The 144,179-nt window shown below is 43.8% G+C and overlaps 2 protein-coding genes, 20 non-coding genes and 1 pseudogene across 22 annotated transcripts; all 23 read right to left on the reverse strand.

Annotated features, from left to right (window-relative positions):
• Positions 1 to 45,038: 45,038 nt before the first annotated feature.
• LOC123117972 (small nucleolar RNA SNORD14) lies at positions 45,039 to 45,159 on the reverse strand. The gene has a single exon (XR_006457600.1). It is a non-coding gene; the product is annotated as a small nucleolar RNA SNORD14 (small nucleolar RNA).
• A 211-nt stretch (positions 45,160 to 45,370) lies between these two features.
• LOC123118209 (small nucleolar RNA Z112) lies at positions 45,371 to 45,544 on the reverse strand. Its single transcript, XR_006457769.1, has one exon. It is a non-coding gene; the product is annotated as a small nucleolar RNA Z112 (small nucleolar RNA).
• A 75-nt stretch (positions 45,545 to 45,619) lies between these two features.
• Positions 45,620 to 45,701, reverse strand: LOC123118262 (small nucleolar RNA snoR77Y). The gene has a single exon (XR_006457813.1). It is a non-coding gene; the product is annotated as a small nucleolar RNA snoR77Y (small nucleolar RNA).
• Positions 45,702 to 45,990: 289 nt separating this feature from the next.
• Positions 45,991 to 46,086, reverse strand: LOC123118037 (small nucleolar RNA R30/Z108). Its single transcript, XR_006457664.1, has one exon. It is a non-coding gene; the product is annotated as a small nucleolar RNA R30/Z108 (small nucleolar RNA).
• A 664-nt stretch (positions 46,087 to 46,750) lies between these two features.
• On the reverse strand, positions 46,751 to 46,846 carry LOC123118034 (small nucleolar RNA R30/Z108). Its single transcript, XR_006457661.1, has one exon. It is a non-coding gene; the product is annotated as a small nucleolar RNA R30/Z108 (small nucleolar RNA).
• Positions 46,847 to 46,982: 136 nt separating this feature from the next.
• Positions 46,983 to 47,086, reverse strand: LOC123118254 (small nucleolar RNA Z107/R87). Its single transcript, XR_006457804.1, has one exon. It is a non-coding gene; the product is annotated as a small nucleolar RNA Z107/R87 (small nucleolar RNA).
• Positions 47,087 to 47,200: 114 nt separating this feature from the next.
• On the reverse strand, positions 47,201 to 47,287 carry LOC123118292 (small nucleolar RNA U31b). The gene has a single exon (XR_006457843.1). It is a non-coding gene; the product is annotated as a small nucleolar RNA U31b (small nucleolar RNA).
• A 347-nt stretch (positions 47,288 to 47,634) lies between these two features.
• On the reverse strand, positions 47,635 to 47,730 carry LOC123118203 (small nucleolar RNA Z43). The gene has a single exon (XR_006457766.1). It is a non-coding gene; the product is annotated as a small nucleolar RNA Z43 (small nucleolar RNA).
• Positions 47,731 to 47,829: 99 nt separating this feature from the next.
• Positions 47,830 to 47,923, reverse strand: LOC123118147 (small nucleolar RNA snR60/Z15/Z230/Z193/J17). Its single transcript, XR_006457751.1, has one exon. It is a non-coding gene; the product is annotated as a small nucleolar RNA snR60/Z15/Z230/Z193/J17 (small nucleolar RNA).
• Positions 47,924 to 47,994: 71 nt separating this feature from the next.
• On the reverse strand, positions 47,995 to 48,072 carry LOC123118269 (small nucleolar RNA U83). Its single transcript, XR_006457820.1, has one exon. It is a non-coding gene; the product is annotated as a small nucleolar RNA U83 (small nucleolar RNA).
• A 702-nt stretch (positions 48,073 to 48,774) lies between these two features.
• Positions 48,775 to 48,860, reverse strand: LOC123118291 (small nucleolar RNA snoR8a). The gene has a single exon (XR_006457842.1). It is a non-coding gene; the product is annotated as a small nucleolar RNA snoR8a (small nucleolar RNA).
• A 277-nt stretch (positions 48,861 to 49,137) lies between these two features.
• Positions 49,138 to 49,234, reverse strand: LOC123118224 (small nucleolar RNA Z101). The gene has a single exon (XR_006457779.1). It is a non-coding gene; the product is annotated as a small nucleolar RNA Z101 (small nucleolar RNA).
• Positions 49,235 to 49,422: 188 nt separating this feature from the next.
• LOC123118245 (small nucleolar RNA Z102/R77) lies at positions 49,423 to 49,506 on the reverse strand. Its single transcript, XR_006457799.1, has one exon. It is a non-coding gene; the product is annotated as a small nucleolar RNA Z102/R77 (small nucleolar RNA).
• Positions 49,507 to 49,575: 69 nt separating this feature from the next.
• LOC123118246 (small nucleolar RNA Z102/R77) lies at positions 49,576 to 49,661 on the reverse strand. Its single transcript, XR_006457800.1, has one exon. It is a non-coding gene; the product is annotated as a small nucleolar RNA Z102/R77 (small nucleolar RNA).
• Positions 49,662 to 49,734: 73 nt separating this feature from the next.
• Positions 49,735 to 49,832, reverse strand: LOC123118222 (small nucleolar RNA Z101). Its single transcript, XR_006457778.1, has one exon. It is a non-coding gene; the product is annotated as a small nucleolar RNA Z101 (small nucleolar RNA).
• A 177-nt stretch (positions 49,833 to 50,009) lies between these two features.
• Positions 50,010 to 50,096, reverse strand: LOC123118234 (small nucleolar RNA Z102/R77). The gene has a single exon (XR_006457788.1). It is a non-coding gene; the product is annotated as a small nucleolar RNA Z102/R77 (small nucleolar RNA).
• Positions 50,097 to 50,167: 71 nt separating this feature from the next.
• LOC123118229 (small nucleolar RNA Z101) lies at positions 50,168 to 50,265 on the reverse strand. Its single transcript, XR_006457784.1, has one exon. It is a non-coding gene; the product is annotated as a small nucleolar RNA Z101 (small nucleolar RNA).
• Positions 50,266 to 50,442: 177 nt separating this feature from the next.
• Positions 50,443 to 50,529, reverse strand: LOC123118235 (small nucleolar RNA Z102/R77). Its single transcript, XR_006457789.1, has one exon. It is a non-coding gene; the product is annotated as a small nucleolar RNA Z102/R77 (small nucleolar RNA).
• Positions 50,530 to 50,600: 71 nt separating this feature from the next.
• On the reverse strand, positions 50,601 to 50,698 carry LOC123118219 (small nucleolar RNA Z101). Its single transcript, XR_006457775.1, has one exon. It is a non-coding gene; the product is annotated as a small nucleolar RNA Z101 (small nucleolar RNA).
• A 102-nt stretch (positions 50,699 to 50,800) lies between these two features.
• Positions 50,801 to 50,881, reverse strand: LOC123118248 (uncharacterized; annotated as a pseudogene).
• A 52-nt stretch (positions 50,882 to 50,933) lies between these two features.
• Positions 50,934 to 51,031, reverse strand: LOC123118226 (small nucleolar RNA Z101). The gene has a single exon (XR_006457781.1). It is a non-coding gene; the product is annotated as a small nucleolar RNA Z101 (small nucleolar RNA).
• Positions 51,032 to 73,548: 22,517 nt separating this feature from the next.
• On the reverse strand, positions 73,549 to 77,717 carry LOC123110263 (tRNA modification GTPase MnmE). The gene is made up of 9 exons (XM_044530737.1): positions 77,273 to 77,717; positions 77,060 to 77,198; positions 76,655 to 76,776; positions 75,924 to 76,127; positions 75,784 to 75,843; positions 74,917 to 75,055; positions 74,592 to 74,710; positions 74,210 to 74,434; positions 73,549 to 74,085 (listed from the first exon to the last, which is right to left on the reverse strand). The coding sequence occupies exons 1-9, from the start codon at positions 77,681 to 77,683 to the stop codon at positions 73,891 to 73,893; spliced, it is 1,614 nt and encodes a 537-aa protein (XP_044386672.1). The 5' UTR covers positions 77,684 to 77,717; the 3' UTR covers positions 73,549 to 73,890.
• Positions 77,718 to 92,703: 14,986 nt separating this feature from the next.
• Positions 92,704 to 97,145, reverse strand: LOC123114594 (lipoxygenase 2.2, chloroplastic-like). The gene is made up of 8 exons (XM_044536087.1): positions 96,728 to 97,145; positions 95,694 to 95,971; positions 95,370 to 95,589; positions 94,904 to 95,272; positions 94,625 to 94,710; positions 94,430 to 94,522; positions 93,839 to 94,170; positions 92,704 to 93,745 (listed from the first exon to the last, which is right to left on the reverse strand). Exons 1-8 carry the CDS (start codon positions 97,143 to 97,145, stop codon positions 92,704 to 92,706), a joined length of 2,838 nt encoding a protein of 945 aa, XP_044392022.1.
• Between the last annotated feature and the right edge of the window lie 47,034 nt (positions 97,146 to 144,179).

The following is a 144,179-nucleotide window of genomic DNA, read 5'->3' on the forward strand; positions in this document are numbered from 1 at the left end:
TGCATCTTGAAGCCATTGATGTCGACCTCTGGTATGTCGTAAAGAACGGCATTCCCAAAACTGGTGAAGGTGTCACCCCTACTGATGTCAAGAAGTTCATTCAACTGGACTCTACTGCAAAGAACATCATCTGTGGTCATCTGACCAAAGGATAGTATGGTCGTGTGAGTGCTCTGGAAACGTCAAAGCTAGTCTGGGACTGGCTATCCAAGGTCAACGAAGGCGTCTCAACTCAGAGAGATCAAAGGATCAGTGTTCTTCACAACCTCTTCAATCGCTTCAAGAGAAACGACAATGAAAATGTCTAGCTCACGTTTGATCGCCTCACTGACATCACAAATGAGCTTCAGGCTCTTGGCGCCACTGAGATTACCAAGCATGAAATCATCAAGACACTACTGAGATCACTTGACAGCTCCTTTGACACCCTTGCCCTCATGATACAAGAACGCCCTGACTTCAAGACACTCGATCCGTCTGATATACTTGAGAGGCTCAACACACATGAGTTCCAGCTTTCTGAGAAAAGGGATATCTATGGTCCCAACTATGGCCGAACTCGCGCTTTGAAGGCAAAAGTTGTTTCTGTTGGGGAACGTAGTAATTTCAAAAAAATTCCTACGCACACGCAAGATCATGGTGATGCATAGCAACGAGAGGGGAGAGTGTGTCCACGTACCCTCGTAGACCGAAAGCGGAAGCGTTAGCACAACGCGGTTGATGTAGTCATACGTCTTCACGGCCCGATCGATCAAGCACCGAAACTACGGCACCTCCGAGTTCTAGCACACGTTCAGCTCGATGACGTCCCTCGAACTCCGATTCAGCCGAGTGTCGAGGGAGAGTTCCATCAGCACGATGGCGTGGTGACGATCTTGATGTTCTACCGTCGCAGGGCTTCGCCTAAGCACCGCAACGATATTATCGAGGTGGACTATGGTGCATGGGGGCACCGCACTCGGCTAAGAGATCCAAGGGATCAATTGTTGTTGTTGTTGTGCCTAGAAGTGCCCTCCTGCCCCGTATATAAAGGAGCAAGGGGAAGGGGCCCGCCGGCCTAGGAGGGGGCGCGCCAAGGGGAGTCCTACTCCCACCGGGAGTAGGATTCCCTCCTTCCTTGTTGGAGTAGGAGAAGGGGGGAAAGAGGGGGAGAGGAGGAAGGAAAAGGGGGCTGCACCCCTTGTCCAATTCGGACCAGAGGGGGGCTGCGCGCCTCCTTCCTTTCGGCCTCTCTCATCTATTCCCGTATGGCCCAATAAGGCCCATATACTCCCCGGCGAATTCCCGTAACTCTCGGTACTCCGAAAAATACCCGAATCACTCGGAACCTTTCCGAAGTCCGAATATAGTCGTCCAATATATCGATCTTTACGCCTCAACCATTTCGAGACTCCTCGTCATGTCCCCGATCTCATCCGGGACTCCGAACTCCTTTGGTACATCAAAACATATAAACTCATAATATAACTGTCATCGAAACCTTAAGCGTGCGGACCCTACGGGTTCGAGAACAATGTAGACATGACCGAAACACGTTTCCGGTCAATAAACAATAGCGGAACCTGGATGCTCATATTGGCTCCCACATATTCTACGAAGATCTTTATCGGTCAGACCGCATAACAACATACGTTGTTCCCTTTGTCATCGGTATGTTACTTGCCTGAGATTCGATCGTTGGTATCTCAATACCTAGTTCAATCTCGTTACCGGCAACTCTCTTTACTCGTTCCGTAATACATCATCCCGCAACTAGCTAATTAGTTGCAATGCTTGCAAGGCTTTATAGTGATGTGCATTACCGAGTGGGCCCAGAGATACCTCTCCGACAATCGGAGTGACAAATCCTAATCTCGAAATACGCCAACCCAACATGTACCTTCGGAGACACCTGTAGAGCTCCTTTATAATCACCCAGTTACGTTGTAACGTTTGGTAGCACACAAAGTGTTCCTCCGGTAAACGGGAGTTGCATAATCTCATAGTCATAGGAACATGTATAAGTCATGAAGAAAGCAATAGCAACATACTAAACGATCAAGTGCTAAGCTAACGGAATGGGTCAAGTCAATCACATCATTCTCCTAATGATGTGATCCCGTTAATCAAATGACAACTCTTTTGTCCATGGCTAGGAAACATAACCATCTTTGATAAAGGAGCTAGTCAAGTAGAGGCATACTAGTGACACTATGTTTGTCTATGTATTCACACATGTATTATGTTTCCGGTTAATACAATTCTAGCATGAATAATAAACATTTATCATGATATAAGGAAATAAATAATAACTTTATTATTGCCTCTAGGGCATATTTCCTTCACTTTCCTCATCTGAAGAAGATCTGACTGCGGTTCTGATCATCCTGAAGACATTGGAAAGGAACTTGCTATGCTTGTGAAGAAGTTCCAGAAATTCACCAAGAAGAAGGGCTCCAGAAAGTCTTCATGATCTAGCTCAAGAAATGATGAAGCTTCCACTCATGACAACAAAAAGAGAACATGTCACAAGTGCAAGAAACCTGGACACTATATCTCTGAGTGTCCACAGTGGGACAATGAGAAGAAGAAGAAGAAGAGCAAGGAATATGATTCTGATGACAAGAAGAAGAAGAAATATTCAAAGTCTTCTTCCAAGTCCTCATCAAGGTCTTCATCTCATAAGAAGAGCTCATCTGGCAAGGCTCGTTCTTTTGTTGGCAAGGAAATGGATTCGGAGGAGGAGTCTGCTTCTGAGGAGGTGGAGGTGGAGTCTGAAGAGGAGTCCGACCCTGGCGTTGCAAGTCTGGCTCTAGCCACAACCTATGTTGCCAAGTCCATCTTCAACACTGAAGACAATGACTTCCACACCAACGCTGAAGCTGATGACATGGACGATCCTGCTCCCACCTACTGCTTCATGGCACGTGGTGCCAAGGTAAAATCACGTGATGCTTACTTTCAAACATCAAGTGAAGATGACTCTGATTGTGAATCCAAACCCAACTACAAAACACTTGCTAAAATTGCTACTGAACAACAAAAGGCTATGGAACATACTCAAAAACTGTTAGACAAAAGCGATGACCTGTTGGACGCGGAAATGACACGTTCAAAGTCCTTAGTTGAAGACATAAAAAATCTTCATGCTAAGTACCAAGAACATGAAAGTCTTCATGAGACGCTCTCAACCACTTATGAAAAGCTCTCCTATGATTATCTTCAAAGGAAGCAAGAGCTTGAGAAATTGAAAGTGGCTCATGAAGATCTTCAAAAGGAGAATGAGTCACTTCGCACTCAACAGATCAGTTCTGCTCAGGATGGATTTGAACCACCATGTCTAAAATGCATTGAATATGATAACGCTACCTCTGTTGCTGAATGTTCCACTGTTACTATTGTTGCTTTGTCTTCAACTACTGATGTGGTAGCTAACCCCTCTGTTGAGGATACCACTACTATTGCTGATGAAAATGCTAGGTTGAAGACATTGCTTGAAACAGGGATGTATAAAAGTCTGAAAGGACATCAGACACTTTGCGATGTCCTCAAAAAGCAGATTCTGAACCGAAACCCTAGGAAAGAGGGTGTTGGGTTCGAGAGGAAAATGAATGTTGATGGTTCCTACTGGAAGCCTGAGCAGTATGCCAAAACCACATGGGTTGTTGCAAAGGAACCTTCAGTGGATCCATCCACCTTATATGGCTTTACCTGTGCTAATCCTATTATCATTGATGAATCCTTTGATGCAAACTATAAACTGTTCAAAAATCAGAATGGTGAAGTGTTTGCCAGGTATATTGGTACTAACTGCAGGAATGGACCACCTATGAAGAAGATCTAGGTTCCCAAAAGCTGCCTTGAGAATCTTCCAGTGAATGTCATCATGACACCACTAGGGAAGAAGACAAACCCCAGACCTAAGGCGTCATATGGTCCAAAGGCTTCATACAGATACAAGACTCACTTGAGTCACCCTAATGCCAATGTTTTGCAGGGAAATCATACTCAAACTTATGAATATGAGCGTGTGTCCTCAAACCGCTATGTTCATAGAACTAAGAACTTTTCTGCTTATTCATATGAGTATCATTCATCTCCTGCAAGGCTATTTGCTAGGGCTCCAAAGCCAAAGTTCTCAGATGTTGCACTTAGACTCATTGCTTCTAAGCCACCCCTGAAGATGTGGGTGGTGAAGAAGAATTAACTCTCTTTTGCAGAATAAGGTCTCCAGCCTGCTATCAAAGGTGTCCAATACTATTGCTGGGGACCTAAAACACATTAAGGGACGCATGATAAAATGTCTTACTATGTATTTCACATGTAAATCGCTTACCAGTCATACTATGAGTTCTAACCTTGATCTAAGCTGTGATAATCCTTGTGTGCGTCAAATGCTTATGCTTCAGAACATACTTTGTGAAGCCTATCCTCCTAACTACACTGTAGGGTATGACACCTCGTGCTTCAGAATGGATTATGGACAGCGGATGCACTAATCATATGACTGGTGATCGAAGTCTTCTCATGGACTCAATCTTACGTCCATCCGACAAGAGTCACATCACGTTTGCTGACACTGGTAAAAGCAAGGTATTGGGTCTAGGTAGAGTTGCAATCTCAAAGGATCAACACATGGATAAAGTGATGCTTGTTGAATCCCTTGGGTTCAACTTAATGTCTGTCTCAATGCTTTGTGACTTGAACATGATTGTGCTATTCGGAAAATATTGTTGCCTTGTACTAATGGAATCTGACAAGTCTCTAGTCTTTGAAGGGTATCGGAAAGATGATCTATACATGGTAGATTTCTCAGCAGGTCCACGGCTTGTCGTATGTCTTCTTGCAAAAGCTTCAGAATGCTGGCTCTGGCATCGGAGGCTGGAGCATGCTGGCATGAGGAACTTACACACACTCGTCAAGAAGAAGCATGTCATAGGCATCAAGGGTGTCAAGTTCAAGAAGGATCATTTGTGTGGTGCCTGCGAAGCTGGAAAGATGACTAGGGCAAAGCACCCCTCGAAGACAATCATGACGACATCTCAACCCTTCAAGCTGTTACACATGGACTTATTTGGCCCTACTCACTACTCTACCCTCACAACAACAGCTTGTCTCTATGGCTTCGTCATTGTTGATGACTACTCAAGATATACATGGGTGCACATAATTCTCTACAAGACTGAAGTGCAAGATGTCTTCAGACGCTTCGCCAATCAAGCCATGAACAATTATGGCGTCAAGATCAAGCATATCAGAAGTGACAACGGCACTGAGTTCAAGAACACCGGGCTTGATCTTTATCTGGATACAATGAGAATCACTAATGAGTTTTCTGCTCCATACACACCTCAGCAAAATGGCATTGTAGAGCGCAAGAACAGAACCCTCATTGAGATGGCTCGAACAATGCTCGACGAGTACAAGACACCAAGAAAGTTCTGGCCTGAAGCTATTGATACAGCATGTCACATCATCAACCGTGTTTACATCCACAAGCTTCTGAGCAAAACATCCTATGAGCTCCTTACTGGCAATAAGCCAAATGTCAGCTACTTCAGAGTCTTTGGTGCTAGGTGCTGGATCAAGGATCCCCATCACAAGTCAAAATTTGCACCTAAAGCTCACGAAGGCTTCATGCTCGGTTATGGAAAGGACTCGCACTCTTACAGAGTCTTCAACCTCTATCACTACAAAATCGTTGAAACTGTGGACGTACGATTTGATGAAACCAATGGTTCACAAAGAGAGCTCCTACCAAGTACACTAGATGAAGCTCCGTCGAGTGAATCTATCAAGCTGATGGGAACTGGTGAAATCATGCCCTCTGAAGCACAGCCTGAAGAGGAACTTATCATTTCTGCACCAAACCAACCTGAAGACAATGCTCAGACTGAAGACAATCCTCCCAATGATGACAATGATCAGCAAGAGCAAGGTCTTCGTCCAGTTCATCCTTGTGTTGCTAATGAAGTACAAATTGAGAAGATAATTTATAGCATCAATGCGCCTGGTCCACTTACTTGCTCAAGAGCAACACAGTTAGCAAATTTCTGTGGGCACTTTTCGTTTGTGTCAATATCAGAACCCAAGAAAGTTGCTGAAGCCTTTATGGAACCTGAATGGATTCAAGCTATGCAAGAAGAACTTCAACAGTTCAAGCTGAACAATGTTTGGGAACTAGTCAAGCATCCTGACCCTCGCAAGCATAACATTATTGGCACAAAATGGATATATCAAAACAAGCAAGATGAGCATGGTCAAGTCATCAGAAACAAAGCACGTCTTGTGGCTCAAGGATATACTCAAGTTGAAGGAATTGACTTCGATGAAACATTTGCTCCTATGGCTAGGCTTGAAGCTATTCGCATACTGCTAGCCTATGCTAACCACCACAACATCTTACTATATCAAATGGATGTGAAGAGTGCATTCCTCAACGGCAAGATTGAAGAAGTGTACGTTGCTCAACCACCTGGCTTTGAAGATCCAAAACATCCTGATATGGTGTACAAGCTAAACAAAGCACTGTATGGCCTCAAACAAGCTCCTCGCGCTTGGTATGATACGATCAAAGACTTCCTGAAGAGCAAAGGCTTCAAACCTGGATCCCTCGATCCCACACTCTTCACGAAGACATATGATGGTGAACTGTTTGTGTGCCAAATATATGTGGATGACATTATCTTCGGCTGCACCAACCAGAAGTATAGTGATGAATTTGGATACATGATGCAAGAGCAATATCAGATGTCCATGATGGGTGAGCTGAAGTTCTTCCTTGGTCTTCAAATTTGTCAGCAAAGGAATGGCATCTTCATATCTCAAGAAAAATATCTCAAAGACTGTGTGAAGAAGTTTGGAATGCAAGATTGCAAAAATTACACAACGCCAATGCCAGCCAAACACCATCTTGGTCCCGACGACAATGGTAAAGAGTTCGATCAAAAGGTATACCGCTCCATGATTGGTTCCTTACTTTACCTATGTGCATCTAGGCCAGATATTATGCTTAGTGTTTGCATGTGTGCTCAATTCCAAGCGGCACCAAAGGAATCGCATCACTTAGCTGTGAAGCGAATTCTTAGATATTTGGCTTACACCCCAACACTCGGATTATGGTATCCAAAGGGCTCAAGATTTGATCTGGTTGGATTCTCAGATGCTGATTATGCTGGAGACAAGGTGGATCGCAAGTCTACATCAGGCACATGTCACTTTCTTGGACGATCACTTGTCTGTTGGTCTTCAAAGAAGCAAAACTGTGTATCACTCTCAACTGCTGAATCTGAATACAATGCTGCTGGATCTTGCTGCGCTCAGCTTCTGTGGATGAAGCAAACTCTCAAGGACTATGGCATCAATCTGAAACAAGTACCTCTCTTCTACGACAATGAAGGCGCCATCAAGATTGCCAACAATCTAGTCCAGCACTCGAAGACAAAGCACATTGAAATTCGTCATCACTTTCTCAGAGATCATGTCATGAAGAAAGATATTGACATCATTCACGTCAACACTGAAGAGCAACTGGCAGATATCGTCACAGAGCCCTTGGATGAGAAAAGGTTTTGCAAGTTACGGTGTGAGCTAAATATCTTGTAATCCTCAAATGTCCTGTAATCAGGCACACATCCTAACACTTATGCATGTTGATGACTTAGATGTGCAACACACGAAGTAAAGTATATCTTCAATCAATAAAGACTTACATTCTGAGTGTGAATACATTAACATGGAATTTGATTTTGGAGCACCACGATAATTGTGCGTCGTGTCTGGGTCTAATACTTCCTATACGGTGGGTAACGCCACCACCAAATTTCTTGGTTTGAAGTGTTTCACTCATGGTGTTATTGTTGCAATGTCTTCGCATTTGGTTTGTCTTCATATTTCAACTTATCTTCATGATTTGATTGCTTTCTGATGTACATACTAGTATTCTGTCCTCTACAGCATTCACTTATAGCTATGTCTTCCTTGTTGAATCTTTTGAACTAAGTTAATGTGATCGGACCCTAATCTCTCTATGCTTTCTATCTCAAACTCTATATGTCCAAATCATATGCATTCTATTGAAACTGTCGAATGTCTTCTCTGCATCCTTGTCAGCAGAAGACATAGAGACAAACATTAAGTCTTTTTAAATGATTCATCCTTATTGTTTGAAATCCGGAGAAGCCGGAACAACCATCCGACAAACTTGGCGGGCGTGGGAACATGGGAAAACTCTGAGTATGTTGCATGCTTGCCACGTGCCCCTCAGATGTGAATCGCCAGGGGTACCTTCGTAATTGCGCTATGCCGCACACTTCCTTATAAATATATGTCCCCTGTAGTAAAGAAAACCTTCTTCCACCTCTCCACCTCGTCAAAACCCTAGCGCCACCGCTAGCTCACGACGACGCCGGCGACGAAGCGCTTAGCTGCCGTGACTTCTCCGACGCCGTCCTCACGCCGGCCGCGGACATCATCCTCTCCTCCGCCACCATAGGTGTCCTCCGTTGCCAAGTTAGGGCACGATGGATTGAACTGCTCGGTCTCCTATTCATCCCATCTAGCAGTTCTTCGTGTGGTAAATATAACTCTATTTTTACCATCTCTTTGATCCTCAATGATTCATCCTATTTACCAAAATTGGTTTCAGCCTATACAATGTTAGATCTATTCTGTCTGCATCTCATACTACCTAGTATATTCACTTAAGCTTCATATCTAGTTAGATTCCTCACTTGTACTTATTCACAGATTCATACAAATCTGGAACCAACTCTCAACATATAAGTGAATGTCTTTGCATCATGAGGTCAATGTCTTCAAACTGATTTATCTTCAAATCTTCTGAGAATGCATATGACCTCTTCCCCTTCCCTCGCATCTCTAATGCTGTCACAGGCACATGCCCGTGGGAGAATCCCTTGGTTTTCATAGGCTGCATTCGTTTGTAGAATTCTTATAGCAACACATTAACTCTCCCGCAGCCAGTTCCTGTTTGTCCAGCAAGCAAAAGCCTTTGAAGCCTTTGAACGTATTGAAGCCATTCAGTTTGAAGTTCATGGCTGCAGAGAAATCAGTAAGGAAGGGTGGCAGACAGCGTCGAGGGGGAACATCAAAAGATTTGCCTGATGACCTTGCAGAAATTTACAAGACAGATCCTGAAGAGGATTATAATCAGCGCAAGACGCGAATCCAATGGATTCGACGATATTGGGCTGAACAATGGTTCAAACACAAGTTCGTGACCCAGGAATATGATGAGAAGAATGCTATCAAAAGTCCTTGGGGTGATATTCTCTATCGAGGCCTTCCACCCAAGAACAGAGCTGAAGCTATTGCACAGGATTTCTATCCTTGTATGGTCCGTGGACCTCAGCCTGAAAATGCCGACCCATCATCATTGCTCTGGTGTCATGACGATAATCTCTTCAAGCGCAACTTCCAGCATGCAAAGGCTTCAGCCAAGGAAAACAAGAAGTCATTGGGATTAGACTTCAACCCTGGTCCCTCTGCTCCCCGTGCTGACGGCTCATGTGATGCAGAACCCAATGTCATCGGCCCCTTTTCAAACCTTGATGGCCTCATCACTTACATCTTGGTCCAAGGTGCCAGAGTGGATCATTCTGATAATGATGCTGACACTAATGTAGCCCCAGCTCCTCCTCCAAGGCCGCGGAAGCTAAAGAAGACTAAGGCTTCACAATCAGCTGCACCTCCAAAAGCTTCACGTGCGAAGCCACTGGCCACTGCACCTCGTGAAGACAGTGTGCAGTCTGAAGATCTATCACGCATCTCCAAGAAGACGGAGAAGAAAAAGAAAATCGTCAAGAATACTGATCAGACATTGACTCCTGCTGCCATTCTGTGTGAAGAGCACATTGATCTCTCCAGCGATGACGATCTTGCAGATGATGCTCTTGAGCAACTGATCAAAAGCAAGGAAGAAGCAGAGATCTTCAATAATTTGCCTCTCTTTGATGTGGCAATCATCCATAACTTCATTGATGAGTGGTTTGACACCCCAAATCTCAGCTTTGATGATCTGCAACTTCCTATTGGCCTCAGTGTCTCCTTCAATGGCGCTATTGCTTCTGAGTTGGCTATTGCTCAGTGCATCATTGAACTGAAGCACAAGATCGACTATGAGAAAGCTCAGTTCAAGAAGCATGTGGCCAAGCTCAGCGTGCAAGATGTCAAAAACTTCAAGATCATGCTGCACGAGCTCAAAGAAGCCTTTCACAAGAAGCGCGAAGAAGCTCGAGGCTCTCGAGAGCGCATGAAGAGTCTGGCTGACAAGTGTGAGCTAGCCTACAATGAGGCTGAGAAGCGAAAGGCTCTTGGTCGTCCTGGCATTGACCCCAGAATGGCTGCAAAGAAGAAGAAGCTATCAACTGTCCAACCTGCACCTTCAAGGCAGGATGAACCTCGCATAGTCTTCCCAAGCAGCATGACTGGCTCGAAGCCAAAGGTCATGTCAACCGCTTCTGAACTGAAGAAGACGAGGGCTGCCGAGGCTGAAGCCAGAAAAAGGAAAAACACAGAAGCCTCTGATGTTGCTCCCTCCAAGAAGAAGCGCAAAACCAAGAAGAATCGGGCTGCTCCCACAGAGCCCTTAGTTGTTGAACCTATCTCAGTGGTTCGCCCTGCATCTGCACACCAAGAACTACGAATGATTGTTCATGAGCCTGCTTCCACAGAGGCTCATGAAGCTGGAGATATTCCAGCAGTTGATCCCATCGCTGCTGAAGACATTGGTCACCATGACAATGTTGAAGATGATGAAGTTCTTCCTCAGATCGAGCACAACTTGGTATCATCGCCTGTTCTCACAAACAGCGAAATCATCAGCATTGGTCGTCCTCTGACGCCAATTGCTCAGGATGCATCATGGGCTGATCACCCACAACAACAAGACTCCCCAAGTACTCCCCGGCAACAACAAGTCACACCACATGTACAAGAAGAGGATGTGGCCCAACCAACTCCATCTCCAAAGGCGTCGCCAGTATTACAAAGGCTTCGCAAAGGACCAAGGCCTCAAGCCCCTCTTCCGAGTGTTCCAAAAGGAGAAGTGCACCACCAATCTGTTGCACGTCAAGTGTTTCCAGAAGCCACTCCAACTGTGAATATCTCCGTGTCTGAAGCCAAAGCTGCTGAAGACAATCCGGCTGCATCAGCCGATGACGAACAAGAAGAAGAACGTGTCCCTACTCCCCCCATTACTGAAGAAGTAGTTCCTCAAGTGAACGAGCCAGTTCCAGACCCTCCAGCTCATCAAGTAGAGGTTGAAAATCTTGAGGCTGCCACCACCAACACAAATGAAGCCAATGACGTAGTCATGACTGAAGCAAGTGTGGAGCCTGCACCAACCACTATGCCAGAAGCCAATGCTGCAACTGCTCCTGAAGCTTCTGTTGTGTAGCCTGAAGCCACTGTTGTTTCCACTGCTCCTGTTCCGCCACCAAGGCCCCATACAATTGAGCAAGCATACAACCATGGCCAGCTAATCACTGTCAGATGGCCCGTTCTGGTCCCTCCGCCTCATGTCTCTGGTCCTTAGTTTGATTATCATATTAAGCATAGGCCTCAGGTCCAGAAACCAAAGCCAAGACTGCCAAGGTTTCCAGGTACTGCCACCTCTACAGGGTCCTTCAATGCAAATGGCTTCAAAAGCCACAACACCTTCTTTGACAGCGCAAAGAACCCCTACTCAAGGCCAACAATATCATCTGATCGTTTCTGGAGTCATCAGCAGCGAAGCTATTACTCCTGCGTTCTGTATGATCAAGGGCACATTTTCCCTCATATGTGCCTCGACACTGAAGCCATTGCAGGACTGCCATGCTTAGAAGAAGCACTTGACTGCTTTCGTGATGCAGGTCTGCTCAGCTTTGTGACAGACAAAGAACATTGGAATGTGGAACTTTTGCTTCAATTCTATGCTACCCTCCACATTCGCGGCTACAACAGGGATACAAAGACATGGGTTCTCGAGTGGATGACAGGAAATGTTCATCATGAAGCCATAGCTCTTGACATCATTGAGCTTATAGGGTTATCCAATCCCGGAGAGCTGTACGAACCTGATTGTCAACTCCACCGCAATGCACTGGAGAGCATCTTCCATAAGCTAGAACCCAACATGAGCCAGATGTTGAGCATGATGAAGCCTTTGCCACATGACGCTGAATACCCAAAGGAGTTCTTTGTTGATGACCTTGAGTATCTGCCTCGCACAATATATCACATCATTATACGGACTCTATGGCCTATCAAAGGGCATTCATCAGCTGCAAAACTTGAAGGAGCCATGAAGACATTGGTCTTTTACATCCTCAATGGCATCAGCTTCAATGCACAATAATTCTTCCTCCGATAACTGGCTGCATCTGGATCTGACCTTTTTGGCCTGAAATTCTATGCTCCATGGGTCATGCACCTCATCAAGCTACACTCTGCTATCAACTATCAACCCTCTGCTCACAATCATCTGATCTTTCTACCAGAGGTTGATATGTCAGTTGAAGCCATATACCCTGAGCCAGCTAAGAAGCCTCTTTGTCTTAAAAATGTTGAACACCAAAGCTTCACTCAGCCCATGGAAGGAGTCCAAGCAGTAACTCGTGTCTATCCAATGGCTGGGACCACTCGTCTGCCTCATCGTGCACCAACTGAAGCTACTGAGAGCACAATTGCCCAAAGGCCTAAGAAGCGCTCTCGGGTCCTAAATGACCGAGAACTTCTTGTGGCACTGCATCAGAAACAAGACAAGCATCACTTTTGGCTCAAGCGACAGATGCAAAGCCTCTTGGTGGACGTCAATCGCATTCGAAATCTTGCCACCAAAATGCCTTTGTCACTGACGAGACCTGTCGGCGATCATGGAAGAGTTTGACACTACTCAATGCTGAAGCAGATCTTCAAGACGATGGCTTCACTAAAAGATTCAAGTTTGACTCCACTCCTCCATGGAATGATGTCCTATGTCGAACTCCACCCCTTGAAGACTCTGACTTTTCTTCCTCCGCGGCAACTGTGAATGCCAAAGTGATTGATGATGAAGACGATGCTACTTCACCGCCCCCTACTTCCACACGCATCGACACGGCACCAAGTTCATCTGCACCGCCAACCAACAACGACAACCCTGCTGCTTCACCTACTCCTCATGAGGACAAGTAGATGCTCTATGTATTCAAACCTTTTTGGTCATTACTGACGAAAGAGGGAGAAGCATATGAGTTTGATAGTCTTCAAGCGGGTCCATATGGGTGGTTGCTTTATATTTTGCCTAGTGTTTAGAACTCTTGCTTTTGATACATTTCGTTCTTTGAGTTGTAACACTTAAACTTGATGGTCGTCTGCTACTTATTTGCTTTTCCATGTGCGATGATAACTTCCGCACTTAGATCATTCTGCAGACATCCATTTTTCATTATGCATGTCACTCTCTTAGTTACATCATTTCATCCATGATGAATTATCTTCATAAGTTGAAGAGGATCTCCACAAGTACAACCTGCCATGTGCATTTGCATTCCAAAAGCAAATTACTTATATGCACATCTTCAGGGGGAGCCTTTGCCACTTATGAAGACAATATCCTATCCTTTACAATTTCACATACTTTATCCCCGTTGAAAACTTCAACCAGTTTGTCATCAATCACCAAAAAGGGGGAGATTGTAAGTGCATCTAGTGCCACCCCTAGTTGGTTTTGGAGTATTGACGACAAAGTTGGTTGAGGGACTAATGCGTTTGTGAGAATTGCAGGATAACGCAGGTAGTGTCCCTCATTGATTCGGTTTACCTACCGGAGATGGCCCCTAAAAATGTATGAAGACATTGACGACAATGGTGGTATGTGAAGATATTCATATTGAAGACAATGACATGAGAAGAGATTGAGTGAAGACTATGGAGCACAAAGACTGTGTTGTTTCGTTGTTTCCTTTTCTTCTTTGTTGAGTCATAGGAACCACCGTACTGTTAAGTGGGGTCCAAGTGAACAAAGTCAGAATGACTGAAGTGATGCTCAATCCAAATCCTATGTCTTCGAGCGAAGACAATGAGAGCAAATCTTATCCAGAGCTGGATGAGTCAGCTTTGCTTGTAGCCCAAGTAAAGTTGTCGTGTGTGTTTGAAATCTGACTGTTGGAACACGTGTCAGTTCCTTAGTGACCCAAGGTCATTTCGGACATATCAGGTCGGGTTGCCTTGTGGCTATAAATAGCCCATCCCCTACACCATAAATTGGTGGCTGCTCAGAGTTAGTTTACGGCTTTTGTCGTTTGAGAGCAACCCACCTCGAAGCCTTTGAGAGAGAGAAATACTTGCGAGGACAAAGCCCAAACACCCAGAGCCAAAGAGTGTTAGGCATCACTGAAGTCTTTCTGTCTGAGTGACCTGAAGACTTATTACGGTTGAGGACTGTGTATCCTCCAGCCGGTTAGGCGTCGTGTTCTGAGCATCCAAGAGTCATTGTGGATCGCCGGTGAACGAAGTCTGTGAAGGTTCGGAAGTCTACATAGAAGACTTACCAGAGTGATTGGGCGAGGACTGTGTGTCCTTAGCTCAAGGGGAATAAGGTGAAGACGTGGTCTTCTGAGTTGAATCTCAGCCTCCCTAACCAGATGTACAGTTGTCACAGCAACTGGAACAGGTCCAACAAATCCTGTGTCTTCAACAAGTGACTGGTTCTATCCTCTAACTCCCTTTACCTTAAGTTTGTCTTCATGAAGTCATTGCCTATTTTTCATACCTGTTTGACTTCATTGCTTGACTACTATCGTTGATTGGCTTCATACTATCTTCCATCCTGATCCTTACTACCAAGCTGCTATTAGTCTTTGTACGTTCACATTATTGCATACTTGACTATTGTTTGCTTGTTGTAGTTTATCTTCCGCTGCATATCAATTAGGTCATTTCTATTGTTTGTCTTCGAAATTTCCACGTTTTGAAGACTTTGATAAAAATCGCCTATTCACCCCCCCTCTAGTCGATAACTAGCACTTTCACAGACAGTCTTTGAGATATTTTTCTTGAGATATGAAGATGCCATTCCTTTCCTGACAAATTTGAAGACAAGGAAGAACTTCAGCTCACCCATCATGGACATCTGATATTGCTCTTTCATCATGTATCCAAATTCATCACAATACTTCTGTTTGGTGCAGCCGAAGATAATGTCATCCACATATATTTGGCACACAAACAGTTCACCATCATATGTCTTCGTGAAGAGTGTGGGATCGAGGGATCCAGGTTTGAAGCCTTTGTTCTTCAGGAAGTCTTTGATCATATCATACCAAGCGCGAGGAGCTTGTTTGAGGCCATACAGTGCTTTGTTTAGCTTGTACACCATATCAGGATGTTTTGTTTCTTCAAAGCCAGGTGGTTGAGCAACGTACACTTCTTCTTCAATCTTGCCGTTGAGGAATGCACTCTTCACATCCATTTGATATAGTAAGATGTTGTGGTGGTTAGCATAGGCTAGCAGTATGCGAATAGCTTCAAGCCTAGCCACAGGAGCAAATTTTTATCGAAGTCAATTCCTTCAACTTGAGTATATCCTTGAGCCACAAGACGTGCTTTGTTTCTGACGACTTGACCATGCTCATCTTCCTTGTTTCGATATATCCATTTTGTGCCAATAATGTTATGCTTGCGAGGGTCAGGACGCTTGACTAGTTCCCAAACATTGTTCAGCTTGAACTGTTGAAGTTCTTCTTGCATAGCTTGAATCCATTCAGGTTCCATAAAGGCTTCAGCAACTTTCTTGGGTTCTGATATTGACACAAACGAAAAGTGCCCACAGAAATTTGCTAACTGTGTTGCTCTTGAGCGAGTAAGTGGACCAGGCGCATTGATGCTATCAATTATCTTCTCAATTTGTACTTCATTAGCAACACGAGGATGAACTGGACGAAGACCTTGCTCTTGCTGATCATTGTCATCATTGGGAGGATTGTCTTCAGTCTGAGCATTGTCTTCAGGTTGGTTTGGTGCAGAAATGATAAGTTCCTCTTCAGGCTGTGCTTCAGAGGGCATGATTTCACCAGTTCCCATCAGCTTGATAGATTCACTGGACGGAGCTTCATCTAGTGTACTTGGCAGGAGCTCTCTTTGTGAACCATTGGTTTCATCAAATCGTACGTCCACAGTTTCAATGATTTTGTAGTGATAGAGGTTGAAGACTCTGTAAGAGTGTGAGTCCTTTCCATAACCGAGCATGAAGCCTTCGTGAGCTTTAGGTGCAAATTTTGACTTGTGATGGGGATCCTTGATCCAGCACCTAGCACCAAAGACTCTGAAGTAGCTGACATTTGGCTTCTTGCCAGTAAGGAGCTCATAGGATGTTTTGCTCAGAAGCTTGTGGATGTAAACACGGTTGATGATGTGACATGCTGTATCAATAGCTTCAGGCCAGAACTTTCTTGGTGTCTTGTACTTGTAAGTGCATCTAGTGCCACCCCTAGTTGGTTTTGGAGTATTGACGACAAAGTTGGTTGAGGGACTAATGTGTTTGTGAGAATTGCAAGATAACGCAGGAAGTGTCCCTCATTGATTCGGTTTACCTACCGGAGATGACCCCTAAAAATGTATGAAGACATTGAAGACAATGGTGGTATGAGAAGATATTCATATTGAAGACTATGACATGAGAAGACATTACGTGAAGACTATGGAGCGTGAAGACTGTGTGGTTTCGTTGTTTCCTTTTCTTCTTTGTTGAGTCATAGGAATCACCGTACTGTTAAGTGGGGTCCAAGTGAACTAAGTCAGAGTGACTGAAGTGATGCTCAACCCAAATCCTATGTCTTCGAGCAAAGACAATGAGAGCAAATCTTATCCAGAGCTGGATGAGTCAGCTTTTCTTGTAGCCCAAGTAAAGTTGCCGCGTGTGATTGAAATATGCCCGTTGGAACACGTGTCAGTTCCTTAGTGACCCAGGGTCATTTCGGACAAATCAGGTCGGGTTGCCTTGTGGCTATAAATAGCCCACCCCTTACACCATAAATTGGTGGCTGCTTAGAGTTAGTGCACGGCTTCTGTCGTTTTGAGAGCAACCCACCTCGAAGCATTTGAGAGAGAGAAATCCTTGCGAGGACAAAGCCCAAACACCCAGAGCCAAAGAGTGTTAGGCATAACTAAAGTCTTTCTGTCTGTGTGACCTGAAGACTTATTACACTTGAGGACTTTGTATCCTCCAGCCGGTTAGGCGTTGCGTTCTGAGCATCCAAGAGTCATTGTGGATTGCCGGTGAACAAAGTCTGTGAAGGTTTGGAAGTCTACCTTGAAGACTTACCAGAGTGATTGGGCGAGGACTAGGTGTCCTTCTCAAGGGGAACAAGGTGAAGACACGGTCTTCTGAGTTAAATCTCAGCCTCCCTAACCAGACGTACAGTTGTCACAGCAACTGGAACTGGTCCAACAAATCCTGTGTCTTCAACAAGCGACTGGTTCTATCCCTTTCCATCCTTTACTTAAGTTTGTCTTCATGAAGTCACTGCCTATCTGTGTATCTGTTTGACTTCATTGCTTGACTACTACTATTGATTGGCTTCACCCTATCTTCCATCATGATCCTTACTACTTAGCTGCTATTAGTCCTATACTTTCACATCATTGCATATTTGACTATGGCTTGCTTATGGTAGTTTATCTTCCACTGCATATCAACTAGGTCATTTCTGGTGTTTGTCTTCGAAACTTCTAAGTTTTGAAGACTTTCATAAAAATCGCCTATTCACCCCCCCCCCTCTAGTCGATACTAGCACTTTCAATTGGTATCAGAGCAAGGTACTCCCTTGTTCTGTGTGATTCGGTTTAACCACCTGGAGTTTCAGCTATGTAGACTACAGGATTGAGGAATGTATCTTGCCCCACCTTTGACGGTCATGAGTATCCTCGATGGAAAGCCATGATGAAGAAGCGACTCATGGCTATGGACAGCGAACTGTGGACCATCACCGAGATTGGTCTTACCGATCTATGCAAGATGGCGGAGGCTGATGACATTCGCAAGTACACTCTACTGAACCTCACAACGAAGGATCTCATCTGCTCCTGGCTGTCCCGAAATCAGTTCAGGAACGTCATGCACCTCAATCACGCGAAGCTAATCTCGGACCGGCTTTCTGAGGTCTATGAAAGTCATCTTAATCGTCATGATCCTTGGCTTGATGACTACAAGGAGTCTCTTAAAGAGATGACCTTTCCACCTGAACCGTCTTCATCTTCACCATGCCTCGTGGCAGGGGGTGCTAAGGTAACTAAATGCTATCTTTCTGAAACTAGTAATGATGAATCAAGTGATGAATTTGGCCCCAGCTATGTCAAACTTGCTTCCCTTGCCACTAAACAACAAAGAGCTTTGGAAAGGATTCAAAACATGCTTAGTAAGAGCGATGATATGTTGGGCGAAGAAATGGATCAGTCAAAAGCTTTGGCTGAGAGTCTTCAGAGACTTCATTCTAAGTTTGACGCCCTTCAAGATCAACATAATGCTCTCTTGTCTGATCATGAGAAACTTTCTTCTGAATGTCTTCAAAGAGAGCAAGATCTTGAAAAGATAAGGGTGGATTATGAAGATCTTCTAAGGAAGCACGATTCATTACTTGCTCAACAAATCAGCGTTGCTCAGGATGAATTTGAACCACCATGTTTAAAATGCATTAAGCGTGATAACGCTGCCTCTGTTGCTGAATGTTCCACTGCTGCTGCTATTTCATTGTCTTCAACTACTGATGTGGTTACTAACCCCTCTGTGGAGGATACCACTACTATTGCTGATGAAAATGCTAGGTTGAAGACATTGCTTGAAACAGGGATGTACAAAAGTTTGAAGGGACATCAGACACTCTGCGATGTCCACAAAAAGCAGATTCTGAACCGAAACCCTAGGAAAGAGGGTGTTGGGTTCGAGAAGAAAATGAATGTGATGGTTCCTACTGGAAGCCTGAGCAGTATCCCAAAACCACTTGGGTTGCTGCAAAGGAACCTTCAGTGGATCCATCCACTTTATCTGGATTTACCTGTGCTAATCCTATTATCATTGATGAATCCTTTGATGCAAACTATAAACTGTTCAAAAATCAGAATGGTGAAGTGTTTGCCAGGTATATTGGTACTAACTGCAGGAATGGACCTCCTATGAAGAAGATCTGGGTTCCCAAAAGCTGCCTGGAGAATCTTCCGGTAAATGTCATCATGACACCACCAGGGAAGAAGACAAACCCCAGACCAAAGGCATCATATGGTCCAACGGCTTCATACGAACACAGGACTCACTTGAGTCACCCTAACGCCAATGTTTTGCAGGGAAATCATACTCAGACTCATGAATATGAGCATGTGTCTTCAAACCGCTATGTTCATAGAACTAAGAACTTTTCTGCTTATTCACATGAGTATCATTCATCTCCTGCAAGGCTATTTGCTAGGGCTTCAAAGCCAAAATTCTCAGATGTTGCACTTAGACTCATTGCTTCTAAGCCACCCCTGAAAATGTGGGTGGTGAAGAAGAATTAACTCTCTTTTGCAGAATGTGGTCTCCAGCCAGCAATCAAAGGCGTCCGATATTATTGCTGGGGACCTAAAACATAAAGGGATGCATGATAAAATGACTTACTATGTATTCCACATATGAATCTTTTATCTGTCATACTGTGTGTTCTAATCTTGATCTAAGTTGTGATAATCCTAGTGTGTGTCAAATGCTTATGCTTCACAACATACCTTGTGAAGCCTATCCTCCTAACTGCACTGTAGGGCATGTCACCAAAAGCTTCAGAATGGATTATTGACAGCGAATGCACTAATCATATGACTGGTGATCGAAGTCTTCTCATGGACTCAACCTTACGTCCATCAGACAAGAGTCAAATCACATTTGCTGACACTGGTAAAAGCAAGGTATTGGGTCTAGGTAGAGTTGCAATCTCTAGGGATCAACACATGGATAAAGTGATGCTTGTTGAATCCCTTGGGTTCAACTTAATGTATGTCTCAATGCTTTGTGACTTAAACATGATTGTGCTATTTGGAAAATATCGTTGCCTTGTACTAATTGAATCTGACAAGTCTCTAGTCTTTGAAGGATATAGGAAAGATGATCTATACATGGTAGATTTCTCAGCAGGTCCACCGCTTGCCGTATGTCTTCTCACAAAAGCTTCAGAATGCTTGCTCTGGCATCGAAGGCTAGGACATGCTGGCATGAGGAACTTACACTCACTCGTCAATAAGAAGCATGTCATTGGCATCGAGGATGTCAAGTTCAAGAAGGATCATCTGTGTGGTGCCTGTGAAGCTGGAAAGATGACAAGGGCAAAGCACCCCTCGAAGACAATCATGACAACATCTCAACCCTTTGAGCTGCTACACATGGATTTATTTGGACCTACTCACTACTCCACCCTCACAAAAACTGCCTGTCTCTATGGCTTCGTCATTGTTGATGACTACTCAAGATACACATGGGTTCATATAATTCTTTACAAGACTGAAGTGCAAGATGTCTTCAGGCGCTTCGCCAATCGAGCAATGAAAAATTATGGCATGAAGATCAAGCATATCAGAAGTGACAATGGCACTGAATTCAAGAACACGGGACTTGATCTGTATCTGGATATAATGGGAATCACTCATGAGTTCTCTGCTCCATACACACCTCAGTAAAATGGCATCGTTGAGCTCAAAAACAGAACCCTCATTGAGATGGCTCGAACAATGCTAGATGAATACAAGACACCAAGAAAGTTCTGGCCTGAAGCTATTGATACAGCCTATCACATCATCAACCATGTCTACATCCATAAGCTTCTGAACAAAACATCCTATGAGCTCCTTACTGGCAAGAAGCCAAATGTCAGTTACTTCAGAGTATTTGGAGCTAGATGCTGGATCAAGGATCCCCATCACAAGTCAAAATTTGCACCTAAGGCTCACGAAGGCTTCATGCTTGGCTATGGAAAGGATTCACACTCCTACAGAGTTTTCAACCTCTTTCTCTACAAGATCGTCGAAACTGTGGATGTGAGATTTGATGAAACCAATGGTTCACAAAGAGAACTCCTGCCAAGTACACTAGATGAAGCTCCTCCAAGCGAATCTATCAAGCTGATGGGAACTAGTGAAATTATGCCTTCTGAAGCACAGCCTGAAGAGGAACTTATCATCTCTGCACCAAATCAACCTGAAGACAATGCTCAGACCGAAGACAATCCTCCCAATGATGACAATGATCAGCAAGAGCAAAGTCTTCGTCCTGTTCATCCTCGTGTTGCAAATGAAGTACAAATCGAGAAGATAATTGACAGCATCAATGCGCCTGGTTCGCTTACTCGCTCAAGAGCAACATAGTTAGCAAACTTCTGTGGGCACTTTTCATTTGTGTCAATATCAGAACCCAAGAAAGTTGCTGAAGCTTTTATGGAACCTGAATGGATTCAAGCCATGCAAGAAGAACTTCAACAGTTCAAGCTGAATAATGTTTGGGAACTTGTCAAGCGACCTGACCCTCGCAAGCATAACATTATTGGAACGAAATGGATATATCGAAACAAGCAAGATGAGCATGGTCAAGTCGTCAGAAACAAAGCACGTCTTGTGGCTCAAGGATATACTCAAGTTGAAGGAATTGACTTCGATGAAACATTTGCTCCTGTTGCTAGGCTTGAAGTTATTCGCATACTGCTATCCTATGCTAATCATCACAACATCTTGCTATATCAAATGGATGTGAAGAGTGCATTTCTCAATGGCAAGATTGAAGAAGAAGTATATGTCGCTCAACCACCTGGCTTTGAAGATCCAAAACATCCTGATATGGTGTACAAGCTAAACAAAGCTTTGTATGGCCTCAAACAAGCTCCTCGCGCATGGTACGATATGATCAAAGACTTCCTGAAGAGCAAAGGCTTCAAACCAGGATCCCTCGATCCCACACTCTTCACGAAGACATATGATGGCGAACTGTTTGTGTGCCAAATATATGTGGATGACATTATCTTCGGCTGCACCAACAAGAAGTATAGTGATGAGTTTGGATGCATGATGCAAGAGCAATATCAGATGTCCATGATGGGAGAACTGAAGTTCTTCCTTGGTCTTCAAATTCGTTAGCAAAGCAATGGCATCTTCATATCTCAAGAAAAATACCTCAAAGATTGTCTGAAGAAGTTTCGAATGGAAGACTGCAAAGGTTATACGATGCCAATGCCAGCCAAACACCACCTTGGTCCCGACGACAATGGTAAAGAGTTCGATCAAAAGGTATACCATTCCATGATTGGTTCTTTACTTTATCTATGTGCATCTAGGCCAGATATTATGCTTAGTGTTTGCATGTGTGCTCGATTCCAAGCGGCACGAAAGGAATCGCATCACTTAGCTGTGAAGCGAATTCTTTGATATTTGGCTTACACCCCAACACTCGGATTATGGTATCCCAAGGGCTCAAAATTTGATTTGGTTGGATTCTCGGATGCTGATTATGCTGGTGACAAGGTGGATCGCAAGTCTACATCAGGCACATGTCATTTTCTTGGTCGATCACTTGTCTGTTGGTCTTCAAAGAAGCAGAATTGTGTATCACTCTCAACTGCTGAATCTGAATACATTGCTGCTGGATCATGTTGTGCTCAGCTTCTATGGATGAAGCAAACTCTCAAGGACTATGGCATCAACCTGAAACAAGTACCTCTCTTCTGCGACAACGAGAGTGCCATCAAGATAGCCAACAATCCAGTCCAACACTCAAAGACGAAGCACATTGAAATTCGTCATCACTTTCTCAGAGATCACGTCATGAAGAAAGATATCGATATCATTCACGTCAACACTGAAGAGCAACTTGCAGATATCTTCACAAAGCCCTTGGATGAGAAAAGGTTTTGCAAGTTACGGTGTGAGCTAAATATCTTGGAATCCTCTAATGTCCTGTGATCAGGCACACATCCTAACACTTATGCATGTTGATGACTTAGATGTGCAACACACAAAGTAATGTATATCTTCAATCAATGAAGATTTACACTCTGAGTGTGAATACATTAACATGGAATTTGACTTCGGAGCACCACGATAATTGTGCGCCGTGTCTGGGTCTAATACTTCCTATACGGTGGGTAACGCCACCACCAAATTTCTCTGTTTGAAGTGTTTCACTCATGGCGTTACTTTTGCAAAGACTTCGCATTTGGTTTGTCTTCAGTTTCAATTTATCTTCATGATTTTCTGCGCTATGACAATTTGATTGCATATATATATATATATATATATATACTAGTGTGTTGTCCTCTACAGCATTCACTTATAGCTATGTCTTCAAGTTGAATCTTTTGAACTAAGTGAATGTGATCGGACCATAACCTCTCTATGCTTTCTATCTCAAACTCTATCTGTCCAAATCATATGCATTCTATTGAAACTGTCGAATGTCTTCTCCGCGTCCTAGTCAGCAGAAGGCAAAGAGACAAACATTAAATTTGTTTTAAATGACTTATCCTTATTGTTGAAATCCGGAGAAGTCGGAACAACTCTCCGACATGCCTGGCGGGCATGGGAACGTGGGACAACTCTGAGTATGTTGCATGCTTGCCATGTGTCCCACGGATGTGAACAGACAGGGGCACCTGCGTAATTGCGCTGTGTCGCACACCTACTTATAAATACGTGTCCCCTGCGGTAAAGAAATCCTTCTTCCACCTCTCCACCTCGTCAAAACCCTAGCGCCACCGCTAGCTCTCGACGACGCCAGCGACGAAGCGCTTAGCTGCCGCGACTTCTTCGACGCCGTCCTCACGCCGGCCGCGGACATCGTCCTCTCCGCCTTCGTCGTAGGTGTCCTCCGTCGCCAAGTTAGGGCACGGCCGGCTGAACTGCTCGGTCTCCTATTCATCCCATCTAGCAGTTCTTCATGCGGTAATTATAACTCTATTTTTACCACCTTTTTGATCTTCATAGATTCATCCTATTTACCGAAAGTGGTTTCTACCTACTCAATGTTAGATCTATTCTGTCTGCATCTCATAATGCCTAGTCTATTCACTTAGATTTCCTATCTAGTTTGATTCCTCACTTGTACTTATTCACGGATTGGTACAAATCTGGAACCAACTCACCTCATATAAGTGAATGTCTTCGCATCATGAGGTCAATGTCTTCAAACTGATTTATCTTCAAAATCTTCTGAGAATGCATATGACCTCTTCCCCTTCCCTCGCATCTCTAATGCTGTCACAGGTACATGTCCGTGGGAGAATCCCTTGGTTCTCATAGCCTGCATTCGTTTGCAGAATACTTACAGAATCATATCAATTCTCCTGAAGCCAGTTCCTGCTTGACCAGCAAGCGAAAGTCTCTGAAGCCATTGAACATATTGAAGCCATTCAGTTTGAAGTTCATGACTGTAGAAAAATCAGCAAGGAAGGGTGGCAGACAGCGCCGAGAAGGAACATCCAAAGATCTGCCTGATGACCTAGCAGAGCTCTACAAGACAGATCCTGAAGAGACATATCATCAGCGCAAGACATGAATCCAATGGATTCTATGCTATTGGGCTCAAGAGTGGTTCAAGTACAAGTTCGTAACCAAGGAATATGCAGAGAAGAATGCAATCAAGAGTCCTTGGGGTGATATTCTCTATCGAGGTCTTCAACCCAAGAACAGAGCTGAAGCTATTGCACAAGATTTCTATCCTTGCATGGTCCGTGGACCACAGCCTGAAGAAGTCGACCCATCATCATTGCTCTGGTGTCGTGACGACAATCTCTTCAAGCGCAACTTCCAGTTTGCTAAGGCTTCGGCAATGGAAAACAAGAAGTCGCGGGGATTAGACTTCAATCCTGGTCCCTCTGCTCCCCGTGATGATGGCACATGTGAAGCTGAAGAAAATAGAATTGACCCCTTTGCAAACCTTGATGGCCTCATCTCCTACATCTTGGTACAAGGTGCCAAAGTGGATCACTCTGACAATGATGCTGATTCTGATGAAGCCCCAGCTCCACCTCCAAGGCCGCTGAAGCCAAAGAAGATTAAGGCTTCATCATCAGCTGCTCCTCCAAAAGCTTCTCATGTGAAGCCACTAGCCACTGCACCTCCTGAAGCCAGTATGCAGTCTAAAGATCAATCCCGCATCTCCAAGAAGACGGAGAAGTAAAAGCAACTTGTCAGGCATACTGATCAAGCCTTGTCTCCTGCCACCATTCTGCGAGAAGAACCCATTGATCTGTCCAGTGATGAAGATCTTGCTGATGATGCCCTTGAGCAACTGATAAAGAGCAAGGAAGAAGCAGAAATCTTCAAAAACTTGCCTCTCTTTGATGTGGCAATCATCCATAACTTCATTGATGAGTGGTTCGACACCCCCAATCTAAGCTTTGAAGATTTGCAGCTTCCCATTGGCCTCAGCGTCTCTTTCAATGGCGCCATTGCTTCTGAGCTAGCTCTTGCTCAGCGCATCGTTGAGCTGAAGAACAAAATTGATTATGAGAAGGCTCAATTCAAGAAGCATGTGGCGAAGCTCAGTGTTCAGGACGTCAGAAACTTCAAGGTCATGCTGCATGAGCTTAAAGAAGCTTTTCTGAAGAAGCGCCAAGAAGCTCAAGGCTCTCGTGAGCGCATGAAGAGTTTGGCTAATAAGTGTGTGCTTGCCTACAATGAGGCTGAGAAGCGCAAGTCACTTGGCTGTCCTGGCATTGACCCCAGGATGGCTGCAAAGAAAAAGAAGAAGCTTCCTGCTGACCAGCCTGCACCTTCAAGCCAAGAAGCCCCTCGCATTATCTTCCCAAGCAGCATGACTGGCTCGAAGCCAAAGGTCACCACAACCGCTTCAGAACAGAAGAGGACGAGGGCTGCCGAGGCTGAAGCCAGAAAGAGGAAGAATAATGAAGCCTCTGATGCTGCTCCCTCCAAGAAGAAGCGCAAGACCAAGAAGTCTAGGGCTGCTCCCACAGAGCCCTTAGTTGTTGAACCCATTTCAGTGGTTCGCCCTGTGTCAGAACATCAAGAAAGAAGGATGATAGTTCATGAGCCTGCTTCCACAGAGGCTCATGAAGTTGAAGATATACCAGCAGTTGAACCCATCGCTGCTGAAGACATTGGTCATGATGACAATGTTGAAGATGATGAAGTTCTTCCTCAGACCGAACACAACATGGTATCATCGCCTGTTCTTACGAACAGCGAACTCATCAGCATTGGTCGTCCTCTGACGCCAATTGCTCAGGATGCATCATGGGCTGATCACCCATAGCAACAAGACTCCCCGAGTACTCCCCAACAACAACAACAAGCTACACCACCCGTGCAAGAAGAAGATGAAGACTTTGAGGCCCAGCCAACTCCATCTCCAAAGGTGTTGCCAGCATTTCGCAGGCTTCTCAAAGGACAAAGGCCTCAAGTCCCTCTGTCGAGCGTTCTAGAAGGAGAAGTGCAACGCTAACCTGTTGCACATCAAGTATTTTCTGAACCAACTCCAACTGTGAATGTCTCCATGTCTGACGCCCAAGCTGCTGAAGACATTCCGGCTGCATCAGCCGAAGAGAATCAAGAAGATGTACGTGTCCCTACTCCCCCAGTTATTGAAGAAGCTGCTCCTGATGTGAACGTGCCAGTGCCCGACCCTCCTGTTCATCAAGAGGAGGTTGAAAATGTTGAAGCTGCCACCACCAACGATAATGAAGCCAATGACGTTGTCATGGCTGACGCTAATGTGGAGCTTGAACCAACCAGTGTGCCTGAAGCTAATGAGGCCACTGCACCTGAAGCTAATGAGGCAACTGTTCCTGAAGCACCTGTTGTGCAGCCTGAAGCCTCAGCTGTTGCCCCTGCTCCAGTTCCACCACCAAGGCCTCATATAGTTGAGCAAGCATACAGCCATGGTCAGCTAACCATTGTTCGATGGCCCATTCCGGTACCTCCGCCTACTGCCTCTAGCCCTCAATTTGATTATCATGTTGAGCATAGGCCTTAGGTCCAGAAGCCCAAGACAAGACTGCCAAGGTTTCCAGGTACTGCAAACTCACCAGGGTCCTTCAATGCTAATGGCTTCAAAAGCCACAATACCTTCTTTGACAGCGCCAAGAACCCTTACTCAAAGCCAAGGATATCATCAGATTGGTTCTGGAGCTATCAGCAGAGAAGCTATTACTCCTGCGTTCTGTATGATCAAGGGCGCATTTTCCCTCATATGCGCCTCGACACTGAAGCCATTGCTGGACTGCCGTGATTAGAAGAAGCACTTGATTGCTTTCGTGATGCTGGTCTGCTCAACTTTGTGACAGACAAAGAACACTGGAATGAAGAGCTATTGCTTCAATTCTATGCCACTCTACACATTCGTGGTTACAACAGAGATATCAAGACATGGGTCCTCGAATGGATGACCGGAAATGTTCATCATGAAGCCAAAGCTCTTGACATCATTGAGCTTAAAGGGCTAGCCACTCCTGGTGAGCTATATGAACCTGGTTGTCAAAAACACCGCAATGCACTGAAAAGCATCTTCCATAAGCCTGAACCCAATATGAGCCAGATGTTGAGCATGATGAAGCCTTTGCCACGTGATGTTGAATATCCAAAGGAGTTCTTTGTTGATGACCTTGAGTATCTGTCGCGCACTATATATCATATCATCAGGCGGACTCTATAGCCGATCAAAGGACATTCATCAGCTGCAAAACTTGAAGGAGCCATGAAGACATTGGTCTTTTACATCCTCAATGGCATCAGCTTCAATGCACATGATTTCTTCATCAAGCAACTTGCTGCTTCTGGATCTGATCTGTTTGGTCTGAAGTTTTATGCTCCATGGGTCATGCGCCTCATCAAGCGACACACATCTGTCAACTATCAACCATCTGCTCGCAATCATCTGATCTTTTTACCAGAGGTTGATATGTCAGTTGAAGCCATATACTCTGACCCTGCCAAGAAGCCTCTTTGTCTTCAGAATGCCGAGCACCAAAGCTTCACTCAACCCATTGAAGGTGTTCAAGCAGCAACATGAATCTATCCATTGGCTGGAAATACTCGTCTGCCTCATCGAGCACCTACTGAAGCCACTGAAAGCACCATTGCCCAAAGGCCTTGGAAGCGTTCTCGCGTTCTCAATGACCGAGAACTTCTTGTGGCCCTTCATCAGAAACAGGATAAACATCACTTTTGGCTCAAAAGACAGATGCAAAGCCTCTTGGTGGATGTCAATCGCATTCGTAACCTTGCCACCAAGAATGCCTTTGTTGCTCATGAAACTTGCCGGCGATCATGGAAGAGCTTGACCCTGCTTAGTGCTGAAGCAGATCTTCAAGACGATGGCTTCAATGAAAGATTCCAGTTTGACTCCACTCCTCCACGGACTGATGTCCTACGTCGCACTCCATCTCTTGAAGACTCTGCATGTTCTTCCTCCGCGGCAACTGTCAATGCCAGAGTGATCGATGACGAAGATGATGCTACTTCACCACCTCCTATTACTGCACGCATCGACACTGCACCAAGTTCGCCTGCACCGCCAACCAACGACGATAACCCTGCTGCTTCACCTACTCATGAGGACGAGTAGATGCTCTATGTCTTCAAACCTTTTTGGTCCTTACTGACAAAAGGGGGAGAAGCGTATGAGTTGACAGTCTTCAAGCGGGTTCATATGGGCGGTTGCATTATATTTTGCCTCGTGCTTACAACTCTTGCTTTTTAAAACATTTGGTTCTTTGAGTTGTAACACCTAAACTTGATGGTCGTCTGCTACTTATTTGCTTTACTGTGATGCGATGATAAATTCCGCATGTGCGATGATAACTTCCGCACTTAGATCATCCTGCAGACGTCCATTTTTCATTATGCATGTCATCCTATTTGCTATATCATTTCATGCATGATGAATTATCTTCATAAGTTGAAGTGGATCTCCACAAGTACAACCTGCCATGTGCATTTGCATTCCAAAAGCAAAATTACTTATATGCACATCTTCAGGGGGAGCCCTTGCTACTTATGAAGACAATTCCTATCCTTTACAATTTCACATACTTTATCCCCATTGAAAACTTCAACCAGTTTGTCATCAATCACCAAAAAGGGGGAGATTGTAAGTGCATCTAGTGCCACCCCTAGTTGGTTTTGGAGTATTGACGACAAAGTTGGTTGAGGGACTAATGCGTTTGTGAGAATTGCAGGATAACGCAGGAAGTGTCCCTCATTGATTCGGTTTACCTACCGGAGATGACCCCTAAAAATGTATGAAGACATTGAAGACAATGGTGGTATGAGAAGATATTCATATTGAAGACTATGACATGAGAAGACATTACGTGAAGACTATGGAGCGCGAAGACTGTGTGGTTTCATTGTTTCCTTTTCTTCTTTGTTGAGTCATAGAACCACCGTACTGTTAAGTGGGGTCCAAGTGAACTAAGTCAGAGTGACTGAAGTGATGCTCAACCCAAATCCTATGTCTTCGAGCGAAGACAATGAGAGCAAATCTTATCCAGAGCTGGATGAGTCAGCTTTGCTTGTAGCCCAAGTAAAGTTGTCGCGTGTGTTTGAAATCTGACCGTTGGAACACGTGTCAGTTCCTTAGTGACCCAGGGTCATTTCGGACAAATCAGGTCGGGTTGCCTTGTGGCTATAAATAGCCCACCCCCTACACCATAAATTGGTGGCTGCTCAGAGTTAGTGCACGGCTTTTGTCGTTTTGAGAGCAACCCACCTCGAAGCATTTGAGAGAGAGAAATCCTTGCAAGGACAAAGCCCAAACACCCAGAGCCAAAGAGTGTTAGGCATCACTGAAGTCTCTCTGTCTGTGTGACCCGAAGACTTATTACACTTGAGGACTGTGTATCCTCTAGCTGGTTAGGCGTCGCGTTCTGAGCATCCAAGAGTCATTGTGGATTTCCGGTGAACAAAGTCTGTGAACGTTTGGAAGTCTACCTTGAAGACTTACCAGAGTGATTGGGAGAGGACTAGGTGTCCTTAGCTCAAGGGGAATAAGGTGAAGACACGGTCTTCTGAGTTAAATCTCAGCCTCCCTAACCAGACGTACAGTTGTCACAGCAACTGGAACTGGTCCAACAAATCCTGTGTCTTCAACAAGCAACTGGTTCTATCCCTTTTCATCCTTTACTTAAGTTTGTCTTCGTGAAGTCACTGCCTATCTGTGTATCTGTTTGACTTCATTGCTTGACTACTACTGTTGATTGGCTTCACCCTATCTTCCATCTTGATCCTTACTACTTAGCTGCTATTAGTCCTATACTTTCACATCATTGCATATTTGACTATGGCTTGCTTATGGTAGTCTATCTTCCTCTGCATATCAACTAGGTCATTTCTGTTGTTTGTCTTCGAAACTTCTAAGTTTTGAAGACTTTCATAAAAATCGCCTATTCACCCCCCCCCTCTAGTCGATACTAGCACTTTCAGTACTCGTCGAGCATTGTTCGAGCCATCTCAATGAGGGTTCTGTTCTTGCATTCTACAATGCCATTTTGCTGAGGTGTGTATGGAGCAGAAAACTCATGAGTGATTCCCATTGTATCCAGATAAAGATCAAGCCTGGTGTTCTTGAACTCAGTGTCGTTGTCACTTCTGATATGCTTGATCTTGACGCCATAATTGTTCATGGCTCGATTGGCGAAGCGTCTGAAGACATCTTGCACTTCAGTCTTGTAGAGAATTATGTGCACCCATGTATATCTTGAGTAGTCATCAACAATGACGAAGCCATAGAGACAAGCTGTTGTTGTGAGGGTAGAGTAGTGAGTAGGGCCAAATATGTCCATGTGTAACAGCTCGAAGGGTTGAGATGTCGTCATGATTGTCTTCGAGGGGTGCTTTGCCCTAGTCATCTTTCCAGCTTCGCAAGCACCACACAAATGATCCTTCTTGAACTTGACACCCTCGATGCCTATGACATGCTTCTTCTTGATGAGTGTGTGTAAGTTCCTCATGCCAGCATGCCCCAGCCTCCGATGCCAGAGCTAGCATTCTGAAGCTTTTGCAAGAAGACATACGGCAAGCTGTGGACCTACTGAGAAATCTACCATGTATAGATCATCTTTCCGATACCCTTCAAAGACTAGAGACTTGTCAGATTCCATTAGTACAAGGCAACGATATTTTCCGAATAGCACAATCATGTTCAAGTCACAAAGCATTGAGACAGACATTAAGTTGAACCTAAGGGATTCAACAAGCATCACTTTATCCATGTGTTGATCCTTTGAGATTGCAACTCTACCTAGACCCAATACCTTGCTTTTACCAGTGTCAGCAAACATGATGTGACTCTTGTCGGATGGATGTAAGGTTGAGTCCACGAGAAGACTTCGATCACCAGTCATATGATTAGTGCATCCGCTGTCCATAATCCATTCTGAAGCACGAGGTGTCATACCCTACAGTGCAGTTAGGAGGATAGGCTTCACAAAGTATGTTGTGAAGCATAAGCATTTGACGCACACAAGGATTATCACAGCTTAGATCAAGGTTAGAACTCATAGTATGACTGGTAAGCGATTCACATGTGAAATACATAGTAAGACATTTTATCATGCGTCCCTTAATGTGTTTTAGGTCCCCAGCAATAGTATTGGACGCCTTTGATAGCAGGCTGGAGACCTTATTCTGTAAAAGAGAGTTAATTCTTCTTCACCACCCACATATTCAGGGTTTGCTTAGAAGCAATGAGTCTAAGTGCAGCATCTGAGAACTTTGGCTTTGGAGCCCTAGCAAATAGCCTTGCAGGAGATGAATGATACTCATATGAATAAGCAGAAAAGTTCTTAGTTCTATGAACATAGCGGTTTGAGGACACACGCTCATATTCATAAGTCTGAGTATGATTTCCCTGCAAAACATTGGCGTTAGGGTGACTCAAGTGAGTCTTGTATCTGTGTGAAGCCTTTGGACCATATGACGCCTTAGGTTTGGGGTTTGTCTTCTTCCCTGGTGGTGTCATGATGACATTCACTGGAAGATTCTCAAGACAGCTTTTGGGAACCCAGATCTTCTTCATAGGTGGTCCATTCCTGCAGTTAGTACCAATATACCTGGCAAACACTTCACCATTCTGATTTTTGAACAGTTTATAGTTTGCATCAAAGGATTCATCAATGATAATAGGATTAGCACAGGTAAAGCCAGATAAGGTGGATGGATCCACTGAAGGTTCCTTTGCAGCAACCCATGTGGTTTTGGGATACTGCTCAGGCTTCCAGTAGGAACCATCAACATTCATTTTCCTCTCGAACCCAACACCCTCTTTCCTAGGGTTTCGGTTCAAAATCTGCTTTTTGAGGACATCGCAAAGTGTCTGATGTCCTTTCAGACTTTTATACATCCCTATTTCAAGCAATGTCTTCAACCTAGCATTTTCATCAGCAATAGTAGTGGTATCCTCAACAGAGGGGTTAGCTACCACATCAGTAGTTGAAGACAAAGCAACAGTCATAGCAGTGGAACATTCAATAACAGAGGTAGCGTTATCACGCTCAATGCATTTTAGACATGGTGGTTCAAATTCATCCTGAACGGAACTGATCTGTTGAGCAAGTAATGAATCGCGCTCCTTATGAAGATCTCCATAGTCCACTCTTATCTTTTCAAGATCTTGCTTTCTTTGAAGACATTCAGAAGAAAGCTTCTCGTGATCAGATAAGAGAGCATTATGTTGATCTTGAAGGGCGTCAAACTTGGAATGAAGTCTCTGAAGACTCTCAGCCAATGCTTTTGACTGATCCATTTCTTCAACCAACATATCATCGCTCTTACAAAGCATGTTTTGAACCTTTTCCAAGGCTCTTTGTTGTTTAGTGGCAAGGGAAGCAAGTTTGACATAGCTGGGGCCAAATTCATCACCTGATTCATCATCACTAGTTTCAGAGAGGTAGCATTCAGTTACCTTAGCACCCCCTGCCATGAGGCATGGTGAAGATGAAGATGATTCAGGTGGAAAGGTCATCTCTTTAAGAGACTCCTTGTAGTCATCAAGCCAAGGATCATGACGATTAAGATGACCTTCATAGACCTCAGAAAGCCGGTCCTAGATTAGCTTCGCGTGATTGAGGTGCATGACGTTCCTGAACTGATTTTGGGACAGACAGGAGCAGATGACATCCTTCGCTCTGAGGTTCAGTAGAGTGTACTTGCGAATGTCATCAGCCTCTGCCATCTTGCATAGATCGGTAAGACCAATCTCTGTGACGGTCCACAGTTCGCTATCCATAGCCATGAGTCGCTTCTTCATCATGGCCTTCCACCGAGGATACTCATGACCGTCAAAGGTGGGGCAAGATACATTCCTCAATCCTGCAGTCGACATAGCTAAACTCCAGGTGGTTAAACCGAATCACACAGAACAAGGGAGTACCTTGCTCTGATACCAATTGAAAGTGCTAGTTATCGACTAGAGGGGGGTGAATAGGCGATTTTTATCAAAGTCTTCAAAACGTGGAAGTTTCGAAGACAAACAATAGAAATGACCTAATTGATATGCAGCGGAAGATAAACTACAACAAGCAAACCATAGTCAAGTATGCAATAATGTGAACGTACAAAGACTAATAGCAGCTTGGTAGTAAGGATCAGGATGGAAGATAGTATGAAGCCAATCAACGATAATAGTCAAGCAATGAAGTCAAACAGGTATGACAAATAGGCAATGACTTCACGAAGACAAAGTTAAGGTAAAGGGAGTTAGAGGATAGAACCAGTCACTTGTTGAAGACACAGGATTTGTTGGACCAGTTCCAGTTGCTGTGACAACTGTACATCTGGTTAGGGAGGCTGAGATTCAACTCAGAAGACCGCGTCTTCACCTTATTCCCCTTGAGCTAAGGACACACAATCCTCGCCCAATCACTCTGGTAAGTCTTCAAGGTAGACTTCCGAACCTTCACAGACTTCATTCACCGGCGATCCACAATGACTCTTGGATGCTCAGAACGCGACGCCTAACCGGCTGGAGGATACACAGTCCTCAAGTGTAATAAGTCTTCAAGTCACTCAGACAGAAAGACTTCAGTGATGCCTAACACTCTTTGGCTCTGGGTGTTTGGGCTTTGTCCTCGCAAGGATTTCTCTCTCTCAAAGGCTTCGAGGTGGGTTGCTCCCAAACGACAAAAGCCGTAAACTAACTCTGAGCAGCCACCAATTTATGGTGTAGGGGGTGGGCTATTTATAGCCACAAGGCAACCCGACCTGATATGTCCGAAATGACCCTGGGTCACTAAGGAACTGACACGTGTTCCAACGGTCAGATTTCAAACACACACGGCAACTTTACTTGGGCTACAAGCAAAGCTGACTCATCCAGCTCTGGATAAGATTTGCTCTCATTGTCTTCGCTCGAAGACATAGGATTTGGATTGAGCATCACTTCAGTCATTCTGACTTTGTTCACTTGGACCCCACTTAACAGTACGGTGGTTCCTATGACTCAACAAAGAAGAAAAGGAAACAACAAAACAACACAGTCTTCGCGCTCCATAGTCTTCACTCAATGTCTTCTCATGTCATAGTCTTCAATATGAATATCTTCACATACCACCATTGTCTTCAATGTCTTCATACATTTTTAGGGGTCATCTCCGGTAGGTAAACCGAATCAATGAGGGACACTACCTGCGTTATCCTGCAATTCTCACAAACGCATTAGTCCCTCAACCAACTTTGTCATCAATACTCCAAAACCAGCTAGGGGTGGCAGTAGATGCACTTACACATATTTAATATAAAACAGCCGCATAGGAGGTAAAATTTTAAATAACAAGCATTATATTACATAGAAATCTTGTTTCATATTACAGCACAGAATAACATGAATGTATTCATGGAAATATAACATCCCTGGCACATTGCTCTGCTACAGTGCGGGATCCCTCTAAGACGCTCTCATAGTACAGTTCGGGTGTGCGGTGCTCCTTGCCCGCGGGCGGTCCCTCGGTCATTAGCTTCATGGCGTCCATTTTCGCCCAGTGCATCTTGGCACGGGCAAAGGTCATTCGCGCGCCTTCCATGCAGACCGACCGCTTGATGGCGTCAAATCAAGGGCAGGCACTGACTAGCCGCTTCATGAGTCTGAAGTAGGTGCTGGGAATAGCTTCGGCAGGCCATATCTGGATTATTAAATCCTTCATGGCTAGTCTGGCCGCCCTATGTAGTTCGACCGACTGTTTTAGCTGATCGCTAAAGGGCACCGGATGTTTTGGCGCAAGATACTGCGACCAAAACAACTTCTCCGTGGAGCTCCCCTCTTTGGCTCGAAAGAATTCCGCGGCATCTGAAATGCTGCGCGGCAAATCCGCAAACGCCCCTGGAGAACTCCAAATTCGGGTCAGTAATAGGAACCTTTTCTTCACATATTTGCTCTACATAATAAAGGCCTTACCCGCCGCGAACCTCCTGTATTTCCTGGAGGGCGCCCTGGGCTTCAACCCGGGCATCGTGCGCGTTTTGATGGGCCTTGGTGAGTTCAAAATATTTGTCCGTAATATTTTGCTCCAAGGACTCGCATTTCTTTACGGCTTCCTGGAGCTCTTGCTGGACCTCACTGACCCTGGCCTCATGTTTTTCATGAGCGGCCTGCTCCTTGGCCGCCTTCTCCTCTGGCTGCTCGATGGCGAGCCGGAGCGCTTCGGCATTCTTGCAGCAGAGCTGGCGCGCGTCGGTCTCCGTCGTCGTGAAGGAGCGTCGGAGGCCGTCATGAGGAGATGGACCTCAGGACCACCGACGTGTGGCCAGTGCCTACCTTGCCTCCGCCCGCTCCCTCAGTCGTTGCCGCTCGCGGCGTGACACTCGTGCCTCAGATTCGAGCGTCCTAGTCCGTGCTAGCGTCGGCGCGGGCATGAGGACCCAGCGGTTCCCGTGTACCCATCCGAAGCAGGTTGAGCAGGTGGAGAGGGGTGTGGTAGGTGGTGTACCTTGACAGGCGCAGAGCAAGCGAAGCTAGGAGGTTCCGGTGACGTTTTTGACACTGCACTGTCGAGTGATGGAGGACGGCACTGAACCAGATCTTCCGCTACTACCCTAGTCCACCAACGACCACTGCAGCATGATGCGGAGGGTGATGTCCTCCGGGGCGCCCGGCTCCACATTGCGCAATGGGCTCTCCTTGTCGTCGGATCCACCAGATCTGCCACCAGAGGCGGCGACGCTGTCGTCACTCACCGTAGATCTGAAGCGGATGGGACGGAGAGAGAGAGAGAGAGAGAGAGAGAGAGAGTGAGTGGAGTGTATTGACTTCAGTTTTGGGTTTCGTCCGGATGTGGGATATATGTGGGGTCTGGGTGGGCCAGGCCGACACGATGGACATGCCCGTGCCTCCCCAAACTCGCCCCAGATTTGGGTTGAGTCTGAGAAGTGCCAATCAGCCCAGACATCCGCAGCCAGAATGAGGGGTGCGTTTGTGTAGAGTTTTTTGACCGGGCAACGACTTGGCCGTCTGCCCGGGCGCAAGGGGGGAGCCTGGCTATAGATGCTCCAACAAAGGCACATCTAGATGTGCCCAAAAAAAACTTATAAAATTGATGTGAAAAGCAGATACATATTTTCTATCGAAATGAGGTATAGCATAGATCTATACAGACGTCATTGTTAGAATAGACGAGAAAGACGGGAGACACAGAAGTAAAGTAAATCCTCGTCTCATTGATGATGGGTTACACATATATATAACCCCCGAAGGGGTGTCTCCGAAGGGACACGAGGCAACCACCTCTTTAGGAAAAGTAGGGATTAACATGATTAATTAAATCCTAACACTCCCCCTAATCCATGCTTGTTAATGTAAGTATCATCATCTTGAGAAGCTCCTCCAAAAACCCTGTGGGAAAAAATATGAGGAGATATGTGTTCTATATGTTGCTAAAACTCCTTCAAATCCAGTGGGAAAATAAGGAGAAAATGATGCAACATATAATGGTTATTGTCTCTTTTAACTCAATACGAGAAAACCCATAGAGTTTAGAGGACAATAAATATGTCGTATATACCTTCCTAAAAACCCCGGTGGGGAAAACGGAAAGTATGACATATGATCTCATGTTGATATTACCTCATTGAAAACCTTTATGAGAACCTGTAAAGTAAACTCATGAAGGGAAAAAGAGCATAATATGATGCATTGAACAGGAACAATTCAGGGAGATACTCCCCCTGATTCTTGCAAAAATTCAAAGTCGCCACATACCAAAACATAGAAATTGGTAGAGACCCGCTGAACAAATCAGTCGCATGATTTGACTTGCAAGATATGCAATATAGTGATATTGCTTATTATGTAACCTGTTTGCATCCGGGCAACACAAGAAACATTATCGTTGAGATAATGGTTGGTGAATGTAGCAATGAGGTCTGATTTGAAGACTCTTCATGAGAGGGCTACCACACCAAGTAGGAACACTAAATTTGTCTATGATCTGATAGTGGGGATCTGATCCATGTAACCAATGATATTGGTGTTCAGATTTCTCCGAAACTGAAAAACCAGGACAAGATGTTTCATGCCTTGGAGATATCGAAAGATATTTCTTGAGTACCAACCAATTATCTTTGGTGGATCCAATGGCATTATGGAACGTTGAGTCCCAATATCTCATTTCCATCATCTCTTGGTCTAATAGATCTTTCTCTACATCTAGAGAATGAACTACCATGAGAGTAATGGATAGATAAGATTTGTCCACAATGAATTTCTCCAATATATTTTGGATATAGACAACATAGTATACCATAATGCATGAATGAAGGTGCTCAAGTTGTAGTAACGAGTGGTATTTTGGTTTACCAAATCCTTCATTTTAAAGTCTGTCACTCAGATGATTACATGTGTCGTCATTGCAGACACACAACACATAGATAATCATCATTGTAGGAGTAATCCTTGTCTATAAGGATCTCACTACGTCCGTTGTACCATATGTACCGACAACAATAAGCAGTATGGTGGCTTACCGATTTTACACAATGTATGTTGCATTTTGTATTTCGATTCAGAATTGAGATTCCATCGGAAATCAATCATATATGTCTAAATCTAGTGATCCACATGGATATGTGATCGCTACATCTATCAACTGCAGAGATAGATGATTTTGAACTGCCAATGATATAAGTTATCGGAATAAGATTCCACCTCCGGAGAATAGTTGGGTATCTGCGTGAACCCTTGTGCTACAATACTTGCTCTTTGTTTCACCACCTCATTGTTCTTAATTCTGTTTCCAGAAGAAAACTGGTGTAGGTATTGCTTATGAATACCTTCCCATTATTGAGCAAGATCATTTCTATCTAGACTATACGCTTTGCTTGAGTTTAGTCCGAGTGTTGTTCACACTTTGCCATGGCCATGGTCTTTGGATCTGAATCATTTGAAAGGTTTTTGCAATCTAGTTGAGAAATGTATGTCGACAATTGTAGACTTCCGGTTATATGATTCTCCAGAATCTATATAACAATATGTAGTTAACGGAAATATCGTTACCCATGGTGACTGCTCGCGATTTCCCAATGCGATTGAGTCGGGTATTCCGATGTCCCGGTCATTGTGTGCACTATGACCTGGGTTGGTGGAGGTTTCTCGTCCACTGGGTGTATACTACCCATTAGGTGTCTGCCAACATGAAGTTGACTTGCATTTACTGATTCACAGGCCTTGATATCCTTGCTTGTGATAAGCTGAATCCCGACGTACTTCTGCCATACATCTCCCCCTGTTGCTTTGAACGGGGAGTGGAGTGGATTTTATTGGTACCTCCACTCTTTCAGGCGTACTTTTGTAGGATTGTAGGATTGTGTGACACCTTTATAGTCAGTAAATGAATCTGGCAGGTTATTTGCAATGTGTTGCAAATCTTCTGAACGCATAGTTCAGATCTTTGAGTACGTGGATTTCAGGCAGAAATGTGTTGAACATTCCACTAATTTCCTGGCATTCTTTATGGTACTTGAAATCTCTCCCTAATGCCTGGAAATATTCCTCATTGAATCAGCATACTGACCTTGAATAACTCCCCGTGCGGGGGCTTGAGGTATTGACGGAAATACAGTTATTCCCCACATAGATCCCAACTATATGTTGAGGGGCCAATGATGTATGCCGGGGTGGTGATATCGGTATGCAACCGAATTACCGCAGATAGGAAATACTTGATAGATATCCACATATCAAAGATAGAGGGGAACAATATTATGTAGTTCTGTCATGAGCGTGTAAAACTGCATGACTCCAACGTAAAGTTGGCAAGTTGCAATTCCAAAGTAAAGATAATGCAATGAGCTCAACTCTTTGGATAGGATTCTACCAAACCATTTTGAGTCTAGACCTTAGGACAAATTGCTAAACTCAATCCAAGGGCCATAGAGAAGGCACTCAAGGAGAATTCTGCAATGTTATCCATTCGATTTGCTTGAAATCGATGTCAGGATAATGAGCCAATGGTTTCGTGTGAATAAAGCACACATTTAAGACCATCATGTAGATATGTCTTTTAGAACCATGGAATACCTGAATAGTCTAGTCAATGGATGGGAAGAGCCACTTACCTCAACTTGATGCATTCAAGGAATCTGAGTGGTTCAGCGTAGACTTTAAGGTGTGCGAGCCTTAAAATTAGCTTCCCTGTGTCACTTGTAGTGCACATAAAATCCAAATGATGTTAGAATTTAGCATCATAATAATCATAAACTATTGGAATTGCTGATAGTTTCTGTTTCAACCCAATGTCTCGATGACCAAGGCGAGTATGCCAAGTTTGTCATGTACAAGACACTCTGGAAAACTATCTCGTACACAACATGTGCTACGGGTTGAGTCTTATGTGTAGTACAATCCAGATGATACACATAGAATGTGCTTGCCATATCCGTTGCATATGGTAAAGAGAAGTTATTTCTCTTTGTTGTCATCATAAGTTTCGCTATGGAAACTATTTTTGACGGATACCTTCATAGTAGGGTACGAGTTAAACCTGGGAAGCAATAAAGCATCCCGGCGTTACTCGAGTACCCACAGGGATAGTAAATATGACTCGAGTTGAGCCAACAAATACCTCATTGCGTCCAGCGATTTAAATATCTCTTTTCTCTCAATGAGAGTGGAAAAATTGGACTTCCCTGAGTATAAAGTTTGTGGTGCATATGTCCACAAGGCACATATCATTTTTCATTGGATTGACTCCCGTAGAAATCTATATATAGACATGAAGATTCTCAATATGAAAATCACTGTCAGATATATAGAATACATACAAATGTATTTGTATCAAAGTGCTGATACAGTATATTGTGATATACAATATATGATGACAACAATAATCATGTTCTTATTAGAACATCATAAATGGACATAAATAAATAGATCACTAAGAAGACTAAGGGACTAAATGTATAGTCTCCAAACATGTCAGTTGATGCATATTCAACCATCGTGCTCTCCATGCTCATAGGGTCTCGTGACAGCTTGATGGTGTCCGGTTGAGGGTTTGAAGTGAGTTTCAAACCATTACCCTTGAGGTCCTTTGCATCCCGGTGGCGTGTCTTGGATTGCACGCACTATCCCATGGGATGCAAGACTGATCTTAATGTCCATGACCCGCTTAAGTAAGTTGTGGTCATTGAGGGCAAGTGCCTCAAATTGTTAGCCATCAATTACTTATAGGGGCAAGCCAGAGATAATTAATTTACAAGAAGTAGATTAAAAATCATCATGGTTTTGTAATAAGAATGCAAAAATTTGACTCAAGTGTGTAACTTGAAAATGCTCAACCTCAATTGTGGGAACATAACACATTGAAGATCACTTAGATCTCATAGTAATAGGTTGCATGGCCATTACCTTGTGTATGCTACAATTTAGATATAAGGAATACACGTTGAAGGTAATCGCTTGTCGAGTTTGACAAAGCGTAGACCTCAGAGTAAGAGGGGATAGTCTGCAAATGAGCAGTAGATCCCAACTCATTACCTTATGATTCCAAATATAATGAGGGAGAAATATTCAAAAATTTGCAAGTTTGATATTGCGAGAGAAGATGATCTCAATCGCAAAAACATGTTCAAGAGAACTTGATATGTGGTAAACACATAGAACATGCCACTATTCCCAGATGGAAATCTGGTACTCAGCAGAACAGTAGTGATGTACTGAATTTGTCTTTGCAAGAGATAAAAAATCTCAATTGCAAATGGACGTAATAAATCTCGACACATGATAAACGTGGAAAAATATTACATCAACTTAAGATCTGGAATACATCTCAGTACTCAACAGATATATACTACTATTGTAATGAATAGTAATGATGTTGCAAACTTGACACTCAAGTGAACACTTGAATTGTATAGACCTCAAATGAAATGAGATGATCTTGTATCAAGTTGCATGATAATTCAATGGAGTGAATTAATATTGTGCGAGAGAAAATTAATCTCGATCGCAATGAGATTGTTTTGCGAGAAAATAATAATTCTCAATCGCAAATCAATATTGTTGTGCGAGAAAAATTTAATTTCAATCGCAAAAAGATGATGCTCTTAAACAAAGAACTGCAGAAAATCATCTGTGATTATGAGAAACCACAAGGGTTGGAGTAAAAACAGCCGAAGAGATAAGGTTATCTTCCTTTTTCTCTCAAGAGCGGTTCCTGATGGGGATTTCTCCCGTAACCGCCAGCGTGCAGGAGACGGGAGGCGGCGCGGCCATGGCGCCGGCGGGCGCGGCGCACGGCCATGGTGTGGGGCGCGTCGCAGAGCAGGCGGACGGGTGCGGGGCGCGTCGGGCTGGCACGACCAGGGGCCACGACTCTCCTTGGACCGAGGATCCACGGACGTCGGTGGAGGGCGGGTCAACGCGACCACGTAGCCGCAGTCGTGGGCTCTGCCACGCCGCGATGATGCAGGCTGCGGCCGCACAATCATCTTCATACCTCCGCGGTCCAACGATAGGACAGATACGCACGACGACGAATGTCCTTGTGGAGAAGAAGTAAGGCGTCGTACATATTCTTCTCCGTCAGTTTCTCTGTGATTTGCTTCGTGGCTTCCTGTTCGTGGTAAAGCAAATATTCTGTAGTCATGAACAGAATTAGGAAACTAGCACCTTGTTTGTTCGTAGCTATTAGATGAAGACACTGATATTTGTGGGGTGCTTCACGCCGATTCAGTTCTTCTTCCACTTTTGATTTTCCTCTCATGGAGTTCACTGGAGTTGCCGCCGCTCTCCGCCGAGGGCACTGCAATTCGTGTGGGCTCCTCCGACGTCTGGTACAGTAGTGACGCCGACCACCGCTAGGCAGCTTCCTAAACCCTGCAGAAAATTATGGTTGAACCCATGGACTCAGTATCCACATTGGTCAAAAGGCTTTTAGCACATATTCAGTCCAAGTTTCCGTAAAGAAACAACATATTCAGTCCAAGTAGTAATAGCCCAGCTCAACTAATGCAGATCCTGCAAATTTTGGACCACCAAAATCGTTATGAGCACAATGGTGGAAAAATATGGAGGCTGAAATGAGCAACGGCGAACTCAGTATTGCTATAATTCAGGCTATAAACCCATTAAGGTCGAAACGCAGGTCGAGCGTTGGTTCATTTGGCGAGTTCTGATTGGTCGTTTGTGCTGCTCCCTGTTAGTTGGTGCCCGTCATCCTTGTTAAAACTAACGAAAGGACTCTTTCACGAGCGCGCGCGTCAACGCTCAATCCGCTTCGTGCAACTCGAATCTGTTTCCATAAGCGATGTATTTCTTTCCAATTCATTTTTTTCTGAGTTGTATTATTACAGCCACAGTTGTTTCCATCTATCCGAATGGTGACCTCCTCTAGCCCTTCAACAATGCAAGTATCCCGTCGTGCATGCACTTCATAATCTACAGCCCCCTGATTTTTCGCTGGGCCCACCAATCTTTCCATCCATCAATAAATGCCCCCCCCCCCCCTCATTTTCACGGGGTGGGGGCCTTCCTAATTTCTTAATCAACACTAATGGGTCTTAATGCACTTTCTTAATCAGGAACAGCGCCCCTGTCGGAATTCGACCGCTGCAACGGACGCGCGCGCATTAGCCTTCCCTAAAACTAAATAACTCTTGTGGTTATTAGGGAATAATCCCCGCTCCTTCCTAGATGTGCGGTTGCACACTTCCAGCAACCGTCACGACGGTTCCTGGAATTGCATCTCTACGGACCATCGTGTCCCTCCGAGGCAACTGTTCCCATTATATATAAGTGTTCATTCATCATCAATAAAGGGTTGTTCGAATCATTTGTTTCCTTGTCTCTCTCGATACAATTCTATTCATCACAATCCTCCTCCATAGTCATGAAGGGGCAGAGAAAGGAGAGAAAGGGATCGTCCGACCCCCATTCCTCTCCCTCAATCTGCCGCCGTCACCAATCACCGGCGACCTCCCCCACGGTTGCCACCACCACTCGTGTCCTGCCCCACGGCTGGCACCCCCACCCCTTCTCTCATCCCCTCGCATTCTCCCCGCCACTAGCGACCTCCTTCCCTTTCCCTCGCTCTGAAGGTTTGGATCCATCACCATCGACGCATCTCGCCCTCACCACCGAACGACATCATCCATCCTCCCTTCGCTCTCCTTCTCCGGTCGTTGTCCTACGGTCACCACGCCTTCTTCATGGGGCGGCAAGGTGCAGCCGAAGGCCCTAGGCCAGGGCGGCGAGATGCAAAGGAGCCATGGGTACATGTCAAGTCGACCAGCTAGGGTTGGGGCGGCTGTGTCAAGAAGAGAGGTGGGAATGGAACAGCTGATGCTATGGGGAGCATTAAGCAGGAGGGCTATGGCTACCTGCCGGAGTTGGCATGTAACACCGGCGACATAACACAAATCACATATTACCTCCGTTTGAACCAAAACTTACTTTCGAACGGAGGTTGTAGGTGTGATCACACCTGTCCGAGCTGATCCATAAGAAAAACAGGTCCCTTTCAGAGAGGCCATAAAGAAAAAAGATATACTCCACCCGTCCCATAATATAAGAACCTTTTTGACACTACACTAGTGCCAAAAACGTTCTTATATTACGGGATGGAGGGAGTACATAATATAGTATATGGCAGCATATATAGGACGAAAAATAGCTTGTAGTTGTGTGGCCAACATATTCTGAGGTGCGATTTTCTCCGAAGCTTTTATGGCGGCTGGAAAAACAAGCATTTCCCTTCTGGTTATCTGAAAAAAGAGAACATATTCGTCAGGCGTAACAAGCTTTCATTGGAATAAAAGCTACTCCTCCATCCCACAATATAAGAAAAATGATCTTATATCATGGGACTAAAGGAGTAATAAATTCAAATCGAATAGAGTTTTACCCGAGCAAGCATCAAACAGAGTTTCTATTTTCTTCTTAAATCGGAATAGATCATAAAGTTGATTCCGGCAGCAATATGCTGAGCCAAACAGCATACACACATTTTTCTTTTGTTCGCCAAAAATACAAAGGACCTCAATCATAATAAAAATTACATCTACACCGCTCAGAGGGCCAAACAAACCATCCGGGCAATCTTCATGCAACGCGCCGCACCTCATCTACAGAAAACAGCGACAGCAGACAAAGCATAGCAATGCTTCCAGTGGTACATCACCCAACCATGCAACACAAACGCCCTAATATCCAGTATGTCGGATCGAAGTCTTCTACTAGCAAGCATAGCAAGCATGTACACTACTATCTGCCTGCTACCAAGCGGTAGACCAACCGCCATATTCGTGCTCTGTCCGAACCTATTTCGGTACATTCAGGCAGCAATGAACACTTGTTCAACATTGTTGAGGGGGCTTCCATGCTCCACCATTGCTTTTCAATCACTAAAGACCTTCGAATCACATAATCATAATCAGAATTCTAAAAAATCAACATCTAAATGAAGCACATAAAAGGGTTAAGAATGTTCAGCTTGAGAGAATAAAATCTGGCAGGGCAGAAAACCCAGGCAGCAACTGCGAATGTTTGAGAAACAAGCCAATACAATGAAACAAGCAGCGAAGAAACAAACTAAAATCAAAACAAAGATAAAACAGGGATGTTGACAAGGCTCGGACATCCAAGGAAGGAATTAGCAGCATTAGCTGTCAAGCCTGGCAGGGCGAAAGCTCTTAGGCGGCAACTGCGAATGTTTTGAGAAACAAGCCTTAAATTTATCATCACTGCCATACCATTTCCCCAGTTGATTGGATCAAATAAAGTTAGACTAACCAATCAATTAGTGTGATCACTGTAATCACCACTGTAAACCGACTGAAACACTATCACAGAAACACAGAAGACATGGCAACAATGTTCATAGCTAACAGAGACATGGCAACAGACCAATTTACAAATAGACAATTAAATACTTGCAGAAAAACAGAGTGAGAAATATTGAAGTGAAAGGAACCCACTTAATAGAACATTCAGAGCTGAACCAAACCGGGGGCAAATGGGCATTCCAGCCTATAGACAAACCACAAAGGTTATGACCAAATGAGAACACATGCAGTGGAGAAGTGGCTGTTGTTTACAATATACTCCCTCCGTTCTAAAATAGATGACTCAACTTTATACTAAAGTTAATACAAAGTTGAGTCATCTATTTTGGAACGGAGGGAGTAAAAAGTAAAAGACATGAGAAGTTTTAAACCTCAGAAAGCCGCAAATATATCGTCATCTGGAATCTGACGGTAATTCCAACTTGAAAGCTAATCATCATAGGCTTCAAGTGCATTCTAGATCTAATTTGGAAGAAAAGATTGCCCAACATTTGTTTGGCTAAAAAGATTGAAGGAAACAAGGTGTACCATCAGAATATAAATGCCTTCTAATTCACAGGAATCCATTGATACTGGCCAAATCAACAAGAACAAAATTATCACTGTTGGATTCAGATGAAGATCAAGTGTTGGATCATGCATCAATACCTGTCACAATCCACACAGATCATGTAGACTGGAAGGTAAGAAGAAGCAAACAATCAAATAACAGCAAAAGGAGATCAAGATACAATGTTGCTCAGTGGTGGCAATATTTAATTGGTTCGATTCTGCCAGCGATGTCGTCAATGCTTTCAGCAGAGGGAGCTTGTTATCCTCATCGCAACTGCGTCGCCCCAAACAACAACAAAAATCAAACACAAAAAGATAAGGAAAAGAACAATGAACGGCAGATTAAATATTAGGTATCAGATGGCTCGGTTCAGCGGCATACAAATCAACTCCTGAGAGAAAACCTGTGATAATCGGCATACAAACACAATCTCATGTACATATATCAACATGTCAAAGCATCTTCGGTCAGTGTTTGCAAGAGATAAGGCAACATGCAAATTTATACAGAGAATTAGACATTGCAAAAAAACAGAGCAAAGCACAGAGCTGAATCAAACCAGGTGTAAACAGAGATTCCAGCCAAAGGACGACACTTGCCACTTCAGTGATTATTAGTGGCTGTTGTATCAACATAACAAGCAAAAGACTTGAGCAATATTTAACCTCAGAAAGACGCAAAAAAATATCGTCATTCTGTATCTGACGGTAATTCCAACATAGCTAATCATCATAGGCATCAATTGCATTCTAGCTGTATAAAAAAAAGTCAAGGTACAACATCAGAGCAAAAATACGGACGCATACAAAGAAAACGCTCGGATCAGGTGCTGGATTACGCATCAATACCTCATCACAATCCAAACAAACAAATCTAGTAACTGGAAGTTCAAAGAAGCAAACAATCAATAACAGCAAAGAAATATTGTTCAAAGATGCATAGTTGCTCAGTGGTGGCAATATTTAATTGGTTCGATTCTGCCAGCAATGTCGTCAATGCTTTCAGAAGAGGGAGCTTGTTATCCTCATCGCAACTGTCCACCCCAAAACAAACAAAAAAATAAAACAGAATTATAGATAAAGAAATGAGCAGTATCCTTTCTCAAGAAAAAGAAGCAGAAAAGAGAGAACAGGAGAAAAGAACAATGAATAGCAGATTATAAAATCAGGTATTGGATGGCTCAGTTCAGCGGGATATTCAGCATACAAATTAACTCCCAAGAGAAAACCTGTGATTTGGTCTGTTGAGCTTGAATATTTGCAAATCGTCACTGCCATCACCAAAGGAAAAGAAGCACCAAGTATGTAAAGAAAGCAGAAGACATGACCGAAACAAATTTGGGATTGTATGGGAGGGATAAGGGTGCAACAAAATATTGGATCATCATCTACCGAGTCAGATTAAGAAGTATGTCAATCAGCACAGATCCAACAATGTAGACCCTAAGACTGGGGCGACAAATATAAAATCATCATCCTCAAACTGGTTTGGAAAATCTTTGCAACCATCAATGTATCTATTGTACACAACAAAACATTATTTTTGCAATCAAACTGAATATACAAAATCAGTGAACAGATCGCCAACAACAACAGAAGTAAACCTCAAAAGCAATGGTGTAGGAGCTCAGTAAGAACGTAGTGATTGATAATCACACCTGGAAGATCATATTTATTGAATTGTCTCATCACTGCTCACATCCAAGCAAATAAAAAATCCAGCATATTCATTAGTCAAATGGAAAACCATTCTATTAGTTTAGGTTAATCAAAGGTCAAATAATAAAAAAGAATTAACATGTCAAGCTGAGATATAATGTAATAAGAGGACTCAGAATATGGGTGGTGATATAGCAGGATGGTCGGCAAGGCAAATAAATGCCAGTTACGACGAACGAGACCAAATATCAATCTTCACCGTCCTCTAAGGAATCATAGAAACTAAATTGTCTGATTTTCAAATGAAAAGCGTTAGGTTAGATGAACTAAATTATTTGATTCTCGTGTAAAAGGTTTAGGTTGAAAGGTCATCAGATAGGAGCGAAAGACTATTTTTGTTCATGTAATCATGATTTGATCATATGAACTATGCACTTGTAATCATCATTCGACCTGGGCAAACACCAATTCAAGAGACATAAAAACAAAAAGACAAAGAAAACAGAAACGGGGTACCAGGAATCATGATGCCTCAGAAGGAAGGCAGTAGGTTATGTAATCATTGATGATTTCATTGAGAAAGATTCACACTAATCATCATCAGCACCATGAAACCATAAAACACATCAACTATAATTGCAGATATGAGCAAGATCATTGGCCTCATAGAGAAGATTATATCGTTCCACATGAAGAAAATTCAGACATATGCTTGTCTATTAATTTAGTTTAATCCTTGGCCACCAACAAACAAAAACACTTACAGAAGCAAGCCAATCATCAGCTGAAGAATCTCAACAGGGGAAAGCAGTTTGGATAGGTATAAAAGAATGATCGGAGGCAAGAAGATGCCAGCTACGACAAAGACAAAATATCAACCTTAACCATCCTCGAAACAAAATGGAATCAGAAAAAACAGATTGACTGAGATCAAATGGTTTACTGGTGCTCAGATTCAGTCATTCATGAGGATCTCCCATCAGTACGAGGAATGTTTTACAACCGCTGCATAATTGGAACAAACAGCACCAAGAATAAATCCTTAACAAATCACACAATATTTAAAACGTTGAATTATTTACACGAGTTTGGCGTCTTGGAGCAGGACAAGACAACTAATGTCAATCAAATATTAGCTCTGAAGGTGACAAATCTAAAAGTTCAACAAATTCAGATAAACACTTAGTCTCAAATCCAAATGCAAAACAAACCTCAAGACAAATAAACACGGATCAAAATGTAAAACAAACCTCAGGACAAAAAACACAAAAAAAAACAAGGATCCAATGAATCCAGAAGAAGCATGATTGGTGCTCAGATTCTATCGGTGTATAGGAGTCATTCACGTGGATCTCCCATCAGTACGAGGAATGTTTTATAACCATTGCACCACCAAATGTTCCAACTCAAAACTAGAAGAACCACAAGGACTTGAATTATAATAGATAAACAACAACAACAACAACAAAGCCGTTAGTCCCAAACAAGTTGGGGTAGGCTAGAGGTGAAACCCATAAGATCTGGCGACCAATGAATTATAATAGATAAAAAAGAAAAAAATTGGAGCACAGAAAGTAAACTGCAATGTCAGATTAAGCATACGCCAAGATCCATCTAGACATTAGAAATAAATGAAAAAAAGGAAGAAGTCAAAATAAGTGAACATTATTAAGGATGCATCAGATCTCCAAGGTGAAAAGGGTGTGACATCATAGAAATGCCTCAGACGCAAATTACCCATAAACTTGTGTCTCCTCAGTTGCATCAACAATGCTCATTCCAAAAAAAGAAGCAACAACTTGAAAAAACAGAACATTTCAAATGAACATCGAAAGAAGACAGCAAGAAACAATCAAACTCATTTTTGACACCAATATACAAGGCAGAGTTACAGCATTTCAAAACCAAAAGAAAGCTAAAAACAAAATGCACTATTTTTTCTTATCAAACCAGGGATGATGATCATTCTCGGTTCAGTATATAGGCCATCATGTTGGCCAATCAAACCAATAGGGAAATTAATCATTCATCATCTCACCTCCACTGATTAAATTAGAAAATATTAAATTAAATTAGTCTGCATGGAACATAGCAAGGATACAAGCAAGAGGATGATCAGACTCGGTCATTATTTTAGGCCACCATATCAGCTAATCAAACCAATAGGGAAATTAATCTCATGCATCATATCATGTCTGGCCTACTAAACACAAAATTAAATATATTTTTGAAAGGAAAGTACCAGCAAGGAAAATGCAACATAGAGGGCAGATGCATCAGATCTCCAAGGTGAAAAAGAGTGTGACATCACAGAAATGCCTCAGATGCAAATTACCCATAAGCTCATGTATCCTCATCTGCATCAACTATGCCCATTCTACTTAGAAAACAAAGTTTTATATCTGAATTGATCTAACATTGCTTGTTTGTGTTTTAAACTACAATAAAATCATTTTTTGTATCATTCTGCAACAAACACCAGCATATCTTTGAAGCTGGAAAAGCTTCAAACAAATTCATTTCTCTTCATATCAAATAAGACAGGATGATCAGATTCGGCTCAGTATTTTAGGCCATCATGTCAGCCAGTCAAACCAATAGGGAAATTAATCTCATTCATCATCTCATCTCTCGCCAATTAAAACCCGAAACAAAAGACTTTTGAAAGAAAAGAAAAAAGAACAAAAAAGAAGTGAGTGAGGGGATGCATCAGATCTCCAAGGTGAAAAAGAGTATGACATCACTGAAATGCCTCAGATGCAAATTACCCATAAGCTCATGTATCCTCATCTGCATCGACTATGCCCATTCTACTTAGAAAACAAAGTTTTATATCTGAATTGATCTAACATTGCTTGTTTGTGTTTTAAACTACAATAAAATCATTTTTTGTATCATTCTGCAACAAACACCAGCATATCTTTGAAGCTGGAAAAGCTTCAAACAAATTCATTTCTCTTCGTATCAAATAAGACAGGATGATCAGATTCGGTTCAGTATTTTAGGCCATCATGTCAGCCAGTCAAACCAATAGGGAAATTAATCTCATTCATCATCTCATCTCTCGCCAATTAAAACCCGAAACAAAAGACTTTTGAAAGAAAAGTACAAAGAACAAAAAAGAAGTGAGTGAGGGGATGCATCAGATCTCCAAGGTGAAAAAGAGTATGACATCACTGAAATGCCTCAGACGCAAATTACCCATAAACTCGTGTATCCTCATCTGCATCAACAACGCTCATTTTCGACAGCAAAAATAAACTGACCAGCAAATTATAAAGAGAGAGACTCAACAAACCGGCAAAGTTTTCTTTCTTAATAAAACAATCATGGGGTATGATCAGATAGAGCTAATACATGATTCATTGGACATCATATCATCCATCAACAATGTAATTATATCCTCATCTCACCCAAACGAGTCAAAGATTAAAAAAAACGAATAAGGGAAGAGGAGGATATTATCAAGCATGCATCAGATCTCCAAGGTGAAAAGGGTGTGACATCACAGAGATGCCTCAGACGCAAATTACCCATAAAACTTGTGCCTCATCATCTGCATCAACAATGATCCTCCAATAAACAGCAGCAAAAACGAGAATGAAACATGAATTCCTAGGGAAACAACAGCGAGCAGAACAGAAGGATAAACAAAAAATATATTTTAACATAAACACTACAAAAAATATATCAACACAACCCACATAATAGTTACCATATACACAGGTTCGTATCACATCTCAGAAGCATGCTGTATTTCTGGAGATACTAACCAAACACCGGCGCCTAATCAGAATTCAGAACAAAGGGCTAACAAACACGCTAGCAACTTAAACATGCCACTGCTGTGCTGAGCTGTTCTTTCAAATCCCTGGTATAAATCTACTGCGCAATATACACCGCCATCGCCTACTGGACCGCAGAAGCGAGCCCGTAGAGAACGGCGACGGCGGGGCGGATCGCTGTGGCATCGTCTCATACGCGGTGGCGATGAGATCCGCCGGTAATCAGTTTCTGCGATGCGCGAGGATAAAATCAAGAATCCATCCACTGGCATACACTACCATACGACTGGCACAGCCGAAAGACAATAGAACTAGGCAGGGCGGGGCGGCTGCTAACGCCTGGAGGTCGTGGGGCGAGAAGGCGGCGGGGAACGGGGTCGTTACTGAGCTCGTCGTGGAGGCCACGGCGGTTGCGGCCGGAGGAGAAGTGGCGGCGCGGCGAGGGGAGGCGGAGGAGTCGGTTGCTGGATTGCTGCGTATTATAGGGTTTGGATTGGACTCTACAGACCCGGTGTGGGCTTCGGTGACCTTGGGCATGGGATTGTCCAGTGGCCTTTTGGGCCCAATTTGTTTGAACATTGGTTATTGTTAGGAACTATAAGCACTGGCCCAGAAAAAAATGCCTGAAAAAAAGCATTGGCCTTTTTTCTCAAAAAAAAAAAACTTGATAACCTCAAAACCAAAAGATATGATGCTTGAATATCTCACATGGTATGTTTGTATATCTCAGATTTCTTGTTGCAACATATTTTTTATGTGGGAATATTTGGGAAACTTGGATGAGATATTTACAATATGTTTTTCCGATGCTAGAATCTTCGTTAGAGTTGTGTACAAAAATTATTTCTCGTTGTACCTCATGATTCCCGTAGTATCCTCACCACCCTCACGGTGGACACTAGTAGAAAAAGAGTCAAATGTTCAGCACATTAGTACCGGTTTGCAAATGAAACGGCACTAATGGTCACCGTTAGTGCCGGTTCAAACGGCTAGGCGGTCGTCGATCATTAGTACCGGTTCGTGGAGAACTTTTAGTACCGGTTCATGCCACGAACCAGTACTAATGAGGTTGTGGCTGGCTGTTGTCAGGCTGGGGCCCCACCCAGCACATTTAGTACTAATTCGTGCCCCAAACCGGTGCTAAAGTTATTTAGTTACAGCTGTTTTTTAGTCCCACCTCGCTCGACTAAAAAGGTTTTTACCACCTTAAATATGTTACTTCTCAAACTATCACAACCACTTGGTCTTTAGTGAACTCTATGTGTAGGATTTGTGGCTGCAATAGGAGTATTCGCCGGTTCTTAAACCGGGGTAGATTCCTATTGACAATTTAGATTCTACACAAAAAGATCATTGATGATCAATGTATTTTTTATATATATTTTTACATGTTTACACGGACGAAAACTTACACCGGCATCAAACTTTCAACCCTTTCTGACATCATGGCAAAAACTGGATGCACCTCGTGTATAAACTGGATAATCTCTTTCGAAGTATCAGGGTTTCGGATGAAAACTCATCTGTTACATCGGCACTTCATTTTTTTAAAACTTATTACAACTCCAGACTTTTTTTGCGTTCAGTATGCACCATTCAAAGCCACGTCATAAACTTTCAACCCTTCCTGACATCATTAACTATTTTTCATGCATTTAAAGTTTTTTTGAGCTAAATGACCCTGAAATTAAAAAGCACTACAAATGAACTCTGAAAAGGTTGGAACTTGGCATGGTATCATCATTTCACCCACATAGCATATGCGAAAAAGTAGAGAGGGTTACTGCAAAAACTGGATGCACCTCGTGTACAAGCTAGATAATCTCTTTCGAAGTATCAGGGTTTCATACGAAAACTCATCTGTTACACCGGCACTTCATATTTTTAAACTTATTACAACTCCACACTTTTTTTGCGTTCAGTATGCACCATTGAAAGCCACGTCATAAATTTCAACCCTTCCTGGCATCATTAGCTATTTTTCATGCATTTAAAGGTTTGTTTTGAGTTAAATGACCCTAAAATTGAAAAGCACTACAAATGAACTCTAAAAAGGTTGGAACTTGGCATGGTATCATCATTTCAGCCACATAGCATGTGCGAGAAAGTAGAGAGGGTTACGGCAAAAATTAGATGCACCTCGTGTACAAACTGGACAATCTCTTTCGAAGTATCAGGGTTTCGGACGAAAACTCATCTATTACACGGACACTTCATTTTTTTAACTTATTACAACTCCAAAAAAAATTGCGTTCAGTATGCACCATTCAAAGCCACGTCATAAACTTTCAACCCTTCCGGGCATCATTAGCTATTTTTCATGCATTTAAAGATTTGTTTTGAGCTAAATGACCCTGAAATTGAAAAAGCACTACAAATGAACTCTAAAAAGGTTGGAACTTGGCATGGTATCATCATTTCACCCACATAGCATATGCGAAAAAGTAGAGAGGGTTATGGCAAAAACTGGATGCACCTCGTGTAAAAACTGGACAATCTCTTCCAAAGTATTAGGGTTTCGGACGAAAACGCATCTGTTACACCGACACTTCATTTTTTTAAACTTATTACAACTCCAGACTATTTTTGCCTTCAGTATGCACCATTAAAAGCCACGTCATAAACTTTCAACCCTTCCTGGCATAATTAGATATTTTTCATGCATTTAAAGATTTGTTTTGAGCTAAATGACCCTGAAATTGAAAAGCACTACAAATGAACTCTAAAAAGGTTGGAACTTGGCATGGTATCATCATTTCACCCACATAGCATGTGCGAAAAAGTAGAGAGGGTTACGGCAAAAACTGGATGCACCTCGTGTACAAACTGGACAGTCTCTTTCGAAGTATCAGGGTTTCGGACGAAAACTCATCTATTACACCGGCACTTCATTTTTTTTAAGCTTATTACAACTCCAGACTTTTTTTTGCGTTCAGTATGCACCACTTAAAGCCACGTCATAAACTTTCAAGCCTTCCTGACATCATTAGCTATTTTTCATGCATTTAAAGGTTTGTTTTGAGTTAAATGACCCTGAAATTGAAAAGCACTACAAATGAATTCTGAAATGGTTGGAACTTGGCATGGTATCATCATTTCACCCCCATAGCATGTGCGAAAAAGTAGAGAGGGTTACGGCAAAAACTGGATGCACCTCGTGTACAAACTGGACAATCTCTTTAAAGTATCAGGGTTTGGACGAAAACTCATCTGTTACACTGGCACTTCATTTTTTTAAAACTTATTACAACTCCAGATTTTTTTTGCGTTCAGTATGCACCATTCAAAGCCATGTCATAAACTTTCAATCCTTCCTGGCATCATTAGCTATTTTTCATGCATTTAAAAATTTGTTTTGAGCTAAATGACCTTGAAATTGAAAAGCACTACAAATGAACTCTGAAAAGGTTGGAACTTGGCATGGTATTATCATTTCACCCATATAGCATGTGCGAAAAAGTAGAATGGATTACGGCAAAAACTGGATGCACCTCGTGTACAAACTGGACAATCTCTTTCGAAGTATCAGGGTTTTCGGATGAATAAATAAATAAATAACCCTGAAATTGAAAAGCAAATAAATAAATAAAACAACTCAGAAATAAATAAAAGAAAATAAATGAAGCAGAAGAGAAAAAAACAACATCAACGAAAACTCTGCGCGCTGCCTAGTGGACCTGCGTGGCCTTGGGCGTGAAAGCATAGACATTTCATAGTTAGTCTCCTGCGAGACTTATTTGATCCTCTGTCCAGTTTTTATTTTCGAACACCGGACAGTGTATTAGGGGCTATTGTATATACTGTGACATTCTTTTTATATTTAATTGCGTTGCTTACCTCAAAGCCTGTTGAAGGCTTGTGCAGGCTTCGGTCAACCCGCTTTTCGCGGTGAATCTTCCCAATCACCATGCCCATAAGGGCGCGGTGCTCTTCAACAATGGAAGCGCCTTGCAGCGCTTCCAAGAAAGTGTCCGGCGCCTCTGGATGGACAGAGGTCGCCGGCGGAATAGGCGCACCCCCTTCCCTTGAAAGAGGTTGCTTGCCTGATTCCGGAGTCGTATGGGTCTCCGGAATTGTATTCGGCTGGGGGCCGAATTCAGTATGGCCCCCGTCGTCAGTGTCCATGGGGGTTTGCTCCCCCATGTGTCCGACTGCCGAGGTTTTACCCTCCGGCGCCGCCCTGGCGGCCTCATGAGTCTCTCCCCGGCCTGGGTTCCTTTGGGACAACACCTCGGTGTTATCCATGGCCTTGGGGGAGGAGGCCGCCGGGAGAGTCTCGTTGTCCATCGCCGCCGGGTCTAGCGAGTCCTCCGATGAGGATCGCTCGAGGTTGGACCAAGCCGGACTGTGAAGGAAATATGCCCTAGAGGCAATAATAAAGTTATTATTTATTTCCTTATTTCATGATAAATGTTTATTATTCATGCTAGAATTGTATTAACCGGAAACATGATACATGTGTGAATACATAAACAAAACTAAATGTCACTAGTATGCCTCTACTTGACTAGCTCATTAATCAAAGATGGTTATGTTTCCTAACCATAGACATGAGTTGTCATTTGATTAACGGGATCACGTCATTAGGAGAATGATGTGATTGACACGACCCATTCCGTTAGCTTAGCACTTGATCATTTAGTATGTTGATATTGCTTTCTTCATGACTTATACATGTTCCTACAACTATGAGATTACGCAACTCCCGTTTACCGGAGGAACACTTTGTGTGCTACCAAACGTCACAACGTAACTGGGTGATTATAAAGGAGCTCTACAGGTGTCTCCAAAGGTACATGTTGAGTTGGCGTATTTCGAGATTAGGTTTTGTCACTCTGATTGTCAGAGAGGTATCTTTGGGCCCTCTCGGTAATGCACATCACCATAAGCCTTGCAAGCAATGTAGCTAATGAGTTAGTTACGGAATGATGCATTACAGAACGAGTAAAGAGACTTGCTGGTAACGAGATTGAACTAGGTATTGGATACCGACGATCAAATCTCAGGCAAGTAACATACCAATGACAAAGGGAACAACGTATGTTGTTATGCGGTTTGACCGATAAAGATCTTCGTAGACTATGTAGGAGCCAATATGAGCATCCAGGTTCCGCTATTGGTTATTGACCGGAAACGTGTCTCGATCATGTCTACATAGTTCTCGAACCCGTAGGGTCCGCATGCTTAAGGTTTCGATGACAGTTATATTATGATTTTATGAGTTTTGATGTACCGAAGATTGTTCGGAGTCCCGGATGTGATCACGGACATGACGAGGGGTCTCGAAATAGGGATGGCACCCGCAGGGTTTGGGTATGGGTGGAGCTACCCCATACCCTTACCCGTCCGCTCCTAGCTTACCCATCACGCTTACCCATACCCGTCAATGGGTACAATTTTTCCCATGCCCGTTACCCGACAGGGTAGATGGGCACCCGCGGGTAAAATTACCCACATTTGCAAAGCATCGGTTTGACCAACTAGTAGTCATAATCGACAACATATAATTATAATCTATAAACAAACAACATATTATGCAACAAGACACACTTTTAAACAACAACACATCATAAACAACACCATACTTAATAAACAACATCACTTTCTCTTGAATAACAATACATTGAAACATCTTCACATAAGTCATACATTTTGAGTTCACAAATTTATGACAAAGTTTAGAGATAATTTCGAGTTCATACAGATTTTATATGGGTACATGGGTATGTGGGTATGGGTTATACGATCCCATACCCGTACCCGCTCTACCTCGATGGGTTTAACTTTTCCCTATTTATATACCCATGGGTAATTTTTTGTCTCATACCCTTACCCTAATAGGGTTTTTACCCGCAGGGTACGTGGGTAATGGGTACCCATTGCCATCCCTATCTCGAAATGGTCGAGACATGAAGATTGATATATTGGAAGCCTATATTTGGATATCGGAAGTGTTCCGGGTGAAATCGGGATTTTACGGGAGTACCGGGGGGTTACCGGAACCCCCCGGGGGCTTAATGGGCCATAGTGGGCCTTAGTGGAGAAGAAGAGAGGCGGCCAGGGCTGGGACGCATGCCCCTCCCCCCTAGTCCGAATAGGACAAGGAGAGGGGGGCGGCACCCCCCCTTCCTTCCTCTCTCTCCCTCCTCTTTCCCCCCTTCTCCAAGTCCAACAAGGAAGGAGGGAGTCCTACTCCCGACTCCCCATGGCGCGCCTCCTCCCTGGCCGGCCGCCCCCTCCCCCCTTGCTCCTTTATATACGAGGGCAGGTGGCACCTCTAGACACAACAATTGATCTCTTGATCTCTTAGCCGTGTGCGGTGCCCCCCTCCACCATAGTCCTCCTCGATAATATTGTAGCGGTGCTTAGGCGAAGCCCTATGACGGTAGAACATCAAGATCGTCACCACACCGTCGTGCTGATGGAACTCTCCCTCGACACTCGGCTGGATCGGAGTTCGAGGGATGTCATCGAGCTGAACGTGTGCTAGAACTCGGCGGTGTCGTAGTTTCGGTGCTTGATCGGTTGGGCCGTGAAGACGTACGACTACATCAACCACGTTGTTCTAACGCTTTCACTTTCGGTCTACGAGGGTACGTAGACAACACTCTCCCTTCTCGTTGCTATGCATCACCATGATCTTGCGTGTGCGTAGGAAAATTTTGAAATTACTACATTCCCCAACAGTGGCATCCGAGCCTGGTTTTATGCGTAGATGTTATATGCACGAGTAGAACACAAGTGAGTTGTGGGCGATACAAGTCATACTGCTTACCAACATGTCATACTTTGGTTCGGCGGTATTGTTGGATGAAGCGGCCCGGACCGACATTACGCGTACGCTTACGCGAGGCTGGTTCTACCGACGTGCTTTGCACACAGGTGGCTGGCGGGTGTCAGTTTCTCCAAGTTTAGTTGAACCGAGTGTGGCTACACCCGGTCCTTGCGAAGGTGAAAACAACACTAACTTGACGAACTATCGTTGTGGTTTTGATGCGTAGGTAAGAAAGGTTCTTGCTCAGCCCATAACAGCCACGTAAAATTTGCAACAACAAAATAGAGGACGTCTAACTTGTTTTTGCAGGGCATGTTGTGATGTGATATGGTCAAGATGTGATGCTATATTTTATTGTATGAGATGATCATGTTTTGTAGCCGAGTTATGGCAACTGGCAGGAGCCATATGGTTGTCGCTTTATTGTATGAAATGCAAGCGCCCTGTAATTGCTTTATTTTATCACTAAGCGGTAGCGATAGTCGTAGAAGCAATAGATGGTGAAACGACAACGATGCTACGATGGAGATCAAGGTGTCGCACCGGTGACGATGGTGATCACGACGGTGCTTCGGAGATGGAGATCACAAACACAAGATGATGATGGCCATATCATATCACTTATATTGATTGCATGTGATGTTTATCCTTTATGCATCTTATCTTGCTTTGATTGACGGTAGCATTTTAAGATGATCTCTCACTAATTATCAAGAAGTGATCTCCCTGAGTATGCACCATTGCGAAAGTTCTTCGTGCTGAGACACCACGTGATGATCGGGTGTGATAGGCTCTACGTTCAAATACAACGGGTGCAAAACAGTTGCACACGCGGAATACTCAGGTTAAACTTGACGAGCCTAGCATATACAAATATGGCCTCGGAACACGGAGACCGAAAGGTCGAACATGAATCATATAGTAGATATGATCAACATAGTGATGTTCACCATTGAAAACTACTCCATCTCACGTGATGATCGGCCATGCTTTAGTTGATTTGGATCACGTGATCACTTAGATGACTAGAGAGATGTCTGTCTAAGTGGGAGTTCTTTAGTAATATGATTAATTGAACTTAAAATTATCATGAAACTTAGTACCTGATAGTATTTTGCTTGTCTATGTTTGTTGTAGATAGATGGCTCGTGCTGTTGTTCCATTGAATTTTAATGCGTTCCTTGAGAAAGCTAAGTTGAAAGATGATGGTAGCAATTACACGGACTAGGTCCGTAACTTGAGGATTATCCTCATTGCTGCACAAAAGAATTACGTCCTGGAAGCACCGCTGGGTGCCAGGCCTGCTGCAGATGCAACTGACGACGTTAAGAACATCTGGCAGAGCAAAGCTGATGACTACTCGATAGTTTAGTTTGCCATGCTTTATGGCTTAGAACCGGGACTTCAACGATGTTTTGAACGTCATGGAGCATATGAGATGTTCCAGGAGTTGAAGTTAATATTTCAAGCAAATGCCCGGATTGAGAGATATGAAGTCTCCAATAAGTTCTATAGCTGCAAGATGGAGGAGAATAGTTCTGTGAACACATACTCAAAATGTCTGGGTATAATAATCACTTGATTCAACTGGGAGTTAATCTTCCTGATGATAGTGTCATTGACAGAATTCTTCAATCACTGCCACCAAGCTACAAGAGCTCCGTGATGAACTATAATATGCAAGGGATGGATAATACTATTCCCGAGCTCTTCGCAATGCTAAAGGCTGCGGAGGTAGAAATCAAAAAGGAGCATCAAGTGTTGATGGTCAATAAGACCACCAGTTTCAAGAAGAAGGGCAAAGGGAAAAAGAAGGGGAACTTCAAGAAGAACAGCAAACAAGTTGCTGCTCAAGAGAAGAAACCCAAGTCTGGACCTAAGCCTGAGACTGAGTGCTTCTACTGCAAGCAGACTGGTCACTGGAAGCGGAACTGCCCCAAGTATTTGGCGGATAAGAAGGATGGCAAGGTGAACAAAGGTATATGTGATATACATGTTATTGATGTGTACCTTACTAATGCTCACAGTAGCACCTGGGTATTTTATACTGGTTCTGTTGCTAATATTTGCAACTCGAAACAGGGACTACGGATTAAGCGAAGATTGGCTAAGGACGAGGTGACGATGCACGTGAGAAATGGTTCCAAAGTCGATGTGATCGCGGTCGGCACGCTACCTCTACATCTACCTTCGGGATTAGTTTTAGACCTGAATAATTATTATTTGGTGCCAGCATTGAGCATGAACATTATATCTGGATCTTGTTTGATGCGAGACGATTATTCATTTAAATCAGAGAATAATGGTTGTTCTACTTATATGAGTAATATCTTTTATGGTCATGCACCCTTGAAGAGTGGTCTATTTTTATTAAATCTCGATAGTAGTGACACACATATTCATAATGTTGAAGCCAAAAGATGCAGAGTTGATAATGATAGTGCAACTTATTTGTGGCACTATCGTTTGGGTCATATTGGTGTAAAGCGCATGAAGAACTCCATACTGATGGACTTCTAGAATCACTTGATTATGAATAATTTGGTACTTGCAAACCGTGCCTCATGGGCAAGATGACTAAAACGCCGTTCTCCGGAACTATGGAGCGAGCAACTGATTTATTGGAAATCATACATATCGATGTGTGTGGTCCAATGAATGTTGAGGCTCGCGGCGGGTATCGGTATTTTCTCACCTTCACAGATGATTTGAGCAGATATGGGTATATCTACTTAATGAAACACAAGTCTGAAACATTTGAGAAGTTCAAAGAATTTCAGAGTGAAGTGGAAAATCATCGTAACAAGAAAATAAAGTTTCTACGATCTGATCGTGGAGAAGAATATTTGAGTTACGAGTTTGGTTTACATTTGAAATAATGCGGAATAGTTTCGCAACTCACGCCACCCGGAACACCACAGCATAATGGTGTGTCCGAACGTTGTAATCGTACTTTACTAGATATGGTGCGATCTATGATGTCTTTTACTGATTTACCGTTATCGTTTTGGGGTTATGCTTTAGAGATGGCCGCATTCACGTTAAATAGGGCACCATCAAAATCCGTTGAGACGACCGATGACCCACAAGTGTAGGGGATCTATCTAGTCCTTTCGATAAGTAAGAGTGTCAAACCCAACGAGGAGCAGAAGGAAATGATAAGCGATTTTTAGTAAGGTTTTCTCTGCAAGCACTGAAATTATAGGTGATAGATAGTTTTGTGATAAGATAAATAGTACCAAGTAATAAGTAAACAAAGTAAATAAAGTGCAGCAAGGTGGCCCAATCCTTTATGTAGCAAAGGATAAGACTGGATAATTTCTAATAATGAGAAAGGAGCTCCCGAGGAGACATGGGAATTATCGTCAAGCTAGTTTTCATCACGTTCATATGATTCGCGTTCGGTACTTTGATAATTTGATATGTGGGTGGACCGGTGCTTGGGTACTGCCCTTACTTGGACAAGCATCCCACTTATGATTAACCCCTATTGCAAGCATCCGCAACTACAACAAAAGTATTAAGGTAAACCTAACCATAGCATGAAACATATGGATCCAAATCAACCCCTAACGAAGCAACGCATAAACTAGGGTTTAAACTTCTGTCACTTTAGCAACCCATCATCTACTTATTACTTCCCTATGCCTTCCTCTAGGCCCAAATAATGGTGAAGTGTCATGTAGTCGACGTTCACATGACACCACTAGAGGAGAAGACAACATACGTCTCATCAAAATATCAAACGAATACCAAATTCACATGACTACTAATAGAAAGACTTCACCCATGTCCTCATGAACAAACGTAACTACTCAAAAAGCATATTCATGTTCATAATCAGAGGTGTAATAATATGCATTAAGGATCTGAACATATGATCTTCCACCAAGTAAACCAATAAGTATCAACTACAAGGAGTAATCAACACTACTAGCAACCCACAGGTACCAATTTGTGGTTTTGATACAAGATTGGATACAAGAGATGAACTAGGGTTTGGATAGGAGATGGTGCTGGTGAAGATGTTGATGGAGATTGACCCCCTCCCGACGAGAGGATCGTTGGTGATGACGTTGGTGATGATTTCCCCCTTCCGGAGGGAAGTGTCCCCGGCAAAACAGCTCCGCCAGAGCCCTAGATTGGTTCCGCCAAGGTTCCACCTCGTGGCAACGGAGTTTCATCCCGTAAGCTTGCCCATGATTTTTTCCAGGGTAAAAGCCTTCATATAGCGGAAGATGGACACCGGAGGGCCACCGGGGGGCCCAGGAGACAGGGGGCGCGCCCAGTAGGGGGGCGTCCCCCACCCTCCTGGCCAGGGTGTGGGCCCCTGATGTATTTCTTCCGCTCAATAATTCTTAATAAATCCAAAAATATGTTTCGTGGAGTTTCAGGACTTTTGGAGCAGTGCAGAATAGGTTTCCAATGTTTGCTCCTTTTCCAGCCAGAATTCCAGCTGCCGGCATTCCCTCTCTTCATGATAAACCTTGTAAAATAAAAGAGAATAGCCATAAGTATTGAGATATAATGTGCAATAACAGCCCATAATGCAATAAATATTGATATAAAAGCATGATGCAAAAATGGATGTATCAACGACGCCTTATGAACTGTGGTTTGGCAAGAAACCAAAGTTGTCGTTTCTTAAAGTTTGGGGTTGCGATGCTTATGTGAAGAAACTTCAACCAGATAAGCTCGAACCCAAATCAGAGAAATGTGTCTTCATAGGATACCCAAAAGAGACTATCGGGTACACCTTCTATCACAGATCCGAAGGCAAGGCTTTTGTTGCTAAATTCGGATCCTTTCTAGAGAAGGAGTTTCTCTCGAAAGAAGTGAGTGGGAGGAAAGTAGAACTTGATGAGGTAACTGTACCCGCTCCCTTATTGGAAAGTAGTTCATCACAGAAACTGGTTCCTGTGACAACTACACCAATCTGTGTGGAAGCTAATGATATTGATCATGAAACTTCAGATCAAGTTACTACTGAACCTCGTAGGTCAACCAGAATAAGATCCACACCAGAGTGGTACGGTAATCCTATTCTAGAAGTCATGTTACTTGACCATGACGAACCTACGAACTATGAGGAAGCGATGATGAGCCCAGATTCCGCAAAATGGCTTGAGGCCATGAAATCTGAGATGGGATCCATGTATGAGAACAAAGTATGGACTTTGGTTGACTTTCCCGATGATCGGCAAGCCATTGAGAATAAATGGATCTTCAAGAAGAAGACTGACGCTGATGGTAATGTAATTGTCTACAAAGCTCGACTTGTTGCAAAAGGTTTTCGACAAGTTCAAGGGGTTGACTACGATGAGACTTTCTCACCCGTAGCAATGCTTAAGTCTGTCCGAATCATGTTAGCAATTGCCGCATTTTATGATTATGAAATATGGCAAATGGATGTCAAAACTGCGTTCCTGAATGGATTTCTGGAAGAAGAGTTGTATATGATGCAACCAGAAGGTTTTGTTGATCCAAAAGGTGCTAACAAAGTGTGCAAGCTCCAAGGATCCATTTATGGACTGGTGCAAGCCTCTCGGAGTTTGAATAAACGCTTTGATAGTGTGATCAAAGCATATGGTTTTATACATACTTTTGGAGAAGCCTGTATTTACAAGAAAGTGAGTGGGAGCTCTGTAGCATTTCTGATATTATATGTAGACGACATATTGTTGATTGGAAATGATATAGAATTTCTGGATAGCATAAAGGGATACTTGAATAAAAGTTTTTCGATGAAAGACCTCGGTGAAGCTGCTTACATATTGGGCATCAAGATCTATAAAGATAGATCAAGACGCTTAATTGGACTTTCACAAAGCACATACCTTGATAAAGTTTTGAAAAAGTTCAAAATGGATCAGGCAAAGAAAGAGTTCTTGCCTGTATTACAAGGTGTGAAGTTGAGTCAGAGTCAATGCCCGACCACAACAGAAGATAGAGAGAAAATGAAAGATGTTCCCTATGCTTCAGCCATAGGCTCTATAATGTATGTGATGTTGTGTACCAGACCTGACGTATGCTTAGCAATAAGTTTGGCAGGGAGGTACCAAAGTAATCCAAGAGTGGATCATTGGACAACAGTCAAGAATATCCTGAAATACTTGAAAAGGACTAAGGATATGTTTCTCGTTTATGGAGGTGACAAAGAGCTAGTCGTAAATGGTTACGTCGATGCAAGCTTTGACACTGATCCAGACGATTCTAAATCACAAACCGGATATGTGTTTATATTAAACGGTGGAGTTGTCAGTTGGTGCAGTTCTAAACAAAGCGTCGTGGCGGGATCTACATGCGAAGCAGAGTAGATAGCTGCTTTGGAAGCAGCAAATGAAGCAGTCTCGATGAAGGAGTTCATTTCTGATCTAGGTGTCATACCTAGTGCATCGGGACCAATGAAGATCTTCTATGACAATACTGGTGCAATTGCTTTGGCAAAGGAATCCAGATTTCACAAGAGGACCAAACACATCAAGAGACACTTCAATTCCATCCGGGACCAAGTCCAGGTGGGAGACATAGAGATTTGCAAGATACATACGGATCTGAATGTTGCAGACCCATTGACTAAGCCTCTTCCATGAGCAGAACATGATCGGGACCAAGGCTCCATGGGTGTTAGAATCATTACTGTGTAATCTAGATTATTGACTCTAGTGCAAGTGGGAGACTGAAGGAAATATGCCCTAGAGGCAATAATAAAGTTATTATTTATTTCCTTATTTCATGATAAATGTTTATTATTCATGCTAGAATTGTATTAACCGGAAACATGATACATGTATGAATACATAGACAAAACTAAATGCCACTAGTATGCCTCTACTTGACTAGTTCATTAATCAAAGATGGTTATGTTTCCTAACCATAGACATGAGTTGTCATTTGATTAACGGGATCACATCATTAGGAGAATGATGTGATTGACATGACCCATTCCGTTAGCTTAGCACTTGATCGTTTAGTATGTTGATATTGCTTTCTTCATGACTTATACATGTTCCTACAACTATGAGATTACGCAACTCCCGTTTACCGGAGGAACACTTTGTGTGCTACCAAATGTCACAACGTAACTGGGTGATTATAAAGGAGCTCTACAGGTGTCTCCAAAGGTACATGTTGAGTTGGCGTATTTCGAGATTAGGTTTTGTCACTCTGATTGTCGGAGAGGTATCTCTGGGCCCTCTCGGCAATGCACATCACTATAAACCTTGCAAGCAATGTAGCTAATGAGTGGAATGATGCATTACAGAACAAGTAAAGAGACTTGCCGGTAACGAGATTGAACTAGGTATTGGATACCGACGATCAAATCTCGGGCAAGTAACATACCAATGACAAAGGGAACAACGTATGTTGTTATGCGGTTTGACCGATAAAGATCTTCGTAGAATATGTAGGAGCCAATATGAGCATCCAGGTTCCGCTATTGGTTATTGACCGGAAACGTGTCTCGGTCATGTCTACATAGTTCTCGAACCCGTAGGGTCCGCACGCTTAAGGTTTCGATGACAGTTATATTATGAGTTTATGAGTTTTGATGTACCGAAGATTATTCGGAGTCCGGGATGTGATCACGGATATGACGAGGAGTCTCAAAATGGTCGAGACATGAAGATTGATATATTGGATGCCTATATTTGGATATCGGAAGTGATCCGGATGAAATCAGGATTTTACCGGAGTACCGGGGGGTTACCGGAACCCCACGGGGGCTTAATGGGCCATAGTGGGCCTTAGTGGAGAAGAAGAGAGGCGGCCAGGGCTGGGACGCATGCCCCTCCCCCCTAGTCCGAATAGGACAAGGAGAGGGGGGCGGCACCCCCCTTTTCCTTCCTCTCTCTCCCTCCTCTTTCCCCCCTTCTCCAAGTCCAACAAGGAAGGAGGGAGTCCTACTCCCGACTCCCCATGGCGCGCCTCCTCCCTGGCCGGCCGCCCCCTCCCCCCTTGCTCCTTTATATACGGGGGCAGGGGGCACCTCTAGACACAACAATTGATCTCTTGATCTCTTAGCCGTGTGCGGTGCCCCCCTCCACCATAGTCCTCCTCGATAACATTGTAGCAGTGCTTAGGCGAAGCCCTGCGACGGTAGAAAATCAAGATCATCACCACGCCGTCGTGCTGACAGAACTCTGCCTCGACACTCGGTTGGATTGGAGTTCGAGGGACGTCATCGAGCTGAACGTGTGCTAGAACTCGGAGGTGCCGTAGTTTTGGTGCTTGATCGATCGGGCCGTGAAGACGTACGACTACATCAACTGCGTTGTTCTAACGCTTCCGCTTTTGGTCTACGATGGTACGTAGACAACACTCTCCCCTCTTGTTGCTATGCATCACCATGATCTTGCGTGTGCGTAGGAAAATTTTGAAATTACTACGTTCCCCAACAGACTGCAGACGCATGATTCTAAACTGTTAATACTATGCAGTAGTGAGGCCGGCTATATGAACGTGTCCGGGTTTTTTAGTACTCACGATTTAGCCAGGGGCTTGACCCTGGGAGTCTACTCCGAGCTCCTGTTGGTGGCTACGATGGAGTCGTCCGGAAGGGAAGTTTTCCCCTTCTTGGACGCTTCGGCCTCCAAACGTGTGGAGGTCGTCCTCTTCTTTCTCCCTCTCGCAGGGGGGATGGCTTTCTTCTTCTTCCTCCTCCTCTTCCTCGTCTTCTTCGATGGCGGAGGAGTGAGCCTCGGTGTCTTCGGACGTCGCGTCCGAAGTGCCATTACGACGGAGACCGCCTCTGGTCTCCTTGGCCTCCTTCTTGGCCTTCTTCTTCGGCGCCTTATAAGGCGCCGGGACCAGCATCTTCGTTAGAAGTGGACATGCTGGATCCTCAGGTAGCGGAGGTGGACAGTAAATCCGCTCCGCCTTCTTTGTCCAGCCCTAAGAGAATCATGAGGGAACTTTAGGCGTTTCCCTCGAATATGCGAGTAAAGGATACACCTTGAAAACATGTAAAGACTTACCGAACTAGCTGGTCGGTCCAATTTGTGGCCACGATCCTTGGTCGAGTCCGGCCATGACTTACTGGGCTTGAATAGCACCTTCCAGATGTCTTTGTGCGTTGTGCCGAAGAACTCCAGTAGGGTCTGGTGCTTGGCCGGATCGAACTCCCATAGATGGCAAGTTCGGCTTTGGCATGGAAGGATCCGGCGAACTAGCATCACCTGGACCACATTGACAAGCTTGATGTTCTTGTCCACCATGCTCTTGATACGCGCCTGGAGCGCAGTCAGTTCATCTGACAAAGACCAGTCCAGGCCCTTCTCGGGCTAGGAGGTGAGCCACATCGGAGCTCCAGATCGAATTTCGGGAGCCGCGACCCAGGTGGTGTCGCGTGGCTAAGTGACGTAGAACCACTGTTGTTGCCATCCTTTGACGGACTCGTTGAATGTACCTGATGGCCATGTGACATTGGGCATCTTGCTCACCATGGCGCCTCTACACTCTACGTGTTCGCCACCCACCACCTTCAGCTTCACATTGAAGGTTTTTAACCACAGTCCGAAGTGTGGAGGGATGCGGAGGAAGGCCTCGTACACGACGATGAATGTCGAGATGTTGAGGAAAGAATTTGGGGACAGATCATGGAAATCTATCCCATAGTAGTACATGAGTACGTGAACAAATGGGTGGAGAGGAAATCCCAGCCCGCGGACAAAGTGAGGGCGGAATACAACCCTCTCATGGGGCTCCGGAGTAGGGACGATCTGTCCCTCGGCCGGAAGACAGTGTGCGATCTCCTTGGCCAGATACTCGGCCTCCCGGAGTTTCTTGATATCCTTCTCCTTAACGGAGGAGGCCATCCACTTGCCCTGCGCTTCGGATCCGGGCATGGCTGGAGTGCTTTTTGGAGGCGGAAAAGATGAGAGCTTGGGCGCTGGAGCTCGAGGATGGGGAAGCAGAGAGAAGGCATGGGTGAAAGAGTTGGATCCTTATCTCTTTATAAAGGCAGTGAATATCAAGCGCCTCCCCACTTTCCCTAAAAACTCGCTTATCCTCGAGGGCCATGCTAACGGTGCGGTGGGACCCATATTGATGAGAATCTCGCAATAAGGGGACACGATCTCTGCTTTGACAAGACGTGCCAATGAAACCGCATCTCGAAATATGGAGCGGTGGGCTAAAAACGGTTCGAATAATAACCAGGCGTCAACGTGATGTCATGTTGCAAAAAGTTGTCAGCAGATTGGACTCATGAAGTATTATACTCTCTACGGTTATGTGTGGTATTTGTTTTGCATGGCCGAAAACTATTTTTATTCGGAAACAATTTTGGAGTATGCGAAGGAGGAACCCGCCTTGCAATGCCGAAGACAATCTGCGTGCTGGACACCTCGTCATCGAAGCCTAGTTCAGGGGATACTGAGGGAGTCCTGGATAAGGGGTCCTCGAACAGCCGGACTATGTTACCTGGGCCGTACTATTGGGCTATGAAGATACAAGACCGAAGACTCTCTCCCGTGTCCGGATGGGACTCTCCTTGGCGTGGAAGGCAAGCTTGGCGACCGTATATGAAGATTCCTTTCTCTGTAACCGACTTTGTGCAACCCTGTCCCCTCCGGTGTCTATATAAACTGGAGGTCTTAGTCCGTAGAGGCAGATTCATAATCATACAGGCTAGACTTCTAGGGTTTAGCCATTATGATCTCGTGGTAGATCAACTCTTGTAATACTCATATCCATCAAGATCAATATAGCAGGAAGTAGGGTATTACCTCGATAGAGAGGGCCCAAACCTGGGTAAACATCGTGTCCCCCGTCTCTTGTTACCATCGACCTTAGACGCACAGTCCGGGACCCCCTACCCGAGATCCGCTAGTTTTGACACCGACAGTATGCTTGAGTATTAAAGTCTTCATGTCAAAACTAGACTATTGCTTTGAATCGTATAAAAGTCCATATGTCCATGCTATAAAGAAAAGAAATGTGATGAACATGCTAGGTAGCATTCCACATCAAAAAATCTGTTTTTATCATTTACCTACTCCAGGACGAGCATGAATTAAGCTTGGGGATGCTGATACGACTCCAACGTATCTATAATTTTTGATTGTTCCATGCTGTTATATTATCGTTCTTAGATGTTTTACAATCATTTTATAGTCATTTTATATCATTTTTGGGTACTAACCTATTGACAATAGTGCCTAGTGCCAGTTGTTGTTTTCTGCATGTTTTTTACATCGCAGGAAATCAATATCAAACGGAGTCCAAATGCAACGAAACTCCTTAAGGATTTTTTTGGGCCAGAAGACATCCAGTGGGCCTAGAAAGCACCTGGGGGTGGATCGAGGGGAGTAGCACCCACCAGGGCGCGCCAGGAGGCCCAGGCGCGCCCTGGTGGGTTGTGCCCACCTCGGGTGCCCCCTGAACCGCCTCTTTGCTCTATAAATACCCCAATATTCCAGAAACCCTATGGGAGTCGACGAAAATCAATTCCAGCCGCCGCAGAGTCCAGAGCCACCAGATCCAATCTAAGCACCGTCATGGAGGGGTTCACCACTTCCATTGGTGCCTCTCCGATGATGCATGAGTAGTTCTTTGTAGACCTACGGGTCCGTAGTTAGTAGCTATCCTCTCTCTCTCTCTCTCTTGATTATCAATACAATGGTCTTTTGGAAATCCATATGATGTAAGTCTTTTTGCGGTGTGTTTGTTGGGATCCAATGAACTTTGAGTTTATGATCAGATCTATGTTTTTATCCATGAAAGTTATTTGAGTCTTCTTTTTTATCTCTTATATGCATGATTGCTTATAGCCTCATATTTCTTCTCCGATATTTGGGTTTTATTTGGACAATTTGACCTATTTATCTTGCAATCGGAAGAGGTGCTTTGTAGTGGGTTCGATCTTACGGTGCTTGATCCCAGTGACAGAAGGGGAACCGGCACGTATGTATCATTGCTACTAAGGATAACAAGATGAGATCTATATCTCCGCAATAGATAAACGGATCTCGTCTACATTGTGTCATCATTCTTATTGCGTTACTCCATTTTTCCATGAACTTAATACACTAGATGCATGCTGGATAGCGGTCGATGTGTGGAGTAATAGTAGTAGATGCAGGCAGGAGTCGGTCTACTAATCTTGGACGTGATGCCTATATAATGATCATTGCCTGGATATCGTCATGATTATTTGAAGTTATATCAATTGCCCAACAGTAATTGTTTTCCCACCGTTTTCTATTTTTCTCGAGAGAAACCACTAGTGAAACCTACGGCCCCTGAGTCTCTTTTCATCATATTTGCCTTTGCGATCTATTTCCCTTTGCATTTATTTTCAGATCTATTAAACCAAAAATACAAAAGACCTTGGTGCAATTTATTTGTTCCACGATCAATTTATCCCATCTACCACTTTTACCTCATGTTATTTGCCTATCTTGAGGCCCCGTACCCGAAAGGGATTGACAACCCCTTTAACACATTGGGTTGCGAGTATTTGTTATTTGTGTGCAGGTGCTGTTTACGTGGTGTGAGGAGGTTCTCCTACTGATTCGATAACCTTGGTCTCATCACTGAGGAAAATACCTACCGTCGTATACTGCATCATCCCTTCCTCTTTGGGGAAATACCGATGTAGTTCTAGCAGACATCACACATGTATCGAGTTTTCGGTTAATACAATTCTAGAATGAATAATAAACATTTATCATGAAATAAGGAAATATAAAATAACAACTTTATTATTGCCTCTAGGGCATATTTCCTTCACGCCAGCCAAGGGAGGAGGAGTTGGACTCCTCCTCCACTCCAATTTGCCTCCCCCTATGGAAAGGGGGCGCCTCCTCCACTTGGGCCCTTATGGCCCAAGTTGCCTTCCACCTCTTGGCCTTAGCTAGTTGATATTTACTTATTTATAAAAGCCTTTTAACAATTACTAGACTACAATTTAACATCACCTGAAACATTTTCCACATATATATTAATTATCAGGAATACCCGGTATTGCATGATAAACTCTCAAACCCTACCAGATATCCCAAAAAGCTTTAGGTTCCTCTCGAAACTATTTTGAATATTAATGAAACAAATCCACAAATAAATCCTTGATACTCTCATCCTACTAACACTCAGCAGATCATGATTACCTTAAACTTGTGACCCCGTAGGTTCGGTAAATCATGGACATGAATGAAAACCCCTTCGTTCAATGACCGATAGTCAAACCGTGGACATCCATATCGATCCATGTGATTACAGAATGACATTCGAGTGAACCTTTGGTTATCATGTGATGTTCCCTTTATTTCGCAGTACTTTACAAAATCCGGGGTGCATCGGTATCCTCGTGAGTCATACACATGCTCACTATACCATTGATCTCGTTACCAGATTTGTTCTTCTTTCTCGTTGAAGTGTTCTGGCATCCCTGTGACGTAGTCACCTGTGTCTGGCCAAACGATGATGGATGTTGTCACACCAGAGGGCCCTACGAATATCTCCCCATCATCGGAGAAGCAAATCCCACTCTTGAGCTATCCAGTCCCTTGTTAAACTTTTCGATGAACCTATAAGTTCTCGTGATGATCACCTAATTACAGATGACATTTGAGCAACCTCAAAGTCCATCATATGGTAGGAAGTGACTACGATACTCTCATGGTCTGTGGAACTAAAACACATGCTAACACTCCGTGTTATCACAATTGATTTCAGACAATATTAATTATCTCAAAGTATAACAAATAAGGTTGGGTCAATTCAATATGACCGTTCTTCCAATGTCATACTCTCAATGTTGTTTTAGGACTATCGTTACACTTAACGATATCCTAAGATCCGGAAAACATGACCACACAACAACACTTGAGCCAGTTTTAGAGGCAAGACCGGGAACCTATACTTTACCGTTTATCATTCCGCACATGCATATGCGTTTTCACTAAATCACATATTCCAGTATCACATCAGTTATACCATGAAATATAAACTCTTAATTATAAAAATGGAAATATAATAATACAATATTATTGCCTCTAGGGCATATTTCCAACAGTTTTCCACTTGCATTAGAGTCAATATTATTGCTTCTAATTTCCAACAGTCTCCTAGTTGGGCTCGGCCATCTTTCCCTTTTCTTTTCTGTAAAAATGAACACCCCCTCCCCCGATGGAACTCGAACAAGCGCCTACCGGTCCTTCGCACTCCATGCTAACCACCCCACCACCTTCACCTCATGTTCTCAAATACATCTTCTCACCTCTTTTCTTCTTTTTTATTTTTTATTTTTTCTCTTTTCTTTTTTGTTTGATTTTTTCCTTTTTCTTTTTTTCTTTTGCTAAGTTGAATGATTTTTTTTGAAATTGATGGACTTTTTCAAATTTGATGATTTTTTTTCAAATTTGATGAACTTTTTCAAAAATTTGATGAACTATTTTCAAATTTGTGAAATATTTTTCAAAATTATTGTAACTTTTTTCAAATTTGATGAGCTTATTTTTAAAATCGATGAACTTTTTCAAATTCAATGAACTTCTAAAAATTTTGGATGAACTTTTTCAAAATATGTGTACATTTTTTAAATCTCAATTTTCATTTCGTTTGTTTGCGAATTTTTTTTGTTTTTTTTCTTCTCTTTTTTCAAAGTCAAGGGTACTGGTCAACCGCGACTGGTCAAACAGCGCTCGAGTGAGCGAGCGACCAGGCGGGGCGAGTCAAGTGGCCGCCACATGGGCCGGCTCACGAGCTCGCGGTTGTGAGCGCCAGCTTACCACCAATTAGGAGCTCCCTTTTCTCAAAAAAAAAAAAACAATTAGGAGCTCCCTGTTGCTACAAAAAAAAGGAGCTCCCCAGAAAACAGACTATTCCTCAGGAAGGGGCGAAGAATAAGAGACGTCTTATCCACATGATAAGCGTGGAATAGTTGAGGAAACACCTATGTCACACTCAGATGGCCGGTTTGATGTGGCCCATTAAGCATGTTACTATTTTTTTTGAAAATATATTATGCTTAATACATTTAAACAAATGTAAGAAACATTTTACAACAACAGAAAAAATATATTCACATATAATAAAAATGGTCATATGTACTATAGAGAAATTTGTCCATACGAAATAAAATGTTATCACATATTTAAAATACGTTCATGTTAATAAAAATATTCATGTATTTGTAAGAACGGTGATCCACCTCAAGTAATACAATCTCCCTTCCACCCACAATAAAAAAGGTTCATAGTCTTTGAAAAGATTGTTCATGGACATAAAAAATTATGTTCGTATACTATTGGGAAAATATCTCTAAAAGTATAGAAGGGAAAAATATATAATCAAGAAAAAACAGAAGGGGAAATGAAACAAAAAGGGAAAAAAGAAAAGAAAAATAGACTGGTTGAAAAGACTGTCAAACTGGCACGGCAGAACCTGGTAAATGGGCACGCACCTTCAATAAAATGAAATTCAAACTTTTTTTATTATCAACTGTACTAAGAGCAACCTTGCTTTTCAACTGCTAATATGCGAGAAATTAGTGGAGATGCGGCAATGCAGCCATTATTAGTATCAGAAACACAAGCTAGGCCATTCTTCCGGTTTTTGCATGATCATAGTAGGTACTTACATTCGATTTGTGCATGATTGAAAAGTATAATTTCCTATATGAAGTTAAACCGAACCTAAACACATCCCAGACCTAATGTACAAATTTGGAAGATTGTCCAGGTACAACACAGATCTGTAGAACAGTGACAACAGTAATCCCGACCTATAAATGTTTGACCCCGTCCAGAAAATGGTTCAATTTCTACTGGGCTTGTTCAGATCGTTCTATGTTACTACGCTGCTCAAAAGTCAAAATTGTCGGAATGGCTGAGGACCAGCATGATTCTGAAGGACGAATCATTTTCCAATGCAGAATTTGCTGAATATGCTGCTCAGGACTTCTTCAGATATGTCCTCTCCGCTGATTGTTGCCAGAGCCAATGCAGCTTCCCTCAAGTCTATAGTCCAAAAATCCAAGGGTAGCTGCTCATTGACCGACGACTCTAGTCTTGTGAAAGCTTCTTGGGTCCTCATGAGCTGTTCCAATTGTCTCTGGACAACACAATGGAATTGGATAGAAGTCAACAATCTTTCATGTAACAACTGAAGCAACAATTCTAAAGAGAACAACTATTGAATACGGAAATATTTACGGATGGCATACGGAAATATTTACCTGGTTTACAGTCCACCGTCGTCCCCCGGACGGTATGGACTCAAGACCTCTAACCTCTATTACAGCCCTCTCCAACTCAGAAATGCCTTTGCCAGTGACTGCACATGTGTGCACATGTTTTCTGAAAATTCCACTGAATTTCTCAAACTCTTCTCCTGAAACAAATGGTGTGCAATCTACCTTGTTGATAACCAGAACCATTGGCACTTCAGAACCTGAGCGTTTCTGATCATCAAAAAGGACAAAGAAAGAATAGTCACTCTCTAATTTATTTACAGATGATGAAGGGACAGAGAGGATTTCAAACAGAAGGTATGCAAACCAACCACCAGGCAATCAGACATCATCAACAAAATTTGTGAGAAAATGAAACTGATGGTACCTTATCAATCATGACACGTTTGATAAGTTTAGTGTCATCTTCAGTCCACCCATCAACTGCACTTATTGTCATAATAACCATATCAGCTCCCAGTGCAGCAGTCTCTGATCGTTCTACACCTGGTTAAGAGCAGAACAGAAGACAAGCATCAAGACTAACAACGCTATTACCATTATTCCATACCCGAAATCAAATATATATTGGGAAATATGTTCCTGCCCCTGGTGGGCTATGCCACCCAACGTCAGTTCGTATTTTGAGATTCACATCTTTATCATCTTGCTTTAATAGTTCGCAATATGTTTATGAGAATAATAATACTCACCAATTTTTTCCACAATGTCATCAGTTTCTCTTATACCAGCCGTGTCTAGAAGGGTAACAGGGATTCCATGAATTGAGACATTTGCTTCAACTACGTCCCTTGTAGTTCCAGCTATTTCGGTAACAATAGCTCTTTCACTCTGCAAGCTAAGCATTTAAGTTCCAGTATCAACTATTATGGCTGCAACACGAAATAAATCAAACTATCCACTTGGACATGGGATTCACATAAATATACAGAATTATAGATTACAATTAGTATTCATATAAGAAGATTATATGGCGATAATGTTCGATGTACAAACTTTCGGCATGACGCACAGCAGAGAAGCAGGATAAAGTTCAGGACACAGTATGTTGAGCAAAATCCCCTTAAATCACATGGCATCAGGCATCTACCGGAGTTTCGGTACGGCTCATTTAAAGTCACAGCAGAAAGGTATCATAAAAGTTCTAGGGGTCTAGGTTTGTGGAGAGAAAGATGGGCCAGTGCTCTTGAGGGGAGGATGAAAAGTGGATGGTATCCCTTAAGTTTTCTTGCTTAATTAATCTCGATGGCTAACAACCAAACATATGTGAAAGGAGAATACACAACACACTTACCTAATATTAATTAATTCCATATCTTAATCCTAACTAATCTATTTTTAAGAGAGTTGCCGTCATGCTGCCTTGTGTACCGGTTAATGACCCCATGCCTTAACTAGCCTTGAACCCGTAACAATAAGATTAGCTCATGTAACTTCGCATATAAAAAGAGAAAACAACATAGATTAACAAGCATGGTAACAACAAAATAGAATACTAAAAAGATATGCTGGACAAATATCCAACAGAAATAATGACAGAGAGATATCCATGAGTATACCTTACTCCATGCATTCAGGAGGCTTGACTTTCCAACATTTGGGCGGCCAATTATTGCTATCTGTGCAAAATTGTAAGAGCATTTTTCATTCTTAAATATGTTTTCTTTAACAATTCAGTATAATGCATAGACTAAAGTACCTGTAGACCAGACAGCAACAGCTTATCATACTTTGCAGTATCCAGAGCATCCTGGACCTCTTGCCTCATGCTGTTAATTTTGCTGAGCAGCATCATAGGGTCCAATGGAGGCATCTCATCTTCAAAATCTAAACGAGCCTCAATTTCAGTGATCAATTCTATGCACCTTGATCTCAAAGATTTCACTAGAGTAGAAAAGCCTCCCTACAGTAGAGGACACATATAATTCAGATTGGAGAACCTACTTATTATTAAAAAAACCACATCTATATTGTGCTTCCCAAAGAAACTGGAGCTGATGAAGTTAAACTTCACAATGCAAAAGGGTTTCAAGCAGTGTCTGAGTCAGGAATTTGTTATCGGTGTGCACAAGGAAAAAAAGCAAGTCTTGCACATAAATGCAAATTTCCCCTCCCCATTTTAGTGATCAGAACAACAATATTCAATTTCCTTTTCCCATTTCACTAATCACTGACATACTACTCTAACTGCAATCTCTATTTTTCGTCTTTTGGGGGGTCGCATCTAACAGGAGCAGCCCCTGGTCACTACCCTCCATAAAGTGTTGTTTCAGCTACTCCTAACCTGGAAACAATTTGTTCCTGGTATTTCGAGGCTTAAACACACACAAAAAAAAAACTCCAACACGTCCGCATGTATATCGTTTCTCAGGGCCTACCTAACAGGCTAACATGATTTAATTTTATCAACAGCATAGTTTTGTGACATGCCTGGATGCCAGCCAAGGCGGAATCTGCTGCAGCTACGGACTTGGCTGAAATAAGCCTCGAGACGTTCTCCGCTTGAGCCAAGTCCAATCTCCCATTTAGGAATGCGCGAAGAGTGAATTCACCTGAAAAGCGAACATGAACACTGAGCTAGGAGTTTGTTCAAGAATCAAGATAAGGCACCTACATCCCAAGATAGCTTCACCATTCATTCTTCAAACAAAAAGTGTCTGCCTATCTGACAAAACTGTTTCCCTATAACTATAAGTCTATAACTACAGCTGTAGCTAACGGAACTGTTTCTATTGAACACCAATCATAGCCGTAACTAACTGAACTACAATATTTCTTTACAAGCGTAAATAATCTAGACCAGTAGGAGGTGAGTGAGCAGAGCAAGCAACTAACCAGGGTCGGCGAGCCTGGCACCGGCCTCCAAGCAGGCCCTCAGCACACGACGCAAGCAAAGGTCGTTCCCATGGCACTGGAGCTCCACCACATCCTCTCGGGTGTAGGACCTCGGAGCCAGCATGGGCACCACCAGCACCTTCAGATTTGGCAAACAAAATGGGAAATCACAGCACTAACCAACCGAAAGCAGAGCAGTAAAGCCGCGGTTACCTCATCGATGACGCTCCCATCTCCGTCCAGCGCGACCCCGTACTCCACGAAGTGGCTTCGGGGCCTCCAGGGCGCCGGCTCCTTCCTGGCCGGCCGGAACACGCGGGCGACGACGGCGACGGCGTCGGCACCGGACAGGCGGACGATGCCGACGGCCGCGGGGCCCCCGCCGAGGGCGGTGACGATGGCGGCGATCGTCCCCGGAGATCCGCCGCCCCCGTAGCTCGGCGGCGCGCGGCGCGAGGGAGAAGGCGGAGGCGAGCGCTCGTCGCCGGGCAGGACGAGGGAGGCGAGGGCTTTGGCGCGCGTGGTCAGGGGTTTGGGGTTAGGGTTTAGCGGGCGGCGGCGGAGGAGAGGTCGGGGAGGCCGCCGTAGGAGAAAGGGGAGGAGGCGAGAGACGGCACGAGCCATTTGGATTGGGATTTTCTTTTTTCTTTCTTGAGAAGAACCATTTGGATTGGGATAGGCAGCGTGCCGCGAAGGTGTATCCTCAGCAAAGTCACGCTGCTACAGTGTAATCATAGTGTAAATTAAAGAAGGAATGTTAAAGACGTTTAGCGGATTATTTAATATTGATATTTACTGTAGATATAAATAATTTATAATTGATTTTATTTCACCATCAAATTGTTTGTATGTAATGATTATGAATGTAAACAATAAATCTGTAATTTGCATATTAATTTAAGTTATTTTTGCCTTAATCATATGGATTGCAAGAAGGAAAGTTAGAGGATTGTAGCTTCTCTAACTTTCCTTCTTAATGTTAGAGGATCTAGTTCCGTGTGCGGCTGGTTCACCGTTGCGGGGTGACAGCTGATTAGAAATGCCATGTGCTATAACCGTTGAGGTAGAAGAAAAGAACAAAAAAAAACCTTTCTTCCAGCTTCCCTGCTGTCGCACGGATCTCGGCGCAAGGTCAACCCATGAGACTCTCTGTAGTCAATTGTTGTAAGTTGGGCGAGCATTGTATTGTTGTAGTTGCGGACTCTTGTGGACAGGTTTTTTCACCTTTTATAGGCATCTTGTGTGTATTCTAGAGAGAGAAAACTCTACACCTCAACTAAGAGGGGGGTTGAGCTTTTATGTTTAAACTTCTATATACATACATACATACATATATATATATATATATATATATATATATATATATATATATATATATAGCTAATTTATTTTATTTTGTCTGAAAATTCAGATTTTCTTTTACTTTCTCACATGGCATTTTTATTATTTATTGTAGCATGGCGGTTATTATTAATAATAACATGGCAGTTATTATTTTAAGAGGATGGCATTTTTGTTATCAAGAGGATGGTAATTTTATTATTCAGGCGATCATTTTTATTTTTAATGGCATGGCGGTTTTTATTACTAAGAGCATGCCTTTTTTTATAAGTAATAGGATGGCATTTTTATTTATTGAGAGGATGGCATTTTTCTTATTAAGAGGATGGGCATTTTATTCTTGAGAGGATGGCAATTTTATTTTTATTGGCATGGCAATTTTATTACTTAAAACATGACATGTGACAAGATATAAGATATTACTTATAAATCACATGGCAATCTTGTTTATTTGGGTTAGTTTGATAAATGCCACTCTAATTCTGGCGATTCTGACAAATGCCACTGCAATTTCCAAACTGTAAAAAATGCCATTTTTAGTGCCATTTTTAAAAGTCTACAGTGATGTTTTTCAAAGTTTGCAAAATTTGCAGTGGCATTTCTCGGAATCACCAAAATTCGAGTGGCGATTTATCCAATTAACCTTTTTTATTTTAACGGCATGGAAGGTCCTGCATGGTGCTTTGCCATGATATGGTGTTCTTGTGGGCCGACACATTAGAACCCTTGTTTAATGTCCAATATGTGTCGCTAGATCGAAGGATATACAACATTCCGGCGCGCCGAGCCACCCGTCACGATCGCACGCGCCCACTGGAGCTCTTGTGCATGAGCCCCTGCACAGGCCGCCGGCGAGATCCAGACCATGCCTCCACCAACTCCCCGAAGGAGGCACCTTCCTCGAGCCACGCCCGTCACAAACAGGAGCCGCACCACGTGCCCCGGCCACCACCACGACTCCTGGCCGCCGCTCCTGGCCAAGATCCGCATCCGCCAAGATCCCAAATCAACGTCCGAAGAAAACAACGGGCCCATTCCGCGTCTCCATCGCGCTCTTCCCATGTGCCGCCTTACCGGAAGCCGCCGAGCCGCCGCGCCGCCCACAAGACTGCACTCCCGCACGAAGGAGGCCCGTCAGGGTGTGCACAACTCGCCCGCCGCTTTGTCGGCCGGGCGCCGCCACCACCGTCGACGGCAGTGCGGCTAGGGGGGCACGGAGTTGCGGGCACTCGGGAGCTCAGGTTTCGCCTCCAGAGCCGCCTGCGTGAGCGGCCCGACAGGTTGATGATTTGTCTTGCTTCCGTTCTGGCAGATACTAGTCTAGAATGTACAGTAATCCTTTACAACCATTTATGGAGAAGATACTGAAACACATGCCCCACCGTATCGTGTTTCAGCTTTCCGCATCAAGTGTGAAATCCCTAGTTAAGATCTTTTGTTTCAGCTTTCCGCGTAAGGGACAAATGGACAAATGAACCATTTATTCTTGAGAGGATGGCAATTTTATTTTTATTGGCATGGCAATTTTATTACTTAAAACATGACATGTGACAAGATATAAGATATTACTTATAAATCACATGGCAATCTTGTTTATTTGGGTTAGTTTGATAAATGCCACTCTAATTCTGGCGATTCTGACAAATGCCACTGCAATTTCCAAACTGTAAAAAATGCCATTTTTAGTGCCATTTTTAAAAGTCTACAGTGGTGTTTTTCAAAGTTTGCAAAATTTGCAGTGGCATTTCTCGGAATCACCAAAATTCGAGTGGCGATTTATCCAATTAACCTTTTTTATTTTAACGGCATGGAAGGTCCTGCATGGTGCTTTGCCATGATATGGTGTTCTTGTGGGCCGACACATTAGAACCCTTGTTTAATGTCCAATATGTGTCGCTAGACCGAAGGATATACAACATTCCGGCGCGCCGAGCCACCCGTCGCGATCGCACGCGCCTACTGGAGCTCTTGTGCATGAGCCCCTGCACAGGCCGCCGGCGAGATCCAGACCATGCCTCCACCAACTCCCCGAAGGAGGCACCTTCCTCGAGCCACGCTCGTCACAAACAGGAGCCGCACCACGCGCCCCGGCCACCACCACGACTCCTGGCCGCCGCTCCTGGCCAAGATCCGCATCCGCCAAGATCCCAAATCAACGTCCGAAGAAAACAACGGGCCCATTCCGCGTCTCCATCGCGCTCTTCCCATGTGCCGCCTCACCGGAAGCCGCCCGCCGCCGCGCCGTCCACAAGACTGCACTCCCGCACGAAGGAGGCCCGTCAGGGTGTGCACAACTCGCCCGCCGCTTTGTCGGCCGGGCGCCGCCACCACCGTCGACGGCAGTGCGGCTAGGGGGGCACGGAGTTGCGGGCACTCGGGAGCTCAGGTTTCGCCTCCAGAGCCGCCTGCGTGAGCGGCCCGACAGGTTGATGATTTGTCTTGCTTCCGTTCTGGCAGATACTAGTCTAGAATGTACAGTAATCCTTTACAACCATTTATGGAGAAGATACTGAAACACATGCCCCACCGTATTGTGTTTCAGCTTTCCGCATCAAGTGTGAAATCCCTAGTTAAGATCTTTTGTTTCAGCTTTCCGCGTAAGGGACAAATGGACGTGCTTTCAGCTTTTCCACGACGAGGAAGGTGGTGGCCCTGTGCAGTGTTGGCGTGCTTGCTGTAATTCGGGTGCGTGGACTGGTGGAGGTACTTGTCGGGATTGGCCGACTGCGTGGGAGTGGTGGTTGTGCTGCTCAGGGTCGTCCACGGGTCTGTGCGGGCTCTGCGACTGCACAGGGGAAATTCCTATTGGCTGTCCCTCCATCCCCATTGGCTATCAAGCAGATCATGCGGATCACCATCCCATCCGACGTCTCTCGGCGCTCGATTTTGCCCAAATCTTCTCTATAAATGCAAAATTCTTCGCTACTACTGCCTCTTGATCTGTCGCTCCCGCCGCGCAAGTTCTACTCCTATGGCCATCGACTAAGCGCCACCACCACCCATCCTCCTTTCTCCACCATGTCGAGGGATGCTCTGCCGGGAGCAGCACCAGGATCTTGCCTCGTCGAGTGGCCACGCCGTGTCTTCGACGCCCCGGCCATACCTGTGGGCGGCTGCTGCTGCCTAGCACTCGTCCACAATGCTATGCTTGTTAGTTTTGTTCTCCCTCTCTCATTTCTGGATCTAACATTCTTAAAGAATATCTTGGCATGATGCCAGTCAATCTGGTAAGTGTTTACCTTTTTTGTGTAATTTATGATGCAGATGGTCCTGCTGGACATGTGGAGGTAGAGATGCGGGACATAAGTACCCTTCCACACAAGCACCCTGACAAGGGCGATGGGCAAGCGTCGTACATGATGGGTGTTTGATTCCGAAGATCCACACCAGTTCATCGAAGGAAAGGTACTGAAAATATTATACATGATTCCTTTCAGTAGTAAATTTGATAGTCTTGACTTGATTTTCCTAGCAATATGTATGATCGAGCTGCTAGGGCATGGATCCACACTCCTTGCTTGTCTCATAAGAAAGCGTACAAGATTCAACCAGATAATGATAAGGAAGCCTACCCATGAATCATGTCATGTTGCTTGTGATCACCAAATTTACGAGACGTCTTACAAAGCATGTCTACATATGTTGGGACCAACTGTTACGTCTCTTCCTAGTGTAAATTCACTTTGTTGGATGCTAAGAGTGATAACCGTATCTTTTTTTAATTACGAAATGATGTTGCTTTTTCAGAAATTAAATATTGCTAGTGTATAGAATAATACTCCTGCCATCGCAAACTACATAAATAAATGATGTACATTCCAGGGAAGAGTATATTTCTTATAAGAAATTGACATTTACAACTAGTTATACATCTCACATAATGTGAAAAAACACCTACTCAAACATTTTTTTTGCGGGTGTACTCAAACATATTTTTTCCGACTAGTTAAAATCAATCCATAGGCTTTGCAAACGTACACGAGCTCGTAGGTCTTCACTTCATTAGTTATAATTTCGCTACGGTCTTGTATCATACTGCAGGCTGCACAACAGTGCGGAAAACAAATAAATTTCTTTGGGACAAGGAAATTGATGTACACAAATGTTGCTCTCCATTGTTCATCCACTGCTAGAGGAGGTGAGTGACATTTTGGCCTCATGGTGTCGTCATGTCATGGAGTGCTACAATAATTCCTCAAAGTTTGCATCCCGAAAGCCTATCTATTTAGTTAGTTTGAAGAAAATCCCATCCTTTTCGGTGTCTCTGTGATGATTTTGCTTGCCTAATGAAAGAATGTATAGTTTTCTTTCTGCTTCAAAATAAGAGTAGGTCAAACCAACTAGCAGGCATGATGGTTGTTTCACTCACTCACTCATGTATTTAGTGTTGTTATGGATGCATTTCTTAATCCATGAGACGTGTTATGCTGCCGAAATTTCTAGTCGAAATTGCCACGACTTGTCGATTTTTTGTCCTTGTTTGTAAGAAAATGAAATCTTGAGGGTGTTGGGTGCAATATGTTATGGTCTTGGGTGCAAGATTATGTTATTTATGGGGTTGCCAAAGTAAAGTGTTAAGGAACCATATTAGATTATGTTATGGTCTTTCTTACAATACAAGAGTTTCTTGCATGAGTGAAACAAAACTGAAGAAAAATATTAAGGAATAATGTTTGATAAAGTGATTAATTCTTCTTCTTGTTCTTTTTCTTCTCTCTCTCTCTCTCTCTCTCTCTCTCTCTCTCTCTCTCTCAAAGATGAGTGCCTAGCCATCCATGTAAACATTCCACATTTTTGCTCTTGATTTTGTGACCTAGGAGAGTGAAGTCATGCTTCTGCAAAAACATGTGCTTATTTTCGTGACTTCATTTTTGAGTAGTATCCCGCTCCTATGACTCCAATTATTTCAACATCCCAATCTAAAAGAACTATTTCAACATCCTAGGATGATAATATTATTCCTTTTTAGTAGTATCCATTGTATTCCTTTTTAGGTAGGCCTTCAGTACCTTAGGTTAATTCATCATGTAAAGAGATTCCTCTCTGCTAGTTGGGTAGAATGGATAACCAACATCTTTAAGCAAAGGTACAATCCCAAAAAAGATGCAATGTCTTCTCCTTGGCATTTTGATTGCAAAAGAAATGGTTATAACATTCTGTGTGTTTGGAACACCTTTTCTTTCCTTGGATAGGGCCTAAAAAATACAATTTCCTATTATTTTGTTAAACTGGGCCCAAACACATCTCAGACCTAGAGTACAAATTTGGAAGATTGTCCAGGTACAACGCAGATCTGTAGAACAGTGACATCAGTAATCCCGACCTATAAATCTTTGATCCCATCCAGAATATGGGTTCAATTTCATTGCTCATTCTTTGGATAGCTACTGGGCGTTCAGGTCGTTCCATGTTACTGCCCTGCTCAAAAATCAAAATTGTCGGAATGGCCGAGGACCAGCATGATTCTGAAAGACTAATCATTTTCCAATGCAGAATTTGCTGAATATGCTGCTCAGAACTTTATTAGCATTTTTATTTTAATTGGCATGGCAATTTTATTACTTAAAACATGGCATTTTTATTTGGGTTAGTTTGATAAATGCCACTCTAATTCTGGCGATTCTGAGAAATGCCACTGCAACTTCCAAACTTTAAAAAATGCCATTTTTAGTGCTATTTTTTAAAGTCTACAATGGTGTTTTTTAAAGTTTGCAAAATTTGCAGTGACATTTTTCAAAGTTTGAAAATTGCAGTGGCATTTCTCGGAATCGTCAAAATTCGAGTGGCAATTTATCCAATTAACCCTTTTTATTTTAACGCATGGAAGGTCCTGCATGGTGCTTTGCCATGCTATGGTGTTCTTGTGGGCCGACACATTAGAACCCTTGTCTAATTCTTGTGGGCGGGGGCGGCTCAGGCTCGCCTAGGTGGGGCGGGCGCGACGCGGCCGGGCGGCGGCAGGGGTGAGGGGTCGGGGCGGCTCGGGCAGGGAGAGAGAGGGAATGGACAGATCGGGCGCGGGCGCAACCCCTTATCTGCTAGGTCACAGCTCTTTGCCGTCGGCCAGCAGACGACAAAGAGCGTACCTAGTGGGGTGGGGCCGGGGGGAAACGGGCGAACTAACGGCTATCTTCTTTGTCGTCTGCTGGCGGACGGCAAAGAAGATGGCCGTTAGTTCACCCCGGTACGCCCGCCACCCACCCTCTTTGCCGTCAGCTAGCGGACGACAAAGATATGCTGATGGCAAAGCCATCCTTTGCCGTCCGCTGTCTCTTTGCCGTCGGTTTTTCGATGGCTGATGGCAAAGCCTTTCTTTGCTGTCAGCTAGCGGATGGCAAAGAAGTGGCAGACGACAAGGAAGTGGATTCCAATAGTGTGAGATGGATTGTGATACATAAATTTTTTTTCGCGAATACGCAAGCTGCGTATCTTTGTATTGATAGAAGGAGAAAGTAGCATGAGATTACAACGCTTACAGGGCCATGTACGCAGGAGGCATGGTGCACGAGCGTCAGAGCAAACTTGGAACCAGGGGTTTGCTCAGCCCTAAAGTCTAACCTAGTAGCTACTCGCCAGGGATGATGTTAAGTAGCCCTTTGGCGCCTGCCTTTGCCCATAGGCGCGCCTCATCCTTGATGGTGTCGGAGACGAGGGTGAGCGAGGGAGTGGCTCGGTCGAAGAGGCACGAGCGAGGGAGTGATACATAAATCTATAATGTAAATATAGAGGCACTTCTTTTCTTCTTAGGGAAGTATAAAAATATATCTTTTCTTTATGATATAGAAGGGAGTGAGATTTGTCTTTATTTTTCTTGCATTTTATAATTTTGTACAAGTGTCTGAGAAAAGACACTCGACAAACAGGTTGACACTCGGCAATCAGGGTGATTTCAGTAGTAATGCAACATGCCACCTCAACATGTAACTATTTATGAAGAAATGATTTTCTCATTATGCAATCATGCATGCCAAAAGACCCACCCAACACGCAACATTGCATGAAAAACTATTGGGAGCCGCTAGGGATCAGACTACTGATCCTTTGCATCTATCAGACTAGTTGCAAGCCGTAGGATCAGAAGAATAATGGTCGTCCGATCTGGTATAAAAAAAACCCACGCGTGGTAGGTTTGTTTCCTTCGTGAATTGCTTCCTTTCTTGTATAACTGCTTCCGTAAAGATTGCTGCTTCCTAATCACCAACCACCCCCGGAAATTGCGATCCTTTCCTAGTAATTGCTTCCTGCTAACCCCCAAATATTGCGATTTGTTTCCTAAAATTGCTTCACAATTTTGGAAAGTACGATTATTTCTCACAATTAAATCCAGAAATTAATTATGATATTTTTTTGGACTCGTTTGTTTATGGATGGCAACATGATTTTGATGACATGGAAGCATTCTTATTGATGCACGGGAGCATCATTTCAGGAATGATGTCAAACCCCTTTTTCTTAGAAATAATTTGGGAAACTACAAAACTTCTCACGATTAAATTTGGCAATCAATTATGATATTTTTTAGAGGTTTTTCTTTATAGATGGCAACAATATTTTACACCACAGAAGTATTCTTCTGGATGCATGGAGGCATCATTTTTTCTTGGTGCTTCCATCGATCATAAAATTGTTTTTGACATTTTTAAGATGTGTTTCTTCATAGATGGCAACATGGTTTTTATGCCACAGAAGCATTCTTCTCGTTGCATGGAAGCATCCTTTTCTTGATGCTTACATCAATCATAAATTGCTTCCAACCAAAATATTTTTTTTGGGTGCAAAGGAAATGATATTTTCATATAATGGAAAATTTTGCTTCACAAGAAATCACGTGAAGCACAACATGAATGATCAAGCATTGAAATATATTATCCCCATGAGAACATAAATTTACAAATTTATTTTGTAACGAAATAAAAAAATCTATTACAACACTACTTTCATTTCATCGTAGCCGACATAGGGGCGGGCACTGGATAATCTGAAAATGACAAGATCCGTGTGTGCCATGAGCTCTAACATCATTTGTTGTAAAACCAAAAACTCAGAGATGTGCCTGGTTGATCTCAAACTCGGCTCATGACATCATCATTGCGAATCTATAGAACTGAACCATTCAGTGAGAAAGAATGAAGTTCACAATTCAGTGGTTAGTACAAAAATTCACTAAAAGTAATACAATGACAGTATATAATATAATGTAGGAATAGAAGCAACGCTGGCAATGGTTGAAGCAGACACATATAGTGGTTGAAGCATACATTAGTATTCCATAATGGTTGAAGCAAAATGTTTGTACAATAAAAGTAGCATAGACTTACAATGGTTGAAGCAAAAAATTCATTACCATAGAATTATCTGCAAGAAACAAGAGGAAGCATGGTTGATAGGAAGCAATAGCTTTAATTATTTTCACAATAAATATAAAAGACATAGTGTAGACATGAAACTTTCATTGCTGGCATGATCAGATGCATAAAGTTGTGCTTCATTAATAAATTAAGATTTCAATTGTATGGAAGCAAGGCATAGACAAAGTTGTGCTTCATGAATAAATTAATATTTCAATTGTATGTACTTAAGCAAGACATTGACATAAAAAAGGCTTATTTGTTACCCAAAGTATGGCAAGTTTTAGGAAGCATAAAATTATGGCAGCGCAAGATTACTATTGTTGGTTGGAAAATAAAACATTTGGTAATGTAGAACATACTAACATTGTGGCAAATGAAGAGGATGCATGGCTTGTTTTGCATAGATACAAATTTAACTGATGTACTGTTGCCTAGCGGAAACAATTTTCTAGCCCAGAAAGATGTAAAAGTATTAAAATATAGATGCGTCATGGTAAGAAGCACAAAAAAAGGGAGCTAATTAAAGAACTTCAGGCAATAAGAGGATAGAATTTTCATCTCACCAAACCAATTTATCATTTTTTAACAAACTATGCAATCAAATTGTATAGAGTTCAGAAGCATAGTCATTCGAACATAGGTGTTGCATAATAAATAAGCATGAACATGGAACTTTGGAAGAGAACTAATCATGGATGGAAGCATGAAAATTTGAAATGACAACTATAGCACCAAAATTGAGACGCATATTATTGTGATGTGCGTACTAAATTAACCAAAATTCGCATACGATATAGTGATCGATTACACATCAGTTAGAAGTCTGATAAGTGAACCAAAATTCGTACTCCCTCCGTCCCAAAATAACTGTCTCAACTTTGTACTAGCTCTAGTACAAATTTGTACTAAGCTCAAGACACTTATTTTGGGACGGAGGGAGTAGATAATATAGTGATGAAGCACAAGTAGGATAAAACCATAATATGGACAGAAGAATCAAGATTGGACGACTAGATACCTAGATGAGACCAGTGTATGTACGCTGCCTGTGGGGAGGGGGCGGATCCTGCAATCTTCCTCGCGTTTTGGTGCTCCGCAATTGAGACGATGATCCGCCGCGACGGACTGAAGAACTTGGGTCCCATATCTAGTGGAGACGACCATGTAGGGGAGCGGGAGCTCGCTCGTCGTCGCGGCAGATAATGCCGAGTACAACCACCGGATTGGACAACGGACCGGCGTATTGGATCTCACCGGCACAGTTGGTATGGCAGGTTCATGGCGAAGAGATGGAAGGCGGTAGGGCAGTTGCGAGATCGGCGTTGGAGACAGTTCAAGAGTAGGCGAGATGGGGAAGTGGTCGGGTGGGTTTTAGGAAGGCGGTATTAATGCGGGATAATTGACGAGCAATTATAGGTGGGACCTGGCGAAAATATTTGGCCTGGTTTGGAAACAATCTCAGCCGTGAGAGAAAAATGCATCGATGTCTCCGGATTGGTCTGATGATTTCATCCTATAGGACTACTGATAGGAAGCGTTTCCCAAAACTACTACAGTTCTTATATTCAATATATATTTTATAACTAGACAATGATCAAACACAATAAATTTTATATATATTCCAATCAGTCATTTTTTGTCGCAGCGTGCAAAGTATCATTTAGTAAGGTAAAGGTATTTATACACAGTACTAGAAGACACGTATGTACGGCTAGCTCTGCCCATCCATGCAGCGCGGCACATCTGAATCGGCAAGCCATTGAGATAAATGAAGAAGACGGACGTGGACGGTAATGTCACCGTCTATGAAGCTCGACTTGTGGTGAAGAGTTCTTCACAAGTTCAAGGAGTTGACTACGATGAGATTTTCTCATCCGTAGCGATGCTTAAGTCCGTCGGAATCATGTTAGCATTAGCTGCATTTATAAAATCTGGCAGATGGATGTCAAAACGAGTTTCCTTACCAGTTTTCGTAAGGAAAGGTTGTATGTGATACAATCAGAAAGGTTTTGTCGATCCTAAGGATGCTAAAAGGTATGCTAGCTCCAGCGATCCTTCCATGGACTGGAGTAAGCATCTCGGAGTTGAAATATATACTTTGATAAGATGATCAAAGATTTTGGGTTTATACAAAGTTTATGAGAAACTTGTATTTCCAAATAAGTGAGTGGGAGCACTATAGAATTTCTGATGAGTATATGTTGTTGACATATTGATGATCAGAAATGATGTAGAATTTCTGGAAAGCATATAGGGTTATTTGAAAGATGTTTTTCAATAGAAAACCTGGATTAAGCTACTTGAATATTGAGCATCAAGATCTATAAGAATAGATCAAAATGCTTAATAATACTTTCAAATGAGCACGTACCTTGACATGATCTTGAAAGTGTTCAAGATGGATCAGTCAAAGAAGGAGTTTTTGCTTGAGTTGTAAGGTACGAAGTTAAGACTTAAAGCTCGACCAGGACAGAAAGGAGAGAAAGGACGAAGGTCGTCCCCTACGCTTCAGACGTAGGCTCTATAGTATGCTATGCTGTATACCGCACCGGAAGTGTGCCTTGCCATGAGTCAGTCAAGGGGTACAAGAATGATTCATGAATGGATCATTGGACAGCGGTCAAAATTGTCCTTGGAGTAATAAGGACATGTTTCTCGATTATGGAGGTAATAAAGAGTTCGGCGTAAAGGGTTACGTCGATGCAAGCTTTAACACCTATCCGAGTGACTCTGAGTAGCAAACCGGATACGTATAGTGGATCAACCATTTGGAATAGCTCCAAGTAGAGCGTGGAAGCAACATTTACAATATGACCTAGAGATTTGCGAAGTACATACGGATCTGAATGTTGCAGACCCGTTGACTAAAACCTCTCTCAAGCAAAACATGATCAAACCCCGGAACTCATTGAGTCTAAATCACATGATGATGTAAACTAGTTTAATGACACTAGTAAACTCTTTGGATGTTGGTCACATGGCGATGTGACCTGTGAGTGTTAATCACATGGCGATGTGAACTAGATTATTGACTCTAGTGCAAGTGGGAGACTGTTGGAAATATGCCCTAGAGGCAATAATAAATTAGTTATTATTATATTTCCTTGTTCATGATAATCGTTTATTATCCATGCTATAATTGTATTGATAGGAAACTCAGATACATGTGTGGATACATAGACAACACCATGTCCCTAGTAAGCCTCTAGTTGACTAGCTCGTTGATCAATAGATGGTTACGGTTTCCTAACCATGGGCATTAGATGTCGTTGATAACGGGATCACATCATTAGGAGAATGATGTGATGGACAAGACCCAATCCTAAGCCTAGCACAAAGATCATAGTTCGTATGCTAAAGCTTTTCTAATGTCAAGTATCTTTTCCTTAGACCATGAGATTGTGCAACTCCCGGATACCGTAGGAATGCTTTGGGTGTACCACACGTCACAACGTAACTGGGTGGCTATAAAGGTGCACTACAGGTATCTCCGAAAGTGTCTGTTGGGTTGGCATGAATCGAGACTGGGATTTGTCACTCCGTGTGACGGAGAGGTATCTCTGGTCCCACTTGGTAGGACATCATCATAATGTGCACAATGTGATCAAAGAGTTGATCGCGGGATGATGTGTTATGGAATGAGTAAAGAGACTTGCCACTAACGAGATTGAACAAGGTATCGGTATACCGACGATCGAATCTCAGGCAAGTATAATACCGCTAGATAAAGGGAATTGTATACGTGATTGATTGAGTCCTTGACATCGTGGTTCATCCGATGAGATCATCGTGGAACATGTGGGAGCCAACATGGGTATCCAGATCTCGCTGTTGGTTATTGACCAGAGAACGTCTCGGTCATGTCTGCATGGTTCCCGAACCCGTAGGGTCTACACACTTAAGGTTCGATGACGCTAGGGTTATAAAGGAAGTTTGTATGTGGTTACCGAATGTTGTTCGGAGTCCCGGATGAGATCCCGGACGTCACGAGGAGTTACGGAATGGTCCGGAGGTAAAGATTTATATATGGGAAGTCCTGTTTTGGTCACCGGAAAAGTTTCGGGTTTTATCGGTAACGTACCGGGACCACCGGGAGGGTCCCGGGGGTCCATCAAGTGGGGCCATCGGCCCCGGAGGGCTGCATGGGCCAAGTGTGGGAGGGGACCAGCCCCAGGTGGGCTGGTGCGCCCCGCCACAAGGGCCCAAGGCGCCTAGGGTTTGGGGAGGGGGTGCTTCCACCTAACTTGGGGGGCAAGTTTCCCCCCTCTCCCCCCTTGGCCGCCACCCTTAGATGGGATTGGGGCTGCCGCACCCCTTGGGGTGGAAACCCTAGAGGGGGCGCACCCCCCTCCCTCTCCCCTATATATACTTGAGGGTTTTGGGGCTGCCAACACATGAGAACCTCTCCCTCAAGGCGCAACCCTACCTCTCTCCCTCCTCGTCTCTCGCGGGCTTGGCGAAGCCCTGCTGGAGTGCCACGCTCCTCCACCACCACCACGCCGTCGTGCTGTTGATGGATGGAGTCTTCCTCAACCTTTTCCTATCTCCTTGCTGGATCAAGGCATGGGAGATGTCACCGGGCTGTACGTGTGTTGAACGCGGATGTGCCGTCTGTTCGACACTAGGATCTCCGGTGATTTGGATCACGATGAGTACGACTCCTTCAACCCCGTTCTCTTGAACGCTTCCGCTTAGCGATCTACAAGGGTATATAGATGCAGTCTCCTTCCCCTCGTTGCTGGTTTCTCCTTAGATAGATCTTGGTGACACGTAGGAAAATTTTGAATTTCTGCTACGTTCCCCAACAACGGGAGAGGCCGGCGATGGGTCGCGGGAGGAGGCGGCGGCGGGGCCATGGGAGGAGAACGACGGCGGGGCTGCAGAAGGAGAAGGTCGTCGCTGGTTATAAGGCCGTTCGGAAAAGTGCTTATGGGCCGGTCTGGCTCTGCTCTTTGGATCTCGGGAACACCTGTTCGGCTCCTTATAGGGCTGCTGTGATCAGAATAACTATTCTAATCCTGGAATTAGAATAGTGTTATTGTCTCTCTCTCTCTATATATATATATTAAAGATCTCATATTATTAATCCAAATATCCATATTCCAATTAGTCATTTTTTGTCTCACGTGAAGTATCATCTAGAAAGGGTATATATTTATACACACTACAAGAAGACCCATAGTAATGCAACATCCCACCTCTACATGCAATTATTGATGGAGAAATGGTTGTCTCATTATGCAATCATGCATGCGAAAAGACAACCCACTCAATAGGCAACCTTGCATGGAAAACTATTATAGTACTTATATTTAGAGAAATCATTTTCTGAGCCCGCGCTCATCTGCCCCCATGTTGAATAAAAAAATCAAAACAAATACTATAAAATTAAAAAAATTCCAATTTTTTCCCATGATAGACAATTTGATGCGTTAGGTCCGCCATAATTTTCAAATCATTTGGACAACTGAGAAACTCTCAAAAAAAAAACAAATCCAGGGTCTGTAAAAACAGTTTACTGTTCATGTGATGTTTTGACCCAATTTGTCTATTTTGCTGAGAGCTACTCAGATGTCCAAATGAGCTAAAATTTGGAGCGAACCTCACGCAATAAATTGTCTACCATAGGAATAAAAATGGAATTTTTTGAATTTTTTTAGTATTTGTTTTGAAATTTTTTTCTGACCGGACGCAGATGAGCCTGAGCACCGAATCGCTGCACTCTTATATTTAATATATGTTTTATAACTAGACAATGATCAAATACAGTAAACCATATATATATTCAAAGATCTCATATTATTGAACCAAACATTCATGTCTCAATCAGCCGATTTTTGTGGCAGCGTGCAAAGTATCATCTAGTAAGGTAGTATACATTTATACACAGTACTAGAAGACACGTATGTACGGCTAGCTCTGCTCATCCATGCAGCGCGGCACATCTGAATTTCAAATGGAGATGCTGTACGGGATGCCCATCCCCATCACCGTTTTCTCGTCCTCGGGATGACCATTTGACGGCCTGAGCAGCACATACGGCACCACACCAGGGCCGTTACGGTTTTTTAGCTTGGAGTCCATGTTGGCCTTGTCGATCTGCACCGCGATATCTATCATTTTGGATTTGAACCTGTCAAAAGCCTCTTTGATCTCCTCTTCCTGTCTCCACACAAGCTCTGCGTACGTGGCCATGTATTCCTCGTCTGGCGAGTGTGAAGACAGGAGGTTCAGTATCAGCATGACCAGGACGCTCTGGTACTGGGATGGGAAGGTGTCCAGCAGCACCCTCTCTGGCTCCTCCAGAAACTTGCGCATCTCCTTGGAGTCGGGGCCGACCATCTCCGACGGCATGTTCTTCCGGGTTGTGGTTGGGCGGTTGGGGACGTACCCAGCCAGGGGGTACTGGCCAAAGTTGACGGCGGCGTGATGCGCGGACGTGACCCACATGATGGTGGCCAAGACTTGGACCAGACTCTCGTGGCTGTCCAGCACCGGCCACCACGGCTCGTCCTTCTTATCCTCGTGGCCTTTGGTTCGCACCTCCGTCCACCAACCTTGGAGCTCCTGGTCGTCGATGATGTCCTTCGCGCATTTGTAGTAGTGCTTCACGTAGTCCGAGGCCCACTGCTTGATGGCATCCCAGACCATGAGGCCATCGGTGGCGTACGGGTAGTCCTCTATGGCCAACTCCAGTTTGCCATCCTCCCCTCTCACCGCCATGCCCCTCCGGATGAGATCTTCCGGCAGAGCCTCCATGTCGAACCGCCAGAACTTGTCGTAAACCACGGAGCTGAGCTCCATGCAGTATCTTCCGGGCGAAAAGGTGCTCTCGATGATTCCACCCGCGTTGACGAGCATCTGGCGCGCCTGAGCGTTTATCTCCATGGTGTACCGGAAGTGCGGGTGCAGCAGCTGGTAGATGGGGTGCATCTGGCTCAGCTGCCGGTTAGCCGCGATGATGTACGGCTCAACACAACAGTGCGTCCTCAGCCTGGCATGTGACGAAACGCAAAACAATCAGACAGACAGGCATGCATGCACGCACGCGCTGCGAATGAATAATTAGACTGGGGCGTAGACGTACCAGTGGCTAACGAGCTGGTGGTAGCCGGTGTCATGAGCCAGGACATGGGACTTGGCGAGCTGCCACAGCCAGGATTCTGTGACGCTGGATCCCGGCGTGAAGACCTGGCGCCACTCGTCCTTGGTCGGGGATGGCGAGTTGCGACGGCCATGATCCTGTGACTCAGGCCTCGTCAGCTCGATGGCGATCGGCCGGAGTGTGCCGTCCCCTGTGAGGAAGAAGAGCGTGCGCGACCCATACAACGTCGTGTCCTCAAGCATGCGCACCTTGTGTACGAATGGCAGGAACATGTCGTGGTAGTCCAGTATGAACAGCTTCTTCCTACGGATGGCCTGTACGTGTGTGTGTGTATATATATATATATATATATATATATATATATATGCTTATTACATATATATAAGTCTTTTTTTACAGATTTTAATATGAACTACATACTGATGTATATAGGCACAGTTTATATTCTAGATTCACTCGTTTTGCTCCGTATGTAGTTCATATTAAAATCTATAAAAAAAATTATATTTAGAAACCGAGGGTGTAACTAGTTATGCATGCATCATGCTTCTTTCTTCCTTGTTTAATTCTCACCTCCTCAGCTGTCATGACACCGTTTATCTGCTCTTCAATCAGCTCTTTAGTGATAAGGGATGGCCCGTCCAGCTTGCTGACGATAGGCAGCTCCTGCATTCATGCGCAGTTTTCAAGGTACCATGCACATGCATCTACGGTAATGGTGATGAACTGATACTATATAACTGAACATATATAGAGTGGATAGTGTACCGTGACTAGTTGGATGCTCAGTGGGTTCATCCCTGCAAGGGTTTGTCGCGCAAACTCCTCATCTCTGAACCAAGCAAACTTGTCCTCTGCATCATTTTCCAACATGCATGGATGCATATATGCACCAGTAAGAATTACGGGATGGTAGCATATGCATCTGATTTGGAGGCTCGCCGCTATTTTCCATAGCCCGCTATTTAAAACATTGATATCTACTAGTACTAGAACTAATTAAACATGCAAATCTCTACTGAGTAGTACCACAGTAGGAGTACGTACTATCATGAATTTCCGGCGTTTCAAACTTCAAGAATCTGCAGATCTCCTCCGAAAGGTGCGCTCCATGGAGGAGGCGCTCCAGCTCATCCACAACAAAACCTATCACGACCCCGACAATCTCCGCTTGTGTGTGCGGTTGCGATTGCGAGGGCTGGTTGGTGAAGTCGACGTCGTACAGCGCATCGATCGCCGCCAAGGAAGGGAAGCTCTGGCTCCTGTGGTCTTTCATATCCTTGAACTCGACCGTGCAGGCCGCGTGTGCCGCGGACAAAACCAGCTCTCTTATGAACGCCGCGTCTTTTATCTCCGTGAACGCCTCATCCCGGGGCACATAAATCTTGTCGGTGGCCCTCACTTCCGAAGGTGCATCTTCACGACAAGATTCATCTAGTGTAGTGCCCATAATCAGCGTTTTTGACACCATACTAGAGGAGTGTTTTTTTAGACAAGCGAGCGCGGTACGTACCTTGCATGTAGTGACCGCGGCCCGTGCGGCAGCGTCGCGGGTAGGGGCGCTTTTCACCGCCGAGCACAGGTCGCTTGTTGCCGAGGTCGTTGTAGACGTCATAGTCGTAGATGCGCTGGTGTGGCTTGCGCTCGCCGGTGCCGTCGCCGCGGATGGCCAGTAGCTCACTGCGGCGCAGCCTCTTCATGCCCTCGGGCGTCTTCGACGGGAGGTAAGAGTACTGCACCGCCGCACGCAGGCAAGATGGTAGCTGCTGGTAAGGTAATTGCATGCTAGTGTTTGTGAAGTTGGTTTAGTTTAGGGCATGCAGGGTAGGGTACCGACCGTGACAGGGAAGAAAGTACGCTTGTCGTTGCTGCTGCGCGAGGGGTGGATCCACGAGTTGCAGTGGAATAACGTAGCGCTGGACGACTTGGGGCCCTGGTCGGCGGGGAAGATCCTGACGTCTCCAAGCAACATCTCGTTGTAGTGGTCGTTCACCACTCGCACGGCGCCGATGGGGCTGAACGATGCCGGCACCGTGAAGGTGGCCTCGAACGTGTAAAACTCCTCATCGGCTCCTGTACCCGAGTATTTGGCATAACTTGGATCTTCCCGCTCTTCTGCACCCACAGCCAACAACCATATATACATTCAGGTCTAAGGCCCCGCTGGGATTTATGGTGACTGTATTTTCTCATCAGTTTTTGGGCTATATCATTCCACCTTCATTCTGATTTCTGAATTTTTGTATGTCGGGTTGTATCATTACCCTTAAAACCATGCATGTATATGTCTTTTTCTCGGCTTATTTATGGGTATATATGTCTACATATGTTTGGGAGTTCATTTTCTATCTACATCCAGAATTTATGTAACTTTTATGATTCATTTTGTTATTCAAGAATTACGTACCGTTGTTCTTGTTGCTTTTTTTTGCGAGAAGAATTACTATTGTTGTTGAATTTATTATTGTTATCCATTTATTATGTACTCTCTCCGTTCCTATATAAGTCTTTGTAGAGATTTCACCATAGACTATATATTAAGCAAAATGAGTAAATCTGCACTTTAAAATATGTCTACATACACCCGTGTGTAGTTTGTAGTGCAATCTCTAAAAGACTTCTATTCAGGAACGGAGGGAGTATTTTGTTGTTGAATTACCTAATTAAATTATTTTTCATGTTTGCATGGAATTTTGATAAAGCAGGTACTCATAGGCATCCGTAGGGAGTCCGTATAGTATAGAGATGGCTGCCTTTGGAAAAAACAAATTATGTTTCTCTGAACGACAAGAAAAAAGAAGAAATTATATGCATGCAGGATTCGAATAAGGGGGCGGAAGTGAAGAGGACAGTACAAGGGAGCCTTGTCACCTGGGTTAGACTCCGAGACGAGCTCAAGTTGTAGCCACTCTCGGTGAAGGAGATCGTTCGTCCAATGGTAAACCCAAGCGGCCTTCTCAGACAAGGAAGTTATTTTTTCAAGTCCTGACCAGAAACTTTTCATGTGCACCGTCACGGTGGCCTTCATCTCGATATTCGACAACGTGAGGTTGAAACCGCGGGGAGTAGCTCGGTGCGCGACCGTGTCCGCTTCGGGCAATGTGGTGGTGGTTATGGTGGTGGTGGTGGCGGTGGCGGTGGCGGTGCAGCCAACTGTGGAGACTGTGTGGCGAGCGTTGCTCGATGTCCGACGAGCCTCTGGCACCGGGACCGCTCGCCGAACTGATGAGACTGTGGAGGAGAAGGAAGATGAACCATGATGGCTCGGTGCACCTAGAGCTAGAGGCATGGCTGCCATTAGCAATGTGGCTGCAGCGTGCTACACTTAGGATGTAGATGGAGAGATGGGATGTCGGATAGAGCGATCCCTGGATCTCCTATTTATAGAGATCCAAGAAGAGAGACGTCATCCCGCTGACGCGAGGCAATCGTACCAACACCGTGGAAGAAGAGAGACGTCATCCTCACATCCCGTGCAGCCGCACCGGCCACAAGAAAAATCAGCCTCTCCCCCGCATCAACAACACCGTTGCACTGCAGCTTCCGTGGCCGGCGATCAGTGGCGCACGACACCCAACACACTGCATTGCAGCTCCACCCGCCGGAGATATCACCGTCTCGCAGCACAACACAAGTTGCATTTCTGATTGTTTAGCCCCACGCGTCCCTCTTCGAGGCGACATGGGGAACCCTAGCCGCCCCCGCCGCCGGCCTTCCTCCACCCTCCCCACCCCCTCACCGCCGCCGAGAGCCACCGCTGGGCAAAGCCTAGGCAGTGCCGGCGGCGGCGGGGCATCTCCCCTGCCACGGCTTCCCTTCTTCCTCGCGGCGGCTTAGTCACTCCCGGTGGAATTGGTGGCGCGGCGCTTCGAAGATCGAGCAGCGCCTTGCTTTGCGGCAGGTTGGAGGCCTGTCCCCGTCTGGTGGTGCCGCCTAGACAGCCGCTGCCGCCTTCGGCTCTTGACCCCAGATTGGATCTGAGTGGTGCTCGGGCCCGGCCGTGGCTGCCTATCAGGCGTGGTGGCGGCGAGTCTCGCGGCCTCTGGGCATCGTGGAGGTGCCGGCGGCGGCGTGTGCTCAGCCTGGTGGTGGCGGCGGCCGTGCACGGGAGTTGGATTGCTTCGAACAGATCTGGGTGAAAACTTGCTTCCGGCTACTGCCAAGGCCGGCGGTGGCGGCGCTATCAGCATCATTCCCTTCTTGAAGGCATCGCCGTGGAGAAGTTCAAGACCACTCTCTGCTATCTCCAGGGGAAACCCCGGATCGGATGATCGGATGACGGTGGCGCTCTGGTGTCGTTCCCCCCTTGGGGCGTCATTCTTGGAGGTACACACGTGAGCGAGGGACCAGAGGACGAATACTTTGGTGGAGCGGTGCGTCATCTCACTCATTGATGGCGGCGGATCTCGGCAGCATGGTGCTGTGGTGACTCGGCGTACGATGCGCGAAGATGGACTCGCGCAGGAGGGTGACACGATCTGGCATCGTGGTGGCGTCGACGGCAGCTAGACCGGGCAAGGTAGATGCATCAGTACAGCTCTGAAGATGGATTGGTGGCAGGTGGGTGCGGCGGCCTCATACCCGGCAGGCGTCCTGATTGAGGAGTGCGCCAGACCGGTGTGTGCCCCATACCCGGCAGGCGTCCTGATTGGGACCTCAGGTCTTAGATGTTAAGTTTGGCTGCGAGGTTTGTTTGGTATTATGCCTATACTATCAGCATCCCTTCATCAACTGGATAGAAGTAGCAACAGATGTTGCCTAGACGGTGGCTTTAGTCTTACTGTTGTATTACTTTGTAAGGTCTTGTGCGAACAATTAATAAAGTGGTTCCATGCATCGTCCAAATGTTGAGGCCGGGGGTCTTCCTCCTTTAAAAAAATCTACCAACTCCGCCGTTGCGCCGCAATGAAATGAAGTGACGGCCCGTTTGTCTGGCTTGGCCACGGCTATATAAGCCGTGCTCCGGCGATGCACATCCGCATCTCCTTCTCTTCGAGCCCCTCCTCTTGCAGCGGTGATGCCGAAGTCGTGGTGGTCCGCACTGGTAGGTGGTGGCGATGGTAGTTCATTCTCGGGTGGATCGACACCGACGCCTGCGCTCTCCGGGCCCCTCGGCATCCATTGCGGCCGGCTCCTTCGCCAGGCAGGAGATCGTCCTCTCTTTGGCGTCGAGGAGGAGCATCAGCCAGAGAAGTGGCCGCGCCTCCTCACCGAGGCGGCTCTGACAGACGAAGAATACGTCCGTTAAATGGAGATAAGGACGGAGCGACCGCTCCGTCAGATGGGCCCGGCACCATCATCGTCGGCGCGGGTCAAGGAGGAGCCACCGTCCTCACTGCGCTACCGCGTCAAGCCGGAGCCGGTGTCCCCACCCGGCGGGTCAAGGAGAAGCTCGCCTCCCCCACGCAGCCGCGTGAAGGACGAGCCCGATCGCAGGCCCGACTCGCCGCCCCACCGCATCCACTGCCAAGCCGTCTAGGAGCTGCCGGCGACCATAAGGAAGGTGTGCGGCCACATCCTCCATTACCTCGGAAGCAGCGATGTCGGCGGTCCCTCGGGGTCGAGGGCCGTCGTCTCCGAGTAGGAGTGGGCGGCAGTACGACCAGCGCAACGCTGCCCGCCGCTCCTCGTTTGCAAGGACCGACGAGGTGCCAGAATGGGTCCTCAACGACACGGACCTCGCCGTCGCGTGGGCTCTAAGCCGTTTCGTCACCACCAAGGAGATGGACGCCAGACGCCGCCACCATCGACAACGAGATTGCCAAGTACGGTGAGAAGTGGTCTCTCAGCGAGTCTTCTGACGCCAGCTAGGGCAAGGCCGTTGCTAGGGCTCCGCCCGCGCTGTTGGCACTGGCCACGGCGGCACTCCGAACCGCGAAGTAGGAGGCGGGGCGGCTACACCATGAGCGGCAGGCAGCAGCCGGACAAGGTTGCCGTGGCCCTCTAAAAGCCTTGCGCCGCTGGAGGGACGACGACGACAACAACGGCGGCGGTGGTGCGGACGGCGATCACAGTGCGGAAGGAAAGGGCGGCCACACGTATGAGGTTGTTGTCCGCTATAGAATTTAGTTTTTTTATAAGTTTTTAGTTAAACAGTCAAAATATCTTTTTTAACATAAATTATGTCCGAATTTTAGTGAAATTCGCCGTGTTTGCATGAATTTCATCCGGTTGATTCATAAAGTGTTTGAAATGTATGCGTGCACCATTGAATGGCGGCCTCCCGCATCCGTGTCCATATACTGATGCCTCCTTGTCCGCGGATGAATGCGGAGAAAAAAATATGGATTGCCGTTGAAGGTGCCCTAACGACACGATAGCTTTCCCCAAATAAAGGAGTCTAGTTTGAGCGGTAGAATTATGTTGCAGTTTTAATAGACTGATGGTCCGTATGGGCGTTTGTTGCTTAATAATGAGATCATGTAGTATTTGCTGGCACAGATCGACTAAGCCGTCGAACGAACTCGAAAATGATCGAACCACGACCAACTTGAAGAAGACACGCCGCCATTTGCTTGAGCATCGTGCTTATGAGGATTAAAAAAAAATCCTAACATATAAACTACTAATCAAAGCGGAGGCATAGGGAATCCCGTCTCGCCACGGGCCGCCGAAGCGGCAAGCAGAGGAGAGGTGAATCCACGGGCCCGTCGGTGAAGCCTTGAGGAAAGAGTTTGCCCTAGTCACCTAGGGTTAGGAGAGAAAACTTCGAGTTCGTTCGTGCACAAAGACTTTTCGGTTGTCATGAACAATGTCAAGCGACTCCGTTAGGGGAGCGATGACAACAACGCGTCACCAGTTCATTCTAACAACAGTAGCGATTGTTTGGTGGTCTCAGATTCTCAGTGTAATTTTTATTATGTTTGAGATGCTTTATACCTTTAGCGAACATTTACAATAGATCTGATTATTAAAAAGAACCATGAAAACAGAAAATCAATTAGCACGGATACATATATGGAAGATGTGTTTCCCTTTAAAAAAGGTTTCCACCGGGCTTTATAAATAAAGGCATAGAGACATATAAACGCACACACACTACTCCGGATACCAGCTCTACAAGAGAAGCACAAATAGCTAAAAATAGTTAATCAAAAATAGGGAGTAAGCACAGCCAAGCTAAGCACAAAAGTAAGAAAGCTAGCTAGGCCCAGACAATAAGCTCAAGTCTTCTCGGAGCGCCTCAACACAGCTCACCACTCGAAGGCACACTCCACACGACGGATCAGGTGACAAAAGCAGCCATCGGTCCGAAGGAGGATGGGGCAAATTGATGATGCCTCCAAGAAGGAGACCGGTATCCATGAACGTCGTTGCCGGCCTGACCAGGTTAAGCATGGCATTTGTCGGCGCCCCACCCACCAATTTGAGAGAGCGTCATAGGCGACCAACAATCACACCCAAGGCAACTTGACTGAACAATACCGCCGGAGCCTACCCGCATGACACCGATCCTAGCGACCCCCTGGTCCTGGGATGACCTCGCACGCCAAGTAGACTACTGTCTAACAAAAGCCAAGGAGACGTCGGGGTACATTGCTGGCGACAAGAAGCACCTAGAGGAAGCTTAGTGCCGGAATATCAAATGAACACCATCGAAGAAGACACCGAGGATGGGAGGATGGAGCATCGAGAAGTAGGTCAGAGGACCCGAGGAGGATGGCCAGGGAGCAATGCCTCCGAGGAGGAAACGACGTCCTTGGACATCGTCGTCACCAGCAATGCCCATGGCCTTGCGTGTCTTTCGCTGAACCGTCCTCCCCTGGCACTAAAACATGACACGCTGGCCGCCACAAAAAAACCGTCGGTCCCTATCAAGCAACCCGGTCAAAGCCGGCCCGGGTCCCAAACCGATGACGGAGCCAACACTGGATAAACGAATGTAGGCAGCCCTGACCCCCTGGCCATGGCCGCCCATCCAGCACAACGGCCCCCTGCTGCCAAGCGTGGACAACAGGCCCTCGGGCAACAAGCCCCCGGCACAAGGCCGACCAAGGCGGCCATCGGCACCCTAGGCCTTGACCACCTCAGGAGGTAGGCGGCGGCCGCAGCCACACCAGCTGCACCTCCACCCAAACAAAAGCCCCCCTGCTTGACCCAGATCTGGGACTGGAGAGAGCCGTTGTGGCGAGTCACCAGGTCGAGGAGGGGAAGGTGCCAGCGCTCTCAGCTGAGTCCAGCCCCCACCTGACGCGACCACCGTCAACACCGGTCGTGCCACCCTCCGCGGATCAAGATCCAAATCAAGGGGGGCCCGACGAAAACCTCGCCACCATCGCCGCGGTGGCGAACCACCACCTCTCAGCACAACAACCATCGGAGCCAGACGTCCCCATCGAGCTCTGCACCCCCACAAGCGGCTGACCCACGCTGCTGCAACCTCGAATAGGGTAGGGAGGGGCCCCGCCGCCGCCCGCATCACACGGGCGGCGGGGGGAGGCATGTGCTTCCCTTTCACATGTAAGAGGCACGTCCGTGCCAGCAAATACTATATGGTCGTGACATTGTACAACAAATACTCAGTCACCGGAGCAGTGGTCTCAGTCCAACAGTTGGCTCCAGTTAATTCGTAAGCCTAACCGTGCAGAGAGGTACGATAAAGCGACAGAAATACACCCTCGATCCTGGGGGGAGCATGGTTACCAAGGATGCACAAACCAAATTTGGGGAGAATAACTTTTTGACATAAAAAAAGCTCTTAGGGAGTAGTACGTGGCAAACGAAGTTTGGGAGGATGGCCAATTGGCCATGGCACAAAGCGCTGCTGCACTTGGACAGAGCGAGAGCAGATGGGTCTGGGAGGTTCCTATCGGTCACAACGACGGGGTTGCCGCCATCTAGCGTCCTCCATGGTACGGCCGTGTCGTCCTCGCTGTCTCGTGGCTTCTTCCTGCAGTCGCTGTTGTGACTGGTAGAAAAAGAGGCTTCCGTCCAGCCCCATTAGTCGCGAAACTGTAGGAACCGCGACTAATGAAGTCTTTAGTCGCGGTTCGGCAGACGAACCGCGACCAAAGGCCTGGGCCCAGGGCGCTCGGTGGCCAGCTGGTGCACGTGAGGGGCTTTAGTCGCGGTTGGCCAGGCCAACCGCGACTAAAGGTGCGCAAAGGCCTTTAGTCGCGGTTGGCCAGGCCAACCGCGACTAAAGCTCCTCCCCTACAGAGAGAGAGAGAGAGAGCAGAGAGAGAGAGCAGAGAGAGAGAGAGAGAGAGAGAGCAGAGAGAGAGAGCAGAGAGAGAGAGCAGAGAGAGAGAGAGAGCAGAGAGAGAGAGAGCAGAGAGAGAGAGCAGAGAGAGAGAGAATTTTGTGATTTTTTTAAAAATAATTGTGAACATTTTAAATAATGCATATTTTCAAATCCATGAACATTTTTACAAATTCGCGTACAATTTTTAAAATTGTGAAATTTATTGAAACTTTGTGAACACTGTTTTAATCAGCGAATAAATTTTGGAATTCATTAATATTTTTTTTCTGAATTTTTTGATATATTATTTGTATTTTTAGAATTTTGAATTGAATTAGTTTTATTTTTCTGAATTTTTTGATATATTATTTGTATTTTTAACATTTTGAATTGAATTAGTTTTTTTTCTGAATTTTTTGATATATTATTTGTATTTTTAACATATTGAATTGAATTAGTTCTATTTTTCTTAATTTTTTGATATGTTATTTGTATTTTTAACATATTGAATTGAATTAGTTTTATTTTTCTTAATTTCTTGATATATTATTTGTATTTTTAGAATTTTGAATTGAATTAGTTTTATTTTTCTGGATTTTTTGATATATTATTTGTATTTTTAAGATTTTGAAAAAGAAAAAGTATTTGGAAAATACCTTTAGTCGCGGTTGGCCTGCCCAACCACGACTAAAGGTGGTTGCGCGCGGGAACGAAAAACCCGCCAAAAAAGTCCTTTAGTCGTGGGTCGCCTCCCCAACCGCGACTAAAGGTTACCCTTTAGTCGCGGGTCGCCTCCCCGACCGCGACTAAAGGAGACCGCGACTAAAGGGGGGGGGCTATAAATACATGCGCCCGACCCGTCGCCTCCATTTCTCCGCTCTGCCTCTGCCGCGCCGAAGGCCTGCCGCCCTCGCCCTCGACGCCGCCAACCGTCGACCTCGCCCTCGACGCCGCCCGCCGTCGCCCGCGCCCTCGACGCCGCCCGCCGTCGCCCGCCGCCCCCTCTCGCCCACGTACGGCGCCCGCCGCCCCCTTTCACCCTAGTACGCCGCCCGCGCCGGCCTCCCTCGCCCACCACCGCGCCGCCCCGCGCCGGCCTCCCTCGCCGGAGAGGCCTCGCCGCCCTCGCCGGCGGCCGGCCTCGCCGGCGTTGATCGAGAGAGAGAGAGAGAGAGAGAGAGAGAGAGAGAGCAGAGAGAGAGAGAGAGAGCAGAGAGAGAGAGGAGAGAGAGAGAGAGAGAGAGAGAGAGAGCAGAGAGAGAGAGCAGAGAGAGAGAGAGCAGAGAGAGAGAGAGAATTTTGTGATTTTTTTAAAAAACAATACAAATTAAACAGAAAACAGGTTTAAGGGGGGGGGGGGGGCTAAAACCCTAAACCTGCGGCGGCCTTTAGTCGCGGTTGGCCAGAAGAACCGCGACTAAAGGTCCTCCGCCCCGACGGCCACCTGGCGCCCACGTGGACGGGCCTTTAGTCGCGGTTCTTAAGCAACCGCGACTAAAGGGGGGGGCCTTTAGTCGCGCCCGTTCGGTCGCGGTTGCGCAACCGCGACTAATGGCAGTTGCGAACCGCGACCAAAGGCCCTGGCCTCTTCCGCCTCCATGGTTCGGTGCTGGCAGCCTGGCTCTCATTGGCATGTATCGCACTGCCTTCGCCGTTCCCACGACGGTCTTGTACATCTTCCCAGACCTGATGGCGCGCTTTCCCGCGGCGACCTGATAGCCGTTCTCCAGTCATACATCAGCGCCTTAAAGAGCACGATTGTCGTGTCATGTAATATTCTCTCTCTTTCGGTTAGGGCTCAATTGAGAAATCTCAACAGACAAGATAAGATAGATGGTGAGTTGTACAATAATTTCGTGGTTTATAATAATACTCAATTAATGAGCTCGTTTAAAAAAAATGTTTACCAACGCATGCATGCGTAAATAATGACCAAAAACTTTTACACGTATTGGTGTTTTTTTTTATCTTACAAGCAACAATTTAATGCACCTCAAAATCTAAACATATGATGAGAAGTAATAAAGTTGAAACTTATAAAATGAAAAAACAATTTTTTTGAGATAAGACCTATAAACCAGGGAGGGAGTAGGCAACATGTATATTACTAGTTAGTTATAAGAGCAAATACAATGGTGGACTTATAACCCGTCTACATGACATTTTTGCCTATATGAAAAGGATACATGAAAAAGTAAGAGGAGTGGCCCTCATGCAAGAGCCTAGCTATATATATATATATATACTTCAAAACACATAATAAATACAAAGAAAGAGAAAGAGAAAATGTAGGAAAATAATAGTAATGTAACAATCAATCTTAGCCCACCTTACTATATGAATGACTATAGATGATAGGTATAGATAACATGGCAGTTTCATATAGCCATCGGCTGGTTATATTATTAGTCATGCTCTAAGAAGAATTAATCACATTTCTCATACACAAACATGCACTGCATATGAATACGTAAACTTGAAAAATGACACAAATCGGTTCTACAACTTGCGTTTCGGGTACATTTTCAATCATTGCCGTTAATTCTATGTTAAACACAACCTACATATGGGTCCCACCAAAAAAAGACAAATAATAAAAATACATGCTCCCAGCAAGTGTCGCACCACGGACATTACCTCCCATGCTCTCTGTGCTAGCCACTGGACAACCTGATGTTTTTTTTAGAATGACTACCTGATGGTTGGTATTATTATTTGGGACATATGTTTTTAATAAAATTTATTTAATCCCAAAATACATGCTACACGCAAATTATAGAAGGTTTTTTTTGTGTGCTTGATTTTGATTTTTTGGTGAGGGACAGAAAATCCGGTTTCGGAAAATCCAAAAAAAACAGTATTTTTCCATTTCTAATTTTTAAATGAATTTCAAATTCAATTGTTTTAAGTGGTATATTTCTTGTTAATGTTAGAGATACTGATATTTATATATTTTATCAGGAAAATTGATTTGAATCTAAAATATGTGTTGCACGGAGTTTACTGTGTGCGTGCGTCCCTCATCACGGTTTTCCCCGGTCTACTGGTTATCGTAAATTTCCATGAGCCCTGAATATTTTTATATAGTATAAAATTACTTTTTTGGAATTGAAAAGGTAATATATTATCAGATAGAGTTATATGCACATCACATAGACGCAAACCATCACCTAGACGTCCCATGTTCGAGTCGTCAGTTTGCAAAAAATAGACTTTTTAAGCATTGAATAACACTTTTAATAAAAATACTAATGGACGGCGTGCGTTAACGACGTCTTGAAGCTGACCGCTAGAATGGGAGACACAATTTTTCAAACAAGGATTAAATAAATTATACTTGTACAATAAGTTTTTGAATTTGAAATTCATTAGGAAATTCCGATATTCCTAAAAACCGTTTTGTGTGTTACCCAAGAAAAACAAAATCAAGAAATGAAAAACCTTGCTCAAAGTATAGTGCGCATTTTGGCTTGAAATTAATTATTATTCTGGACTGTATAAATTACTACAAGTTGTTATGTTGACAGTAACGACGAGATGGTGCTGTGGCTAGCCCAAAGTGCATGGGGAATGAGGAGCGACGTCCAAAGTTTGAAACCTGCTGGTTCATACTCACTCCTTTCCGGTTTAGGGTTTATTTCCACCTTTTTGTTTTTCCAATTTAAAAGGCTCATCTCCATCTTATTTTTAGTTTCCGAGACGCATTAAATCTATGCATGCAAGAATTAAAAAGGAACACACTAATGTATGTAAGGCTGGTCATAGTGGGGAGTATGATATACTACTTCCTTCGTCTAGGTGTGTAAGTAATCCTATGAAAACTAAATAATCCCAAAACACTTAGGCGTGGTGCATTAACTTCTACCTCGTTTCTTGTTTCTTGACATATCAACCAATAAGAGATGGGTGGTGTGCATGCTTTTAATGACTTTAGACAACAAACACGACATGCAGTGGTTAGTTCATTGCATGCAGTGCTATTAATTAGCAAATAAGCATTAAGTTCTCTCGTTTTCCCCTCCTTCTTGGTCACGGTGCATAACCTAAGATGACTTATTCATATAGACGGAGGGAGTAGTATCATGCATATGATACTAGTGTATGATACTACATCTATAGTGCATAGTATCGTAGATTAGTATCATATGTGGTCTCATTTATTGCCATGCATGACACATAGTAGCATCATATTTATTGTGTTACGGTATCTACCTATATTACTATCACCATCTCTCTTTTCTTTAATTCCCTGCCACATAAACATGTTTGCGAGTCCCAAGTGCATGATACTACTTATGTTACCTCGCTATGGCCAGCCTAATGTTCCTACTCATCTAGTAGCCAAGCATGCATGCATTGCAATTAATGCATGAGCTTATTTGGGTAGTTTTGTAAAGTACGAGAAACATTCTTTCACTCACAAAATGCCTTGGTTGATGAGATTTTAGATTTGAGCCCTATAAACCGGAAAGGAGAGAGTATATTTTTATTATTTGTTCTTTCTTTCTTTGCTACTGACAGGTGGGACCCACATACGGGTATAGAGCATGGGGCCACTTGGTGGCGTGCAGTGTTTAACAGAGACTTAACGGCAATAACGAAAATGCACTGAAACGTATCCGAAATGCAAGTTCTAGAACTGGTTTGAGTCATTTTTCAAGTTTATGTATGTATTTATACATTAAGTGCAAGTTTGTGTATCAAAGATGTAACTAATTCTTATAAGAAAGTAGTACTATTTTGTTAATGTATGACTTACTGTACACTCTCATAAAATATTTTAGAACCCGTGCTATAGCTGGGTCTAATCTATAACCCGCTTCTCTTTTCTCTTATTTTCATTTTTTCAACTCAACAAAAATGTAATATTTAAATATTTATAGTCTGCTTACGTCACCTTGCTATACTTGCTTTTAGCCTAGAAGTAGAAGCTGTAGAGCCGGACCATCGCCTTATGCAACGCTCTCGCCGTTTGAGGATCTATGGATAAGCATGTAGATCGCGATCTTGGAGACGGGCATGCGTGGCGCTTCTAGTTTTCTTTACTGCGGATGCTTGGTATGGTAGATTAACCAAATCTCAAGTTGTTTCACTGATAGGACAACACTATTATAATCATGGTATTAGAATAGTTATATAGCGAGAGCAAAGAGATGTTCCCGAACTCCATCATCCCACTGTCCCTATAACATCGCCCTATAACAGCGCGACCACTGTCCCCGCCGCACCCCATCTCTTTCACCTCCCGAACTCCACCATCCCACCTTCCCGCCGCCGGGATCCAGCCAACGGCGAGTCGGCGACCACCACCAACCCACCTCCCCGCCGTCGGGATCCATCCACGAATCGACCGTCCCGCCGTCGGGATCCGGCCGCCAATCCACCTCCATGCCGTCGTATAACCGCCACCAACCCAACCTCCCGTCGTCGGGATCCTGCCGTCGTGCGACAGCCACCAACTCACCTCCCCTGCTGCTAGAATTCGCCCCTCAGCGGCCTTCCTCCACTATTGTCACGACCTTTCACCTGCCACTGCGGCCTTCTCCCCTCACGTGCCTCCCTAGATCGGCGATGCGATGCACGTTCCCCCACCGGTGACCCTCCCCCCTGAGTTCACTCTCTTCCCTCCATCGTTGCCTGAGAGCTACCCATGCCAGCCGTGCTGCCACCTTGCTCCTCCCGGTCGACCTCCCAGATGTGCAGAGGAGTGCCACCGCGCACCCCACTAGTCAGCATTACCGCCCCTCTTCCTCCATGATGTTGCTGCCCTCTTCCTCCATGTTGCTGCCGCCTTCGACTCTGCCCCCGCACTCCATAGCCTCCGCATTGAGCTGCCCTCTCCTTCAACTGGCAGTGCACACAAGATGTTTGTGTATATGCCTCATACAAAAAAAGTGTGCTTTCCTTGTAAGATCTTACCTTGGCTTAGTGCATCCTCTCTCTTTGTTTACATGAGAAGTTCATATACAGCGAGAACAAGAAAGTTCATGTTGTCAGAAAAGTAAAGTCAATGTATATGGAAGATGATGATTGTAGTGTGTATGTAGAGGAACACAAAAGCACTTGTGGCTGACAAATTTTTCTTTTGTTTAGCTGCAACAATCTTTCTTGATGCCTGCACATTTTACAGTGATTAAATGACGCTTGTTGATGGTCCCTGTTGGTGCTTGATGTTGATTGCATATTACAGTGTGCGACTGTGAAATGATGGTGCTTGATGATGCAACTGGACCACTTGGTTGATGTTGTGTTTCTTGATGTCATATTATTTGTTATGATTGTCTTTGCTCTGCTTGTTTCTTCCGAGCATCTCCTTGGATGCTTTAGTATTGCTTCGTTTTGGTTGTAAAATGTACACAATCTGATGTTTGTTATGTGTTTGAAAAGATAGTGCAAATCGGGAGGCGTAGGATGAAGATGGTCTCTCTCAAACAACCCTGCAACCAAATAACAAAGAGTCTCTTCTGTCCCCAACACACCCAATACAATGGTAAATTGTATAGGTGCACTAGTTCGGCGGAGAGATGGTAATACAAGTGCAATATGAATGGTAGATATAGGTTTTTGTAATCTGAAAGTATAAAAACAACAAGGTAACAAGTGCTAAAAGTGAGCGAAAACGGTATTGCAATGCTTGGAAACAAGGGTTAGGGTTCATACTTTCACTAGTGCAAGTTCTCTCAACAATGATAACATAATTAGATCATATGGCAATCCCTCAACGTGCGACAAAATTCACTCCAAAGTTCCTATCGCGGAGAACATAAGATGAAATTGTTTGTAGGGTACGAAACCATCTCAAAGTTATTCTTTCCGATCAATCCATTGGGCTATTCCTATAAGTGTCACAAACAGTCCCGAGAGTTCATAGTAAAATAACACCATATGACACACATCAATCAACCCTAATGTCACCTAGATACTCCAATGTCACCACAAGTATCCGCGGGTCAATTATACGACATGCATCAAACAACTTCAGATTCATAATATTCAATCCAACATAAAGAACCTCAAAGAGTACCCCAAGATTTCTACCGGAGAAACAAGGACGAAAATATGCATCAACCCCTATGCATAGATTACCCCAATGTCACCTCGGGGATCCGCGAGTTGAGTGCCAAAACATACATCAAGTGAATCAATATAACACCCCATTGTCATCACGGGTATCCCATGTAAGACATACATCAATTGTTCTCAAATCCATAATAGTATTCAATCCGATAATAGTGAAACCTCAAAGGTAAAATTCAATTCATCACAAGAAGATAGAGGGGGAGAAACACCATATGATCCAACTATAATAACAAAGCTCGCGGTACATCAAGATCGTGCCAAATCAAGAACACGGGAGAGAGAGAAAGGTCAAACACATAGCTACTGGTACATACCCTCAGCCCCGAGGGTGAACTACTCCCTCCTCGTCATGGAGACCGCCGGGATGATGAAGATGGGCACCGGTGATGGTTTCCCCTCTGACAGGGTGCCGGAACGGGCTCCCGATTAGTTTTTTGTGGCTATAGAGGCTTGCGGCAGCGGAACTCCCGATCTAGGTTTATTTCTGGGGGTTCCTATATTTATAGGAATTTTTAGCGTCGGGAACAAGTTAGGGGGGGTCCACGAGGAACCCACAGGACCGGAGGGCGCGCCCTAGGGGGGGGATCCCTCCAGCCTTCTAGAGGCCTCGTGGCTCTTCTGGCCCAACTCTTTTCCTTCGGGGGCTTCTTCGGGTCCACAAAAAATCACCGTAAATTTTCAGATCAATTGGACTCCGTTTGATATTCCTTTTCCGCGAAATTCAAAAAAAAAATAGAAACTGGCACTGGGCTCTAGGTTAATAGGTTAGTCCCCAAAATAATATAAAACATCATATAAATGCATATAAAACATCCAAGATGGATAATATAATAGCATGGAACAATCAAAAGTTATAGATACGTTGGAGATGTATCACCCGCTGGTGCAGAGAACTAGGACTTCGACATGATAGGGGAGGCGGAGCGGTCGCTGATGTCGAGGCAGAGAGGATCAAAGAGGTTAGGAGAGGCGGATGAAAGATCGAGGATGTAGCCTAGAGGGGGAGGCGCTTTAAAATAATTACAGTTTAGGCTTGAACAAATGCAAAATAAACTTAGCGGTTAATTTGCCAAGCATGAAACCTACAACAACTAGCTAGGCTCACCTATGTGCACTGATACGTCTCCCACGTATCTATAACTTATGAAGTATTTATGCTATTATATTATCATTCTTGGATGTCTTACAAACATTTTATAGCAACTTTATATCATTTTTTGGGACTAACCTGTTGACCCAGTGCCCAGTGCCAGTTGCTGTTTTTTGCTTGTTTTTTACATCGCAGGAAATCAATATCAAACGGAGTACAAACACTGCGAAACTTTTTGTGGATCTTTTTGGACCAGAAGACATCCAGTGGGCCAAAGAAGCACCTGGGGGTGCCCCGAGGGGGGCACAACCCACCAGGGCGCGCCTGGGCCCCTAGGCGCGCCCAGGTGGGTTGCCCACCTCGGTGGCCTCCCGCACCCCCTCTTTGCCCTATAAATCACCAAATATTCCAAAAACCCTCGGGGTAGCCCTAGATTAGAAGTTCCTCCACCGCAAGGCTCTGTAGCCACCGAAAACCAATCTAGACCCCGTTCTGGCACCCTCCGGAGGGGGAATCATGTCCGGTGGCCATCTTCATCATCTTGGAGGCCACCATGATGAGGAGGGTTTAGTCCACCCTTGGGGCTGAGGGTTTGTACAAGTAGCTATGTGTTAATCACTCACTCTCTCTCTCTCTCTATCTCTCTCTCTCGTGTCCTTGAGATGGCACGATCTTGATTTATCGCGGGCTTTGTTAATGTAGTTGGATCATATGGTGTTTTCCTTCACTTTCTTATTGTGATGAATTGAGTTTTCCCTTTGAGATTTCGTTTTATCGATTTAATACTTTTATGGATTTGAGAACACTTTATGTATGTCTTGCTATGAATACCCGTGGTGACAATGGGGTATCGTATTGATTCACTTGATATATGTTTTGGCACTCAATTCACGGATTCTGAGGTGACATTGGGGTAATCTATGCATAAGGGTTGATGCACGTTCTTGTCTTTCTTTCTCCAGTAGAAATCTTGGGGCACTCTTTGAGGTTCTTTGTGTTGGATTGAGTATTATGAATCTGAAATTATTTGGTGTTATTTTAGTATGAACTCTTGGATAGATCGATTAGAAAGAATAGCTTCGACGTGGTTTCGTACCCTACAAACAATTTCTTCTTATGTTCTCTGCTAGATAGGAACTTTGGAGTGATTCTTCATCGCACTTTGAGGGATGGTTATATAATCTAATTATATTAGCATTGTTGAGAGATTGCACTAGCGAAAGTACGGACCCTAGGCCTCATATTCAAGCATTGCAATACTGTTTGTGCTCCATTTTATCAATTTCTACCTTGCTGTTATTTATTGTTCTTATTACAAAAATCAATATCTACTATCCATATTACACTTGTATCAGCATCTCTTTGCTGAACTAGTGCACCTATACAAACTCCCATTGTATTTGGTGTGTTGGGGACACAAGAGACTTTTTATTATTTGGTTGTAGGGTTGTTCGAGAGAGACCATCTTCATACTACACCTCCCACAGATTGATAAACATTAGGTCGTCCACTTGAGGGAAAATTGTACTGTCCTACAAAACTCTGCGCTTGGAGGTCCAACACGAGTCTACAAGAATAAAGTTGCATAGTAGACATCAAGCTCTTTTCTGGCGCCGTTGCCGGGGAGGTGAGTGCATGAAGGTATATCTTTAGATCTTGCAATTGAATCGTTTAGTTTCTTTTTTTATCACTAGTTTGGTTTATAAAAAGAAAACTACAAAAAATGTAATTGAGGTTGCATCACATTGTTCATCTTTATAAAGTCTTTCGTGAAAATGATGGGAAGGAAAATTGTGCTCAATTTTTAGAAGAAGAATGCTATAAAATGTTTGGCATAGAATCCATGAATAATGAGCATGATTGCAATGTTATTAGTATGAATTCTTTGAATATCCATGATGCTAGTGATATGCAAAGCCATAAGCTTGGGGATGATATGCTTAATGAAGATGATCTTTTTAGTCCCCCTACTTCGAATGATCAAATTTGCTATGATGATTGCATGCCTCCTATCTATGATGAGAACAAAGTTGCTAGTTATGATGATTATTGTGATGATACTTATGTTATAAAAAGTAGTGATGATTATATTTATAAAACTTGTCTTAGTTATGATTACCCTTTTCCTGAACATTACTCTTTTAATATGGAAACAATTTATAGTATTCAAGTTTCATATGATACTTCCACCATTGTGAATGAGAAGAAATTTTTTGATGTGGAGAGTAACAAAATTTCTATGATTGTGGATCATGAAAAGAATGCTTTATGTGATAGTTATATTGTTGAATTCATTCATGATGCCACTGAAAATTATTATGAGGGAAGAACATATGCTTGTAGGAAATTGCAATAATATCAAGTTTCCTCTCCATGTGTTGAAAATCTTGAAGTTATGTTTGTTTTGCCTTCCTATGCCAGTTGATTCTTGCTCCAAAAAGTTATTTTCTCACAAAATCCCTATGCATAGGAATTGGGTTAGGCTTAAATGTGCTTGCCATGTGTTTCATGATGCTCTTGTTATGTTTCAATTCTTATCTTTTATGCGAGCATCATTGAAATCACCATGCCTAGCTAAAAGGCATAAAAGAAAAGCGGTTGTTGGGAGACAAACCAACAATTTTACCTACTGTTTTTGTGTGTTCATATGATTAAGCTACTGTAGTAATAATGTTTTATTGCTTTTGTTTCAATAAAGTGCCAAGTAAAGCCTTTGGGATAATGTGGATGATAGTTGACTTGAATCTGTGCAAAAACAGAAACTTTTGCGCTCAGTTCAGGAATTTTGAAAATTCATTGGAATGTGCTTTTGATCTTAATTTTCTACAGGTGATATATATACACATTATATACGTTGTACTAATTTTTCAGAATTTTTGGAGTAGCTGAAGTATAGTTGGAGTACAGATTACTTCAGATTGTTCTGTTTTTGACAGATTCTGTTTTCCATGCATAGTTTGCTAGTTTCCTAGTTTCTATGGCTTATATTTCTCAATATAAATTGTGGAAATGATATGTTACAGTAGGAATTGTGTGGAAACAATTATGAATCTTGTCTTTGACAGTACCAAAGTGAAATGGTTTGCTCTTTATCATACTAGCATATCTCACGAAGTTCCATTAAGATTTGTGTGATTGAAGTTTTCAAGTTTTGGATGAGACATCGATATGAGGAGAATAAGGAGTGACAATACCCTAAGATTGGGGATGCCCAAGGCACGCCAAGTTAATATGCAAGGAAGATCCAAGCAACTAAGCTTGGGGATGCCCCGGAAGGCATTCCCTCTTTAGTCTCCAACATTATCGGTAACCTCACCTTGAGATACATTTTTATTCGTCACATTATATGTGTTTTGCTTGGAGCATCATTTCATTTTGTTAGAATTTGCTTGCTATCATTTAGAATAATGTTTTGTATCCTTTTCTTCAATAAAAATGTCAAGGATAACCTTTACCATGCTTATTTTGCAAGTCTACATGTTGCTGTTTCAAAACAGAAAGTTTGTCGTTGTTGCAAAAATTCCCGAGAAAAGTCAGAATGTGATAAAATGTTGAAACTTTTTGCACAATAATATCTGATAAATTTTCTATAGTGTTTTAAATTTTCAGATTTTTTTAAGTTGAATAAGTATGGATCCTATTGCACTCTTTAGAGACTGTTCTGTTTAGACAGATTGCTGTTATGTTTGCATTGTTTGCATATGTTTGCTTGTTTAATGATTCTATTTGAGGATAGGAGTATTAAATATGCAGAAGCATTTAGTATGAAATGTTGAATAATAGTTTTTGTGATTTGAAACAGTAGAGAATGATAAGGTTTTGCATTGATTTATACTAACTTATCTCACGAGTTCTTGTTGAGTTTTGTGTGGATGAAGTTTTTAAGATGTAGGGAAACCGTGATATAAAAGGAATTAAGGAGACAGAAAAGCTCAAGCTTGGGGATGCCCAAGGCATCCCAAGATAATATTTCAAGAAGTCTCAAGCATCTAAGCTTGGGGATGCCCCAGTAGGCATCCCACCTTTCTTCTTCAGCAATTATCGGTTAGTATCAGTTGATCCAAGTTTTTGCTTCTTCACATGAGTTGTGCTATTCTCTGAATGTCATTTTTTTGTTTTGCTTGCTGTTTTAATAAAATACTTAGATCTGAAAGTTCTAAATAAAAGAGAGTCCTCAAATAGCTACCCATTTACATAACTACTCGCTTGATCTCCACTTATATCTTTTTTGGAGTAGTTTGTCATTTACTCTTGTGCTTCACTTATATCCTATGAGTAAATTGTTGAATGAATTGAATATCATGAAGTTGAAATTATATGTTCATATCATGCCTATTGGCAGCTTCACATTGGGTTTAGAAAGTGAAATCTTTTGAAGCTTGTCAATCACAATATTGGTCATACAAGCAATTCATGAATGATTGGTAGAAGGAAGAGAAATTTCACATACAAATACACTATCTTGGAAATATTTTATGATTGTGAGCCCCCATCAAAATATTATATGCCAAAATTGTTGACGTTGGACAAGGAAGACAATGTAATGATTTATTTTTGTTCATATTCACATAGAAGTTGTATTGTCATAGATCCTTCAACATGTGGTATTGCCCCCCATCTTTGCTTGCCAAAAATTCCGCACTAAGTAGAGATACTACTTGTGCATCCAAAAACCCATAAACCCAAATCTTATTTTCAAGAGTCCACCATACCTACCTAAGGATTGAGTAAGATCCTTCAAGTAAGTTGTCATCGGTGCAATAAGGCAATAACAATTGCTTCTAAAAGTGTGAGATCATTTAGTGTAAGAGAAAATTGAGCGTTGTACGAACTTGTGATGGTAAAGAATAAAAGCGATAGACTACATAATAAAGGTTGCCATGACAAGGGGCAATATACCGCGATGTTCTTTTGCACTAAGGTATTGAGCATAGAAACAAATAAGCGCATGTCAACCTCTGCTTCCCTCTGCGAAGGGCCTATATTTTACTTTATGTATTTACTTTTATGCAAGAGTCAAAGTTTTTCTCTCTATTCCTTTTTATTTTTCTCCTTTGGCAAGCATCATGTGGTGAGGAAAGATCTAGGCACATATGTCCAGTTGAATATTGGTAGCATGAGTTATTATTGCTGACATCACCCTTGAGGTGAATACGTTGGGAGGCGAAACTATAAGCCGTTATCTTTCTATGTGTCCGGTTGAAACATTTTGCTCATGTGTATGCGGTGAGTGTAAGCAATCATAGAAGACTATATGATGGTTGAGTATGTGGAGCTCTTACTTACACTCTGTTGAATAAATTGAATTGCAATTGCTTGGTGACTAAGAATATAGGTTGTTGAGTTTCAAGAGAATTCATTGTTTGGACCTTAACATGTGAATTGGTTGCTACTCTGTCATGATGAGTTTTTATGAGAAAGAGTTGCTGTTATGATGCTAGGAGAAGTGATTGAAATTATCATTGATCAAACTTATGCACTTTTCTAGCATTCACACTTCATAAATTATTTGTTTATCATTTACCTACTCGAGGACGAGTAGGAATCAAGCTTGGGGATGCTGATACGTCTCCAATGTATCTATAATTTATGAAGTATTCATGCTATTATATTATCATTCTTGGATGTTTTACAATCATTTTATAGCAACTTTATATCATTTTTGGGACTAACCTATTGACCCAGTGCCCAGTGCCAGTTGCTGTTTTTTGCTTATTTTTTACATCGCAGGAAATCAATATCAAACGGAGTCCAAACACCACGAAACTTTTTGTGGATTTTTTTGGGACCAGAAGACATCCAGTGGTCCAGAGAAGCACCTGGGCAGTGCCCCGAGGGGGGCACAACCCACCAGGGCGCGCCTGGGCCCCCAGGCACGCCCAGGTTGGTTGTGCCCACCTCGATGGCCTCCCACACCCTCTCTTTGCCCTATAAATCACCAAATATTCCAAAAACCCTCGGGGTAGACCTAGATCAGAAGTTCCGCTGCCACAAGGCTCTGTAGCCACCGAAATCCAATCTAGACCCCGTTTCTGCACCCTGTCGGAGGGGTGAATCATCTCCGGTGGCCATCTTCATCATCCCGGCGGCCACCACGATGAGGAGGGAGCAGTCCAACCTCAGGGCCGAGGGTTTGTACTAGTAGCTATGTGTTTAATCTCTCTCTCTCTCTCTCGTGTTCTTGAGATGGCACGATCTTGATGTATCGCAGGCTTTGTTAATGTAGTTGGATCATATGGTGTTTTCCCCTCACTTTCTTGTTGTGATGAATTGAGTTTTCCCTTTGAGATTTCGTTTTATCGGATTGAATACTTTTATGGATTTGAGAACACTTTATGTATGTCTTGCTATGAATACCTGTGGTGACAATGGGGTATCGTATTGATTCACTTGATATATGTTTTGGCACTCAACTCGCGGATTCCCGAGGTGACATTGGGGTAATCTATGTATAGGGGTTGATGCACATTCTTGTCTTTGTTTCTCCGGTAGAAATCTTGGGGCACTCTTTGAGGTTCTTTGTGTTGGATTGAGTATTATGAATCTGAAATTATTTGGTGTTATTTTAGTACAAACTCTTGGATAGATCGACCGGAAAGAATAGCTTCGAGGTGGTTTCGTACCCTACAAACATTTTCTTCTTATGTTCTCCGCTAGATAGGAACTTTGGAGTGATCTTCATCGCACTTCGAGGGATGGTTATATGATCCAATTATATTAGCATTGTTGAGAGATTGCACTAGCGAAAGTACGGATCCTAGGCCTCATTTTCAAGCATTGCAATACCATTTGTGCTCCGTTTTATCAATTGCTACCTTGCTGTTTTTTTATTGTTCTTATTACAAAAATCAATATCTACTATTCATATTACACTTGTATCGGCGTCTCTTTGCCGAACTAGTGCACCTATACAAATTACCATTGTATTTGGTGTGTTGGGGACACAAGAGACTTTTTATTATTTGGTTGCAGGGTTGTTTGAGAGAGACCATCTTCATCCTACACCGCCCACGAATTGATAAATCTTAGGTCATCCGCTTGAGGGGAAATTGCTACTGTCCTACAAAACTCTGCGCTTAAAGGCCCAACATGAGTCTACAAGAATAAAGTTGCGTAGTAGACATCATGCACCAACAACTTATGCTAAGTAGGATAAACAACTATGTGATAGCAAGATATATAACATGAAATACTATGGCTATCACAAAGTGAAGTGCATAAGTAAAGGGATCAGGTAAGAGATAACCGAGGCACGCGGAGACGATGATGTATCCCGAAGTTCACACCCTTGCGGATGCTAATCTACGTTTGGAGCGGTGTGAAGGCACAATGCTCCCCAAGAGGCCAGTAGGGCGACCATAATCTCTTCACACCCTCGCACAATGCAAGATGTCATGATTCCACTAAGGGACCCTTGAGGGCGGTCACCGAACCCATACAAATGGCAACCCTTGGGGGCGGTCACTGAACCCGTACACTTTGGCAACCCTTGGGGGCGGTCACCGGAACCCGTCAAATTGCTCAGGGTGATCTTCACAACCTAATTGGAGACCCCGACACTTTCCCAGAGATTTACACCACAATGATTGAGCTCCGAACACCACCAACCGTCTAGGGCACCATGGCACCCAAGAGGAATAAGCTCAAGGGTACCAAGCACCCAAGAGTAATAAGCTTCTCAACTTGAAACTTCCACCTATCACTGTGGAGAACTCAAACTGATGCACCAAATGCAATGGCAAGGGCACACGGAGTGCCCAAGTCCTTCTCTCCCAAATCCCAACAAAGCAACTAATGCTAGGGAGAAAAATGAGAGGAAGAACAAGAAGCAGAACACCAAGAATTCCAAGATCTAGATCCAAGGGGTTCCCCTCACATAGAGGAGAAAGTGATTGGTGGAAATGTGGATCTAGATCTCCTCTCTCCCCCCCAAACTAGCAAGAATCCATGGAGGGGTTGAGAGAAAGCAAGCTCGAAGAAGGTTAACAATGGGGGAAGAACACGAGCTCAAGAGTTAGGGTCCATTGGAGAAGAAGGCCCCCCTTAAATAGGCACTCCCGAATCCAACTATTATCCCACTGGTCGTGCACAAGCAGTACTACCGCTTGAAGGAGCTCTACTACCGCTTAGCATGGCCAAAACAGCCCAACGAGGCAGAAAACACGAATAGTAGATCTGCCAGAGAGGTAGTACTGCTCTAGGGAGCGGTACTACCGCTTGAGTGGTACTACCGCTCTACTACCGCTTAGGGAAAATAGGCAACAAAAACATGCACAACCATTGAAACACAAGAGGTACTACCGCTCAGGGGTGCGGTACTACCGCTTGAGTGGTACTACCGCTCTAGTACTGCTCTACTACCGCTTAGAGAAAATAGGCAACAGAAACATGAACAAAAGACTTTGCCCAAGCGGTAGTGGCAGCGATAGTCCACAATGGAAGTACCTGATAACCCACAAGTGTAGGGGATCACAACAGCTTTCGAGGGTAAAGTATTCAACCCAAATATATTGATTCGACACAAGAGGAGCCAAAGAATACTATTGAGTATTAGCAGTTGAGTTGTCAATTCAACCACACCTGGATAACTTAGTATCTGCAGCAAAGTATTTAGTAGCAAAGTAGTATGATAATAAAGGTAATGGTAGCAAAAGTAATATTTTTGGGTTTTGTAGTAATTGTAACAATAACAACGGAAAAGTAAATAAGCGAAACACAAGATGTGAAAAGCTCGTAGGCACTGGATCAGTGATGGATAATTATGTCGGATGCGATTCCTCATGTAATAGCTATAACATAGGGTGACACAGAACTAGCTCCAATTCATCAATGTAATGTAGGCATGTAGTCCCTAAATAGTCATACGTGCTTATGGAAAAGAACTTGCATGACATCTTTTTTCCTACCCTCCCATGGCAGCGGGGTCCTTACAGAAACTAAGGGATATTAAGGCCTCCTTTTAATACAGATCCGGAACAAAGCATTAGCACATAGTGAATACATGAACTCCTCAAACTACGGTCATCACCGAGAAGTATCCCGATTATTGTCACTTCGGGGTTGTCGGATCATAACACATAATAGGTGACTATAGACTTGCAAGATAGGATCAAGAACACACATATATTCATGAAAACATAATAGGTTCAGATCTGAAATCATGGCACTCGGGCCCTAGTGACCATTAAGCATAGCAAAGTCATAGCAACATCAATCTCAGAACATAGTGGATACTAGGGATCAAACCCTAACAAAACTAACTTGATTACATGGTAAATCTCATCCAACCCATCACCGTCCAGCAAGCCTACGATGGAATTACTCACGCACGGCGGTGAGCATCATGAAATTGGTGATGGAGGATGGTTGATGATGACGACGGCGACAAATCCCCCTCTCCGGAGCCCTGAACAGACTCCAGATCAGCCCTCCCGAGAGAGATTGGGGCTTGGCCGCGGCTCCGTATCATAAAATGTGATGCAACTTTCTCTCTTGTTTTTTTCTCCGCGAGACGGAATATATGGAGTTGGAGTTGAGGTCGGTGGAGCCTCAAGGGGCCCATGAGACAGGGGGGCGTGCCCCCCACCCTCGTGGATAGGGTGTGGGCCCCCTGGTCTTGATTCTTTCGCCAGTATTTTTTATATTTTCCAAAAAGTGCCTCCATGGATTTTTAGGACATTCCGAGAACTTTTGTTTTCTACACATAAAACAACATCATGGCAGTTTTGCTGAAAACAGCGTCAGTCCGGGTTAGTTTCATTCAAATCATGCAAGTTAGAGTCCAAAACAAGGGTTAAAGTGTTTGGAAAAGTAGATACGTTGGAGACTTATCAACTCCCCCAAGCTTAAACCTTTGCTTGTCCTCAAGCAATTCAGTTGATGTACTGAAAGTGATAAAGAAAAACTTTTACAAACTTTGTTTGCTCTTGTTGTTGTAAACATGTAAAGCCAGCATTCAGGTTTCAGCAAATATTATGAACTAACCATACTCACAATAACACCTAGGTCTCACAATTACTCATATCAATAGCATAATCAGCTAGCGAGCCATAATAATAAAACTCGGATGACAACACTTTCTCAAAACAATCATAACATGATATAACAAAATGGTATCTCGCTAGCCCTTTCTGAGACCGCAAAACATAAATGCAGAGCACCTCTAAAGATCAAGGACTGACTAAACATTGTAATTCATGGTAACAGAGATCCAGTCAAGTCATACCCAATATAAACCAATAATAATGAATGCAAATGACAGTGTGCTCTCTAGCGGGTGCTTTTTAATAAGAAGGGTGATGACTCAACATAAAAGTAAATAGATAGGCCCTTCGCAGAGGGAAGCAGGGATTTGTAGAGGTTCCAGAGCTCGATTTTAAAATGGAGATTGAATAACATTTTGAGCGGCATACTTTCACTGTCAACGCAACAACTATGAGATGGCTGTATCTTCCATACTACATGCATTATAGTCAGTTCCCAAACAGAATGGTAAAGGTTTATACTCACCCAACCACCAACAAGCATCAATCCATGGCTTGCTCGAAACAACGAGTGCCTCCAACTAACAACAACCATGGGGGAGTTTTGTTTAATTATTTTGATTTGCTTTGATCTTTTTGGATCATGGGACTGGGCATCCCGGTTACCGGCCCTTTCTCGTGAATGAGGAGCGGAGTCCACTCCTCTTGAGAATAACCCACCTCGCATGGAAGATATAGGCATCCCTAGTTGAAACATGAGCTGCTCGAGCATACAAAACAGAATTTCATTTGAAGGTTTGGAGTTTGGCACATACAAATTTACTTGGAATGGCTACCGCATATAGGAAGGTATGGTGGACTCATATGGAACAACTTTGGGGTTTAAGGAGTTTGGATGGACAAGCAGTATTCCCGCTTAGTACAGGTGAAGGCTAGCAAAAGACTGTGAAGCGACCAACTGAGAGAGCGACAACAGTCATAAACATGCATTAAAATTAATTCACACCAAGTACAAGCATGAGTAGGATATAATCTACCATGAACATAAATATCATGAAGGCTATGTTGATTTGTTTCAACTACATGCGTGAACATGTGCCAAGTCGAGTCACTCAATTTATTCAAAGGAGGATACCATCCCATCATACCACATCATAATCATTCTAATAGCATGTTGGCACGCAAGATAAACCATTATAACTCATAGCTAATCAAGCATGTCATAAGCAACTATAATCTCTAAATGTTATTGCAAATATGTTTACTTCATAATAAGCTGAATCAGGAACGATGAACTCATCATATTTACAAAAACAAGAGAGCTCGAGTTCATACCAGCTTTTCTCATCTCAATCAGTCCATCATATATCATCAGTATTGCCTTTCACTTGTACGACCGAACGATGTGTATAATAATAATGGTGCACGTGCATTGGACTAAGCTGGAATCTGTAAGCATTCAACTCAAGAGAGAAGACAAAATAATATGGGCTCTAAATTAAATAAACAATCATGCATATGAGAGCCACTAAACATTTTCAATATGGTCTTCTACTCTCGACCCCCAAAGGAAAGAAAAGAAAAGAAAACTATTTACACGGGAAAGCTCCCAACAAGTAAGAAGAAGAACGAGAAATCTTTTTGGGTTTTCATTTTAATTTCTACTACAAGCATGGAATTTAAACTAACTAATTTTTTTGGTTTTTCTTAAGGTTTATCAAACACACAAGAAGAAAACTAGAAAAAGAAAATTAAACTATTATGGATAATACAATGAAAGAGTATGAGCACCGACGACTAGAATAGTGTGTGAACATGAATGTAAAGTCGGTGAGAAATACATACTCCCCCAAGCTTAGGCTTTTGGGCTAAGTTGGTCTAATGCCACGGATAGCCTGGCTGATATCCGTAGTTGTAACTGGGGTCGTACTGAGATGCAGCAGCAAATGCCTCCTGAGGTGCGGCATGTTGACGAGCCGCCTCCGCTCTCCCCTCGTGTTCAGCCGCTTCCTCCCTGGTAACAACATATCTTCCTTTTGCCTGGTAATCAAAAAGGAGAGGAGCAGGAAGAGTAACATGGACAGCGTTGCGTCTGTCATAGATTAGTCGATATAGGAGGAATTGTTCATTCCTCTTAAGAAAGTGATGTTGGACCATAGCGTCATAATCTAAATAAGCAGGAGGTAACATCATATCCCCCTCTCGTGGGGCTATACCAAGATAATTAGACAGACGGGTCGCATAAATTCCTCCAAATAAATCTCCAGCTCTACCATTATTATGCAACCTACGTGCAACTATTGCCCCCATGTTATAATCTTTATAACCTAACACAGCACTCTTGAGGACATAAAGATCAGGGACACACATATGACATGCTTCATCTTTACCATTAATGCATCTACCAATGAAGAGAGCAAAATAATGTATAGCAGGAAAATGAATGCTTCGTATGGTAGCTTGTGCTATATCCCTGGATTCTCCCACAGTAATACTAGCAAGGAAATCTCTAAATTCAGATTTGCGAGGATCATTAATATTGCCCCATTGTGGAAGTTTGCAAGCATTTGTAAAATCCTCTAAGTCCATGGTATACGATGTATCATAGGTATCAAATAGGACACTCCGAGAATTACGTGTACATTTATATTTAAACCTTCACGGAAAGGAATCAGTCAATTGGTAGTACTGAGGACACTTATCTTGTAAGAAGTCCTCTAGATCAGCATTACGCACATACGCATCAAATTCCTCCTTGAAGCCTGCTTCGACCATAAAATTGTCGGATGGCCACTCACAAGCTCGTACATCTGCGTCCCTTGATAATTCAATGTCTTACTCACGTATAGCAATCCTGGGTCCTTTCTTTATCGAGGAACCACCTTGGTACATTCTCCTAGACATAATTCTTTTTCTGAAAAATTTCTGAAATTTTAGTAACTTCAAAATAAAAGTGAATAAAACTAAACAAGATTGGTAGCAACTACTCCTACAAGTGCCTAGAGCCTAAATCATGCATTAGAATTACTTGGGACCTCATATCATCCATCTCGTGATCATCAAAATGAATCCACTAACAAGGTTGATCAAGTCTTGTTAACAAACTCATTCCGAATAACACGGAACCGGAGAAATTTCGAATAACACTAAGTTACCTCAAAGGGGATATGAAAATCCCCAACAATAAGAATATCATACTTTTGACAGTAGGGAGAGGAAATTCAAAACCACCAATAATAATAGTTTGAACTTTTCCAATAGAGTTGATGCTATGAACTTGAGATTGTTTCCTCGGTAAGTGTACCGTATGCTCATTACCATTAACATGAAAAGTGACATTGCCTTTGTGGCAATCAATAACTGTTGGGGAACGTAGTAATTTCAAAAAAAATTCCTACACACACGCAAGATCATGGTGATGCATAGCAACAAGAGGGGAGAGTGTTGTCCACGCACCCTCATAGACCGAAAGCGGAAGCGTTAGAACAACGCGGTTGATGTAGTCGTACGTCTTCACGGCCCGACCGATCAAGCACCGAAACTACGGCACCTCCGAGTTCTAGCACACGTTCAGCTCGATGACATCCCTCGAATTCCGATCCAGCCGAGTGTTGAGGGAGAGTTTCGTCAGCATGACGACGTGGTGACGATCTTGATGTTCTACCATCGCAGGGCTTCGCCTAAGCACCGCTACAATATTATCGAGGAGGACTATGGTGGAGGGGGGCACCGCACACGGCTAAGAGATCAAGAGATCAATTGTTGTTCATGGGGTGCCCCCCTGCCCCCGTATATAAAGGATCAAGGGGGAAGGCGGCCAGCCAAGGAGGAGGGCGCGCCAAGCGGGGAGTCCTACTCCACCGGGTGTAGGACTCCTCCTTTCCTTGTTGGAGTAGGAGAGAAGGAAAGAGGGGGAGAGGGAGAAGGAAAAGGGGGCTGCACCCCTTGTCCAGTTCGAACCAGAGGGGGGGGGGGGGCGCAGGCCTCCTTCCTCTTGGCCTCTCTCCTCTATTCCCGTATGGCCCAATAAGGACCATATACTCCCCGGCGAATTCCCGTAACTCTCCGGTACTCCGAAAAATACACGAATCACTCGGAACCTTTCCGAAGTCCGAATATAGTCCTCCAATATATGGATCTTTACGTCTCGACCATTTCGAGACTCCTCGTCATGTCGCTGATCTCATCCGGGACTCCGAACTCCTTCGATACATCAAAACTCATAAACTCATAATATAACTGGCATCGAAACCTTAAGCATGCGGACCCTATGGGTTCGAGAACTATGTAGACATGACCAAGACACGTCTCCGGTCAATAACCAATAACGGAACCTAGATGCTCATATTGGCTCCCACATATTCTACGAAGATCTTTATCGGTCAAACCGCATAACAACATACGTTGTTCCCTTTGTCATCGGTATGTTACTTGCCCGATATTCGATCGTCGGTATCTCAATATCTAGTTCAATCTCGTTACCGGCAAGTCTCTTTACTCGTTATGTAATGCATCATTCCGTAACTAACTCATTAGCTACATTGCTTGCAAGGCTTATAGTGATGTGCATTACCGAGAGGGCCCAGAGATACCTCTCCAACAATCGGAGTGACAAAACCTAATCTCGAAATACGCCAACTCAACATGTAACTTTGGAGACACCTGCAGAGCTCCTTTATAATCACCCAGTTACGTTGTGACGTTTGGTAGCACACAAAGTGTTCCTCCGGTAAACGGGAGTTGCATAATCTCATAGTCATAGGAACATGTATAAGTCATGAAGAAAGCAATAGCAACATACTAAACTATCAAGTGCTAAGCTAACGGAATGGGTCAAGTCAATCACATCATTCTCCTAATGATGTGATCCCGTTAATCAAATGACAACTCATGTCTATGGCTAGGAAACTTAACCATCTTTGATTCACGAGCTAGTCAAGTAGAGGCATACTAGTGACACTATGTTTGTCTATGTATTCACACATGTATCAAGTTTTCAGTTAATACAATTCTAGCATGAATAATAAACATTTATCATGAAATAAGGAAATAAATAATAACTTTATTATTGCCTCTAGGGCATATTTCCTTCAATAACAGCCCCTATAGTATTCAAAAAGGGTCTACCAATGATAATCGACATACTACCGTCCTCGGGAATATCAAGAATAACAAATTCCGTTAAGATGGTGACATTTACAACCACAACAGGCACATCCTCACAAATACCGACAGGTATAGCAGTTGATTTATCAGCCATTTGCAAAGATATTTCAGTAGGTGTGAACTTATTCAATTCAAGTCTACGATATAAAGAGAGAGGCTTAACACGAACACCAGCTCCAAGATCACATAAAGCAGTTCTAACATAATTTCTTTTAATGGAGCAAGGTATGGTTGGTACCCCCGGATCACCAAGTTTCTTTGGTATTCCACCTTTAAAAGAGTAATTAGCAAGCATGGTGGAAATTTTAGCTTCCAGTATCTTTCTTTTATTTGTAATGATATCCTTCATATACTTAGCATAAGGATTTACTTTAAGCATATTAATTAAGCGCATACGTAAGAAGATAGGTCTAATCATTTCAGCAAAGCGCTCAAAATCCTCATCATCCTTTTTCTTGGATGGTTTAGGAGGAAAGGGCATGGGTTTCGGAACCCATGGTTCTCTTTCTTTACCGTGCTTCCTAGCAACAAAATCTCTCTTATCATAACGTTGATTCTTTGATTGTGGGTTATCAAGATCAACAGCAGGTTCAATCTCTACTTCATTATTTTTGCTAGGTTGAGCATCAATATGAGCATTATCATTAACATTATCACTAGGTTCATGTTCATCACCTGATTGTGTTTCAGCATCAGAGATAGAAATATTATTGGGATTCTCAGGTGTGTCTACAACAGGTTCACTAGAAGCTTGCATAGTTCTATCATTTTTCTTTTTCTTCTTTTTAGAAGAACTAGGTGCCTCTAAATTATTTCTTTGAGAATCTTGCTCGATTCTCTTAGGGTGGCCTTCAGGATAAAAAGGTTCCTGAGTCATTCTACCAGTTCTAGTAGCCACTCTAACAGCAAAGTCAGGTTTATTATTTAATTCATCAAGCAAATCATCTTGAGCTTTAAGTACTTGCTCATCTTGAGTAGCAACCATAGAAGCATATTTGCTAATGAGTTTAAGTTCACCTTTAACTCTAGCCATATAATCACTCAAGCGTCCTATTTCGAAAGCATTATTCTTTAACTCTCTACCAACATAAGCATTAAAATTTTCTTGCCTAGCAATAAAGTCATCAAATTCATCTAAGGGCTATGAAATTTAGTAGAGGGAATTTCAACTTTATCATATCTATAGAGAGAATTTACCTTTACTACCTGTGTCGGGTTATCAAGACAATGTGGTTCTTCAACAGGCGGTATATTAAGACCATGTATTTCTTCAATAGGTGGTAAATTCTTAACATCTTCAGCTTTAATACCTTTTTCTTTCATTGATTTCTTTGCCTCTTGCATATCTTCAGGATTGAGAAACAAAACACCTCTCTTCTTCGGAGTGGGTTTAGGAATAGGCTCAGGAGCTGGCTCAATTGTTTCAGGAATTGCCTCAGGAATTGGCTCAGGAAGAGTCCAATTATTTTCATTAGTCAACATATTATTCAATAGTAATTCAGCTTTGTCGACTGTTCTTTCCCTGAAAACACAACCAGCACAACTATCCAAGTAGTCCTTGGAAGCATCGGTTAGTCCATTATAAAAGATATCAAGTATTTCATTTTTCTTAAGAGGATGGTCAGGCGAAGCACTAAGTAACCGGAGAAGCCTCCCCCAAGCTTGTGGGAGACTCTCTTCTTTGATTTGCACAAAATTATATATTTCCCGTAAGGCAGCTTGTTTCTTATGAGCAGGGAAATATTTAGCAGAGAGGTAATAAATCATATCCTGGGGACTACGCACACAACCAGGAGCAAGAGAATTATACCAAGTCTTAGCATCAGCCTTTAATGAGAACGGAAATATCTTAAGCATATAATAATAACGAGATTTATCATCATGAGTAAATAGGGTGGCTATATCATTCAACTTGGTAAGAGTGCCACAACAGTTTCAGATTCAAGGCCATAAAAAGGATCAGATTCAACTAAAGTAATAATCTCAGGATCAACAGAGAATTCATAATCCTTATCAGTAACATAGATAGGTGAAGTAGCAAAAGCAGGGTCAGGTTTCATTCTAGCATTAAGAGACTGCTGCTTCCATTTAGCTAATAATTTCTTAAGATCATATCTATCTTTACAGGCGAAGATAGCTCTAGCAGCTTCCTCTTCCATAACATAACCCTCAGGAACAACAGGCAATTCATAATCATTGGGAGAACCTTCATCATCACTATCATCTATAATTTCATTCTCAATAATTTTGGTTTTCCCTAGCCCTAGCAAGTTGTTCATCAAGAAATTCACCTAATGGCAAAGTAGTATCACGCACAGAAGTAGTTTCATCATAAGTATCTGATGTCTACTACGCAACCTTCTTCTTGTAGACGTTGTTGGGCCTGCAAGTGCACAGGTTTGTAGGACAGTAGAAAATTTCCCTCAAGTGGATGACCTAAGGTTTATCAATCCGTGGGAGGCGTAGGATGAAGATGGTCTCTCTCAAACAACCCTGCAACCAAATAACAAAGAGTATCTTGTGTCCCCAACACACCCAATACAATGCTAAATTGTATAGGTGCACTAGTTCAGCGAAGAGATGGTGATACAAGTGCAATATGGATGGTAGATAAAGGTATTTGTAATCTGAAAATATAAAAACAGCAAGGTAACTAATGATAAAAGTGAGCGTAAACGGTATTGCAATGATAGGAAACAAGGCCTAGGGTTCATACTTTCACTAGTGCAAGTTCTCTCAACAATAATAACATAGATAGATCATATAACAATCCCTCAACATGCAACAAAGAGTCACTCCAAAGCCACTAATAGCGGAGAACAAACGTAGAGATTATGGTAGGGTACGAAACCACCTCAAAGTTATTCTTTCGGATCAATCTATTCAAGAGTTCGTACTAGAATAACACCTTAAGACACAAATCAACCAAAACCCTAATGTCACCTTGATACTCCATTGTCACCTCAAGTATCCGTGGGCATGATTATACAATATGCATCACACAATCTCAGATTCATCCAACCAACACAAAAGTACTTCAAAGAGTGCCCCAAAGTTTCTACCGGAGAGTCAAGAAAACATGTGCCAACCCATATGCATAGGTTCATGGGCGGAACCCGCAAGTTGGTCACCAAAACATACATCAAGTGGCACGTGATATCCCATTGTCACCACAGATAAACACGGCAAGACATACATCAAGTGTTCTCAAATAAAGACTCAATCCGATAAGATAACTTCAAGAGGGAAACTCAATTCATCACAAGAGAGTAGAGGGGGAGAAACATCATAAGATCCAACTATAATAGCAAAGCTCGCGATACATCAAGATCGTGCCATAGAGAGAACACGAGAGAGAGAGATCAAACACATAGCTACTGGTACATACCCTCAGCCCCGAGGGTGAACTACTCCCTCCTCGTCATGGATAGCGCCGGGATGATGAAGATGGCCACCGGTGATGGGTTCCCCCTCCGGCAAGGTGCTGGAACGGATTCCCGAGAGGTTTTTGGTGGCTGCAGAGGCTTGCGGTGGCGGAACTCCCGATCTATCTTCTGCGAGGATGTTTTTAGGGTACGTGGGACTATATAGGTGAAAGAAGTTGGTCGGGAGGTGCTCGAGGGGCCCACAAGATAGGGGGGCACGCCCTGTAGGGGTGCGCGCCCTCCTATCTCATGGAGGCCTTGAGGATCTTCTGACTTGAACTCCAAGTCTGCACGATCATATTCTTCCCAAAAATAACGCTGCCGAAGGTTTCATTCCGTTTGGACTCTGTTTGATATACCTTTTCTTCGAAATACTGAAATAGGCAATAAAACAACAATATGGGCTGGGCCTCCGGTTAATAGGTTAGTCCCAAAAGTAATATAAAAGTGTATAATAAAGCCCATAATCATCCAAAATAGATAATAAAATAGCATGAATGCTTCATAAATTATAGATACATTGGAGACGCATCAGTATCATGCATAGCAGAAGTAGCATCATCAATAACATGTGACATATCAGAATTCAAAGCAGTAGCAGGTTTAGGTGTCGCAAGCTTACTCAAAACAGAAGGAGAATCTAGTGCAGAGCTAGATGGCAGTTCCTTACCTCCCCTCGTAGTTGAGGGAAAAATCGTAGTTTTCGCGTCTTTCAAGTTCTTCATAGTGATCAACAGATATAAATCCCAAGTGACTCAGATAATAAAGCCATGCTCCCCGGCAACAGCGCCAAAAATTAGTCTTGACAACCCACAAGTGTAGGGGGTTGCAACAGCTTTCGAGGGTAAAGTATTCAACCCAAATTTATTGATTCGACACAAGGGGAGCCAAAGAATACTATTGAGTATTAGCAGTTGAGTTGTCAATTCAACCACACCTGGATAACTTAGTATCTGCAGCAAAGTATTTAGTAGCAAAGTAGTATGATAATAAAGGTAATGGTAGCAAAAGTAATATTTTTGGGTTTTGTAGTAATTGTAACAATAACAACAGAAAAGTAAACAAGCGAAACACAAGATGCGAAAAGCTCGTAGGCAATGGATCAGTGATGGATAATTATGTCGGATGCGATTCCTCATGTAATAGCTATAAAATAGGGTGACACAGAACTAGCTCCAATTCATCAATGTAATGTAGGCATGTAGTCCCTAATGTTGGGGAATGTAGTAATTTAAAAAAATTTCCTACGTACATGCAAAGATCATGGTGATGGCATAGCAACGAGAGGGGAGAGTGTCCGTCCACGTACCCTCGTAGACCGTAAGCGGAAGCGTTATGACAACGCGGTTGATGTAGTCGTACGTCTTCATGATCCGACCGATCCAAGCACCGAACGTACGGCACCTCCGAGTTCAGCACACGTTCAGCTCGATGACGATCCCCGGGCTCCGATCCAGCAAAGCTTCGGGGATGAGTTCCGTCAGCACGACGGCATGGTGACGATGATGATGCTCTAACGGCGCAGGGCTTCGCCTAAACTCCGCGACGATATGACCAAGGTGGAATATGGTGGAGGGGGGCACCGCACACGGCTAAGGAACGATCCGTAGATCAACTTGTGTGTTATGGGGTGCCCCCCTGCCCCCATATATAAAGGAGGGAGGGGGAGGTGTGGCCGGCCCCCTTGGGGTGCGTCTGGAGGAGTCCTACTCCCACCGGGAGTAGGACTCCCCCCTCTTGCCTTGGTGGAGAAGGAAAGGGGGGGGGGAAAGAGGAGAGGGGGGCGCAGCCCCCCCTTCCTTGTCCTATTCGGACTAGGGGGGAGGGGGCGCACGGCCTGCCCTGGCCGGCCCTCCTCTTCTCCCTCATGGCCCACTAAGGCCCATTAACCCCCGGGAGGGTTCCGGTAACCCCCCGGTGTTTCGGTAAAATCCCGATTTCACCTGGAACCTTTTTGATGTCCAAACATAGGCTTCCAATATATCAATATTTATGTATCGACCATTTCGAGACTCCTCGTCATGTCCGTGATCACATCCGGGACTCCGAACAAACTTCGGTACATCAAAACTTATAAACTCATAATAAAACTATCATCGTAACGTTAAGCGTGCGGACCCTACGGGTTCGAGAACTATGTAGACATGACCTAGAACCATTCTCGGTCAATAACCAATAGCGGGACCTGGATGCCCATATTGGTTCCTACATATTCTACGAAGATCTTTATCGGTCAAACCGCATAACAACATACGTTGTTCCCTTTGTCATCGGTATGTTACTTGCCCGAGATTTGATCATCGGTATCCAATACCTAGTTCAATCTCGTTACCGGCAAGTCTCTTTACTCGTTCCGTAATGCATCATCCCGTAACCAACTCATTTGGTCACATTGCTTGCAAGGCTTATAATGATGTGCATTACCGAGAAGGCCCAGAGATACCTCTCCGACAATCGGAGTGACAAAACCTAATCTCTAAATACGCCAACTCAACATGTACCTTCGGAGACACCTGTAGTACTCTATAATCACCCAGTTATGTTGTGACGTTTGGTAGTACCCAAAGTGTTCCTCCGGTAAACGGGAGTTGCATATTTCTCATAGTTACAGGAACATGTATAAGTCATGAAGAAAGCAATAGCAGTATACTAAACGATCAAGTGCTAGGCTAACGGAATGGGTCATGTCAATCACATCATTCTTCTAATGATGTGATCCCATTAATCAAATGACAACACATGTCTATGGTTAGGAAACATAACCATCTTTGATTAATGAGCTAGTCAAGTAGAGGCATACTAGTGACTATATGTTTGTCTATGTATTCACACATGTATCATGTTTCCGGTTAATACAATTCTAGCATGAATAATAAACATTTATCATGATATGAGGAAATAAATAATAACTTTATTATTGCCTCTAGGGCATATTTCCTTGAGTCTCCCACTTGCACTAGAGTCAATAATCTAGATTACATAGTAATGATTCTAACACCCATGGAGTCTTGGTGTTGATCATGTTTTGCTCGTGAGAGAGGCTTAGTCAACGGGTCTGCAACATTCAGATCCGTATGTATTTTGCAAATCTCTATGTCTCCCACTTGGACTTGGTCCCTAATGGAACTGAAGCGTCTCTTGATGTGCTTGGTCCTCTTGTGAAATCTGGATTCCTTTGCCAAAGCAATTGCACCAGTATTTTCACAGAAGATCTTCATTGGTCCCGATGCACTAGGTATGACACCTAGATCGGTAATGAACTCCTCCATCCAGACTCCTTCATTTGCTGCTTCAGAAGCAGCTATGTACTCCACTTCACATGTAGATCCCGCCACGACGCTTTGTTTAGAACTGCACCAACTTACAGCTCCACCGTTTAATAAAAACACGTATCCGGTTTGCGATTTAGAATCGTCCGGATCAGTGTCAAAGCTTGCATCAACGTAACCATTTACGACTAGCTCTTTGTCACCTCCATATACGAGAAACATATCCTTAGTCCTTTTCAGGTATTTCAGGATGTTCTTGACCGCTGTCCAGTGATCCACTCCTGGATTACTTTGGTACCTTCCTGCCAAGCTTATTGCTAAGCATACGTCAGGTCTGGTACACAGCATTGCATACATGATAGAGCCTATGGCTGAAGCATAGGGAACATCTTTCATTTTCTCTCTATCTTCTGCTATGGTCGGGCATTGAGTTTGACTCAACTTCACACCTTGTAGCACAGGCAAGAAACCTTTCTTTGCCTGATCCATTTTGAACTTTTTCAAAATTTTGTCAAGGTATGTGCTTTGTGAAAGTCCTATTAAGCGTCTTGATCTATCTCTATAGATCTTGTTGCCCAATATGTAAGCAGCTTCACCGAGGTCTTTCATTGAAAAACTTTTATTCAAGTATCCCATTATGCTATCCAGAAATTCTATATCATTTCCAATTAATAATATGTCATCTACATATAAAATCAGAAATGCTACAGAGCTCCCACTCACTTTCTTGTAAATACAGGCTTCTCCAAAAGTCTGTATAAAACCACATGCTTTGATCACACTATCAAAACATTTATTCCAACTCCGAGATGCTTGCACCAGTCCATAAATGGATCGCTGGAGCTTGCACACTTTGTTAGCACCTTTTGGATCAACAAAACCTTCTGGTTGCATCATATACAACTCTTCTTCCAGAAATCCATTCAAGAATGCAGTTTTGACATCCATTTGCCAAATTTCATAATCATGAAATGCAACAATAGCTAACATGATTCGGACAGACTTAAGCATTGCTACGGGTGAGAAAGTCTCATCGTAGTCAACCCCTTGAACTTGTCGAAAACCTTTCGCAACAAGTTGAGCTTTATAGACAGTTATATTACCATCAGCGTCAGTCTTCTTCTGAAAGATCCATTTATTCTCAATGGCTTGCCAATCATCGGGCAAGTCAACCAAAGTCCATACTTTGTTTTCATACATGGATCCCATCTCAGATTTCATGGCCTCTAGCCATTTTGCGGAATCCGGGCTCATCATCGCTTCCTCATAGTTCGTAGGTTCATCATGGTCAACTAACATGACTTCCAGAATAGGATTACCGTACCACTCTGGTGCGGATCTTACTCTGGTAGACCTACGAGGTTCAGTAGAAACTTGATCTGAAGTTTCATGATCAATATCATCAGCTTCCTCACTAGTTGGTATAGTTGCCACAGGAACCGGTTCTTGTGATGAACTACTTTCCAACAAGGGAGTAGATATAGTTATCTCATCAAGTTCTACTTTCCTCCCACTCACTTCTTTCGAGAGAAACTCCTTCTCTAGAAAGGATCCGATTTTAGCAACGAAAATCTTGCCCTCAGATCAGTGATAGAAGGTGTACCCAATAGTCTCTTTTGGGTATTCTATGAAGACACATTTCTCCTATTTGGGTTCGAGCTTATCTGGTTGAAGTTTCTTCACATAAGCATCGCAACCCCAAACTTTAAGAAACGACAACTTTGGTTTCTTGCCAAACCATAGTTCATAAGGTGTTGTCTCAACGGATTTTGATGGTGCCCTATTTAACGTGAATGCGGCCGTCTCTAAAGCATAACCCCAAAACGATAGCGGTAAATCAGTAAGAGACATCATAGATCGCACCATATCTAGTAAAGTACGATTACGACGTTCAGACACACCATTTCGTTATGGTGTTCCGGGTGGCGTGAGTTGCGAAACTATTCCGCATTGTTTCAAGTGTAGACCAAACTCGTAACTCAAATATTCTCCTCCACGATCAGATCGTAGAAACTTTATTTTCTTGTTACGATGATTTTCCACTTCACTCTGAAATTCTTTGAACTTTTCAAATGTTTCAGACTTGTGTTTCGTTAAGTAGATATACCCATATCTGCTCAAATCATTGTGAAGGTGAGAAAATAACGATACCCGCTGCGAGCCTCAACATTCATTGGACCACAAACATCAGTATGTATGATCTCCAACAAATCAGTTGCTCGCTCCATAGTTCCGGAGAACGGCGTTTTAGTCATCTTGCCCATGAGGCACGGTTCGCAAGTACCAAGTGATTCATAATCAAGTGATTCCAAAAGCCCATCAGTATGGAGTTTCTTCATGCGCTTTACACCGATATGACCTAAACGGCAGTGCCACAAATAAGTTGCACTATCGTTATCAACTCTGCATCTTTTGGTTTCAACACTATGAATATGTGTATTACTACTATCGAGATTCAATAAAAATAGACCACTCTTCAAGGGTGCATGACCATAAAAGATATTACTCATATAAATAGAACAACCATTATTCTCTGATTTAAATGAATAACCGTCTCGCATCAAACAAGATCCAGATATAATATTCATGCTCAATGCTGGCACCAAATAACAATTATTTAGGTCTAAAACTAATCCCGATGGTAGATGTAGAGGTAGCGTGCCGACCGCGATCACATCGACTTTGGAACCATTTCCCACGCGCATCGTCACCTCGTCCTTAGCCAATCTTCGCTTAATTCGTAGTCCCTGTTTTGAGTTGCAAATATTAGCAACAGAACCAGTATCAAATACCCAGGTGCTACTGCGAGCTTTAGTAAGGTACACATCAATAACATGTGTATCACATATACCTTTGTTCACTTTGCCATCCTTCTTATCCGCCAAATACTTGGGGCAGTTCCGCTTCCAGTGTCCAGTCTGCTTGCAGTAGAAGCACTCAGTTTCAGGCTTATGTCCAGACTTGGGTTTCTTCTCTTGAGCAGCAACTTGCTTGCTGTTCTTTTTGAAGTTCCCCTTCTTCTTCCCTTTGCCCTTTTTCTTGAAACTGGTGGTCTTGTTAACCATCAACACTTGATGCTCCTTCTTGATTTCTACCTCCGCGGCTTTTAGCTTCGCGAAGAGCTCGGGAATAGTCTTGTTCATCCCTTGCATATTATAGTTCATCACGAAGCTCTTGTAGCTTGGTGGCAGTGATTGAAGAATTCTGTCAATGACACTATCATCAGGAAGATTAACTCCCAGTTGAATCAAGTGATTATTATACCCAGACATTTTGAGTATGTGTTCACTGACAGAACTATTCTCCTCCATCTTGCAGCTATAGAACTTATTGGAGACTTCATATCTCTCAATCCGGGCATTTGCTTGAAATATTAACTTCAATTCCTGAAAGATCTCATATGCTCCATGACATTCAAAACGTCGTTGAAGACCCGGTTCTAAGCCGTAAAGCATGGCACACTGAACTATCGAGTAGTCATCAGCTTTGCTCTGCCATACGTTCTTAACGTCGTCTGTTGCATCAGCAGCAGGCCTGGCACCCAGCGGTGCTTCCAGGACGTAACTTTTCTATGCAGCAATGAGGATAATCCTCAGGTTACGGACCCAGTCCGTGTAATTGCTACCATCATCTTTCAACTTTGCTTTCTCAAGGAACGCATTAAAATTTAACGGAACAACAGAACGAGCCATCTATCTACAAACAAACATAGACAAGCAAAATACTATCAGGTACTAAGTTCATGATAAATTTAAGTTCAATTAATCATATTACTAAAGAACTCCCACTTAGACAGACATCTCTCTAGTCATCTAAGTGATCACGTGATCCAAATCAACTAAACCATGTCCGATCATCACGTGAGATGGAGTAGTTTCAATGGTGAACATCACTATGTTGATCATATCTACTATATGATTCACGTTCGACCTTTCGGTCTCCGTGTTCCGAGGCCATATCTGTATATGCTAGGCTCGTCAAGTATGACCTGAGTATTCCGCGTGTGCAACTGTTTTGCACCCGTTGTATTTGAACGTAGAGCCTATCACACCCGATCATCACGTGGTGTCTCAGCACGAAGAACTTTCGCAACGGTGCATACTCACTGAGAACACTTCTTGATTATTAAGTGAGAGATCATCTTAAAATGCTACCGTCAATCAAAGCAAGATAAGATGCATAAAGGATAAACATCACATGCAATCAATATAAGTGATATGATATGGCAATCATCATCTTGTGCTTGTGATCTCCATCTTCGAAGCATCGTTGTCGTTACGCCATCTATTGCTTCTACGACTATCGCTACCGCTTAGTGATAAAGTAAAGCAATTACAGGGCGTTTGCATTTCATACAATAAAGCGACAACCATATGGCTCCTGCCAGTTGCCGATAACTTCGGTTACAAAACATGATCATCTCATACAATAAAATATAGCATCACGTCTTGACCATATCACATCACAACATGCCCTGCAAAAACAAGTTAGACGTCCTCTACTTTGTTGTTGCAATTTTTACGTGGCTGCTACGGGCTTAGCAAGAACCGTTCTTACCTACGCATCAAAACCACAACGATAGTTTGTCAAGTTGGTGCTGTTTTAACCTTCGCAAGGACCGGGTGTAGCCACACTCGGTTCAACTAAAGTGAGAGAGACAGACACCCGCCGGTCACCTTTAAGTAACGAGTGCTCGTAGCGGTGAAACCAGTCTCGCGTAAGCGTACGCGTAATGTCGGTCTGGGCCGCTTCATCTCACAATGCCGCTGAACCAAAGTATGACATGCTGGTAAGCAGTATGACTTATATCGCCCACAACTCACTTGTGTTCTACTCGTGCATATAACATCAACGCATAAAACCTAGGCTCGGATGCCACTGTTGGGGAACGTAGTAATTTCAAAAAATTTCCTACGTACATGCAAAGATCATGGTGATGGCATAGCAACGAGAGGGGAGAGTGTCCGTCCACGTACCCTCGTAGACCGTAAGCGGAAGCGTTATGACAACGCGGTTGATGTAGTCGTACGTCTTCACGATCCGACCGATCCAAGCACCGAACGTACGGCACCTCCGAGTTCAGCACACGTTCAGCTCGATGACGATCCCCGGGCTCCGATCCAGCAAAGCTTCGGGGATGAGTTCCGTCAGCACGACGGCGTGGTGACGATGATGATGCTCTACCGGCGCAGGGCTTCGCCTAAACTCCACGACGATATGACCGAGGTGGAATATGGTGGAGGGGGGCACCGCACACGGCTAAGGAACGATCCGTAGATCAACTTGTGTGTTATGGGGTGCCCCCCTGACCCCGTATATAAAGGAGGGAGGGGAAGGTGTGGCCGGCCCCCTTGGGGTGCGCCTGGAGGAGTCCTACACCCACCGGGAGTAGGACTCCCCCCTCTTGCCTTGGTGGAGAAGGAAAGGGGGGAGGGGAAGGAGGAGAGGGGGGCGCCGCCCCCCCTTCCTTGTCCTATTCGGACTAGGGGGGGAGGGGGCGCGCGGCCTGCCCTGGCCGGCCCTCCTCTTCTCCCTCATGGCCCACTAAGGCCCATTAACCCCCGGGAGGGTTCCGGTAACCCCCCGGTGTTCCGGTAAAATCCCGATTTCACCTGGAACCTTTCCGATGTCCAAACATAGGCTTCCAGTATATCAATCTTTATGTATCGACCATTTCGAGACTCCTCGTCATGTCCGTGATCACATCCGGGACTTCGAACAAACTTCGGTACATCAAAACTTATAAACTCATAATAAAACTGTCATCGTAACGTTAAGCGTGCGGACCCTACGGGTTCGAGAACTATGTAGACATGACCTAGAACCATTCTAGGTCAATAACCAATAGCGGGACCTGGATGCCCATATTGGTTCCTACATATTCTACGAAGATCTTTATCGGTCAAACCGCATAACAACATACGTTGTTCCCTTTGTCATCGGTATGTTACTTGCCCGAGATTTGATCGTCGGTATCCAATACCTAGTTCAATCTCGTTACCGGCAAGTCTCTTTACTCGTTCTGTAATGCATCATCCCGTAACCAACTCATTTGGTCACATTGCTTGCAAGGCTTATAATGATGTGCATTACCGAGAAGGCCCAGAGATACCTCTCCGACAATCGGAGTGACAAAACCTAATCTCGAAATACGCCAACTCAACATGTACCTTCGGAGACACCTGTAGTACTCCTTTATAATCACCCAGTTACGTTGTGACGTTTGGTAGTACCCAAAGTGTTCCTCCGGTAAACGGGAGTTGCATATTTCTCATAGTTACAGGAACATGTATAAGTCATGAAGAAAGCAATAGCAGTATACTAAACGATCAACTGCTAGGCTAACGGAATGGGTCATGTCAATCACATCATTCTTCTAATGATGTGATCCCATTAATCAATGACAACACATGTCTATGGTTAGGAAACATAACCATCTTTGGTTAATGAGCTAGTCAAGTAGAGGCATACTAGTGACTATATGTTTGTCTATGTATTCACACATGTATCATGTTTCCGGTTAATACAATTCTAGCATGAATAATAAACATTTATCATGATATGAGGAAATAAATAATAACTTTATTATTGCCTCTAGGGCATATTTCCTTCACCTAAATAGTCATACATGCTTATGGAAAAGAACTTGCATGACATCTTTTGTCCTACCTTCCCATGGCAGCGGGGTCCTTATGGAAACTAAGGGATATAAAGGCCTCCTTTTAATAGAGAACCGGAACAAAGCATTAGCACATAGTGAATACATGAACTCCTCAAAGTACGGTCATCACCGAGAAGTATCCCGATTATTGTCACTTCGGGGTTGTCGGATCATAACACATAATAGGTGACTATAGACTTGCAAGATAGGATCAAGAACACACATATATTCATGAAAACATAATAGGTTCAGATCTGAAATCATGGCACTCGGGCCCTAGTGACAAGCATTAAGCATAGCAAAGTCATAGCAACATCAATCTCGGGACATAGTGGATACTAGGGATCAAACCCTAACAAAACTAACTTGATTACATGGTAAATCTCATCCAACCCATCACTGTCCAGCAAGCCTACGATGGAATTACTCACACACGACGGTGAGCATCATGAAATTGGTGATGGAGGATGGTTGATGATGACGACGGCGACGAATCCCCCTCTCCGGAGCCCCGAATGGACTCCAGATCAGCCCTCCCGAGAGAGATTAGGGCTTGGCCGCGGCTCCGTATCGTAAAACATGATGAAACTTTCTCTCTGGTTTTTTTCTCCACGAGACGGAATATATGGAGTTGGAGTTGAGGTCGGCGGAGCCTCAGGGGGCCCAGGAGACAGGGGTGCGCGCCCAGGGGGTGCGCGCCCAGGGGGTGGGCGCGCCCCCACCCTCGTGGACACGGTGTGGGCCCCCTGGTCTTGATTCTTTCGCCAGTATTTTTTATATTTTCCAAAAAGTGCCTCCGTGGATTTTCAGGACACTCCGAGAACTTTTGTTTTCTACACATAAAACAACATCATGGCAGTTCTGCTGAAAACAACGTCAGTCCGGGTTAGTTCAGTCAAATCATGCAAGTTAGAGTCTAAAACAAGGGCAAAAGTGTTTGGAAAAGTAGATACATTGGAGACGTATCAGTACCGCAAGTGATGCTACCGCTTGGGTGCTCCAAAATAGCCCAATCAAAACAGAAGAAACAAGTTGGACCGAAGCAGCCATAACATTTGCATAAGATCTCCGAATTGAGCAAACTCAAGCTTGTTGGGTAGCTGACAATGAGTAGCATCCAACAGCGACTGGTTATAACAAGCAGAGGTAAGGGAGGTATGCCTAAGATATAGAGGAGAGAAACCTCCAAAAGAGAAGAACCGGCATAACCTCCAACATCGAAAACATCATAGAAGATGCATGTGAACTCTGTTTTCGATGAACTCGAGCTTGTCATGAAAATGAGCATAAGCTCTAAATTTCACAAGCAGAAGAACCAAATAAGAACCAATAAATATAATGCAAGGATGCAATGGTTTGAGCTCTCTACGAACTATACGACCAAGCTACTCATCGAGAGCCTGCCTTGATAGTACAACAATCGATCCTATAACCCGGTCTCCCAACTACTACCATGAGACCGGTAAAATAAAAAACCTATCAAGTGCAAATCTCTGCCTTGCACATAGTCCACTTGAGCTAGATGATGAGGATCTTGACTCCCTCAAGTTGGACCACCTTTCTTGATTGCGTTGGCTCGATGAAGACTAGTTGCTTGCTCCCCCATACTCCACTATGGGTGACCCACTCTTTGGCACATCTTCACAAGTCCATTGACACCACAATGGACGGCAAGCTTCAAGCACTTGATCTCTTTGTGATGCTCCACTTGACGTTGCACACCGCATCTTGATGATGATCACCACTTGATGTCATCCTCTCCATGGGTTTTATGATATCTTCCTCTTGACGCAAGCCCATGGAAACATACCTAACACCGCCTAGAACGCTCACGTAGACCATGGGTTAGTGCACAAAGCGTAATGAACAATGCTTACCTTACCACGAGATCACTTGATCCCTCTCGGTACATCTTCTACGCTTTGTGAGTTGATCAACTTGATTCACTCTTGACTTAGTCTTGATCAACCTTGAATCTTTCCAACTCTCTTCATTTGGATGATGCCTTGAAGATAAACAAGAATGATCACACAATCTTATTTTTCAAGACATACTTGCAATAAGCTCAACTCTCACATGACCAATCTTTGGATAATTCCTTGAATAGCACCTTGGCCAACACATAAACTCCTTGAAACCAACACATGGACTTCAAGACAAGCTTATGGACAAATCCTTCAAATATAACTCAAGGCAACCATTAGTCCATAAAGATTGTCATCAATTACCAAAACCAAACATGGGGGCACTACATGTTATTTCAGAGGAGATGATGGGAGCAGAGAGGATTGCAGAGTTGCGAACACGATGCTGAGGCCTACTTAAATAGGCCCGGTGGCCAAGCAAAGAGACTGGAAGCCGACTTCAATGCGGCACAGCAGCCGGAGTAGGTTTCTTGGTTACGTTGTCTGCATTGAAGTGGCATCGCCCGCTCGTCCTGTCGCATTGGTATAATCGACATCAATGATGGCCCGTCGAGTCTGCTTTGGAACGGCGCCGGCTAGCACACGATAAGATTTTTCAGGTGGGTGGGTTACTGGGTGGGCCAGGGTTGTTGAACGCTTGCGTGGCAGTGGTCTCAACATCCGCACACCCATCCACCCTTGATTTGCGGAAAAAGGACATCTAGATACCACCGAGCAGACAGATTTAGGACCGTGTTGAATGGCAAAACCCATCTAGATTGTACATTTCAAACGGATGCAAGCCGTTTGAGGATCCATATTGAAGATGCCCTTAAACATAGTGACTTGCAAACCTTAGGTGTATGGTCCAAATCAAGGCTTGGTCCTGCAGTTTCTTGTAGCGACCTATGTAATGTTTTTCTTTTTAGACTTGCCGTGGTCCTCCTCTACGTGTCGTGATATTTGTTAGGCAAGAAAGGTTGCTGATTTGTCTTGCTTCCGTTGTGACACATATCACTCTAGAATGTATTGTACAGAGTGTTTTATGATACAAAAACATTACGATACACATTGAAATGTAAAAAAAGACACAATGAAACAGATTTACACTATCAATTACTTATTTTCTCAATCACTTTCCTATCTTCCTCCCAAAGACAGGAAAAACGACCCTGCTTTCCACCAACAGGGACTCGCCTCCACCACTGTTCTTCGACGGTTCCCCTCCACTGACGACGTCGATCGTCAATGTTGAGGGGGTCACATGTTCCACGTGTGTGGATAGTTTTAAGCCAAAATAGCTTAATTTCTTAGGCTGCTCATCATCTTGGTTTCGGGTGTGGCGATGGCGGCGTTGAATAAAATTTCTTCAGATCTACTTCAATGTGGCGATTAGTCGTATGGTTGGGGATGGATTTGGAATCCAGACTGTTCAAGTAAGGATAGTGTGGCGGCGGTGGCATCCTCATGGTGGACCGTGTCCCCGGGCTTTGCCATTGTGACGACGTTTGCACCAACTGGCCCGGATCTTGGGAGGTAGTCCAGGAGCGGATGGAGATTGTGGTCTGCATCAGTGACATATGAAAGATGGTGGATCGTGTGCTGGGTTCATGATACATAGATGGCAGGTATGGTTTCCTCCTCTGACGTCTTAGTCATGTGGGGGTGCCATATCTAGAGTTGCCTGGTCTGATTTGTTCAACGGTAATGGTTCTGCCTTTGGCGAGCCACCTTGGAAGTCCGCAAAACTGCATATCAATGGTGAAGCTGCATCAAGCTTGTGCATTGAGGTAATCTGTCATTTTTCCTTTGATGGTTGCTGTGTTGGTGCCGGAGGCACGTGATGGGTGTTGGTGTCAAGCTCAAATGTTTCTTCGGCCTTATTTGTAATTTTACTTCTTGGCTGGTGTTTCTTTGTACAAAATTTAGTGTTTTACCATTCGTTCAGTTTTGTTAGGTCGGTGTGTACGTAACTTGTACTTTGATGTGTATGATATAAATGAGACATGTATTATCATGAAAAAAATAGTTTTACAGTATGAAACAAAATAAAATTTTGTCACAAAGTAAAGGAAAACATGGCACGAATCTCAACTGCGACAGGCCGTGATATCCCGTCGATGGTAGAATATCCTCGAGTTTAAGAAATATGCCTGAACTTTGTGGCTTATTCCGTCCCTCCCTGCATGGAAACATGAACAAATACATCAATTTAAGCTTTAATTACATGCAAGATGATTAGGGCTACAAATGAGTTGAATTCGAGAGAGTTATATTAGGCTAAACTTCTTGGGAGGTTCTGCTGTTCGGCGGAGAGATGTTGTGGGTGATGGACCCCGCGTAGCTCCAGCAGCAGCGACAGTGTGGATGTTGCCAGGGGATGCGGCGTTGTTTCTACCGCGTCGATGACGACGAGTATTGGCGGCATGGTGCAGCTGGATATCGACGATAGATGCGGCTGGATGGACGAGCGCAGGGTGCACTACAAAAAAAAGACACATTCGTGACATTTTGGGCCGAACAAATTTTTTCTGTCATACATATGACACTTCTATGACGAT

Source organism: Triticum aestivum, chromosome 5B, assembly GCF_018294505.1.
Source record: "Triticum aestivum cultivar Chinese Spring chromosome 5B, IWGSC CS RefSeq v2.1, whole genome shotgun sequence".
Taxonomy (NCBI): domain Eukaryota; kingdom Viridiplantae; phylum Streptophyta; class Magnoliopsida; order Poales; family Poaceae; genus Triticum; species Triticum aestivum.

Excerpts from the sequence above, each read along its gene's own strand:
- LOC123114594 (XM_044536087.1), bottom strand. The coding sequence starts at position 97,145 with ATGCCTCTAGCTCTAGGTGCACCGAGCCATCATGGTTCATCTTCCTTC. Across the intron at positions 95,273-95,369 it reads CCGCGGTCACTACATGCAAG|ATGCACCTTCGGAAGTGAGG; the intron begins GTACGTACCGCG and ends CTTGTCGTGAAG. Across the intron at positions 94,711-94,903 it reads AACGCCGGAAATTCATGATA|AGGACAAGTTTGCTTGGTTC; the intron begins GTACGTACTCCT and ends AAAATGATGCAG.
- LOC123110263 (XM_044530737.1), bottom strand. The coding sequence starts at position 77,683 with ATGGCTCGTGCCGTCTCTCGCCTCCTCCCCTTTCTCCTACGGCGGCCT. Across the intron at positions 76,128-76,654 it reads CCGCCTTGGCTGGCATCCAG|GGAGGCTTTTCTACTCTAGT; the intron begins GCATGTCACAAA and ends CCTCTACTGTAG. Across the intron at positions 75,844-75,923 it reads TGTTGCTGTCTGGTCTACAG|ATAGCAATAATTGGCCGCCC; the intron begins GTACTTTAGTCT and ends AATTTTGCACAG.